Below are 109,835 nucleotides of genomic sequence, written 5' to 3' on the forward strand. Positions count from 1 at the left end.
GCCAATCTAATATAATAAATTCCAAATGTTTTTTTGTGAAATATTTATTTAGGTGGTTTATTGTAGGAAGAAAAGAATCAATATTTTCTGATAGTAATGTAAATATGTTACAGGATAGTGGGTACTCTCTAAAATGCCTCTCACTATTTTAACAAATACAGCCGGTTTACTTACTGATGGCCTAAACCTAAAAAAGACACATAGATATGTATCCAGCACAACATTAAATCACACTTAAATGCATCTCCTGCTGACATCCAAATAGAGAAAAAAAAACAAGGAAGCAAACCTGTCGAGAAATAGTATTTGCTACTAGGTACAAGCTCTTGCTATTCGAGTTAAAAATAAGATATAAAAATATAATTCCCCTAAGATTACAGCTCCTTCCGAATACATCCACCTAAAATAGCAAAACTGGAAATATTGCGAAGTTATAGAATTATTCAATTACTTTCTTTTGTGTTGAATTCATATTAAATTGTGGACACTTGGGGCGTGGCTTGAAGGTCCAAAAAGATGGCGGCGTAATCCATGTGCTCCACGCCGGTTCAGCGATTAACCTCATCAAACGCACGCTTTGGCCGCAGACATGGGAAAGAACAATTGGGCATCGCAAGCTCAAAGGACAGCTGACACGCCTAAGGGGACCCTGGCCTTGTCCTTATAACGCCGGCGGACCTAGACCTGCATGCCTTAAATGAGTCCACAGCCTCGGGCCTCTCGTACACGCCGTTGCCGAAAGGGGAGAAGGACCCAACGGACTCCTTGGTTGGTATACCCGGAATGCCCTAGCCGGAATGGGTTTCCTTACGAAGGAACCTGCCAACTAAGATGGATTTAAAAGCTGCTAGTGCTGATTTACGTACCTCTATCACCACAGAGCTTTATGCACTGCGCAAAGACATCCAAGGCCTCATCCAAAAGGTAGCACAACTTGAAGCGGACTACGACCACTTATCTGCCATGCAGACTGCCAACAGAGACACATACTACATGCGCCTACATACTACAGTGATGTGACAAATGGCACTGCACCTGGAGGACCTGGACAATAGGGGAAGGAGGCAGAACATCCGCACAAGGGGCATACCTAAGGAGCTGGACAAGGTGACACCGATCCAGACCATATTGCTGGAACTGTTTAATAAACTGCTGGCTAGGCCACCCCAGACACAGATAGGCTTTGTCCGCGCACACAGAGCACTGAGACCTCAGGGTACTCCGAAGGGACCCTCTTGAGACTTCATCTGCTGCCTGGAAAATTTTCAACTGAAGGAGGAAGTGCTCTGCAAGGCAAGGGGCACCGACAAGGTGCTCCTGGAAGGGACTGAAATCCAATTGTACCCAGGCTTATCCCCAGTCACGCTGGCATACCGGAGGGCTATGCGACCTCTCACCAAGCAGCTCCAATCCGCTAATATTAGATACCGCTGGTGCTTCCCGATGGGCTTGCAAGTCCTAACAGGTAAAGTCCCCTTCATGGTTATGGGTGAAGAGGATATGGCGATGTTTCAAAGGGACTTACATTTGTCACCGGAACGGTTAACATGGCCGAACCCCCTGGCATTCTACACCCCTAGGCTACGAGGAGCAGGACCAAAGCCCCAAAAGTTGCGGAACCCACGCATGCAGACCATCTGGCCCACAGGGGCACCTACTTAATCACCCAGAGACTCTTGCCTAAATGGGGTCCCGCTCACCGGGCCTTATTGGCCTGGTGAGCGGGACCCCAATCCCCTTCACTTCGGATTATTTGTACTCTTTACATTCGTCCCATAACCTCCTATCACTGTGTCCGTTAGACACCTCTGATAAAGGGACTTTACAATGATGAACGACCCTGACAAGGAGATCCTCCACCCGGGGATACACACGAACACCACACAGGCTGAGATGTAGTTTCCACTGCCATGGAAAGGATGACTCTCCACCTACACACACAGCAAGTACCCATGGGAAAGGACTCTCAGCTTTTGCTTAATTATAATCTAGATCCTGTTTTCCTCTTGTAAGGCTCAGGACTGTGCACATTTGGCAAGGGAGGGATGACCGAGGTGCACCCGGTAATCTGGCAACAGGGTTATCACTTTTCATTTAATGTTTATGACTTATGGTATACGGACATATACCCTATGTTACAAAGTACCCCCTGTCTGCCACCTTTTGCTACATTGATGCTGTTTATGTTGCTATAAATCCATGAAAAACCTTCCCCAGGTCATTCATATACACGAATGACCGACCACCCGCCATATGCGTGTGCCGCCACACAGAAACTGCGGTTTTACACTTGTTAACCTCGTTCACCTCTGAAGTACCAAACAAACTACAGAATAAAATACAGAACCACCGACCAGCCTACAGGAGGAGTGTGCCCCTTATTAGCCACCCAGGAGTTGCGGTTTGTGTTTAAGCGCAGCCTAATTGTCAATCAACAGTGTGGCGGCTGCCATCACGAACACGTGGCGGCTGCCATCTTTAACTGCCGAATGCCCAGCGGGACCAGGTCATCGACCTTCTGGTACTATTTTCAGAAGCTATTTCCCACGAACCCCTCTGGGATCACCAAAGCCCCATCCGTTCGTATATAAAGCACCGTGCCGTTCGGTATTGTGAGACTATGGAGGTTAGACCGACCCTATGCTGGACATTATGGAGCTCATTTCTGGGTTACTCTTTTGCTGAACAGCCCTAGAGACAATCTTTATCCCCCCTGGCATTCCCTTTCTATTCGTGAGATCTGAGCACTTTTTGGATATTTTATGCCCTCAGATCCAAGCTGTCTGGGGATATGTTGAATGTATAAGTTAAAGAATATGTTGGATGAGTTATATATTTTTATGTATTTGTTTATGTAACTGCCTGCACATACTCCTTAACATCCTTTCTGTGGGAATCTCACCAGAATGACTTCATGATAGCAGAAGTGGATTTATTAATACCTTGGTGACCAGCAGACACATTGTCATGAAACAATGACAATGGATATTAACCTTTTCCCCCAATGGAACGAACAATTTGTCCTGAGGTTTACCGTAGGGCGCCTGAGACTGAGCCTCCATGATGGAGCCAAGCAGCGGAGAGGACAATGAAAGGATAGTGGAAGCAATGATACATTCCGGGGGAATGATATGGGACTTTTCTTGATCTTGCATAGACTCAGTATTAAACTGTCTGGATAAGACGTCAGCCTTGACATTTTTAGAACCAGGTCTATAAGTAATAAGAAAATTAAAGCGAGAAAGGAACAGAGACCACCTAGCTTGTCTAGAAGACAATAGTTTAGCATCTCCTATGTAAACCAGATTTTTGTGATCAGTGTGGCAACAGCCCGGTGGAGTATACCCATCATGCGTATCGGTCATGGAGCGGTGATCTGTATCCGAGGTTCAACAAAATTGATCCTAAGTCTGGACACAGTCTGAGAGACCTCTGAGACTAGTTAAGAAACGTATGAATAGAAACATGTCAGCTCAATTCGTACGTGAAGGCAACTCTGGAAAGCAGACTCAGCGCATTGGGTACCAAATCTGTCAACCTGCTGTCCAGCTTGGACAGGGGCCACTTTGCGGTGTTCAGGGGCAGAACCAAATAGGCGGTTCCTTATAAGCAACTCCGGGCCCATTCACAATGGAGAGTTAGCCTCCACCGGAGTTCCACGTTGAAGCGCGTCATTCGCCCTGAGGAACATCTGTGTCAACGTGTCATCGACATCCAGTGATTAGTCCTGGATAGAGTGGGTCCTTTCCGGACTCAGTCATGAAAAATTACCATCTTGTTTAATTTGTCTGTCAGCTACGAGCACCAGAGGTGCCTGGTGCAGAGTCTAGGGTGTCCCTTGTAGGGCAACAAGGACTTCCGGCAGTGAGGCCAGTAAGGCAGCACGAGGACAGGCCCAGAGGCCTTCTGGTTACGGGAATCTGTTACGTCAGCCGTGATTGTATAACTGCCATAGATGTAAAACTGTCGGTGTGACACCTGGTGTGGCCAGCTGGGGGTCCCCCAGCATGCAAGAGGGGGTCACACAACAAGCACACCATGCAGCTGGGGAGGGGGGAGAAAGAGTGTGGGTGACAGAGCCCAGTAGGGAAAACCCAGGGTGGTGGTTAGGGTATAGAACGATCCAAAACCCCATAACAACAATAATAATACAGCAATGAGTAGTATCAAGTAACACAGCAATAAGCAGTAGAAAGTAATACAGCAATAAATAGCCTAAAGTAACAGCAATAAATGGCATAAAGTGACACAGCAAATAAATAGCCTAAAGTGACACAGCAAATAAATAGCAGAACGTGGCACTGAAATAACACAGCAAATAAACTGCCTAAAGAAACACAGCAAATAAACATCATGTAGGAGAAAAAAACAACAACCCAGGGCAGAGACAACTCTGAGTTAGTGAGTGCTAGCCTCACCTGGAGGCAGCAGCAAAGAAAGAGGAAGTGGGAGGGTCTGCCTAAGTGATTTTATACTGCTGTTGTTTTGTTCTGCTTGGTTGTTTGAAAAGTTTTGTAAACTAGTTCTTTGCTGCTGGAGGTTTCATTAAAGAAGGTAAAGCAAATATGAAGCCTCCTGTCCTGCCATAAAATAAGTATCATGTTAATAATATAGACCATTCATGGATAAATATTCATGAAGAAATATCATATTATTTAATAAATGTTAGTGGAATAGAATAATCTGACATACAGCTTCACAAAAGAACCAGACACCACTAACACATAACACTTAGTAATTAATTTTACTTTCTAAATCTTACAAAGTCTCATTGTAAGAAAAGGGGTGAAATTAAGGTTAGGAGGTGTCAATTATAAATTACGATTGGAATTGCCGATGCTCTGTCTGGGATAAGCCTTTGAAATTGGCAGCAAATTTGAGTTATTGTGGCCATATAGATAAGCCAAAATGACGTTGAAATCATAATCAAATTAAGTAAACCCATTCTGCATAATGTCAAATGGACCCCATGACAAGAAATTTTAGTGATGTAATTGCGCCATCTACTGACTAAAAACTAGATGGTATTATGTAAGGCAGACACACCTACAGTTCCTTATTGGCCCTATCAATTAATGACGTGCAAAGAGTCTGGCCCTTTAAAAAGAGAACACACACATTCAGACATTCAGCTCTCTGGGACACTCATACTCTTTGACCACATTCAAACTCTCTTGAAATAACTTAAGAAACAATTCCCTGGACACCTAATCTTTTTAAACCAATACCACTTTCTCTATTACCTGCACACCTCTATACATCAATCATACTTGCAATTAATTCCTGGGACTACTCATCTGATAAGAACATCTACAACATAACTGGTAATTATTCTGGTTTTATTACTAATAGCAGGAATATATCTGGATAAATCTACTCAGATTTCAATCATTAGAAATCTTAGTTAAAGGGACTCTCCAGTGCCAGGAAAACAATCCGTTTTCCTGGCACTGTATGTCCCCTCTCCCTCCCACCACCCATCCCCGGTTGCTGAAGGGATGAAAACCACTTCAGTGACTTACCTGAGACCCCCGCCGATGTCCCTCGGCGGTGGTTTTGGGTCACCGACACCCCTCCCCTTTCTCATGTCAGCCGGCGGGGGAGACCTAATGTGCATGCACGGCAATGCCGCGCATGCGCTTAGAGCTCTCCATAGGAAAGCATTGAAAATGCTTTTAAATGCTTTACTATGGGGAATTGAGTGACGCTGGAGGTCCTCACACAGCGTGAGGACGTCCAGCGATGCTCTAGCACAGTGCTATGAAGCAGGACGTGCCCTCTAGTGACTGTCTAGTAGACAGTCACTAGAGGAGGAGTTAACCCTGCAAGGTAATTATTGCAGTTTATGAAAACTGTAATAATTACACTTGCAGGGTTAAGGGTAGTGGGAGTTGGCACCCAGACCACCCCAATGGGTAGAAGTGGTCTGGGTGCCTGGAGTGTCCCTTTAACTAAAGAATATATGGTTATGAAGGTAATAATTATGAAGGTAATATTTACCAACAGGCTAGCATAACACATGTTATCCAGAAATATTGACTTGCTCTGAACTAAGATAGTGTATCTTATGTAAGAAAATTAAAAATTGGCTAATGTAATATCTGGTAGATTATGGTGTAGCACCCTATCATAAATCTGTTAAGTCTTGACAGTTGGCTGCTGTAGCTGCTGTATTGTGTTTAAACCATTGCCATTTTGTATACCTATGTTATACTAAATATTCACTGATTATTATTATTTTTTTTTTTTTTATCATTGACAATTTTTATTGAATTTTTGGGGTACAGAAGAGAAAGGGGGATATGGGGTATTGATTGACATTTTATGATTCACATACATCTCAACTAACAACACTTCACAAGGTAATTAAGTGCAACATATTAACAGTCGGTTAGTAATTACAGTATGTGTATCCGCTGATTTGGGTTTCTCAAGGTCTTGAGGAGCCCTTGTTCAACCTTATAGGGTGCACAGACGGTTGGACACTTTCTACATATAATGTTCAAAAATTTAATGTCTGGTGTACCACTAAGAATAATTAACTGGGGGTAACCTTGGGGTAGTTGGGGAAGTTTAAAAGAGGAGAGAGGGAACGGAAAGGGGAAGGGTGGGGGAGTTAGACCTCCCAGGTGGTTGGCTGCTGGTATTTCTTTTGCAGGAATTTTAATTCTTCTTATATATATGGTGCGAGTTATGTCGCGACCAGTTTTAAGTCAAAGCTCATAATCGTTCAGATGGGTATTTTAGTTTACAGGTTCATAATTGGAGGGGCACAGCTGTCGATCCGTAGTTTCTTATCACTGTCGCTCATTTGGGGGTGACTTTTATTGTCTATGTAATTGTGCCAGGCTTCCCAGGCCTGTGACCAAGTTTGTTGTTTTGTGTTTTCTGAACATCTTGTTGCGAGTTCGTAACGTTTAGTCATGTCTATTGCTTGGATACATTCAGATATTTGGGGTTGTGTGGTAGATTTCCAGTTTCTACTGATGACTGTTAGTGCAGCCAGAAGTATGTGATATATTAAGTATTTGTGCTTGCGTAGGATACCTTTTGGAAAGAGCTGGAGGAGGTACAATTCTGGTGTGCGAGGTAGCAGTATTTTTGTGCTATCTTGAATAATGGTAGCTATATCGTCCCAAAATGTTGTTAGTGAAGGACATTTCCACCAAATGTGGAGCATTGTGCCTTTGTGTTGTTGACACCTCCAGCAGAGATCTGAGGCTTGTGGGTATGATGTTTGTAGGCGTGTAGGCACTAGGTACCATCGGTATAGGATTTTTCGGGATAGTTCCATATATGATGTACATTTAGATAGCGAGGGATGTGCTAGAAGGATCTCCTCCCATTGTTTCGCACTAAGGGTATATTCAAATTCCCTCTCCCACGCTGCAATAAATGAGAGTTTTGTGTGGTCTCTTAGGGGATGCATTGTGTGATATAGTTCAGATATCAGTTTTTTGGGGGTTGAGAGACGTGAACATATTTTCTCTACCATCGTCAGCTGTGGCCCCTGTACATTATAATTTATTGTCAAGACTTGTTTGTTGAGCCAGGATTGTAGCTGCCTATAGGAGAAGGAAGCCATCCGTGGCAGCTGGTATGAGGATGTTAAATCCTCGAAGTGTCTAAGTGTGTTTCCCTGAAGCAGCTGGTGTAGGTGTGTCACACCATGTCGATGCCATAGGGCGTAGTTGAAGTTTGATATCACATGGGGAAGTGCTTTTATGGGTGTGGCGGGCGATGTTTTATGTGACCAGCCCAGTTTGCGGCAGTATTTGTCCCATGTTGATAGGGTAAGGGCTGTGGTTGGGAGTAGTTTGGCCATGTCTGGTCTTTTGTGTCGGGGAAGCCATGCTAATATGTTGAGGGGTATGTTATCAGCGGATTGCACCTCTAGAGTCATCCACTGGGTTGGTTGGTACCGGTGGCAGGCTGCCAGTATGGGGCTTAGGATTGCCGCCTTGTAGTAACTGTCTAGGTTGGGTACTCCCATTCCCCCTTGTTTGCGTGGCATGTACAATGTGCTTTTCGCTACTCTTGCTCTCCGTTTGTTCCATATAAAGTTTAAGAGTAGTTGCTGTGCCTCTTGTAGAAATCTAGATGGTAGTTTTATGGGTAGTGTTCTAAATAGGTATTGCAATTTGGGGACTATTATCATTTTAATCGCAGCTATTTTCCCTGTCCAGGAAATGAATTTGTTTTTCCAGCTTAGCAGCAGATTTTTTATTTCAGTCAATTGTTTCTGGTAGTTTAATTTGTAGAGGGATGCTAAATTTGGGGTAATGTTAATTCCTAGGAATTTTAGGTGGTCGTTGCGCCAGTCGTATTTAAAGGATGTACGCAGTCTCTCTAGATCCACTTCCGGTATGTTCATTCCCATCGCTTGTGTCTTATTTATATTGAGTTTATAGTAAGAGCATTTGCTATATTGGGTTAGTATATGGTGGAAATTGGGTAGGGATATGTGTGGTTGCTCTAGCGTTAGAAGAATGTCGTCTGCGAAAAGTGTGAGTTTATGTTCCTTCCCTGGACTAGTGATGCCGTGGATATTCGGGTCTTCTCTGATGAGTTGTGTAAGAGGTTCTAGTGAGAGTATGTAGAGGAGAGGTGACAATGGGCAGCCTTGTCGCGACCCGTTCGTGATATGGAATTGTTTTGAGCTAAAGCCTCCGTTTGTGACTTTCGCTGTCAGCTTAGAGTACAAAGCTCCCACCAGTCTCAGGAAGGTTTCCGGAAAACCATATTTGAGCAAAACAGCTTGGAGGAAGGGCCAGTGCAACCTATCGAAGGCTTTTTCAGCGTCTAGTGATAGCATAACACACTGGGCCCCCCCTCCGCGTCTCCTTTGTAATAGGTCCAGTATTTTCCGGGTTCCGTCTGCTCCCTGCCTGCCGTTAACGAATCCTACTTGGTCGTCATGTATTAGGGTTGGGATGATGCCTGACAGTCTGTTCGAGAAGATCTTAGCCAATAATTTAATATCTGTATTGAGCAGGGAGATTGGCCTTAGGTTTTGACTTTTATTGGGGGGTTTGCCCGGTTTGGGTAGCGTAACCACATGTGCCATGAGCATGTCTTGGGGCATTTGGCCTGTCGTGATGATATTGTTGAAGGTTTTTTCTAGGTATGGGGTTAGGACATTTGTCATCGTCTTATAATAGGCGTTTGTGAGACCGTCAGGTCCCGGTGACTTGCCTTGTGGGAGTGAGTGTATTGCTTTCTGTATTTCTTCCCGTGTGACTGGGCGTTGTATTATATGTATTTGTTGTTCCGTCAGAGTTGGCAGTGTGGACAATTTTAGGAAGCTCTGAATGTCCTGAGGTGTGGGTTGATGTAGGCTCGGGTCGTCCTTGAGGTTGTATAGAGTTGTCAGGATCGGGACAGGGATCCAACACGCAGAGTACAAAGAGTGGAAAGGTACGTATACCGGGCCTTAGAATGGCCGGACTAACGTACCGAGAGTAATAGAGAATAGTCAGAGACAAGCCGAGGTCGAGGGAACGAGAAGACAGATAAGCGAGAGACAAGCCGGGTCAAGGGATAACAGAGATAAGCAGAGTAGTACAACAAGCCGAGTCAAAACCAAAAGAGCAAACTAGAATACCAGAGCACTGAGTGACTAGACAAGCTAGAACCACGACAGGGCAATGAGCTGAAGTGAGAAGTAAGCTTAAATACCCTGGCTCCGGATGGTAGACACGCCTCTGACAAGTACCGATTGGATATCGGACACTTGAGTGACAGGTCGCTCGTGATAGCGTCATGACGTCACGTATTGAGCGTCCCGCTAGAAAAGGACGTGGATTCCTCGCGGTCGGTGTTTAAGTGACTGGATGAACCGCGAGGAACGAAGGAAACAGCTCGTTTGGATGGATAAACTACTAAGTCTCTACCTCTTTTAGAGGTAGAGACCTCAGGTACCCTGACAGTACCCCCCCTCTCAGATACGCCCACCGGGCGGAAGGAACCGGGACGAGATGGGAAGCGGAGGTGAAATGCTCTGCGAAGGCGAGAAGCATGAACGTCCTCCTGAGGTACCCAACTCCTCTCCTCAGGACCATATCCCCTCCAGTTGACCAGATATTGCAATTTTCCTCTTGAAATTCTGGAATCAATGATGGAGCTGACCTCGTACTCCTCCCGACCCTCCACCTGAACAGGACGAGGTGAGGAAACCTTAGAGGAGAATTTGTTGCAAATAAGAGGTTTCAACAAGGAGACATGAAAAGAGTTAGGAATGCGTAAGGCAGGTGGCAGAGCAAGGCGATACGCAACCGGGTTGATACGAGTGAGAACCCTGTAAGGACCTATGTAGCGAGGGGCAAATTTCATAGATGGAACTTTTAGGCGAATATTCTTAGTGCTCAGCCACACCCTATCCCCAGGAACAAAGACCGGAGCCGCTCTTCTATGCTTGTCAGCGTGTTTCTTGAACAACGAGGAATTATGTAACAGAATTTGCCGAGTCTGATCCCATAATTTCTTCAGGTTGGCGACATGATCATCAACCGACGGTAACCCCTGAGAAGAGGAAACCGAAGGAAAAATTGAAGGATGAAAGCCATAGTTCATGAAGAAAGGGCTAGAGCGAGTTGAATCACAAACAAGGTTATTGTGTGCGAACTCCGCCCAAGGAATCAAACCGACCCAATCGTCCTGGTGTTCGGAAACAAAGCAACGTAGATACTGCTCGATCTTTTGATTGGTGCGTTCAGCAGCTCCGTTAGACTGAGGATGATAGGCAGAGGATAAGTTCAATTTGATTCCCATTTGAGAACAAAAGGATCTCCAGAAACGTGAGACAAATTGAGAACCTCTATCAGAAACAATCTCCGAAGGAATCCCATGTAGGCGAAAAACTTCTCTCGCAAAAATCTCTGCCAATTCAGGAGAAGTCGGAAGTTTAGGTAATGGCACGAAATGGGCCATCTTAGTAAATCTATCCACCACCGTGAGAATAACAGTCTGTCTCTTGGAAGCAGGCAAATCTACGATAAAGTCTATGGACAAACAGGACCAAGGTTTCTCAGGAATGTCCAAGGGGTGTAACAGGCCACAAGGAGATGTATGAGGTTGTTTAGTCTTGGCACAAGTCTCACAAGCTGCGACGAACTCCTCAATATCTTTTCGTAGTGAAGGCCACCATAAATCCTTGGATATCAGAGAGTATGTCTTGCGAATACCAGGATGACCAGCTACTTTACTTTCGTGAAAACATTGTAAGAGCTCCAGTTGGAGTTCAGGGGGGACAAAGTTTCTTCCCTCAGGAGTGTTTCCGGGTGCCAGATGTTGTGACTTCAAGATCTGGTCAAGTAGCGGAGAATGGATTTTGAGACTGGTATTAGCAATAATATTGCATTTGGGTACAATGGAGGACAAAAGTGGTTCAACTGAAGCAGAAGGCTCATATTGGCGAGATAGCGCATCGGCTTTAGAATTTTTTGACCCAGGTCTGTAAGTCAGAACGTAATTGAAATGGGTAAGAAATAACGACCAACGAGCCTGCCTGGAGGACAAACGCTTGGCCTCTCCGATATAAGACAAATTTTTGTGGTCCGTTAGAATGGTAACAGGATGTAATGTACCTTCCAATAAATGTCTCCACTCTTTCAAAGCCTTGATAACCGCTAGTAACTCTCTGTCACCAATGTCATATCTGCTCTCTGTACCAGACAATTTTTTAGAGAAAAATCCACATGGATGTAATGGTTTATCAACACCCAACCTTTGAGATAGGACAGCACCTAAACCAGTCTCTGATGCGTCTACCTCAAGTAGAAAAGGCAGGGAAGTGTCGGGGTGAACTAAAATTGGAGCGGAAGCGAAAAGCTCCTTGAGAGTTTTGAACGCAAGAAGAGCTTCAGTAGTCCAATTCTTAGTATCAGCCCCCTGTTTGGTCATATTGGTGATAGGCGCGATAATTGAAGAATAACCCTTAATAAAGCGCCTATAATAATTAGAAAAACCAATAAATCTCTGTACGGCTTTAAGACCTTTGGGTAAAGGCCACTCTAGAATGGACTGGAGCTTATCCGGATCCATCTTAAATCCCTCCCCAGAGATCACATAGCCGAGAAAGGTTACCTGGGTTTGATCAAAGCTACATTTCTCCAACTTGCAGTACAAGCCATGCTGGAGAAGCTTGTGCAAAACCCTCCTGACTTGCTTGTGATGAGTTTCAATCTCACTAGAATGTATGAGTATATCATCTAGGTATACAATGACGCAATCTTGCTGAAATTCCCTAAGAACCTCATTTATCAGATCCTGGAATACAGCTGGTGCATTGCATAACCCAAAAGGCATAACTGTATATTCATAGTGGCCATATCGAGTATTGAATGCCGTCATCCACTCATGTCCCTGCTGGATTCTCACCAAGTTATATGCCCCTCTGAGATCTAACTTGGTGAAAATTGTAGAGCCCTTCAAACGATCGAAGAGTTCGGTGATCAAGGGAATCGGGTAGGCATTTTTAATGGTTATCTTATTTAGGCCTCGATAATCAATACAAGGTCTTAAAGAACCATCCTTCTTTTTAACAAAAAAAAATCCAGCCCCGGCAGGGGAGGAGGACCTCCTAATGAATCCCTTGTCTAAATTTTCGTGAATATACTCCTCTAGAACTGAGTTCTCTTTCGTAGATAACGGGTATACATGACCTCTGGGCGGCATGGTACCAGGGAGTAGGTTAATTTTGCAATCAAAGGACCTGTGTGGAGGTAAGGTATCGGCTTTCTTTTTGTCAAATACTGCCTTTAAATCTAGATACTGAGGCGGAATTTGTGTCTCTGTAGGATTGTCAGAGTTAGCCGAGGTGTTGGTTAAGCAGAGAGGTGAGACCTTCCGCAAGCATTTCTCTTGACAATTCTGTCCCCAGGACACTATCTCCCCTGACTCCCAATTAATAATAGGGTTATGTCTCCTCAACCAGGAGTACCCCAGGACTATGGGAATAGACGGAGAAGAAATGAGCAGTAAGGATATGTCCTCTCTATGTAGGATGCCAGCAGTTAAGTTAATCGGTATGGTCTCACGGAAAATAACAGGCTCAAGTAACGGTCTACCATCGATGGCCTCAACAGCCAGTGGTGTCTCTTTTAACTGGGATGGAATAGCATGCTTGGCAGCAAAACCCTGATCTATAAAGCTCTCAGCAGCTCCAGAATCGATTAGTGCCATAGTCTTGACTACTCCCTTCTCCCACTTTAAAGAAACGGGTAACAGAAGCCTGAACTCTTTGTAATTGTGAATAGAGGACAAAGTAGAAACACCCAAGGCCTGTCCTCTAGAGAAACTTAGGTGCGAGCGTTTCCCGAACGATTAGGACAATTTAGGCGTAAATGACCTCTGACTCCACAATACATACATAAACCCTCCCTTCTTCTGTACTGTCTCTCCCTCTCTGTGAGATGAGTACTGCCTATCTGCATAGGTTCAGAACTACGTAAGTCCTCGAACTCAGAATTTTGAAAGGTAGGCGCTAGTTTAAAGGAGGGTCTACGGGTCCTATCTCGAGTGTTCTGCCTCTCTCTTAGGCGTTCATCAATACGAGATATAAAAGAAATTAAATCCTCCAAATTCTCAGGAAGTTCTCTAGTAGCGACCTCGTCAAGAATTACATCTGATAACCCATTCAGAAACACATCTATATAAGCCTGTTCGTTCCACTTAACTTCTGCCGCCAAGGACCTGAACTCTAGTGCATAATCCACAAGTGTTCGATCGTCCTGTCTAAGGCGCAACAGTAATCTAGCTGCATTGACCTTTCTACCAGGAGGGTCAAAAGTTCTTCTAAACGCAGCTACAAAGGCATTATAATTATAGACTAGTGGATTATCATTCTCCCATAAAGGATTGGCCCATCTCAGAGCTTTCTCGATGAGTAAAGTAATAACAAATCCAACCTTCGCTCTATCTGTAGGATAAGAGCGGGGTTGTAATTCGAAATGGATGCTAATCTGGTTCAGAAAGCCACGACACTTCTCCGGTGACCCGCCATAACGTACTGGTGGGGTAATACGGGAAGAAGCACCTACAGTGGCTACCTCTAGACCTGAGACTGCAGGAGAAATAGAAGGAGTACGTGTCTCCTCAGGTGGGTTACTGGCACGAGACAAAAGTGCCTGTAGTGCTAGAGCCATCTGATCCATCCTATGCTCCATGGCGTCAAATCTGGGATCAGAAGAACCAAGCTGACTGTTTGTACCTGCAGGATCCATTGGCCCTGTCGTAATGTCAGGATCGGGACAGGGATCCAACACGCAGAGTACAAAGAGTGGAAAGGTACGTATACCGGGCCTTAGAATGGCCGGACTAACGTACCGAGAGTAATAGAGAATAGTCAGAGACAAGCCGAGGTCGAGGGAACGAGAAGACAGATAAGCGAGAGACAAGCCGGGTCAAGGGATAACAGAGATAAGCAGAGTAGTACAACAAGCCGAGTCAAAACCAAAAGAGCAAACTAGAATACCAGAGCACTGAGTGACTAGACAAGCTAGAACCACGACAGGGCAATGAGCTGAAGTGAGAAGTAAGCTTAAATACCCTGGCTCCGGATGGTAGACACGCCTCTGACAAGTACCGATTGGATATCGGACACTTGAGTGACAGGTCGCTCGTGATAGCGTCATGACGTCACGTATTGAGCGTCCCGCTAGAAAAGGACGTGGATTCCTCGCGGTCGGTGTTTAAGTGACTGGATGAACCGCGAGGAACGAAGGAAACAGCTCGTTTGGATGGATAAACTACTAAGTCTCTACCTCTTTTAGAGGTAGAGACCTCAGGTACCCTGACAAGAGTGTGATAATAGTCTGCCATAGTATCATTGATTTCTTGTGGGTTGTGGATCTTAGATCCGTGGGGTGTGAGTAGAAATGGAATTTTGGCATTGGATTGTTTTTGGCGTAACATGTTCGCTAGGTGCTTGCCTGCTTTATTTCCTTGCGAGTATGTGGTTTGTTTTAGTTTGTGCAGTATGTGCGCTGTTTTGGAGATTGCTATGTGATTGATGCTTGATGTGGTGGCTTGGATTAATTTTGCGTGTTGTGGTGAGGGTGTTGCTATATTTGCCGCCGTGGTATCCCTCAGGGTTCGCAGCAGGCGTAAGTGTTCCTGTTGTGTTTTTTATGTAGATAGGAGGCTCTGCTGATAAAGAGCCCTCTGATGACTGCCTTGTGGGCTTGCCACACAGTGGTCGGTTGGACGTCTGGTGTGTCATTTATGTGGAAGTACGTTGATAATGCTTCTGTCATTGTATTGGAGAATGTTTTGTCCTTTAAAAGTGAGTCATTTAGCCTCCACGGTGGCCGTCCTCTGTGTGGGTATTCCTCAGTCAGTCTTAGTGTGATTGGGCCATGGTCTGACCATGTGATATCTCTAATCTCACTATGTGCCATCCTGGGGATCAGTGTGCCTGAGATAAATATGAAGTCTATCCTCGAATATGATTTGTGTACTGCTGAATAGAAGGAGAACATTTTCTCGGAGGGGTGACATGTCCTCCATGAGTCATAAAGACCATAGTCCCCCAATAGTTTGTTGATCGCTTTGCTTTGTGTTTTAAGTGCTTTAGATCGTGGCGTCGTGGGTAACAGCGTGGTGTCCATATGTGGATCTAGGGGATGGTTGAGATCTCCACACATTATAGTTGGGGCATTTTGGTTAGGAGGAAGTGCAGAGAGCACCTTATGGATAAAGTTTCGTTGGTGTACATTGGGGGCATAAAAGCTTGCTATAACGTGGCAGTGTATTATCACATATCTACCTTGTTTGTCCCTAATTATTTGTAATGTTTCAACAGTTAATGAGGAGTGGAGGAGGATTGAGGCTCCTCTCGACTTGGAGGAGTGGGTTGCATGGTATTGGTGAAGGTAATTTCGTAGGTCAAAGTTAGGCACCCTTGAGGTGACAAAGTGGGTCTCCTGTAAGCATACAATGTCCGCTTTGAGTTTTTTTGCTTCTTCCAGCATCATGCGTCTTTTGTGTGGGGTGTTTAGTCCCCTACAGTTGTGTGAGTAGTATATGTTCATATAATGGGTGGATGATGGAAGGTGTACATTTGTATGTCTGCATTGCGTATAAGGTGATATTGGGTGAGCTGAGATTGCTCAGTATACTCCTGCGTAAGTATGTTATTGAGCCTGGGAGCGGGGGATTCATTCATGGTAGAGGGGAGGGAGGGTAAAAACCAAAGTATATACAAATGGACCCAAACGTGGGTCATGGCATTGTGGCTTTGTGCCACGGGGGAAGGACGCTTGATCGGCGTCTTTAGTAGTGTGGCCGTTAGGCTCTTTTTTATTAAAAATATGATAGTATTGTCTCCACAGATTTATATTTCCGTAGTGGGTTTAGTGTACTCATTTTGCTTTTGTGCTGGTGGGTGTGCTCAGGGGGAGCTTGGTTTTGCCTCATGCAGGGTGTTTTGTGGGGCGATTTTCCATGTACCTTCCTATTCTCCGTCATAAGACCCGCCATTAACCCAGTAAACTCTCTCTGCGCCATGTTACTCTGACGTATAGTTTGCGTAACGTAACTTTTGAGAGCGTGTTGACAATGGGAGGGTAGACTGGCAGAGATACCTGATGCGTGCATGCTGGACATCTTTACAATATACATATACATATTACATTTTTTGTCATTGTGCATGCATTGAACAGATCGTCTATATGTACATTCCTTGTCTTTAGCCCCTCAGGCTGCCCTCACGGTTCGTTTGAAGTAGTTACGTTACAGTTACCAGTGAGGTGAATGGATCCCCTTAATTAGTCTGTCCTTGTTCTGTCAGTATTATGTGTTATACAGATCCCCCCTGTTGCTCTGGGTCAGTCTGATTTTCACTTATGAGGGCCCTCCACCCACCAGCCCTGGGAAAGCATACATGTTGGAGCTTATTTGTGTGATGAATAATTTGCATAATCAAAGCAATTTAACACATGCTAACTTGACTAGTACTTAATAAACAAATATGACAGGATATAATAACATCTCACGTGTCCCTGGGCACGGCCTTAGCGGCCTAGTCCTCTGAGCAGTTCATGGCGATTTGGATCGTTCAGGGATTTGACGCCATTCCGGTACCAGGCGTCCTGTTGGGCCCGCTTGAGTCGTTGAGGGGTTTGAAGGGAGCCCCCATTCCTTTAGCAGTCGGGTGCCTTCGTCAGGTGTGTTGATCGCTTTAAGTTCGCCATTTTTGGTAATTAGTAGTTTAGTAGGGTATCCCCAGCGGTACTTGATCCCTGCACGACGCAGCTCCTCAGTCACCGGGTGAAATTCTCTTCTGCGTCTGAGTGTTGCCGCCGATAAGTCCGCCAGGATCTTGACTTTTGTGTAGGTCGCAGGTGGTTCCGTACGATTTCTGCTGGCTCGCATCACTGCCTCTTTTATGTGGAAATAGTGCGCCCTCATTAGAACATCTCGTGGGACGGAGTCAGGTAGGTTTCGTGGTTTGGGCACCCTATGAATCCTATCTAGTAGGAACATATCTGTGGGTATGTCCGGAGCGTATGCCTTCAGTAGGCCCTGTGCATAGACTTGCAGATCATTCGGCAGGACACTCTCTGGGGTTCCTCTTAGTCTGAGATTATTTCTCCTCGAGCGGTCTTCAGCATCTGCCATGCGTGCCTCCATCGTTTATTCACTGATTATTATAGTGAGTAATTCTCAGCTTTATATTATCAATTTTGGGGAACCGCGCCCAGATATCAATTTTGATATAATAAAAATTATTAAATACATTTTTGATCATTTTTATGAAAATATTATTTAAATATTTATCACCCCATAAATATCCTCACAGTGGAGAGCACTTGAAGGGATAAAGTGAACTTGAGGAGTATACTTTTCAATGCCTTTACAGTCAGAGACAGCTTTATATGGCTCTGTCAAGCGTGAGTGTATATCTGTATTAAAAGTGCATAACAGCAGCTAAACACTACCAGAATGCTGTTTGTCTCTTTGAAGTTGTGACTCAATATTCATGTGTATAATTCCTTAAATGCAGGAAAGCATTTCACAGTGTGTTTAGGTGGTATTTACTGCACTTCTCATTCCTTTTGTATGTTTTAAAGAATTAAATCAAGGCAAATGATTGGCCTAAAGAACTAAATACAATTATTATATTTAGACTGATAAACTCACCAAAAATACTACATGAAGTGTTACATGCCTGTTTCGGAGCAAAATGTTACCCCTTCCCAGTATAGTACATATGACAAGACAAATACAAGGTGCTCTGCAAACTTGTGTATTTGTGCATTATTATATTATTATTATATTATTATATATGTTACAGAATATTTCAGTTCAAACTTTAAACAGCTTCTAACTTCCAAAATATTTGCCAGTGCTAATTTCCAGAAATATTGCATTGATGTACCATTTATTTCCATTAAAAAAAAAAAAAAAAAAATAGTAAGGTGTGTATTTGTATTTTCACTTTTCCAGATTGGTCTCCAGAAATCTTCTAAATCAGCCCACTGCAAGAAAGAAGGTTAGGTGAGGAATCGTGTTACAGGAAAGAGCAGGTATATTCAAAAGGTAGAATATAGATTATCTAAAGATGGCAAAGCATCATGGGAAATTCAGTTCTTCTACCAGTCTAGAAACACTCTGGAACACAATAGTGCACTGATATATATCTTGCTCCTACAATATCAATATCATAAGCTATAATAGTACAATGTTAAGGCCACATGTTTCCAGAACTCCACAACTGCATTATGTTCACTTACTCTAAGCTTCAATCAGTATGTAAATTAAAAAATACAAATAATGTAGTGCCTGTGAGGAATAGATATATAAATAAATAAAATAAATTTATAAAATAATTTTGAAAAAAGTCCAGGTAACTTAACACCAGTCCAAGTGAGGTAGCTCAAAGTGGTAGGGGAGGGTCTTTTTGGAACAGCAGACTGGTTTTGATAGTAGTGGTATCACAGGATAAATCTTGGAATCCAATAGGACAAGTGGAGAATAAACAGAAAGGGAAACTCCAATGGTATGGTATATATATATATATATATATATATATATATATATATATATATATATTTAATTTATATACATTCTATAACACAGTGTGTATATATATATATATATATATATATATATATATAGAGAGAGGGAGAGAGAGAGAGAGAGAGAGAGAGAGAGAGAGAGATACACTGTGTTACAGAATGTATATAAATGAAATACTACTCACAATATCCATAGCTAAAATCCAGCACTGGATTAGAAAGCGTGAAGTGGAACAATCCCACTCAAGGATATACAGTATGTAGTTCTTCAGGCTTTCAGTCATGTGTAGCAGCAGAGTAATCCAACTCAGATTAGTCTCAGATTTGGTCTTTCAGCTAAATTTACTAATACTAAGGAAATATACACAGACAAAACAAGTAAAAAGTAGGCGCTCGTAAAATACTAGTCTCCAATGAATGTTATCTACCTTTAAATAAAGCTGCACCAAGAAATAAGTGTAAAAACTTCTCAAAACACTCTTGTGAATACAATAAAATGATAAGGTGCGCTGTGTCTTTAAGACCCAAGTGATACAAATATATTATAATAAAGTGCAAAGTGTTTAAGTGCACTCAAATGTGTAAAAAAATGTTATACATACATATGTCCTCTCGAATTATACATAAAGGAAAAAGAGAGACATAAAGAACACGATAGTGTAAAATCGTTTTTAAAAAATATATATAAATAATAAATGCCAGAAGGGTGCACTCACAAACATAGAGCAGAATGAGCCTGCTCTAGCTTTAACTGCTTTTTCAGATATAGGACTGCATGAACGGAGATACTTCAAAATATTTATTCGCCCAGCACAGCATAGAATAGTCACCTTCCTTCACATCCAAATTTCAAATAAATACAAAGTTCGGTAAAGTACAGCTTCAGAGTGTCGACTGTTCCCTTTGTTGTGTTCGCCGCTGTAGTAACCGTCTGTATCCGAAAAGACTTCCGGAAGGAGGGACTTCCTTGTATGCGTGACGTAAGGTGCGTAACTTTGCGTGATGGCGCGTTTCGCCGTATTCACGGCTTCATCAGATCTGCCCATACATGTCCTATTCGTTCTTTTATACCCATCTTAATGGGTAGAATCAGATGGTTGGCAATCAAAGTCCATTACCTTAACGTTAATATCAATTGAATACATATATATAGAAAAACCAAAATCGTACTTTATTATGAAAAACTTCTTAATTAAAAATATCTTTATATTCCTATACTTACATAGAAAAACTTTATAGGTATTATAAAACTTTATAAATATATTAGAAATGTATTAAAAACAGGAAAAGTTTATATATTGTTAAAAATCACATAATTTCCTAAAGAGATATATTTAAATAGACCTACTTAAAGAGACATTTTGAAGAGGCATTTTAAAGAGACATACTTTAAAACATGCAATTTATAAAAAAACGGCATATTGCCTAAACTACATATTTACAATTAATATATTATAAAAAAGAGAAAAATATATCTAAAGATAAAATAAATATATCTAAAAAATGCGGAAAAAAAAAAGAGGAAATATGTTATAAAAAACAATAAATATATACCATATGCCAAAATTAGCTTAAAAAATTAAACAAATCGAACTCTATATTGAGTCCCCTAGGTTCTAACATTTTTAGCCTATGGACCCATTGCATTTCTTTTTTGCCTATATCAATAATATGATTTCCCCCTCTCCATGATTTTTTCACTATCTCTATTCCCAGAAATGCTAGACCTCTAGGGTCTTTATTATGATACTTCTTAAAATGTGCCGAGACGCTGTGGTTATCATAGCCCTTAATAATGTTATTTACATGCTCATATATTCTTTTGTGTAGTGGGCGAATTGTCCGCCCCACATACTGTAATCCGCATGGGCATATTAATAAATAAATTAAGTTTTTGCTAAAACACGTAATAAAATCTTTGATGTAAAACTCAGTATCTTTCGTATTATTTTTTAATTTACTAACCCCCTTCAGAGTGGCATTTTTACTGCACCTGCATCCTGCACATTTATTACAAGAATAAACCTCTTTTTTGTTATCTAAAAACGTCTTGGGAATTTCCTTTCTAGGATGATTAAAAGTGAGAATTCGTTTAAAATTTGGAGCTCCTCTAAACGTGATAAAGGGTTTCTCCGGGATAATTTTACTGAGTTCATTATCTTTCTTTAAAATATGCCAATGTTTATTCACTATTGATTTCATTTTATTGCACTCTTGATTAAAATCAAAAACCAAGGGTAATATTATTTCTCTTTCTTTATTCGGATTTCCTATTTCTTTCTGATTACTCACTAATTGGTTAGATTGTAAACTTACTGTTTCATTATACGCTTTTTCCAGAATTTTTTGAGGATACTTCTTTTGCTTAAATCTATCTATAATTATCTTGGCTTGTTCCTCAAATGTATCCTTATCGGTACAATTTCTCCTAATTCTCTGCAGTTGGCCCTTGGGGATATTGTTAAGCCAAGGAGTATAATGGCCACTGTTGTATAAAACATAATTGTTCGCATCCACCTTCTTAAAAAAGTTTTTTGTTTTAATCTCATCATTTTCTATGTAAATTTCTAAATCTAAATAGTTAATATTAGTCTTACTAAAAACACTAGTTAAAGTGATACCCCAGTTATTTTTATAAAGTTTTTCTAAAAATTCTTTAAGAGCTTCTTCATGTCCATCCCATATAAAAATTAGATCATCTATATATCTATAATATCGGACCAGGTTTGCCCCCCATTCCGGGCATCTCTTTAGGAAATTATGTGATTTTTAACAATATATAAACTTTTCCTGTTTTTAATACATTTCTAATATATTTATAAAGTTTTATAATACCTATAAAGTTTTTCTATGTAAGTATAGGAATATAAAGATATTTTTAATTAAGAAGTTTTTCATAATAAAGTACGATTTTGGTTTTTCTATATATATGTATTCAATTGATATTAACGTTAAGGTAATGGACTTTGATTGCCAACCATCTAATTCTACCCATTAAGATGGGTATAAAAGAACGAATAGGACATGTATGGGCAGATCTGATGAAGCCGTCAGTAATACTAAGGAAAGATTACTTAGTATTAGTAAATTCTGTAAATAGTATCCCCCCCCCATGCCGCGCGAATGGGGGCTTTTAAACTGAATAGGGGACCTAGCGTCCCTGTTGCGGTCACTGGCCCGCCGAGCCTCACGGCCGTGCCCGACCGGCACGGCCGTGCCTGACCGGCACGGCCGCACCGACAACACAAGCTTACCTGCTCGTCGGCGAGCCGGGAACCGCTCCCTCCGTTCTTCCGGGCATCACTCCCGAATCCAACATGGCGCCGACCACGTGGTCGCGTTTAAGAATAGCTCCGCCCCCGAGAATTATACCAACGTGTGCGTGACGTCACAACGTCAACGCACACGCACGTTTTGGGGTCAGAGGTCGCCCTCTGACCAATCATAGCTTAGAGAGGGGTATTTAAACCCCTAGTTTACCCCAGTACTTTGCCCTGTCGTGGTTTCCGTTTCCTGGTTTCCTGAGAGTGCTATTTTCGTGTTTTTTGATCTCCTGGTATCCTGATCTTGGCTTTTCCCTGGTTATTCTGATCTCTGGTTTCCCTGACTTGGCTTGTTTATACGGTATTGAATATTTTCTGGCTTCCTTGACCTCGGCTTTCCCTTTGACCATTCTCTGTCTCTAGCGTATTAGTCCGGCCATTCTAAGGTCCGGTTTACGCTCTATCCTGTTATTTTCCTTTCCTTACTTATGTATATGTTTACATAGTTTCTGCGTGCTGGACCACACTACTAGCCGTGACAGTCCCTCACCCGGCCCACACCCCTGAGCGGTGGGTGAGGGCCCTAAATAACAATGGGGTGGGACCTATTGTCCTCCCCCCGGCCCCCACCCCTGAGCGGCGGGTGGAGGCCCTAAATAAGAACGTGGGCGGCGGGTGAGGGCCCTAAATAACAATGAGGAGTGGGGACCTATTGTCCTCCCCCCTGGCCCCCACCTCTGAGCGGCGGGTGGGGGCCCTAAATGAGAATGTGGGGGGAACCTATTGTCCTCCCCCGGCCCCCACCCCTGAGCGGCAGGTGGAGGCCCTAAATAAGAATGTGGGGGGGACCTATTGTCCTCCCCCAGCCCCCACCCCTGAGCGGCGGGAGAGGGCCCTAAATAACAATGAGGAGTGGGGACCTGTTGTCCTCCCCCCTGGCCCCCACCCCTGAGCGGCAGGTGGGGGCCCTAAATAAGAATGTGGGGGGGACCTATTGTTCTCTCTCTTGTGAAGGGATAACCCCATCACCATTTGGCTAAGTGTACTGTAACAAGAACTCCAGTTTTACCATTATAATGGCTGCATATGACTCTGAACAAAAACTATTTATTTGTTTTGCCATTTGAAAGGACTAATCGTGTATTTGACTATGCCGTTCGTATGCCGAATTTCTGTCGAACGACTGACCACCCAGAACAGTATTGTGGCACCAATTAACCTTCTTGACCTGTGGAAACCGCAAACACCTTAACATTCTAATGGTGTCACATGGTGGTTGGCATTTGTTTATGCGAACACGTGGCGGCGGCCATTTTGTTTAGTCGAACGCACTCAGCTGAGTTTTGTCGTTGACCGCGTGGAACTGATCCCGGCTACCTTTTTCCACGAACACCGCTGAACTTCTACCTTCTGTGCGTTCGACTAAAATCATACAAACGAGGCGCTAATTCGTACAGTTATCCATCCGAACCAGCTGCATCCAATAATGGTTGGCACGAACAGCCCCGTTCATGCATTTTATACTTATAACCAAGGGAAGATAGACCGACCGCAGAGACTGAAATTGTGGAACTATTTTGGGCAGAGAAAACATGCGAACAGTTGGTCACATCCACATTTTCACTAACTCCCGAACCCTAGGTCCAATTCATGCCATTTTTGGATGTTGTTCCCCTGAATGTACTGGTTGTGAAAATGTGACTTTTGCTAAAATATTGTGTGTAATTTCGAAGTTATGATAATGTGGAAAAAGTATATTTGTTTAGCTTGGAGATAATTGAGCTGATATACCACTTAACTCAATTATTTCCTAAGCAGAGGGGAGGAATGTATTGAAATTACTGGGTGTATTTTCACTGTACCATTGTGACTGATTGGCTGTTGTAATTGGATTGTTGGTGCCCCACCAGGTCCAATGGGTGGGACATTACTGTAAAATCCCACATAAAAGCATCTGCTGTTTGGTCATTAAAGCCAGTACTACTTAACCCTTCAAAATGTAGCCTCGTCTCGTTATTGAAAGGGAGCTTGCTCGGCTTAATCACTAGCTTTTTTTAAGAGCTATGCCTCTCTACTGCTCCAAGGATTCAGCGGATGGGATCTCGCCTCTCCACTACAGCCCAGCACCTTGCCTGGAGGAAGGACATCTCCAACGGCAGATACCCCTCTACAACTTGGGTAGCCGTTACATGTACTCCCTGCTATCAGCTTTCCCCAGTCATTCGTTCCTTTTTGTTGTTCCATTCGTTAAGTTGTTAGTTTCCAGAAACTGAAACCACCCCAGAGACTAATTAGAACTAACACCATGTATCTATACGAAAACCACAGACTAATTGAATTCTCCTAGGTGGCCGAATAAACATGGTGAGAACAATGGGTGGCGGCCATCTTATCTCCCAAACGCTGCCTGTGGGACTTGGTCATCGAGTACCTGGGACTTCAATCTTTACTTAGTATTAGTAAATTTGGCTGAAATACCAATTTAGGTCTTTCAGCCTTTTGGTAGATAGCTCCCTAGTAGTGTGGGAATTAGGGAGTTATCTACAAAGCTGCTGCAAGATGCAGACGTGGCACGAATAGGATCGGAGTTTCATTCAGTCAAATGAAATTCCAATACAAACAACAAACAAAGTCCTGAAATGTGCCCTAACATGAATTAACAAACTGTTCTCATTCTGTTAGGACACAATTCGGTAGTTTCGCCGGGGGGTTCTGTCTAAATGACAGGATGTTCGGTAAAAGTCAAAGGACGCATCGCCGGAACATGGAGGAAAGGTGAGAATTGTGGGGAAATTTCTCTGACCACCGGAAATGAAACACACTTTGCCCCTATCTGGTCAGAGATGGTCAGTCGTAGGAAACCTCCATAAGACAAACAGTCCCTACTTTGCCTTTTGTTTTAAAGAAAACTAGAGCAGACAGGAAGAAATGAAGAACAGATCCTGAGAGAGGGAGAGGAGAGGAATCGATTAAAGAAAGGTAAGTTCAGCATGACATTGTCGCTTTAAGTAAAGGAGGCGAATATGTTGCATTAAACTCTCTTTACTGAACTCCAGCAGCACAGATTTAACAATGAAAAACAAATCTATAGAGAGCGCAAAATGTAAATAATGCAGTGAATTTTCTAAGCAAATGCTTCAAATTACAATCATCCACAAGAAAAATTAGAAGAAAGCTGCTTAATACTTAAAAAACTTTCCCAAGTTTTAAAACATCTTAACGATACAAAATAAAAACAGAAAATAGTACCAGCGCTTAGTTAGGGGTATATTAACTAAGCGCTGATACTATTTTCTGTTTTTACAGATTTAACAATAAAGTTTATTAAAAACAAACAAAACAAAAAACATATTGCAACAGGGTACAAAAGGTCCCTCTCCTTTAGCTCTCCCTCTTTCTTCGATGCGATATAACAAGAAATACATCCTTAAAATACAATAAACAACAACAATAATGACAACAATGAAGATTCAGACTGTAAATTATCCGAATCTCGAATGGAGATTTTTTTGTTGAGTGCGAAAACGATCCCATGCATTGATCCATGAAGGTGAATCAAACTGAAATGAAACAAAAAGATGTGAAAGGGACTTGGAAATTAACTGTTTGTTATATGTACATTAATATATATATATATTCCAATTTTATCTAAAAGGTAATCATAACAAGTAATACATTGCAAATCTCAATATGTGTGATAGTAATTGAAATCACCTAATAACCAAATAAACACACCTACAATGTATTCAAATCTTTATTAAAGTGAAAAACAAAGAATCATATAAACCGGTAGGGGAGAAAGAAGTGTGGGAAAATATTTGCTTCCTGTCCTTAATACAATTATGATTATAGGTACACTGCGTTAGCATAATCTACAATTTTATAACATAGAAACATAGAATGTGACGGCAGATAAGAACCATTCGGCCCATCTAATTTGCCCAATTTTCTAAATACTTTAATTAGTCCCTGGCCTTAACTAAGTCTAGGATAGCCTTATGCCTGTCAGCGCTCTCTCACTTACCTTGTCGGTCCGCTGATCTGCTGACGAAGAGAGAGGCTCCATTCAGCCTCAGAGACGCCGGCCGCTATGTGTCCGCCTCTTTTGATGGCTCATGCGTGCCGGCATCATGAAGTCAGGATAGCTCTATATAGCAGAGCTCAACACACACGTACCTTTTGGGGGTAGGCTAGGCTAACCACACCCACAATCATATACAAGAGCAGCAAAGAAAGAGGGAGAGCTAAAGGGGAGGGGCCTTTTATACCCTGTTGCAATATGTTTTTTTCATTAAACTTTATTGTTAAATTTGTGCTGCTGGAGTTTACTAAAGAGAGTTTAATGCAAAATATGAAGCCTCCTGTCATGTTATAAAATTTGTTGCTATTTCATATCTGTTCCTTACCAAAATTATATTGTAGATGGAATCCACCTGCACTCTTTAAGCCATCACTGTGAAAATGTATTACAACTACATTTTGCGTCGATACCATAGCAGAAGGTGCAGCAAACCCACAGAATCTGCCCAGAAGTGCACCATTTAAGGAGGCTCCATCAGATATCTTCAAGTAGTCACAGACGCAGGAACAAGTAAATTTGCAATATTCAATTTTAAACACAGTGAATTTCAGAGACACCTAAAAGATAAAGGCAAACACTTGGTTACAAGAGTATATTTCTAGAGTTGCCTTTTAGTTGTGACAAACTCAACATGATCTCCTTACCTTCCAACCTACGTACAGCTGGACTGTGTGTGGGTCATTATAACTTCATGAAAGCACAGGTTAGATTCGGTAGCAATGTAAAATTATTATTTTTTCTTCCACTGATCTCACAAGTTTAATCTTTAGTTCAGTGTATGATGTGTATGTGCAGATTGTGAATATGTCACGTAACCCCTCAAGAAAACATGTACATATGTCGCAGGTCCATTATGCTTAAATCTAACATGAGGAAAGGGGACCTACACTAGATTACTGTTATTATAATGTATCAGATGTGGTAAGCATATTTAGTGATTTAACTGTATATGTCATTAACGCTATAGCCAGATCTATGATAACACATTCTGCTTGCATTTAGGAAATCTACACTCCCAAACCTAACAAGCATAGGCATCTGTAGCAAGATAAAGGAACACTATAGAGTCAGGAACACAAATGTGTATTACTGACCCTATGGTGTTAAAACCACCATTTAGGTGGCTTGCCCTCCCTTAGCCCCCTTAAAAGGTAATAAAACTTGCCTTATTTCCTACCGGTGCTGGGCCCGCCCCAGACAGCATTATTATCAGAATTAATGATCTCAGCCAATCCAATGCTTTTCCATAGAGAAAGGAGGCGGGAAGGATTCAGGGCCAACCACTGTCTTGGCCAATCAGACACTCCTCCTCATAGAGATGCATTAAATCAATGCATCTCTATAAGAAAAACTCAACTTCTCCATGCAGAGCATGGGGACACTGAACAGCAGTTCTGCACACTGTGCAGCACTGCTCAGGAAGCACCTCCAGTGACCATCTGGGGATGTCCCTAGGGGGCAATGTAAACACTGCCTTTTCTCTGAAAACACTGCCTTTTTGCTGAAAAGGCAGTGTTTACATGAAAATGCCTGCAGGGACTGATTATACTGACCAGAACAACTACATTAAGCTGTAGTTGTTCTGGTGACCATAGTGTCCCTATAACTAAGTATATAAACTCACACTGTACTTCACCATTTTTCAGTATTGCTCGGACATTTAAATACAAAGTAGTATCTTGTGCTAAAAATGAGGACAGCATTGCAGGGATAGATTTTAGCAGTTATTTAAAACCAGCTATGCCAGTAAATTCAACTTTGCGTTACAATAAGAGCAAGAAAATTCATGATCCAGGAGCAAACTCTGCTCCAAGTTTACAATAGAAACTGCCCAACATTTAGTAGAGAATATTCCTGCTGGGTAGATAGCCTGACGTGGTACATCTTCTACTACTCAGACAATAACAGCTCCCTCCTTCTCTATCACCCCCTCTGATTGCTTCCCTATCTTTAGGCATTCACCCCTAGCTTTTTTCATTTTTATTCATGAAATGACATCTGCTCATGGCTCTCAATGTGCTGCTTACTGCCTGCCAACCTGTATGTTTCCTAGAGAGGCTGGCAGATTATAGAGCGTTGTTTCTTTACTTTGGGGGTGACAGTTTGTGTTTGAGCATAGGCTTCCATTAATTGTGAAATAAAATACAAGTAGTAAGCTGTTGGCCAATAAATCATAGGGTGGGATGAAAACAAGCTATGATTCAGTTTGGTAATGTGGGCATGTTTATTTGGGTTATTCTTCATTTTTCTAGAAGTGTAATGTAGTTATCAAATGTATATTTTCCTAATATATATAGTAAATACCATCTTTAAATATTGGACACATTACATTAGCATCACTCACTAAGTCTCTGTATGGTGAACATGCTGGGGATGCAGGTTTACTTTATTATGTGTTGCATAAAATAATGTACTGAAATAATAGTAATAAAAATATTAAATAATATAGTCATTGCATGTGATATCTTAAGCAATGTTTGTTTTTATCTGATTTAGCAGAAACCAAACAAAAATAAAAAGAACATTATACCAGGAGTTCCCTGGCACTCCCCTATTAGAAGTGGTAAAACTGTATTAGAACTGGGATACTGCCTTCGCTACATTCCACAGAGCTGAAATCTCCTGCTTGGGGGCTTCCAGTATTTCTTCTGAGCAAAACTCTGCAGTGCTAGGCTAGTTCATTAGCAGAGAATGTCTGTTGATAGATTTCAACCATTCAAAAATAATGTAACTGATGAGAGATGCCTGTGCCTTTCTGTCACCATAACCACTGTAGCTCAGTGTAATAGAGTGTTCCTTGTAGTGATCCGTTAACCACTAGACTATAGGTGAACACTAAGTATTACCGCTTAATTTCAACACCAGCACTATGTTTAATAATGATAATGTGTCATCCAATATCAACTTGACTTGTGCATTAATTTTTAGCCGAATTTAGGTTAATCGTAGTTTTTACAGACCAAAGGGGTATTCCCACAAGAGCTGGTATATTCTGTCGGGAATGTACCTAGAACATAAATTAGAACTCCAATAGTATAATACTGATATGTATTAAAGTCCTTATATATATTTTATATGGATTAACTCTGTAAAATGACAAAGTGTGAAGACGTCTAACGTCTTCAAATTCCCCATAGGAAAGCAATGAACCAGTTCATAGCTCAGGAAAATGTGAGTTAATCCATATAAAATATATATAGGGACTTTAATACATGTCAGTATTATACTATTGGAGTTCTAATTTTTGTTCTAGGTACATTCCCGACAGAATATACCAGCTCTTGTGGGAATACCCCTTTGGTCTTTAAAAACTCATTTTTATATATAGCGCTAAACCTTTTTTGTGTTTTTGTTTATGTGATTGGTGTAAGAGGAAAGACTTCACTGGGTGTCACAGTAGCTATTATATATAATTGGTATATACCATTATTATCTATTATATTTATTGCATATCCAGCGCCAGTATGTTTTTTCTTAGGTCAATCAAAGGGTCATCCAAATTCTGTAACTCTGTGCCATATGGATGTATGACTAATTGACTTGCACAAAATATAAGCATGCTAGTTTGATTTGTGATTCAGAGCTTCATCTGAGATGACTGATGGGAAAAACAGTGGTTAGGGTATAGTCATAAATTTACTCATAGATCAAGTGAGAATTGACCAGAAGAGAGGAAAAGTGAGAATTAGCAAAAAATGATCTATATTTATATGTTATATATTTAATAAATATGTTTAATAAATGTGACGGAATAACCCAATCACTTGTTTAAAAACTTCAAACTTTTCGTCCGTTCTGGAGCTATTAATTCGGCAGGACCAGCCCAGTACCTCATCAGAACCCTGACAAATCCATTAACATAGCTGTGAAACCACAAGGGAAGTAATTAATAAGTGCTTTCCCCTGGGTGGCTGCCATTTCGTGTAACAGAACGCACATGGTCGACAAAAGCATGGCCATCTTGTCTCCTGAACGCAGGCAGCGGTACTTAGTCGTTGAGCGTCTGGAACTCTTTTCGGCTATATACTCGCACGAACCTCAGTAAAGATTGTACCGCTGCCCGTCGTACTTCCCGACCAGCTATTCTAATGACGTTTGGGAGACATGAACTACCGAATAGGGGAGCATTCGCTTCCTGAAAAAAGGGTATATGTTATATGATATTCGCACAGGAACCCCCGAACTGAGACTGGCCATTGCAAACATTTCCATGGAACTGTTTTGGGCTTGCACCTCATGGCCGGGCAGTCAAAGATTTACCCCAGTGGCGATTCTATTCTACCGAAACCGTTCTGAGCGCAATTTGGTCAACTTAGGCGCTCAGATCAGGGTTTTTTTCGGGGATATGACTCTTGTGGGGTTCCTGTTAATATCTGAGATACTTTTGGGGTGTTTTGTGTATAACTTATGTATGTATTCTTGTACCTGTGAGATATTGAATTACGAAGCTTTAGGCTCAATTTTATCACATGACAGGAGGCTTCATATTTGCATATCTTTCTTTAATCAAAACTCCAGCAGCATAGAAACAGTAACAACCAATCATAGAAAAGATATGCTGCCCATAAAAGGGCCTGTCTATGACATCACTTCCTCTTTCTTTGCTGCTCCAGCCAACATCAGGTCAGAGTATTTGCCTCTCTGGCAATTGCTTAGTGTAATTTGTTTGGTTTTACTGTGTATTGATTTACTTTTTCGAATTTTCCTACCTTGGCTCCCTTATCAACCTGTCCCCTCTCAGTGCGTTTCTGTTTCCCCCCTTGTTAACTTTTCCGACTTTCTGCCGGTACCCGCGAGTGCAACGACTATCAGTGTCGCGCGCGACTCGCGGGCCGGCCCCCCTTCTGATTTCGTGGGGGTTTGCAGGGGACGGGTGGAGGGAGGCTGGGGTTATCTTGGTTTTGTGAACAAATCCTCTTGTTTCGCGCTGCACGATTGCGGACCGCGGAACACCTTCACACGTGGGCAGCGGCCATCTTGGATCTCGCGGCTCGCGAGATACCGGGCGGCCGCCTTCCCCGCTCGCTTGGCGGATCGGAAACTCACCCGACCGCCGGGCTCCACATGTGCATATCCTGACCTAATATAGTATAAGGGAGAGGACAAGGACATCCTCAACGTTATTTCACTCCATGTAATTTTTTCACTGGATCACTGTATCCCAACGGTTGTGAATTGCCTCAGTGCCTGCCAACAATATACTGCCTCGAATTTATAAATACATGCATGCATTAAAGGAGACACAATATTTTTACAACACAGGACCTGCATGTCTCCAGGCCCACAGGGTCATACTGGCTCACTGTACCCTATATAGGGGCATATCAGCTTACTATACCCTACTCAGGGTTATATATTATACATTACAATACCCCTCACAGGGTCAGACAATATCTCCATACCCTGCAGGGTCCAGTCATATCTTTATAACCTACACAGGATTTTATTATATTACCATCCCTGCCCAGGGACAGGCTATCTATACACCCTACACTGGGTTCTACTGTATTACTGTACATTACCGTACTAACTGTATGTGGGTGTCCTCTGGGTAATTTTTCATGGCACACCACCTGGGGTGACCCCCCAGATATGCATGCTCGGTCACTCACTGACCTTTATCATTGATGTGGGTGTCCTCTGGTCCACCACGGCACACCACCCGGGGTGAACCCCGATTACAGGCACAAGGCCTAGACCTCAGCTCATAACCGATTGCCTGTTGATTGTGCGCCTAACTCTGATACAACTGTGGTGAATCTGGATACATCCAGACACTTTTTCCTATCTGCTACAGTTGCAGGCACACCCTACCTCTCTACACTACTTACTGACGGACGACCCCCAGTTGTACCAGAAGGCTGCCACTGTATGTACTAACCACCGTTACATCCCCCACTGACTCTTCCTTTCGCCCTGCAGGACGAGAGAAGATACTACGAGTCATGGAGGACACTCAGACCAGCCAAGATTTTCAGGCCGCTGTGGCGGCCTCAGTGGAAAAGGCCCTACTGAGAGCACTACCCCAAAGACAGGGTGGCACAAGCCCCCCAGAACCAATGGAGGCCTCGGGATCCGAGCTCTCCAAGACAAAGAGGCACAGGAAGGGTCCCCCCCATCCTCAAAGGCCAAAGGCAAATTACCCGCTAAACGGAGTAAGATCACTGAAAGGCGACCGCCTACACCCCGAGCACTACACTCCTCAGACGAAGAGGAGTCGTATGTACCACACGCTTTAGACGTGGTGGACGAATGGCATGGGGACGGCTCGCCATCAGAGGAGAAAGAGTGGCAGGATCTACCCCCCACCTCCTTGAGATACGTCAAGGAGACTTTTCTCGGCGAAGACGACCGAGAAGAAGAAATCACTTATGACAAGAAAGCCGGGAAAACCGGAGACGGAAAGTTCACGGACGACCAAGGGAACCCCCTGTTCGACCCACGTACCATTCGGCACCCACGCTCTTCCGAATGGACACTACCAGACTACTTGACGAACTTCATAAACTATTGGCTACGCAAGCCTCTAGAGAAGGACGTACGGGCACGCCTCAGGGCCGAATGCCCTAGACCATTGATACCGGACAAAGTAGCGCTTACACCTGAATTTGATAATATGGTAGTGGTCTTCATGTCTCGTTCAGGACGAGACCCACGTAAGGGTGTGGAGAAAGGCATGAAGGCGGCACAGGACAAAGTGCTGGACCTACTCGGCCCCATCGCTAAGATATTATTTTTTGCAGACCTGGCACTCAGCCAGGGCTCTCAGCTCGACCCGAACATCATACGGGAATGGGCCCAACGATCAGTGTGCCTTCTAGGCAACGCCAACGCTGCACTGTGCACAGAAAGACGTAGGTCGGCATTGATCCGAATTGATAGTAAACTCCTGGATCTAGGTGCCAAGGAATTCGGACCGAAAGCACAAGGGCTCTTGTTTGGCGATGCTTTTATCTCGGAGTTGAAAAAGCATGTGAATCTCTTCACCACCTTGAATAAGGCCCAGACCTCGCTCAAACAGGTTTTCAACAACCCACCGGGAAGAGGTGTTTTTGGAAGGGCTGGTCGGCAGAGGAACCGAGCCACCAGCCGTTTCTGGGCGTCAGGTTCCAGACCTTTTTCACAAGCCCCAAGTTTCTTCCCTTCCACGACGCAAAGACCATCCTTGTACCGAGGGGCAGGTAGATCGAGAGACTTCAGGGGCCGAGGACGCGGCCGTTTCTCTAATGGTGAGTCCACCTACATACCAAAATGTTTCCAATTTTATAGCAGGCAGCCTGTCCTTTTTCTTACAGAACTGGAAGCTTATTACCAAAGACGCCTGGGTACTCCAGACGGTGAGAGGCTTTGTCATAGAGTTTTCAGCACCACCCATTCAGGCCACCCCTCCCCCCATACACATGTCAGCGGAACAAAGACGCCTGGTAGACGAAGAGATCCAGTCACTCTTCAAGAAAGGCGCAATACAGAACGCGACAGGAGGGGAAGGCTTCACAAGCAACATCTTCCTGGTCAAGAAGAAAACTGGCGAGTACAGACCAGTTATCAATCTCCAACACTTAAATTCCTATGTGACATACAGACACTTCAAAATGGAAGGAATCCACCTCCTTCAAGACCTTCTCATCAAAAACGACTGGTTCACGCGCCTGGATCTCAAAGACGCGTACCTGTCAGTACCCATGGACATACACAGCCGCCGTTTCCTACGCTTCCAATGGCAAGGACAATTCTGCCAGTTCACGTGTCCGCCATTCGGCCTCAGCTCAGCGCCGTGGTGCTTCATGAACCTGCCGAGACCGGTGATGGCTCACATTCGGTCCTCGGGCATTCGATGTCTGGTATACCTGGACGATTTGCTAATCTTCTGTGAATCTGCTGCCAGGCTGAGATTGCAGACGAAATGTGTTGTTCGCTTGCTGGAATCCTAAGGTTTCATGGTGAACAGACAAAAATCGTCTCTCTCCCCCTCCCAATCAGTCCAATTCCTCGTGCTCGATATCGACTCGAAGGAATGCGTGCTTCGGTTACCCCAGATGAAGATATCCTCGATACGGAAGGAAATCAGACGGATACTAAAAATGGAGACCATAACACTCAGGATGCTCGCCCGGATCGTGGGACTTCTCTCCTCCTCCATTCAAGCAATATTCCCGGGCCCATTGCACTACAGAGCCATGCAACGGTTGAAAGCGGGATACCTACGCACCGGACATTCATACGACAGCTGGATCCCACTGTCGACGGAGGTGAGAACGGAACTCCGATGATGGTTACTGCACATTCAAGCATGGAATGGCAAGGCAATTTTTGGCCCTTCCCCAGACTTCATCGTGGAGTCGGACGCCAGCTTATGGGGATGGGGTGCACATTGCACAGATGCCTCCACGGGAGGCCCGTGGCGGGGGGACGAGACCGAACTCCCCATAAACTCCCTGGAACTGATCGCGGGGTCATTCGCCATCCGCAGCCTGGCCAAGGACAAATCGAACTGCTGCATCCTACTCCGCATGGACAACGTGTCGGCAGTGCAGTACATCAACCGCCTAGGCGTGGCCAGGTCTCGAGCTCTGACAGAAGCCACGAAAGACATTTACAAGTTCTGCCTTTCACGGAACATCACGCTACAGGCGGAATATCTACCGGGAATCTTCAACCTGACAGCGGACTGGTTCTCGAGCCACTGGCGAGACACCAGCGATTGGACACTCAACAAAGAGGTATTCCAAGAACTGCAACGGTGGAAGAACCCACTCACAATAGATTTGTTCGCCTCCAGGACCAACCACCAGCTACCGAGGTACTACAGCTGGCTCCCGGACCCGGAAAGCGAAGCTACGGACGCATTTCTACAGAACTGGCCCACTCAAGGAGCGTATGCATTCCCACCGTTCTCCATGATTCCACGGGTGCTACGATACGCACGCAACCACAAGATATCACTACTGCTCATTGCACCCCTCTGGCAGAGCCAACCATGGTTCCCAGATCTCCTGGAGATGTCGTGCGAGAACCCACTTCTGCTCCCCAACATCCCTCTAATTCTGATGGGACCTCGGGGGGAGTCACACCCCCTCGTCCTGGAAGGACTACTGGAATTAGTGGCCTGGACGATTTCAGGGGCTCCTGGTGAGTCCACGGCCTATCGCAATCATCTAAGGATCTCCTCTGGGACTCATGGGCTCCGGGCACCAGGAAATGGTCAGCCTGGAACGATTGGTGTGTGGAAAGGGATTCCGATCCCTTTACAGCACCTGTCCCACTGATCCTTAACTACCTATCACACCTGTTCGCGCTGGGACGATCGTATAGATCCCTCAATGTGATCAGATCCGCCATATCGGCAGCACACGTCCCGATACAGGGCAGGCCCACTAGTTTGCCGGCTACTGCGGGGTGCCAAATTAACGAGACCCCCAGCGCCCAAATATTCACGACTCTGGCAGGTGGAGGTGGTGTTGAAATTCCTTAGGGAATGGCCAGACAACCTCTATCTATCACTGAAGCAACTCTCAGCAATGCTAGCCCTCTTATTATGTCTCGTTTCTTTCAGACGAGTGGCAGACGTCAGAGCGTTCGATGTGGACGGTTTCTCCCTCACACCAGAAGGGGTTACCTTCAACATATCGAGACGCACAAAATCAGACTCAACATCAGTGTCATACCCATATTTTGGAACAGACCCCAAATTATGTGTGGTCAGAACTCTAATGAGGAATACTGAAATCACGAACCCTCTGCGAACTTGTCCAACGGGTCAACTCCTGATTTCCTATGTAAAACCTCACAGACCAGTGTCCACAACAACACTGGCCAGATGGATTCGCTGGATACTATCTTTAGCGGGCGTTGAATCTTGCTTTGGAGCGCACTCAGTCAGAGGGGCGGTGGCTTCCCAAGCCTTATCGTCCGGCGCCTCCCTGGCCAACATTATGCGCTGCGCGGATTGGTCGCGAGAGAGTACCTTTAGGACTTTATACTTTCTGCAAACTGCTCATGCTTCCTTTACATTAGACAACTCGAAGCTTTAAAAATGCAAATATGAAGCCTCCTGTCATGTGGTAAAATTGAAGATTATATTATATTAGCTGTACTAATAATCTTAATTTTAGTAATGACAGGAGGCGAATATTTCCCACCCTATAGGACCCCCCTCATGTTATCTTGTGTTATACAGGCTATATCTTAGAGCTCAGGAAAGCATGCAGGTTTGGTTTGTATATATTACTAATTAGATATATGGATTGGGAGTCATGTATAGAGTTTATAACTGATCAGGTTCCTTATTCTAGGTTGTGCCTTTATTTATTACTCGTCTTTGCCTTCAAAGCCATTGTGGTGGAATCTCGGTAAAAATAAATTTAGTAGGCCGAGATTACCACGTGGCATGTGTACGTGCATATGCTGACGTATCGATCAGTTGGTTGCACGAGGCAAGATACGATCAGTAGTGTACGGAGCATGTGCAAGAATACAGGATGTAGTATTCCCCCTCCTCCATTGTGCTGGACAAGCCATGCGGTCAAGCAGGAAGTTAATTCTTATTTGTGTTGATTGGTTAAGAGAATGTGCGGGTGGAGCTTAATATGGGAGGAGTTATGTGCCTATATAAGGAGCCTGCACTATTGTCCGGGGCTCAGAACTTGCTGTATTTTGGTGACATTAGTCCCTCTGAGTCCCGATCGGTGATCCAATAAAGAATCTCTTCCTTCCTGAAGAAACCTGTGTCCATCTCTCTGTGCTTGGCTTCCGTCAGTTTCTCCGGTATCATTTGGTGCATTGGCCGGGAAGCTCATCGTTCAACGGTAGCTGAGAGGCAGAGGCGTGAGACGGTCTATCTTTGCCCACGTTCTCTACGGCTGCACCCCTGAACTTCTGCGTGGACCTCCCTTCGTCTCGGCGCCACTGGTCTGTTGTCCAGGAGATCATCGGCCTCTACGTGAGAAGTGCTGGGGTGTCCCCGTCGATGAGTGTGAACTCAGGTTCAGGAACGAGGAGGTAAGACAACTGCTGTTTTAGACGGCAGGACCCACTAGGGGTATACCGATTGTGCGGTAGGCCCAAAGGGGTTTGAATCTGTGTATCTGCCCCCTCTGTCGGAGGGAAGGAGCGAAGGCGCACCGCTCGATCGAACGCTCTTTAGTCAGACCGTTTGATTTTGTTAGTCAGGCGGGGCTCTGGTGTAAATAGCCCTAGCCGGACACCGGTGTCTTGTCTAGACTAGCGTTCTAGGGTGTATATTTTGTTCGCTAGGTCGGAGGGACCGGGAGACTAAGCGGCGTCTGTGTAAATTCGGTTCGCTAGCTCTCATCCTATCTGGGCTAAGTGGGAAGGCGTGTAAATTTGGAACCCACTAGACTTTTGATAGTGCGACTAAGAGGCGTCTGTGTAAATTCGGTCCTCTAGCTCGCTATATATGTGGTGATTGGGCAGTGTGGCTAACCAAAACGTATGTAGATTGTTTTTAGGTAGTCCATTCAAGGTACTGGCCAATAGTTTAGTTGGGAATTGTAAATGTGATAAAGATTGTTTAGTAAAGTGTATATCTTGTCAGATAGCGCGAGCTCAGCCGTCTAGCGAGAGTGTTAATAGTGTGTTGCTGTATTATAGTGCACGGTACCATAACCCTGTATATTTACTGACACTGTATATAAGTACTAATCATTGTCGTCCATTGCATGTCTAACACCATAACCACTAATAATTGTATTGTGACCTTAACTTGTGCTTTGACCTATGCTAACCGTACTGTAACCGCTATTTGTAAAAGACGATGTTACTGGGGTGTGTTATAGACGGGTAATTCGTATATAGAGAATTATAGCGTGGGTGACTGTATAGTTACGCCAAAGGGCATAATATTGATTATATAGTGACTGGTGTAACAGCTGTGTGTGTACGGGAATTCCCTGAGTGTTTATTGTTATTGTGTACGTTTCACTTGGTAACCGTACCACGTGGTGCTGTTGCCAGAGGAAACGGGTGTGACTGTTGAATAGTACGCGTGTATAGTATTCGTTGTCGACGACGTTCCATTGTTAAGTATGGGTGCGTCGCAGTCAACGATTCCGGATCCCTTAGGTTGTATGGTGAAGAATTTTAAAAAGGGATTCAAGACATGTGATTTTGGGGTTAAAATGTCTCCTGTACGTTTGGTCACTTTGTGTACTAGGGAGTGGCCTACTTTGGTTGCGGCATGGCCGCCACGTGGCAGTTTGGATCCAACTCTGGTACAGCGCTTACACGTGGCTGTATCGGGTAGGCCTGAACTTTACGGCCAGTTTCCTTATATTGATTGTTGGAGACAGGCCGTAAATGACTCGCCAAAATGGCTCCAGACATGCCACGAGGAGCAGTGTCGCCTCATGGTAGCTAGGACTTGTTCGTCCACTAGGACTGGTGTTAGGCCCATTTTGGACACGCCCCCTGAGTCCGAGATCCCTTTGCCGCCCCCTTACTTTCCGTTAAGAGGAAGTGACGCAAATGCAGGAAGTCCTGCAACCCTCCCCTCATTACCCCCATCCACTTCCGCTTCCTCCTCCAGTACAGGATCCACCCCCCCTCGTACTAAATCTCCCCTTCCGGAATCAGAACCAACCCCCATTAAAAACGAATATCCTGATTTGGCGCCACTTCAGACTTCCGGTCAAGCTTCATCTAGCTCGGCTCGAAGTGTTTTATTTACAACCTTTTCCCAAAACCAAGCTCCCACATCCCCATACCCTATTTCTCCCCGACTGGAACCTATGACTGACGCCCCTCCACGTAGCCCCATACAGACCCGACAGTTGACCGGTGCCCAACAATTAAAACACTATCAGATGCCTCTTCGTTTGAATCCTGGGTCAGCCTATATCGATGCCGCAGGCCAAATGGCACATGCTGACCCAGTCTTTGTATATGTCCCATTCACGACAACCGGTCTCTTAAATTGGAAGACCCACAATTCCTCGTATACTGAGAAACCACAAGCTATGACTGATCTGTTCACCTCAATAGTACAGACACATAACCCGACATGGGCTGATTGCCAGCAGTTATTAATGACTTTATTCAACAATGAGGAAAGGACAAGGATTAACCAAGCGGCCATTAAAGCACTAGAGGATAAAGCCCGTACTTTAAACCAAGCCAATCCATCAGCATGGGCCGCAACACATTATCCCAACACCGATCCCGATTGGAATGTAAATGGTGCTGATATGGTTCAACTCAGAGCCTATAGAGACGCTATAATTGCTGGCATGAAAGCCGGAGGAAAGAAAGCTATTAACATGTCGAAGACAGTTGAGGTGATTCAGAAAAGTGATGAAGCGCCCAGTGTCTTTTATGACCGATTATTGGAGGCATACCGCTTGTATACCCCCTTTAATCCGGAAGACGCAGACAATTCCCGAATGGTGAACTCCGCCTTTGTCAGCCAAGCTTACGGAGATATTAAGCGCAAGCTACAAAAGTTAGAAGGGTTTGCAGGTATGTCAATCACCCAACTAATGGAGGTAGCGAATAAGGTTTATATGAATAGGGAAACAGAAAGTAAGAAAGAGGAAGAGCGCAAGATGCGTAAAAAGGCTGATATGCTAGCGGTAGCGATCGCAGGCGTAGATAGACGGGGCCCAGATAGAGGCGATAGTAGATAGAATGAGGAACCTCTAAGTAGAAATCAGTGCGCATACTGTAGGGAAGAAGGGCATTGGAGAAATGAGTGTCCTCGAAGAGAACAGTGTGAGAGAGACAGACCTAGGACAGGTTACGGAAACTTTAGAGGCAGAGCGAGAGGTAGAGGAGGCCCCGGAGGGAGTAATGGTAATAGAGGGAGTAATGGGAACAGAGGAAGTGTTAGGGAAGACAGGTATATTCCAGCAGCGCAAAGGTCCCGCGATAGAGAAGGTAGGGACTTTGTAGGATTGGCTGACACGGTCATGGAGGACTATTGATACCGACCGGGCTCCATCCCCCTTGGTCGAGCGGAGCCTATGGTCGATGTATCAATAGGGGGAAAAAGGAGTGCGTTCATGATCGACACTGGTGCTGAACATTCAGTGGTGACTAATCTAGTTGCTCCTCCATCTGGAAGGACTATTACTGTGATAGGAGCAACTGGAAGAAGTGCTGAAAAACCGGTTCTTAAAAGTCGACTCTGTACATTGGGAGGCCACGTAGTAAAACATCAATTCCTTTATATGCCTGAATGTCCAGTCCAATTGCTGGGACGTGATATGCTATCAAAATTACAAGCGCAGATTACGTTCCTACCAAATGGAACAACATCCTTAAAGTTTAATGGACCTTCAGGTATCATGACATTATCCGTACCAAAGGAAGAAGAGTGGCGACTTTATACAGCGTTGACTAGCCAAAACCCTAGGAGTGATGAGACATTATTTAACATACCAGGAGTTTGGGCAGAGAACAACCCACCAGGACTGGCCCGCAATATTCCACCTATAAAAATTGAACTAAAACTTGGGGTTTATCCAGTGAGCCTAAGACAATACCACATCCCGCAGAAGGCTAAGAAGAATATCCAATCCTATCTGGATAAGTTCATACGGTATGGTATCCTAAAATTCTGTACTTCCCCCTGGAACACCCCATTGCTGCCTGTTCAAAAGCCCGGTACAGATGAGTATCGACCTGTGCAGGACTTGAGAGCAGTCAATGATGCGGTTGTTAGTATACATCCAGTTGTACCCAATCCATATAACCTGCTTGCTTTAATTCCGGGCGGGGCTACCTACTTTACAGTCTTAGACCTCAAAGATGCCTTCTTTTGCCTCCGAATTGCCACAGAAAGTCAATGTATTTTCGCTTTCCAATGGGAGAACGCTGTAACAGGCTCAAAACGCCAAATGACTTGGACAAGACTGCCCCAAGGGTTTAAAAATTCACCTACCCTATTTGGTTCAGCCCTAAGTCAAGATCTACTGGATTTCGAGTCCATCCCAGGAGAGTGTGTATTGTTACAATATGTAGATGACTTGTTGATAGCAGCAGTTACAAAAGAAATCTGTCAGCAAGCAACGCACGATCTACTACACATTCTCTGGAAGGCAGGATACAAGGTGTCTAGAAAGAAGGCTCAGTTGTGTTTGCCAACTGTCAAATATCTGGGATTCCATATCTCTGAAGGTCAAAGAATTATGGGGCCAGAGAGAAAAGAAGCTGTCTGCCAAATACCAATACCCAAGAATAGAAGACAAGTGCGAGAATTCTTGGGGGCAGCAGGCTTCTGTAGGATATGGATTCCCAGCTATGCGATACTGGCAAAACCTCTGTACGCAGCTATCAAAGGTACAGAGCACGACCCCTTCTTATGGACCCAAGAACAGCAAATGGCATTTGAAGATGTGAAGAAGGCTTTGATGAGTGCCCCAGCATTAGGTCTACCTGATCACACACGACCATTCTACCTGTATGTACACGAGCAAAGAAGAATGGCTGTGGGAGTATTGACACAGTACTTGGGATCATGGCAAAGACCTGTTGCCTACATGTCTAAGCAATTGGATGCAGTGGCCAGTGGATTTCCACCTTGTCTAAGAGCCGTAGCTGCAGCCGCCCTGCTAGTAGCTGAAGCCGATAAACTCACTCTGGGTCAAGAACTTTATGTACGAGTCCCACATGCAGTACAGACGTTGTTGGATTACAAAGGAAATCATTGGTTTAGTAACAGCCGTATGACCAAGTATCAAGCAATGTTGTGTGAAAACCCAAGAGTGCATTTAGAGACTGTAAACACCTTAAATCCAGCTACCCTTTTGCCACAACCTACTGAAAGTCAACATGAATGTTTGGAAGTAAGGGATGAAGTATTCTCAAGTAGACCAGATCTTCGTGATTTTCCCATCCAGAACCCCGATGTTCAATATTATACCGACGGCAGTAGTTATGTGAAAGAAGGGATCCGCTATGCAGGATATGCAGTGACAACAATAGACAAGGTGATAGAAGCTCGGCCACTGGCGAAAGGAACATCAGCACAAAAGGAAGAATTGATAGCACTGACACGAGCGTTACAATTGGCTGAAGGTTTAAGAGTGAACATCTACACGGACTCCAAATATGCGTTTTTAACCACTCATGCCCACGGAGCTTTGTATAAAGAAAGAGGACTACTGAATTCAGAAGGAAAAGAAATCAAATACGCAGCTGAAATCCTACAACTATTGGAAGCAGTGTGGGAGCCGAAAGAAGTCGGTATCATACATTGTCGAGCGCATCTGAGAGGAGATGGTGATGTAACTAAGGGAAATCGGATGGCAGATAGTGCAGCTAAGCGTGCTGCTGAATCAGGAAGACAGGAGTATGTGGGGCATATAGCTGCTCTTATACCAACTCCACTGTCCCAATGGACTCCAGTTTATACAGCTCAAGAAGAGGAGTGGTTAAAGACTGAACCAGGAAAGTATTTGGAGAACAAGTGGTATCAGCTAGAAGATGGAAGAATAGTCATACCAGCATCACTAGCGGTAGAAATTGTCCAAAATTATCATAACGGGACACATTCTGGGAGAGACAGTACTGAAGAATCTCTCAGAAAACATTTCTACATACCAAGATTGTCCAACTTGACTCAGGCCATTGTACGAAGATGTGTAACGTGTGCTAAAAATAATGCAAGACAAGGACCAGTAAAGCCACCAGGAGTCCAGTTTATGGGGGGACTCCCCATGTCCGATTTACAAATTGACTTTACAGTGATGCCTAAATCGGGTGGACATCGTTACCTGCTGGTAATTGTGTGCACCTATTCAGGCTGGGTAGAAGCATGTCCTACTCGTACAGAGAAAGCAGGAGAAGTTGTGAGATTCCTGCTACGAGAAATAATACCCCGATATGGACTACCCTGTTCTATAGGATCGGACAATGGTCCAGCTTTTGTTCATCAGTGCCTACAACAACTGACTCATATGCTTGGTATAAAGTGGAGGCTTCATACTGCATATAGACCCCAGAGTTCTGGTAAGGTAGAGAGAATGAATAGAACTATTAAGAATCAGTTGGCTAAAATGTGTCAGGAAACCCAACTTAAGTGGAACGTTCTCTTACCCATAGCTCTATTGCGAATCCGCAGTACCCCTACCAGAAGGATGGGCCTCTCTCCTTTTGAAATCATGTATGGGCGACCACCTCCCGTACTTGGTAACTTAAGGGGGGATTTGAGTCAGTTGGGAGAAGGAATTACCCGGCAGCAGGTTGTAGAGTTGGGTAAGACTATGGAGGAGGTACAGAAATGGGTACAAGATAGATTACCTGTGAATATTTATCCCCCTGTTCATAGTTATCATCCAGGAGATCAAGTGTGGATTAAAGAGTGGAATAATGTACCGTTAGGGCCCAAGTGGAGAGGTCCTTATGTTGTTCTTTTGTCTACCCCTACAGCGATAAAAGTAGCCGAAGTGACTCCGTGGATACATCACTCCAGGGTTAAACCAGCAGCAGTCGATTCTTGGCAAGTTACAGCAGATCCAGAGAATCCCTGCAAGATCCGGTTAAAACGCACTACTCAGTCGGAGTAACGAGGAACTATTGTGGATTACAAATTTTATTATTTTTGGGATTTGGTGCGTGAGTGAGAAGGCCATAATAAAGCCTGTCCGCCCACCGACGTATAGTATATAAGCCAGGGAAAGTCTCGAAGGGACTCCTGTGAAGACGAGCAGAACTCCATTCCCTGCAGCCCTTACATCCTGGAAGCTGAGGTGCCTTCGCACGGACGAAGACTGAGGATGACGGCGAAAGATGTGTTGATGATAGTGTTTATTTATGTGTGTTTTTATATTCAGGAAGGTAGAGGTACCGACACTCCTAGCTGTGAGGTATGCATTAAGACTACGAGAACAGGTAACCATATTTCCCAAACCCTAATTTGGCATTCACAATACGAGTGTAAAGGAGATGTATCGAGATGTAGATACCTAAATATAGACTATAGTGTGTGCCATTTAGGAGTAGGAGAACCTAAGTGCTTCAGTCCGGAGTATCAACCTCGTACAATTTGGTTGACTCTCAGGAATGGAGATCCTCAGGGGACCCTAATTAATAAGACGGTGTTAGAATCCGTACATTCTTCGGGTGTTCTGCTATTTGATGCGTGTAAGGCGATATCAAGTGGTAGAAAGCCGTGGAATGTATGTGGGGATCTTAGATGGGAGAGGACGTATGGGTCTAATGATAAATATATTTGTCCCAGTAGTAAAAATAAATATGTGAGTCCTAGATGCCCAAATAAAGACTATAACTTTTGCCCATATTGGTCTTGTGTGGGGTGGGCGACTTGGGGACAGACAGTAGACAAAGACATGATAGTGACTAAGTTGCCGACTAGCCCATATTGTAAGTCTATGGAATGTAATCCCATCCATATACTTATAAATGACCCCGATAAGTTCTTAGACAAATATGGCAATTTATTTGGGTTTCAAATATACGGGACGGGTTTAGATCCTGGGACAGTATTGTTTATAGGGATAGAGACTGATACGGTATCCTCCCAAACTCATCAAGTATACCATTCCTTTTATGAAGAGATGAGTATAGATAATAAGATCCCCCATAATGCTAAAAACCTGTTTATTGATTTAGCCGAAAGTATTGCCGGTAGTCTTAATGTTACCAACTGCTATGTGTGTGGAGGTACTAACATGGGAGACCAATGGCCTTGGGAAGCAAAGGAGGTAATGTCCGGTTCTGAGGCAGTTGACCAACTAATATCTACACAAGCCGATTATCATATGAGTGTTAGAGGTACATCTGAGTGGAGATTAAAGACCTCCATCATAGGTTATGTTTGCATAGCAAGGAAATGAATAATGTATAACACTTCTGTAGGAGAATTAACTTGTCTAGGGCAAAAAGCTTATGATGATGATACAAAGAATACAACTTGGTGGTCGGCTTCAAATGTCTCAGAACCATCTAACCCGTTTGCTAGATACGCCAATTTAAAGGATGTGTGGTTTGATTTATCCATCACATCTACCTGGAGAGCCCCAGCAAATTTGTACTGGATCTGTGGTAAGAAAGCCTATTCGGAGTTGCCACAGGACTGGGAAGGGGCATGTGTGTTGGGTATGCTCAAACCATCCTTCTTCTTGTTACCGATTGAAACAGGTGAGACTTTAGGTGTTAAAGTGTATGATGTGAATCATAGGAAGAAAAGGGGACCCATAGAGATAGGCGCCTGGGAAGATAATGAATGGCCTCCCCAGCGTATCATAGATTATTATGGGCCAGCCACGTGGGCTGAGGATGGTACCTTTGGTTACAGAACCCCTATTTATATGCTCAACCGCATTATAAGATTACAGGCGGTGGTTGAGATTATTACTAACGAAACATCACAAGCGCTCAATCTTCTAGCGAAGCATAACACCAGGATGAGGACAGCAGTCTACCAAAATAGATTAGCCTTGGATTACCTTTTGGCAGTAGAGGGAGGTGTATGTGGGAAGTTTAACCTGAGCAATTGCTGTCTTCAAATAGATGACGAAGGGCAAGCAATAGCTGAGCTTACTAGCCATATGGTTAAACTAGCGCATGTGCCTACTCAGGTATGGAAAGGGTATAATCCAAGTAGTTGGTTTGGTAGCTGGTATGAGTGGTTTGGAGGGCTTAAGGCAGTGGTAGGTGGAGTCCTACTGATTTTAATGTTGTGTCTACTCCTGCCGTGTCTTATACCCTTAGTAGTTAGGTCTGTGCAAAGCCTGATAGAAAATATAGCAGAGAGGAAGGCTGCTGCACAGATAATGACGATTTACAAGTATAAGGCTTTAGATCAGGGAGAACCAATGCAGGAAGATGAGTGTTGAAGATTCACATCATAAGATAAGTCTGGTCTGGTTCATGGTAACTTGCGGTGTATGCAAACCAAGGTTAAGTGATGCCTCAAGTAATTGTGAAATATCAAGAGGCATCAAAGGGGGGAATGTGGTGGAATCTCGGTAAAAATACATTTAGTAGGCCGAGATTACCACGTGGCATGTGTACGTGCATATGCTGACGTATCGATCAGTTGGTTGCACGAGGCAAGATACGATCAGTAGTGTACGGAGCATGTGCAAGAATACAGGATGTAGTATTCCCCCTCCTCCATTGTGCTGGACAAGCCATGCGGTCAAGCAGGAAGTTAATTCTTATTTGTGTTGATTGGTTAAGAGAATGTGCGGGTGGAGCTTAATATGGGAGGAGTTATGTGCCTATATAAGGAGCCTGCACTATTGTCCGGGGCTCAGAACTTGCTGTATTTTGGTGACATTAGTCCCTCTGAGTCCCGATCGGTGATCCAATAAAGAATCTCTTCCTTCCTGAAGAAACCTGTGTCCATCTCTCTGTACTTGGCTTCCGTCAGTTTCTCCGGTATCACCATATGTTTATCTATAGGTTACAAATCCTAATATCCATTGGTATTTCAGGTTCTTGTTGTTTATGATATGCGGACATGTCTCCACGCCAGAGACCTTTCACCTTTTTTCTTTTTCTTTCAGCGTGAACGTCTTCCTTCGGGACGAATTCTCGGCTTCCTACTGTTACACCATGGAACTACCAGAGTTTCTTTTGCTCTACTGTGTTGTCGTACTGTTATTATGACTTGGTTATGTTTGACTGTTATTTATTTTTCGCCTCAAAGAAAGAGGAAGTGATGTCATAGACAGGCCCTTTTATGGGCAGCATATCTTTTCTATGATTGGTTGTTACTGTTTCTATGCTGCTGGATTTTGAGTAAAGAAAGATATGCAAATAGTCGCCTCCTGTCATTACTAAAATTAAGATTATTAGTACACTAAAGCTAATATAATCTTCAATTATCTCCCAGACACAAAGGCGCCGGGGAGGAGTTTACGTTTTGTATGGAGACCCAATGCTGGGGGTTTGTGTATAAATTCTGTCTGTTTGGCCTAATAAACCAGATCTAATCCCAACATTCAGTCTCGACTAATGTATTGGGGGGAGGGAAGGTATACCAGCTATAGTCACTTCAACAGTCGGATAGAGCTACTTCACAACTAGGGAAGGGGAATCTTTGGCGATGATACTCTGGTGGTCCACCACAATAAATATATCAGATTAAGATAGTTTATTGTGGTATTCAATGGAATGAGAAAGGTGAATGACAGAACTGAATAGCAATAGATATTAATGGAAAAAAGAATAAGACTATTGAGAATTAACAACCACAAAACAGTTAACACAATTATCATGGATAGTCCCGAACTATGCAGATGTTGCCCTAATATGCAGATTAGGCCAAATAAATATTGCTTTATATGGAATGACAAAGGTGAATGACACCACTGAATGTTTTTAGACATTTAAAGAAAACTTCAAGAATAGTGATGTCGCGAACACGAAATTTTCGGTTCGCGAACGGCGAACGGGAACTTCCGCAAACGTTCGCAAACCGGCGAACCGGGCGAACCGCCATTGACTTCAATGGGCAGGCGAATTTTAAAACCCACAGGGACTCTTTCTGGCCACAAAAGTGATGGAAAAGTGGTTTCAAGGGGACTAACACCTGGACTGTGGAATGCCGGAGGGGGATCCATGGCAAAACTCCCATGGAAAATTACACAGTTGATGCAAAGTCTGGTTTTAATCCATAAAGGGCAGAAATCACCTAACATTCCTAAATCACAATGGATATGGATTGACACCTGACATATGACATATTGACACCTTGACATATGGATTGACACCTGTCCTCAGAGCCCCTGATACACACTGACACAGAGCAGAATAGGGACTGTTCCTCCTACATAGGGTTACTTGGCAGATATGGATTGACACCTATCCTAAGGATCCCTGATACACACTGACACAGAGCAGAATAGGGACTGTTCCTCCTACATAGGGTTACTTGGCAGATATGGATTGACACCTATCCTAAGGATCCCTGATACACACTGACACAGAGCAGAATAGAGACTGTTCCTCCTACATAGGGTAACTTGGCAGATATGGATTGACACCTGTCCCCAGAGACCATGATACACACTGACACAGAGCAGAATAGAGACTGTTCCCCCTACATAGGGTCACTTGGTAGATATGGATTGACACCTGTCCTCAGAGACCATGATACACACTGACACAGAGCAGAATAGAGACTGTTCCCCTACATAGGGTCACTTGGCACATATTGATTGACACCTGTCCTCAGAGACCATGATACACACTGACACAGAGCAGAATAGAGACTGTTCCCCCTACATAGGGTCACTTGACAGATATGGATTGACACCTATCCTAAGGATCCCTGATACACACTGACACAGTGCAGAATAGGGACTGTTCCTCCTACATAGGGTTACTTGGCAGATATGGATTGACACCTATCCTAAGGATCCCTGATACACACTGACACAGAGCAGAATAGAGACTGTTCCTCCTACATAGGGTAACTTGGCAGATATGGATTGACACCTGTCCCCAGAGACCATGATACACACTGACACAGAGCAGAATAGAGACTGTTCCCCCTACATAGGGTCACTTGGCAGATATGGATTGACACCTGTCCTCAGAGACCATGATACACACTGACACAGAGCAGAATAGAGACTGTTCCCCTACATAGGGTCACTTGGCACATATTGATTGACACCTGTCCTCAGAGACCATGATACACACTGACACAGAGCAGAATAGAGACTGTTCCCCCTACATAGGGTCAATTGGCAGATATGGATTGACACCTGTCCTCAGAGACCATGATACACACTGACACAGAGCAGAATAGAGACTGTTCCCCCTACATAGGGTCACTTGGCAGATATGGATTGACACCTATCCTAATGATCCCTGATACACACTGACACAGAGCAGAATAGAGACTGTTCCCCATACATAGGGTCACTTGGCAGATATGGATTGACACCTGTCCTCATAGTCCATGATACACACTGACACAGAGCAGAATAGAGACTGTTCCCCTTACATAGGGTCGCTTGGCAGATATGGATTGACACCTGTCTTCAGAGACCCTGATACACACTGACACAGAGCAGAATAGAGACTGTTCCCCCTACATAGGGTCACTTGGCAGATATGGATTGACACCTGTCCTCAGAGCCCCTGATACACACTGACACAGAGCAGAATAGAGACTGTTCCCCCTACATAGGGTCACTTGGCAGATATGGATTGACATCTATCCTAAGGATCCCTGATACACACTGACACAGAGCAGAATATTGACTGTTCCCCCTACATAGGGTCACTTGGCAGATATGGATTGACACCTATCCTAATGATCCCTGATACACACTGACACAGAGCTGAATAGAGACTGTTCCCCCTACATAGGGTCACTTGGCAGATATGGGTTGACACCTATCCTAATGATCCCTGATACACACTGACACAGAGCAGAATAGGGACTGTTCCCCCTACATAGGGTCACTTGGCAGATATGGATTGACACCTGTCCTCAGAGACCTAAGTGTGTAATAATGGTAATACTATTACCTATTATATAATATTGGCAGGGGCAAGGAAATTCCCTCTAAATAGATGGGTATAGGCAGAGAGTATGGAGACCGGAGTGATCAAGTGTCAATAAGGTGATATAAAGTTAAATGTATCACAGACACACAGCCACCCTTTCTCTTAGCTAGTTTCCAGAAATGCTGGATAGGTAGAAGGGCTATAAAGACCCAGAGAGGTCTAAGAAGAATCCTCTAAACTAGCCCTAATCTCCTTAAACACCTTCAAGGGTGTTCTAAGCTAAAGCTCAATCTAAACGTTTAGATGCTAGGAATAACAGTGTGCAAGACAAAGAGTGGGTCTAAGTGCCCATAGTGCAGTAAAGTGTCCCTAGTGAAGTGAAAAAGAGAATAACGAGCTGGCGCCCCATCAGGGGACGTGTATATGGCATCGATTTTAGGAAGCGGGAGATGGAAAAAGATGCTTGGTCGGTCCTCCTACTTCAAATTTGGGGCACTGCGCGTGCAATCTAATGTGCCACCAGATAGGAGTGGTGTGTTAAGTAGTACTATTCCTATCAGTTTAATCCCTGTTATGTGCCTTTTTTTTTGGTTTGGTTTTTGAAGCCACAGTGCAGCACCAGAGGGCCGAAAAATTAGGCATGTACACATGCCTGAAAAATTAGGTATTGTTGCAGCCGCTGCTGTAGCAGCGGCCATAAGAATTTATGTTTGTTTCCCAGGCAGAAAGTGCCCTAAAACATTGCGGCTTGAACCCTATTTGGTGGTGGATAAGTCACGCAAGTCAACCGGCATTCAGAGCTAAAATACAGCAGCATGTGGACCATTTTTAGCCCAAGGCAGCTCATCTCATCAGGCCTTTTTTAGTCGAATGTATCGCCCACTGTCAGTCCCTTCGGGATCCATCCCTCATTCATCTTAATAAAGGTGAGGTAATCTAGACATTTTTGACCTAGGCGACTTCTCTTCTCATTGACAATACCTCCTGCTGCACTGAAGGTCCTTTCTGACCGGACACTTGAAGCGGGGCATGCCAGAAGTTCTATCGCAAATTGGGATAGCTCAGGCCACAGGTCAAGCCTGTACACCCAGTAGTCAAGGGGTTCATCGCTCCTCAGAGTGTCGATATCTGCAGTTAAGGCGAGGTAGTCTGCTAACTGTCGTTCTCTGAGGGTGGACCCCGAAGGGCTGTGGCGATGCATAGGACTTAAAAAGCTCAGCATGACCTCCATCAACAACACGTCTGTAAAGCGTCCTGTCCTTGCCGGTGTGGTCGTGGGAGGAGGAGGATTACTTTCACCTCTTCCACTGTTAGATTCTTGTTGTGCTGCGATATCACCCTTATACGCTGTGTAAAGCATGCCTTTTAATTTATTTTGGAACTGCTGCATCCTTTCCGACTTGTGGTAATTCGGTAACATTTCAGGCACTTTCTGCTTATACCAGGGGTCTAGTAGCGTGGACACCCAGTACAGGTCATTCTCCTTCAGCCTTTTTATACGAGGGTCCCTCAACAGGCACGACAGCATGAAAGACCCCATTTGCACAAGGTTGGATGCCGAGCTACTCATGTCCTGTTCCTCGTCCTCAGTGATCTCACTGAAGTTATGTTCTTCCCCCCAACCACATTCAACACCACAGGTACCAGATAGGTGACAACGAGCACCCTGGGATGCCTGTTGTGGTTGGTCTTCCTCCTCCCCCTCAAAGCCACATTCCTCCTATGACTCCTCTTCCTTACAATCCTCTTCCAGCGTTGCCGCAGGTCCAGCAAGCGATGCTGATAAGGCTGTTTCTGGTGGTGATGGTGACCACAACTCTTCCTCTTCACGCTCATCTACGGCCTGATCCAGCACTCTTCGCAGGGCACGCTCCAGGAAGAAAACAAATGGTATGATGTCACTGATGGTGCCTTCGGTGCAACTGACTAGGTTTGTCACCTCCTCAAAAGGACGCTTGAGCCTACAGGCATTGCGCATGAGCGTCCAGTAACGTTGCAAAATAATTCCCAGCTCCGCAGAGGCTGTCCTAGCACCCCGGTCATACAAATAGTCGTTAACGGCTTTTTCTTGTTGGAGCAGGGGGTTGAACATTAGGAGTGTTGAATTCCAACGTGTCGGGCTGTCGCAAATCAAGCGCCTCACTGGCATGTTGTTTCGCCGCTGGATATCTGAAAAGTGCGCCATGGCCGTGTAGGAACGCCTGAAATGGCCACACACCTTCCTGGCCTGCTTCAGGATGTCCTGTAAGCCTGGGTACTTATGCACAAAGCATTGTACGATCAGATTACACACATGTGCCATGCACGGCACATGTGTCAACTTGCCCAAATTCAATGCCGCCAACAAATTTCTTCTGTTGTCACAAACCACTTTGCCGATCTCCAGTTGGTGCGGAGTCAGCCACTGATCCATCTGTGCGTTCAGGGCGGACAGGAGTGCTGGTCCGGTGTGACTCTCTGCTTTCAGGCAAGTCAACCCTAAGACGGCGTGACACTGCCGTATCCGGGATGTGGAATAGTACCTGGGGAGCTGGGGGGGTGCCGTTGATGTGGAGCAAGATGCAGCAGCAGAAGAGGACTCAGCCGAGGAGGTTATGGAAGAGGATGGAGTAGGAGGAGTAGAGAAGGTGGCAGCAGGCCTGCCGTATCCGGGATGTGGAATAGTACCTGTGGAGCTGGGGCTGTGCCGTTGATGTGGAGCAAGATGCAGCAGCAGAAGAGGACTCAGCCAAGGAGGTTATGGAAGAGGATGGAGTAGGAGGAGTAGAGAAGGTGGCAGCAGGCCTGCCTGCAAGTCGTGGCGGTGTCACCAACTCCTCTGCAGAGCCACGCATTCCATGCTTGGCAGCCGTCAGCAGGTTTACCCAATGCACAGTGTAGGTGATATACCTGCCCTGACCATGCTTTGCAGACCAGGTATCAGTGGTCAGATGGACCCTTGCCCCAACACTGTGTGCCAGACATGCCATTACTTCCTTTTGCACAATCGAGTACAGGTTTGGGATTGCCTTTTGCGCAAAGAAATTTTGTCCGGGTACCTTCCACTGCGGTGTCCCAATAGCCGCCCCAAATTTTTGGAACACTTCAGACTCCGCCAGCTTGTAAAAGCTGGTGGGCTAAGAGTTCAGACAAGCCAGCTGTCAGATGCCGGGCAAGGGGGTGACTTTGTGACATTGGCTTCTTACGCTCAAACATGTCCTTGACAGACACCTGACTGGGGGCAGATGAGCAGGATCTGTTCAAGGCAAGAGATGGAGTGGCAGATGGTTGAGAGGGGGCAAGGAGGACAGCAGTGGTTGACGTGGCTGAAGATGCTGGACCAGAAGAAGGATGGCGGCTTTGAGTTTGTGTGCTGCTTGTACTCATGTGTTGATCCCATAGGTGTTTGTGATGTGCGATCATGTGCCTTCGCAAAGCAGTTGTACCTAGGTGGGTGTTGGACTTCCCACAACTCAGTTTCTTTTGGCACAGGTTGCAAATGGCATCGCTGTTGTCAGAGGCAGACACACCAAAAAAAATGCCACACTGCTGAGCTCTGCAATGACGGCATTCTGGTGGTGGCAACAGCATGCGTTGATTGGCGTGCCGTCTGGCTGACCCCAGGTGCCGATGCATGCTGTCTGACTGTGCCACTAGCTCCTTGCGATGACCTCCCCCTGCTTCCAACTCGTCTCCTCCTCCTCTCTGTCTCCCCATCTGAACTTTCACCCTGTTCTTCTTCGCTTCTAGCGGGCACCCACGTGAAATCCACGGACGCATCGTCATCATCATCCGCTTCACTTGTATCTGACAACTCAGCAAAGGAAGCAGCAGCGGGTACAACATCATCATCATCACACTGTACGTCCATGTGTGTAATGCTGCCTGACTGAGACATATCCCTGTTATCTACATCTTCTGGCAATAATGGTTGTGCATCACTCATTTCTTCCAACTGATTTGTAAATAACTTCTCTGACAGATCAAGTGAAGCGGCTGTGGTGCTAGTGTTGGTGGTGGCGGCAGGCGGGCGAGTGGTAACTTGAGAGGTGCCCGAAGCTAAGCTGGAGGAGGATGGTGCGTCAAGGTTCCGAGCGGAAGTTGTAGAAGATTGGGTGTCCTGTGTTAGCCAGTCAACTATGTCCTCAGAACTTTTCGAGTTCAGGGTACGTGGCCTCTGAACACTGGGCATTATTCTAGGGCCAAAGGGAATCACAGCACCACGACCACGACCCTGCGGGGTGGCCTGCATCTGCCTGTCATTTTTTTTTTCGATTAGTGATACTATTCGTGCAAGCTACTGTAACAACAGATACGAGTGGCACTGTGCACTGGCAGAAGTTAGCAAAGAAGACGCTGTAGGCCTGACACACACGCCAGCAGACAACTAACTGCTATTCAATCTATTACAGTCAAAAACTTTTTTTTATTTAAATGTACACTACTGTTACACCAGATATGAGTTGCACTGGTGTGACACTGTGCCCTGGCAGGCCCTGAAATGCACACGTGTGAAGGAAACTGACTGCTATTATTTCACAGTCAAAAAAGTTTTTTTTTTTTTTAAATGCAAGCTATTCTGACACCAGATATCAGTGGTGGCACTGGGCAAGTGGGCACAGTATATGCTGTGAGCCTGACACACACGCTGGCAGGCAGGCAACTGCAATTAGATTACACAGAAAAAAAAAAGCAGACTGATGTTCTAGCCCTAAAAAGGGCTTTTTGGGGTGCTGTCCTTACAGCAGAGATCAGATGAGTCCTTCAGGACTGTAGTGGACACTGAATACATTAGCCTACCTATCGATTTCCCTATTAAATCAGCAGCAGCTACACTGTCCCTCCTCTCACTTAGAATGCAACTTTCGGGGGGCGGGGCCTAGCTGTCATAGAGGAAAGAACCACTTCGTGTGAGCTTCCTCAATATCTCACTTCAAGCAGCTATCAACAAGCGAATTTCACCCCAGATGGGGATGACCCAGCAATGTTGCTCCTACCTGACCGACCCGACATGCTTAATAGTGGTCAGTAACTTGACAGAGTCTTACTTACCTCCGCATGGCAAGTGTGGCCTAGTGCTCACCGGGCGGGAGAGGCGGACGATTTTCCGATCCTGGGATGCCCAGGAGCAGCTACTTTCCGGCAGGAGCTCCGTTACCCCCCCCCTCGGACTGGTGGGGGTTATCTCGGTCCACCCCTGAGAGGCTGTCTGGAGCTAATGGACGCACAGAGCACAGCCGCCCAGGCTGACATACTCATCTGCGACTCTCCCAATTTGGTACCAGCAAAGCATGGCAGGATATTGAGTCTATGCTGGACAGACTCTTTAATCAATTTTGGAAGCAAATAACAAGCAGGAAGCCCCAACAAGCTCCACCGCAGCCCCAACAAGCTCCACCACAGCTAAGCGAAGCAGTCCCCATTAAAATCCACCAACGCAAAAGGCGTCGAAGACGGGACCGGAGGCACAAACAGAAATGCAGAGCCTGCCCCATGTCAAGCACTCGCCTCCACCTTAAGCCACCACAATCTCGCACCGGACTTGAAGCACCACCGGGACAGATCCGACCACCTGACAAAACAAGCTTCCACCACTTGAAGCCGCGAACCCGGCACTCAGCCAGAGACTTGCCTTTGTTGTTCCAGGTATCAGGGACACCCAGGGTCTGCACCTGGCGGCCAGAAGGGATCGGATGAGCACAAGCAGTAAACAGCAACCTGCCAATCATGTCCCACTAAAGCCGATCCTCCACACCCTGCCTTTGATCACATGAACTGCTCTCTGCACATTAAATAATCGTAAAGAAGCAAGCGTTTAAACATGTCATTATTTCACCTCCTAAAGAGTTTATTGTCGTAGTTCCTTACATGCCTTAACCTTAACCGTTCATGTATTATGTTATTCACTAGTCTCATCTCATGGGGCGACTCACACTTGATTTATAACTAGTGGTGGAGCTGCTGATATAAATACACAGTTGATAACGTGCAAGCTACACCCTAAACATGACAGCCATCTTTCACAACAATGTACTGCTATATACTCATACCCTCAGTACAACTAGCCATGATATACGCACGTTCAGCCTTGCATGCTCAAATATAACACACTTCTGTCTAAAAAAATAAAATACAAAAAAAAGAAAAAGAATATAGCTTCCGAATGAATCTAAAATGGATGCTGTCCAGGAGGTGGGAGGGTCTGGGAGGGAGGGTCTGCTGCTGATTGGCTGGAATGTGTCTGCTGGCTGACTGTGAGGTACAGGGTCAAAGTTTACTCAATGATGACGAATAGGGGCGGACCGAACATCGCATATGTTCGCCATCCGTGGCGAACGCGAACAAGCTATGTTCGCCAGGAGCTATTCGCCAGCGAACTATTCGGGACATCTCTATATTTAATTGTTTCTATCATATCCCCCCTGTCTCGTCTTTCCTCCAAGCTATACATGTTAAGATCCTTTAACCTTTCCTTGTAAGTTTTATCGTGCAATCCATGAACCAGTTTAGTAGCCCTTCTCTGAACTCTCTCTAAAGTATCAATATCCTTCTGGAGATACGGTCTCCAGTACTGCGTACAATACTCCAAGTAAGGTCTCACCAGTGTTCTGTACAATTGTATGAGCACTTCCCTCTTTCTACTGCTAATACCTCTCCCTATACAACCAAGCATTCTGCTAGCATTTCCTGCTGCTCTATTAAGTCATCAGAAATAATCACCCCTAAATCCCTTTCCTCACATATTACGGTTAGGACTCTATCAAATATTCTGTACTCTGCCCTTGGGTTTTTACATCCAAGATGCATTATCTTGCACTTATCCACATTAAATATCAGTTGCCACAACTCTGACCATTTTTGTAGTGTACATAAATCATTTGCCATTTGGCTTATCCCTCCTGGAACATCAACCCTGTTACATATCTTAGTATCATCAGCAAAAATACATACCTTACCATCAAGACCTTCTGCAATATCACTAATAAAAACATAAAAGAGAATGGGTCCATGTACAGATCCCTGAGGTACCCCACTGGTGACAAGCCCAAGCTTCGAATATACTCCATTGACTACAACCGTCTGTTGCCTGTCACTCAGTCACTGCTTTACCCAATTCAACAATATTGGAATCCAAACTTAAAGATTGCAGTTCATTGATAAGCCTTCTTCTATTCATCTTCCAGCCTTGTACATAATGATCTTTTGTGTGAAACACCCACCCTACCTGAGTAGAATGATCTCCTCAGCTGTTGCCACCTCCTATAACCTGTGAAATTTGTTAATATATACTCTGTGTGATTTGTGATTTGTATTGATAGGCACTATGACCGCTTTATCAAATTGAAGTGGTTGTAGTGTCTGGAGTACCCTGCTGCTGTCCTTCCATTCAGCATTAAACATAAATAGGAGTCTACCATAACATATCCACTCTGTTCTGCTTGGACTAATTAGGAAGCATTCAATGAGATGGTTATAGTGCCTACCATATCCCTTTAAAATGGATAGGTCCAGTTTAGAACCCTTAACATTACCTCACCTTTTTACCGGATGGTGCTATTATAGTATGAATAGCATCTTCATTTTCAGGATACAATGAGGGATATGATGGTGATGTCACAGACCCATTATCTTTGAATAAGGTGTTTCCACTAGAAACTGCAGATAAAAAATAGAATTGAATACATGTATTACAAATACAAATGATAATGTTATATTGTGTCAATCAATATGTGGATGGGTGCTTCACTGATCAAGGAACTCCTTATAAATATACAAATTGTCATCATCTAATTAGACCAACCTGGACGTGATTTACCCTCCATGAGATACTCTATGGGCTCATTTACAACTTTGGCCTCAATTTAATATTTTTGGATAAGCTTTTCAAATGATTTAATATTTTTGAATTAACATTTAAAATATTTTAATATTGTACAAAATGTTATATATTTTTTAATACTTAGTTTTTTTGTATATTGATATATATTTTGTTGATATTTTATCCAATACCCCTGCCCCCTCCAATGCAGAACAAGATAAAAAAAAAAAAAAAACTTCTGTCACTTACCTGATTCCAGGGCTGATATCAGCCAGCAGGGGGGGGGGGGGGGGGGGGGACTTAATGCTCATGCGGGGTGATGGCCAAGCTCATCTTAGGACTTCCCCCATAAAAAAAGCATTGTATAATGAGTGAGCGGCATCTGGCAGACCCGAAGTCAAACTATTCTAAAATAGGATTTACCTGCTTTATAGTGAACTTTAAATTTGCTTTGAGAAGCTTCCTGATTGCTCACAAACTCCATCAGCAGGTTATTTTGAGTAGAAACAAAAGGAGGGATTACTGAAGACCCACAGGCCTTGTCCTGAAGAACTTTCGATTCACGACTGTCACCATTGTAAATTTTCAAGTATGAGTCACTGCACCCAGATGATTGTGGGATATTGATTTCACTGATTTCCAGATAAACCTAAGTACAGAATATACAATGTGAATAGCTCAATTACATCAATGTATATTACATAGTTACATAGCTGAAAAGAGACTTGCGTCCATCAAGTTCAGCCTTCCTCACATATGTTTTTGCTGTTGATCCAAAAGAAGGCAAAAAACCCAGTCTGAAGTGCTTCCAAATTTGCAACAAACAAGGAAAAAAATCCTTCTTGACCTAAAAAAAATGTCAGTCTGATATCTCCTTGAATCAAGCAGTTATTACCCCACTAATTAAAAATGATCTCCCTTTTTGTTATGTTTTTTGAAGTATGTATCCAATTGCTGTTTAAACATCTGTATGGACTCTGACAAAAACAACCTTATACAGGCAGAGAATTCCACATCCTTATAGTTCTTTCTGTAAAAAAAACTTTTTCTTTGCCTTAGATTAAATCTCCTTTCTTCCAGCCTAAATGTGTGACCTCGTGTCCTATGTATAGCCCTGTTTATGAATAGATTTCCAGATAATGGTTTGTACTGGCCCCGAATATATTTGTATAATGTTATCATATCCCCTGTCAGGCGCCGTTTTTCCAAACTAAAGAGATTTAAATTGTTTAACCTTCATAACTAAAATGCTCCATTCCTTTTATCAATTTTGTAGCTCGTCTCTGCACTTTTTCTAGTGCCATGATATCTTTCTTTAGAACAGGTGCCCAAAATTGCACAGCATATTCAAGGTGTGGTCTTACCAGCGATTTATAAAGATGCTAAATATTATTTTCATCCCGAGAATTTAGGCCCCTATTTATACATGACAAAACCTTACTGGCCTTTGCAACTGCAGATTGACATTGCATATTGCTGCCTAATTTGTTATCTATAACAATTCCCAAATCCTTCTAGTGTGTAGTTATCCCTAATTCACTACCATTTAGGGTGTAAGTTGCTTGTGCATTCTTAACCCTGAAGTGCTTAACTTTGCATTTCTCTACATTAAATTTAATCTGCTATTTTAGTGCCCAGTCCCCCACTCTATCTAAATCCTTGAGCAGCAAAATAATATCCTGCTCACATTTTATCACTTTACAAAGTTTTGTGACAACTGCAAACACTAAAACATGGCTTTCAAGGCCTATTTCAAGATAATTTATAAACATGTTAAATAGAAGCGGTCCCAAAACAGAACCCTGAGGGACACCACTTACAACTTTTGTCCAGCTTGACAATTCACCATTAATGACAACTCTTTGTATATGATACAAATGAACATGAAAATACATTAATATGAAAGATGACAAAAGTAGACTCTCTGTTTAATGTAAAGAGATAATCCATACTCTGTTGTTCTCTGTTGCATATTTCTGGGCAATAGGTATTACATCTATTTAAAAGCTATCCATAGGAACTGATACATACTTTAATTTAAAAAGAATATATAAATAGAGTTGAGCGGACACCTGGATGTTTGGGTCCGGCGGGTTCGGCCGAATTTTGGAAAAAAGTCCGGGTTCAGGATCAAACATGACCCCGAACCCCATTGAAGTCAATGGGGACCCAAACTTATGGGAACAAAAATGGCTCTAAAAAAGTAATGGAAAGGGCTAGAGGGCTGCAAAAGGAAGTAAAATGGGGGTTAGAGTAGGACAAGTACCCATGCAAACAAATGTGTATAGGGAAATCACTTAAAATAACATAAAATGCATAAAATAAGCAGCCGCTTAGTAGATAACTCCCTAATTCCCATGGTATTAGGGAGCTATCTACCAAAAGGCTGAAAGACCTAAATTGGTCTTTCAGCCAAACTTACTAATACTAAGTAAAGATTACTTAGTATTAGTTAATTCAGCCCCTCCTCACTATACTGCAAGTAGGGGCGTGTCAAGTAAACTGGCCACTGGCTGCTTACTGTAAAAAAACAAAAAACGATTGCCCCCACCCCTGTGCGACGGGTGGGGGCCCTAAATAAGAATGTGGAGGGGGGACCTACTGTCCTCCCGCCGGCCTCCACCCCTGCACAGCTGGTGGGGGCCTGTTGCGGTCACCGGCCCGCCGAGCCTCACGGCCGTGCCCGACCGGCACGGCCGCGCCGACAACACGAGCTTACCTGCTCGTCGGCGAGCCGGGAACCGCTCCTTCCGTTCTTCCGGGCATCACGCCCGAATCAAACATGGCGCCGACCACGTGGTCGCGCCTAAGAGTAGCTCCGCCCCCGAAAATTATACCAACGTGTGCGTGACGTCACGACGTCAACGCACACGCACGTTTTGGTGTCAGAGGTCGCCCTCTGACCAATCATAGCCTAGAGAGGGGTATTTAAGCCCCTAGCTTTTCCCATTACTTTGCGATGTCGTGGTTTCAGTTTCCTGATTTCCTGAGAGTGCTATTTCCGTGATTCTGATTTCCTGGTATCCTGATCCTTGGCGTTTCCCTGGTTATTCTGATCTCTGGATTCCCTGACTTGGCTTGTTTTATCGGTATTGAGTATTTTCTGGCTTCCTTGACCTCGGCTTTCCCTTTGACCATTCTCTGTCTCTAGCGTATTAGTCCGGCCATTCTAAGGTCCGGTTTACGCTCTATCCTGTTATTTTCCTTTTCTTACCTATGTATATGTTTACATAGTTTCTGCGTGCTGGACCACATTACTAGTCGTGACAGGGCCCTAAATAACAATAAGGGGGAGGGACCTACTGTCCTCCCCCCCGGCCCCCACCCATGAGCAGCAGGTGGGGGCCCTAAATAAAAATGTAACCCCCTTGTGACTATGGGTCCCCAAACCCCTAGTCTCCTCCCCCCCCCAAAAAAAATAACCCCTACCTATCCCCCTCATCCTAAAAATAATGAGGGGGGACCCTTATCTAAATACCTGGAAACAAAAAAATAGACTTACCATTTGATGTCTTCTTTCTTTCTTTTAAACTCTTCTTTTATCAGCCCCAAAAAGGGCAAATAAAAATCCATAATAACCGATGAACTTTAAAAAAAAAAAAAAAACGAACACAAAAAAAAAAAAAACATTTTCACCCATGGAGGGCTTCGCACAGACTGAGCTCTGCAGGGCGGGGAAAGGCTTATAGCGCCTTGCCCCGCCCTGCAATTAGGCTCAGAACACTCTGATTGGTGGGTTTAAGAAATCCAATCAGAGTGCTCTGACAGGTAAATGAAGAGACTGACAGGTAAGTCTCTACATTTACCTGTCACAGCACCCTGATTTGTTGGCTTGAAATCCACCAATCAGAGTGCTCTGTGTCATTCTACACAGCTTGGGAAAGTTTTTTGGAATTTTCCCACGCTGTGTAATTTGACTCATAACAACACTCTGATTGGTGGATTGAAAGTAACCAATCAGAGTTATGAGTCAAATTACACAGCGTGGAAAATTCCAAAAAACTTTCCCACGCTGTGTAAAATGACACAGAGCACTCTGATTGGCTGGATTTCAAGCTAACCAATCAACGTGCTCTGTGTCATTTTACACAGCATGGGGAAATTCCAAAGAACTTTCCCACGCTGTGCAAAATGACACATAGCACTCTGATTGGCTGGATTTCAAGCTAACCAATCAGAATGCTCTGTGTCATTTTACACAGCGTGGGAAAGTTCTTGGGAATTTTCCCACGCAGTGTAATTTGATTCATAACACTCTGATTGGTGGATTAAAGGAACACTATAGTCACCTAAATTACTTTAGCTAAATAAAGCAGTTTTAGTGTATAGATCATTCCCCTGCAATTTCACTGCTCAATTCAATGTCATTTAGGAGTTAAATCACTTTGTTTCTGTTTATGCACCATAGCCACACCTCCCCTGGCTATGATTGACAGAGCCTGCATGAAAAAAACTGGTTTCACTTTCAAACAGATGTAATTTACAAATTTAAATAATTGTATCTCAATCTCTAAATTGAACTATAAGCATATACAAGGGGCTCTCACAGGGTCTAGCAAGCTATTAACATAGCAGGGGATAAGAAAATCTTAATTAAACAGAACTTGCAATAAAGAAAGCCTAAATAGGGCTCTCTGTACAGGAAGTGTTCATGGAAGGTTGTGCAAATCACATGCAGGGAGGTGTGACTAGGGTTCATAAACAAAGGGTTTTAACTCCTAAATGGCAGAGGATTGAGCAGTGAGGCTGCAGGTGCATGTTCTATACACCAAAACTGCTTCATTAAGCTAAAGTTGTTCAGGTGACCATAGTGTCCCTTTAAGTAACCAATCAGAGTGTTATGAGTCACATTACACAGCGTGGGAAAATTCCAAAGAACTTTCCCACGCTGTGTAAAATGACATAGAGCACTCTGATTGGTGGATTTCAAGCCAACCAATCAGAGTGCTGTGACAAGTAAATGTAGAGACTTACCTGTCAGTCTCTTCATTTACCTGTCAGAGCACTCTGATTGGATGACTTAAACCCACCAATCAGAGTGCTCTGAGCCTAATTGCAGGCCGGGGCAAGGCTTATAAGCTTTGCCTTATAAGCCTTGCCCCGCCCTGCAGAGCTCAGTCTACGCGGAACCCTCCATGGGTGAAAATTGATTTTTTGCGTCGGTTATTATGGATTTTTATTTGGCCTTTTTGGGGCTGAAAAAGGAAGAGTTTAAAAGAAAGAAGACATCAAATAGTAAGTCTATTTTTTTCCAGGTATTTAGATAAGGGTCCCCCCTCTTTATTTTTAGGATGAGGGGGGTAGGTAGGGGTTATTTTTTGGGGGGAAGGGTGGTTACTAGGGGTTTGGGGACCCCTAGTCACCTGGGGGGGTTAGTTTATTATTTAGGGCCCCTACCCGCTGCTCAGGGGTGGGGGCCAGGGGGGAGGACATTAGGTTACCCCCCCAATTTTTATTTATGGCCCCCACCCACTGCTCAGGGTGGGGGCCAGGGGGAGGACATTAGGTCCCCCCCATTTTTTATTTATGGCCCCCACCCACCGCTCAGGGGTGGGGGCCAGGGGGGAGGACAATAGGTCCCCTCCTTATAGGTATTTAGGGCCTCCACCCACCGCTCAGGGGTGGGGGCCAGGGGCAAGGACAATAGGTCGCCCCCCTTATTGGTAGTTAGGGACCTCACCCACCACTCGGTAGGTCCCCCCTTTAGTTTAAAAGCCCCCACTCGCTCGTCGCAGGTGGGGGCTCAGGAGGGGGGAATGTTTTTTTTTTTTTTTTACAGTGAGCAGCCACAAGCTGCTCACTGTTTAATAGACATGCCCCTACTCGCTGTATAGCAAGTAGGGGTGTAATTTAATAATACTAAGTAACCAGCTTATATAGAGGCTGGGTCACATGCTGCACTGGCCAATCACAGCCATGCCATTAGTATTTAAATCACCGAACACTGAACTCCAACCCAAACATACACTGATATGTCCGTGTTCGGGTCCGGGATCCAAAAAAACCTAATGTTCGTTAAGAACCCGAACTTTACAGTCCGGGTTCGCTCAAATCTATATATAAATGTTGGTCTGCCTTCATAACAATTCATAACAGGAAAAGTGATAAAAGCCAGTGCAACAACTATGAGAGCCAATGGAATATTCCTCTAGATAGCAACCAATTTAGTGCACATCTGACACTAATTTATTTTTCTTCATAATTATAGCAAATAGTAGTTGTTATGGTGCTGTGCATGCACTTAACAAACACGTTTTAATTTGGTATCGGCATCTTTTGGTTACTGACAGAGATGTAATTCTTCAAGTATTCAGACTATTTGAAAATACATATGAACCAATTAGAACACATATTTGAATTAAAGTGTTCTATTTAAAGGAACACTATAGTCACCTAAAATACTTTAGCTAGATAAAGCAGTTTTAGTGTATAGATCATTCCCCTGCAATTTCACTGCTCAATTCACTGTCATTTAGGAGTTAAATCACTTTGTTTCTGTTTATGTAGCCCTAGCCACACCTCCCCTGGCTATGATTGACAGAGCCTGCATAAAAAAAAAATAAAAACTGGTTTCACTTTCAAACAGATGTAATTTAACTTTAATTGTATCTCAATCTCTAAATTGAACTTTAATCACATGCAGGAGGCTCTTGCAGGGTCTAGCAAGCTATTAACATAGCAGGGGATAAGAAAATCTTAATTAAACAGAACTTGCAATAAAGAAATCCTAAATAGGGCTCTCTTTACACATGCAGGGAGGTGTGACTAGGGTTCATAAACAAAGGGATTTAACTCCTAAATGGCAGAGGATTGAGCAGGGAGGCTGCAGGGGCATGTTCTATACACCAAAACGTCGTCATTAAGCTAAAGTTGTTCAGGTGACTATAATGTCCCTTTAAGAGGCTTTCCTTGTATCAATCATTGTCCTGTATCAATTGCTTTTCTCAATGTCATGTCTTCTTTTCTTAAATTAAATGCAAAACAGAGATATCCTAGAATTTTAATATGCATTTCTAAATTTGCTTCAGAGAGGTATTTTCTGGTAAAGTGATTTTTAATAGTTCATTATCAGCCCTTTTATATACTAAACATCTTATAATGTTTAATGATTTTTAACATTTCAACTAGAAAGCAATTTGGCATTTAATCCATAAAATATCTTTCCCGAATTGCATTTGAATGCCTAATAATCTGAATGTCCACGATTAGGAGAACAAAACGCTAACTGTGACTGGCAACATTGAATTTATCAAATTTGTTTTATATTAACCTTACGGGGCGATGGAGTTTGAAAAAACCAGACACAGGTTTTATCTTTTCCAAAGGTGATATCGTCAGATGAGAACGAGCCGGAAGTAAATTGTGTAAACTTTGTCCGACAGAGAACTGAAAAACAGAAAATTTGGATTTTGTTTGAAAAACTGATAGAAATGTCACATTGTCAGAATCAGAATTTTACTAATAAACAATAGCTATTTTCAGTAACCTTTGCACATGACATTATCATTTTTTTTCAATATTATAATTTTGCTTGAAATTAGCTCTGTTGCCAGCAATAGAAACAGTATACCTTTAAAAAAAAAAAAAAAAACTTACTGCATTTATATTGTATATGTATTTTCTTTACATCCAGATGACTCATCCCATCTCTCTGTCCAATATCCACATTAGGGTCAGGTTTTGGCACTATAGTACTTTTACCATTTACGGTGGTGAAAGCAGTTCTGTAAAGAAAGAGGTGACATTATATTGTTGTAAAGATGCAGGATATGGAAAAGATCATTATAACAAAGCTCGTCACATCTCTAATTTAGAACTTAACCTACCGTGAATAATGCATGATCGAGGTATAATCATACGGAAGGCCCAGATTATTTGAATTTCTCTTCTGAAAGTTCCTCCGCATTGCTGCTCAAAAATATCGGTGTAAGTCATATAAACAGTTATAATACTCATTGCAAGAAACTTACAAGACTTTTTTTTCCGAACTGAAATTTACCGAATTTGGGCCAATCTAATCAAATTTCTGAATTCTAATTTGAAATAAACCCAGATCCACAAATTATCCAAATAGTGCAATAGCTGAGCCGTTTCCGTTTATTCAGAATTACATTTGCTGTGCCTGCTGCTAGTAGCCACTGCCAGCTAATATTAACTTTGGACCCCTAATTTACAGTTCTAGATTTTATTTTTTTATTTTTTTTTATTAAAGGGACACAATATGTACCATTTAACTTAATTTTCAGATATTCCAACATTTTGGGGGGCTTCACAAAATTTTGCAGTCAAAACTTTTTTTTTTAGGAAATTCTTTTTTTTTTTTTTCAATTCTTTATTTTATTTGTGCACAGAGTTAACAAGCAGTTTTGCACTACCACGACAGTTGGTGCAAACATTAAGGATACATGCGGTAATAGCAGTGTGGTAGCAGAGACATTGCACATTTTTTATATAAACAAGGTTGAGTCGCTAAATGTTAAACTATATGCTTGTTGTATAAGTGACATGTCATATGAATACAGCACAGTTAGTCTCTAGGGGGTTTAACTTATGTCACAGAGACTGCACTTTTCATGGTGGTATGCTTGCATGCCTAGAGGACAGATTATGCGTTTCAAGAGTTAGAGAAAGAGAAGACCTCAGGCAGGCTCATAGATTATCATTAAGCTTTAGGTTAGTTATGCTAAACAAATAGTGGTTACATAAAATTATTATTTTGCCCCGGAGACTCCCCCGGCTATGTGATGAGCAGAGCAGCCCCTTAGGCTAAAGAAGGGTTAATAAGGGAAGGCAAGCGTTATTAAAAGGCAGATATCAATAGGAGAGGGCCCAGGGTAAAGATTTAAGCTCCAAATGGTATTAGATGTTACAGCATGTTGGTAGCAGATATCACAGCCATCTCAGGAGCTTGCTTCAAGTGTCTCTCTCCAGCTATAAGCTGCATTGACTATGGATTCTGGCTGCAGTATTGAGAGTTCATGTGAGCTGTCTTCAGGTGCCGTAGCCCTGTTGTATAGGCGTAGCAGGTTGGGATCCCTCTTTGAATTGTTGCCCCGTGCTGGGCCGATCCGAAGGTAAATTTGATGGGAGCTGCGTGGGCTGCTTCGCTGGTCTGCCGTCATCTCCATCTTGTTCGCTGTCTGTGGGCCCTTACTCTTAGCGGTTCTGATCTGGCGGGTACTGGGTGGGCACAACACAGAGCCCCAACTGATTTGATCTCCCCATCCTCGTCGTTAGCCTCCACCATGGTACTATGGGGAGTTTAGCCAGCCAAGAGGGAGGGTTTGTATGCCGCTGGGTATGGGCTGTCAGATTCGAGGTTGCCGCCATTTTACATGTGGCTCCGGGTTTCATCCACAGTGCGGTGTTGTTTCGTTGTTGCGGGGTCACTGTTGCCGCAGGGGTCTCGGGGCAGGGACCGGGATAACCCCCACCGGCCCAAGGGGGGGAGACGGGGCCAGATCCACGAGCTTGAGGGAGTCTGGTGTGACACTGTCTGGCAGGATAGCGGGGTAGCGGCCGTCCACCCCGCTCACCGCCTGAGTAGGCCTCATCCTATGCGGACGACATGTGTCTCTCTGAGGGACTAAAACAGGGATTGCAAGCCTCACCTCAGACCCAGTGCCCCCTCATGTACCGGACTGTGGTTTCTGGTCTTCAGGAAGGTACCAGGTCAGCTTTCAATTGCTTAAAGTTCACCTGATTGCAGGAGCTGTCGTGTCGTGCGACTGTCCTGCATGGCGGTCAGGCCCCGCCCCCCAGGAAATTCTTTTGAGGCCAAATGTTTTTTGTTTTTTTTTTGCTTAATCATTTCAATTAAAGTCTAGAAAATAATTTACTAAGATCGGAATGTGAGGCCCTTGGATGAATACAGAGCAGAAAGTTCAATTGTACCATTGAAGAAACCAAACATACAAAGTGCAAATCATCTAATATCAACCAATCAATAATGTACTGCACTTTAAAAACCTACACTGTGTCATTCCATACAATGTGTGCACAAATTATTAATATAAAGTGTCACTGTAGTGGATGGCGTTGGGCTGTCCTCAAAATTATCTGTGTTCATATGCTTTCGGTTAATTTTTGCCGTATGTATGTATGTTGTATGCAGCATTCGTCTGATTGTTTGGTAAAATCACTCCAGTTATTATGCGAGTGAAACTACCGAACAATCAGACCACCCCAGGAATAAGTGTGCCTCCAATTACCGTTCGCAACAATGTTGCAAACGGGTAATTGGCAATCAGTGCAGTGTGTGCTTTGTCCTCTGGGTGGCCGCCATTCGGGAGACGAACACGTGGCGGCGTCCATCTTAAACTCCCGAACAGCGGTGTTTTGCCGTCGAGTGTCTGGAACCCAAATCGGACACTCGGCTAGGCAAACACAGCTGAGACCTCCACACTGCCCTCAATTCGTGTAGGGGGTTTATCCGAATCCTCCCCAGTCTCCATAACCCAAGCCGTTCGTGCATTTTATTCCCTTTTTCTGTGACTGACCGCAGGGCCAAAACGTATGGAACCCATTTTGCTGTTACTTCAGCGCGGTCGGTCTTTTTACTACCTCCAGGAATTTCCCAAACCCATGGTCCAATCTGGGTGATTTTTGAATATGTCACTCACCCAGATCAGGGCTACCAGGGGATGTAACATTTAAAGGGGTACCCCTATGTTTAGGGGTACATTCAGAAAACCAGGTGAACTGTGTCCTGCAAAATGGGATTATGAGTCATACTAAGGGGAGGGGATGTGTGGGTGGCAACTCATGTATGATTGGTGTACTGTATAATTAATGTGAATCCCTCCCTTGCATGGGAAAAAGCTTTAAAAGAAGGTTGAGTGATTAAAAGTTCAGTTCTGCTCCTGATGCTGTGTGTCGTCCAGTCACTGGGATCTGTATGGGGATATTCGTGGATTACCTTGCTTGCTGTGATTATTATTCTATGGTATTTTACTACTTGTTCCTGAGCCTCACTGGGATCTTTAGTGGAGTTAACCTGTGAAAGACCAGCTCTCCGCTACAGTCACAATGTGAAATGTTAAAACTTTTAAAGTGACAATGTGCAAAAAATCTTTAACGTGACAGTTCTCCAAGATAGACTTATACATCAAATATTCTTTCAATCCACAAACTGGTTCTCATTTAAAAAATAACATATGTACGTAGTACAAATAAAACAAATGTAAAATCCCTACTGGATAAACTCACATGTTCCAGAGCCCCTACCAGATGACTCTGGGTTCAAATAGCTTCAGAAAGAGAGGATATAACATCCCACTTATGTTCTCCATTCGCTCCACCACATACATTGCAGTGGTATAAGAAGTTCCTCCCCTCATTTCTTTCCCTTCGTAAACTGCTGCAGTGTATGTGGTGGAGCAAGTGGAGAACATAAGTGCAAATGTGGGTTTTTCTATTAGGGGATTTTAAAGATAATTTATATTTATTTTATTTGCACATATGTTCTTTTTGCAGCGAGAACCATTTGGTTGATTGCAATAATATTTTAAGCATAAATTACTATTTTGTGCATCACTGACACTTTAAAAGCATTTTGCACATTGTCGCTTTAAAAGTTTTAACATTTGCTCATTGTGACACTTTAAATTACTAAGATCTGTTTATTGTAAGGAATTGCTCTGTGTATGTTATAAGCACAGTGTTGCATTTTTGGGGGATAATATTCAAAGTCTAGAACCTACTGGTTACAGAAAAGGTGGTCTATCATTTACAGCACTGTTTCCCAAACCAGTCATCAAGACCCAGGTTTTGTCAGTATCTCCTTAGGAAAAAACAGGGAAATACATAAATCATGGATTGTTGGTGGGCCATGAGGACTGGTTTGGGAACTATTGATTTACAGAATATGAAGTTAAAAGCTAAATAGGGTTCCTGGCATCCTCTCACAGCCCATTTGAACTTCTCTTCTACTGGATTTCGATTTGTTAATTGCTCACCTACATTAATGTAAAACCATATGATTTTCACAAAATCATCCCTGTCACTTCTACTCTGCTCATGGTAAAATCCCAGCGCATGCATCGTTTCATGTTGGATTGTTCCGCTAGTCATGCAGCCATTTGTACTCAGGCTCAAACTCTGTTTTCCACCAACTTTCCCAAGAACTGACCAGCACCTAAAAAAAACAACAGCATACATATGTTTGTTGAATGTTAGCATATTAGATCAAAAACAATTAGTAGGTTATTAAACCCTTTAAGTATTCATGGCAATATTTTCTGTCATTACGTTCAGGTCCATAAAGAAATCGGCCGTCAGCACGGAATGTTCTGCTCTTTTAGCCGTGATTGCATGACACAACCCTTTTGTTAAATAAGTATTTTTCCATTTTGGAAATTAATTAAAAAGAAAAAAAAAAATTGAATGACTTTTGTTATTATGCTAACACGGTCATTGTTTCACGGGTTTGAAAATAAAGAGATTATTCTATGTCCAAAGCTATACAGAAGTAACAAAACGTTTTGCTTAATTGAAACATTATACAAGAATCCATTGAGAAAGCCGCCGAAGCGGAGAAACGCATCTGGAGAGGTCTGACTCCCAACATTGCCAGCCATCACTTGGACTACAAAAGGACTATTATTTGATATACTTTTTTCAGCACCACATATTTTTGCTGACTCGAGACGCCGAGCATTCAAATAAGGTCTGGACTTTATACATGGCTTTCATTTAGTTATTTAAATAGACATCTTATATGCAAAAGTTATTGTTTGCTTTTATATTTTGTCTGTATTTTATAATAAATTATTTTTTACTTATCTTGAGTGTACTAGTAAGGTCAGATCTATGATCTATTAGGAGAGAAGGGTTAATCTAGTTATGTATTTGCTCTATATTCTATAGGTTGTTAGGTTTCCTATCTGTTAACCCCACTCTCATTTATTTTTATTTAATCAGCGCTCCACTACACATATTCTTTTCAAAATGCAGGAAATCCAGAATAAGAGTATTCAACTCTGATCCTTGACTAAAAAAATAGCCCAACGGTTTGCCCGCTGGCAGTGCTAGTCAAAAACCCAAAGCAGCACAAGAATTAATTATGCAACAGCTGGTCAGTGTTTGTTAGCCAGTCGCCTCATTACAAAAGAAAAAAAAATCCTGGGGGGTTCAATAAGACCCATGTATCGCTATAATAGAGATATTTTACCTCTTTATGCCCCCAACATTCATCTGGAAGTTGGGGGTGTGCATGTCTACTAACATTAAAACTAATAACTGGGCAGCCATTGCTGCCAATTTGCTATAAAAGTTTCAATCTCACAGGGAAACGCCCCCATGCACCCTCCTGGGAATACTTAAAATTTTAAGGGAGGGACCTAGCGTCTCCTTCCCTGGTACCCACCCATGTCCTAATATGTATAAAAGGGGGACCTAGTGTCCTCTCCCCTAGCCCTACCCATGCCAGAGAGTGAGGGTCCTTGTATGTTTTAAAGGATGTGGGGACCTTTTGTCCTCTCCATTAGCACGTACTCATGCTGTTGAGTCGGGGGCCCTAATTAATCATAAAAAAATATGAGGGTGGACATGATCCACCTTCCTATTTTACAGTAAACTCCCCTTTAAGGCTAGGGGAAACCAATCCCCTATCACCCCCTTAAACAAATGACCTACCTACCTCTATAACATAATAATAGTGAGGAGGGTGTAATAAAATGTAAAACCGTTAATAAAAAAAAAATGATACTTACCATCAGAAGTCTTTTTTTCTCCCAATACTTTTCTTCAGTCCCAAAAAAGGGCAAATAAAAAATCATAATTCCCAATGCTACTAAGTAAAATAAAAAAAGCTGATTGAAAAAAAAAGAAAAAAAAGCCATAAAAATAAACATCACTGCACCAAAAAAAAAATGATCTGTCTTCACATATGGAGGGCTCACTGCAGAATGAGCATTCCTAGTGGGGAAAGCACTTTCATAGGCTTCCTACCCTATGACAGATAACACTAAGTGAAGCATGGGAACATTTCTCATGCTTTGCAATATGATCATGGGTGGTCTGATTAGTTGGCTAGTAACATACCACCATGACCACTTCAAAACACTGTAGGGAAGCATACTTCCATGATCCATCTGTTAGACTATGAATATTCATTATTTATTATTACAGGTGACTTTAACCCAACTCTAGTTAAACTATACAGTTTGTCTTTTTATCTTACCAAATATGACTTCACCACCTTTGATTTGATCTTACCCATTTGCATTCTCTATGCTGATATAATGATTTTCTGATGTTTTTTCAACAAACTTCACACAGGTGAGGAGTTCAAACTGACTGATTGCTGCTTTAATTGTTGATTTTTCATTCTCCGCTGGGAATAGAAGGAAAAAGTAAGTTAAAGATATTAACGTGAAAATAAAAAGAGAGAGCACCAAAACTCCCAAGTTGTTAACTAATGGGAATAGCTTACTGTATGTAGAGGCAATCATATAAGGTACAATAATTGTCCCATCTTGGGATGCTGGCCAAAAGCAGTTTGAACAGACCATGGCACCACGAAAAGGGGCAGGGCGAGGGGCGATGTCACCTTCTAGTAGTTGGTCAATGATACCTGAAATAATTTTTTTTTATTAGTTATATATCTCAGATCACCTACAGTCTACTGTAAAACTTGAACCCAACTAATCTTAAAAATGTAATACTGTATTAAAATGGCAAAATTCAGCTTTTACATTACATGAATCTGTCCAAATTTGAACAACCTAGCTGAAGCACCCAGTGCTCTCAGCATATCGCTGCAACTATTTCTTGCTCTATAACAACTTCTAAGGCAGTAGTACTTTGACTGCTTACAGTATTCATTTAATTGTAGCCCTTTAATTGTAGCAGCATTGCCCAGCTACAGTCTGTAATGAATGCTGCAGCGAGACTGATTTTCCTCTCCAGTCACTCCTCTCACACCTCTGTCTGAACTTACATTGGTTTCCTGTATCTTAAAGGAATCAATTCAAAGTACTAATCCATACCTATAAATCACTGAACAATTCTAGCTCCTCTTATATCTTATATCTAGCTTCACTGATCCACAAATATGCCCCTTCTCGGTCTCTCCTCTCTGTCCTTGACCTTCTCCTTGACGCACCCGTAGGGCCAACTCACACTTGCAGGACTTCTCGCGGGCTGCTGGACTTCTCGCGGATAGCTCGCTTCCTTTGGAATAGCCTGCCTACCACCATCAGATTCTTCAATCATTTAACCCCTTAGTGACCAGACCGTTTTTCAATTTTCTTACCGTTAAGGACCAGGACGGTTTTTACATTTCTGCGGTGTTTGTGTTTAGCTGTAATTTTCCTCTTACTCATTTACTGTGCCCACACATATTATATACCGTTTCCTTGCCATTAAATGGTCTTTCTAAAGATACCATCATTTTCATCATTACATATAATTAACTATAAAAAAGTATAAAATATGATGAAAAAATTAAAAAAAAAATACTTTTTCTAATTTTGAACCCCAAAATATGTTACGCATGTACAACCGCCAAAAAACATCCTTGCAGAATAGTTTCTAAATTTTGTCCTGAGTTTAGAAATACACAATGTTAACTTGTTTGCAAGTTATAGGGCTATACGTACAAGTAGGACATTGCTGTTTCAAAATTTATATTTTTAAAATGTATCAATAGTTACATTATAACACTGCTATCTGTCATAAATCTCTGAATCTGTAACGAGTATATACCCCTACACGCAGGATCCAGCCAAACAGAAGACAGCACAGAGGAAAGATACGTCTACCGGACCATAGAGTGGCCGGACTCGACGTAATAGGAGTAGTACAGAGTCAGGAACGATCCGAGGTCAAGGGCACAAAGAGACAGCGTAAACGAGAACTAGCCGGGGTCTGGTACACAGGAATCATCAAGCCGGCAAACAGTACAGACAAGGATAAAGAGAAAACGAAGTCAGAATACAAAGCCAAGGTCAAATATGGAGAAACACAACTGAACACAACAAGCACCAAAGGGAACTGTAGCAGAAACCATGATAGGGCAAGGAACTAAGGGAAAAGGGTGAGTATAAGTAGCCTTCAAACTAATGTGATTGGCTCCTGTCACTTCCACACCCCCAACAGGTAAGTGTATGGGGTGATCGGCATGACAGGAGCCAATGGGAGCCTTTTTGCAATTTAGGCTCCCACTGTCTCTTTAAGAGCGCGCCCGAGACTCGCGGCGCGTTCTTAGCTGCAGGCGGGACACGTGACCGCATCTCGCGGTCACTGCCCGTCTTCCCGCTAGGAGAGTCGGATGAGCCGCGCGCGGCTCCTGGAGCCGCAGGACCGCGCGCGGCTTGAAGAGAGGACCGCGGCCGGCCCCCGGATAAGGTAAGTAACGCTACAGTACCCCCCCCCCCCCGAGGACACGCCCTCCGGGCGGGCAGGACCAGGCCTGGCAGGAAAACGCGAATGGAAAGAACGTACAAGGCGGGGAGCATGAACAGCATCCGCAGAAATCCAACTGCGCTCCTCAGGCCCATAACCCTTCCAATGTACCAAGTACTGAAGCCGACCCCTAAGGAAACGAGAGTCAATAACAGCAGACACTTCGAACTCCTCATGACCCTCCACAGAGACAGGAGGGGGAGGGGGAGTATGCCGGGTATAGCGGTTGCGTACGTAAGGCTTCAACAACGAGGTGTGAAATACATTAGGTATACGCAGATTCTTAGGCAGACCCAAGGCATAAGAAACGGGATTAACCTTATGTATAATGCGATAAGGACCAATGAAGCGGGGAGCCAATTTCATAGAAGGCACCCGGAGGCGAATATTCCGTATGGAAAGCAAAACCCTGTCCCCCACAACATAGGAAGGAGCCGCTCTGCGATGCTTGTCAGCCTGAGCCTTCTGGCAGGCAGCAGAGTCCACCAAAGAATGCTGAACCTGCTCCCAAGTATTACGCAAACCAGCCAAATGCTCATCCAGAACTGGCATGCCCTGTGAGGAGAATGCAGCCGGAAGAACCACGGGATGCTGGCCATAGACAACGAGCCGGAAGAACCACGGGATGCTGGCCATAGACAACGTAAAAAGGGCTTTTGACGGAAGAATCATGAGTGGCGTTATTCCGAGCAAATTCAGCCCAAGGAAGCAGGTCAGACCAATTGTCCTGATGGTGAGACACAAAACAACGGAGGTACTGCTCCAGAGACTGGTTGGCACGTTCAGCATCTCCATTAGACTGGGGATGGTAAGCGGAAGAAAACGAGAGAGAAATACCCATCTCCGAACAAAAGGCTTTCCAGAACCTGGAAATAAATTGGCTACCCCTATCGGATACAATAGATAAGGGAATACCATGTAATCGAAACACTTCTCTAGCGAAGATAAGAGCCAGTTCCTTGGAAGTGGGCAACTTGCGAAGAGACACAAAGTGAGCCATTTTGGAAAACCGATCTACTATCATTAGGATGACTGTGTTACCATTTGAAGGGGGTAATTCAACAATAAAATCCATTGATAGATTAGACCAAGGTCTCTCGGGAACGGGTAACGGATGCAACAGCCCACAAGGAACTCTACGAGAGGATTTCATACATGCACAAGTAGTACAAGCACTTATATAGTCAGTAACATCCTTACGTAAGGTATCGCACCAGAAATACCGAGAAACGGCTGACACCGTTTTGGAAATACCAGGATGTCCAGCAGTCTTAGTATCATGATACAGTGACAGAATATCCCGTCTCTCGGGAACGTCAACGAACAATTTATCATTAGGCCTCTCGCTAGGTGCCATGCTTTGTTTCGCTTGTATGGCCTGCAAGAGGGACGAGGAAATAGACAATATAGTAGTTGCTATTATCCTGTCTGGGGGAATGACAGGAGTGACATCAATCTCCTGTTTGTCAATAGTCTCGAACTGTCTGGACAGAGCGTCCGCTTTAGTGTTCCGATCACCTGGCCTATAGGTGATTATATAATTAAAATGAGACAAGAACAGTGACCACCTAGCCTGCCTGGAAGACAATCTTTTAGCTTCGCTAAGGTAGGATAGGTTCTTATGATCCGTAAATATGAGGATAGGATCCTTAGTGCCCTCTAACAAATGTCTCCATTCTTTGAGTGCTAAAATGATAGAAAGGAGTTCGCGATAACCCACATCATAATTCCTTTCTGCTTTGGACATTTGTTTAGAAAAGAAGCCACAAGGATGCAATGGCTTGTCAGGAGACTCTCTTTGGGATAAGACAGCACCTACCCCTATATCGGAAGCATCAACCTCAAGTATATATGGCAATGAGGGGACAGGATGCTGTAAAATAGGTGCAGAGGCGAACGTAGTCTTAAAAAAGTCAAAAGCCTGAAGTGCCTCGGTAGACCAGGCACGTGTATTGCCATCCTTTTTAGTCATACGAGTAATAGGTGCTACGATAGACGAAAAACCTTTGATAAAACGTCTATAATAATTAGAGAAACCCAGAAAACGCTGGATGGCTTTCAGACCTTGCGGCAGAGGCCATTCTATGACCGCAGCGAGCTTCTGGGGATCCATCCGAAAACCCTTAGCGGAAATCAAATACCCTAAAAACTGGACCTCGGATTGGTCGAATAGACATTTTTCTAGTTTGCAATAAAGACCATTAGCAAGAAGGGTCTTCAGAACTGTCGTAACATGTCTGTGATGAGTGTGTAAGTCTGTAGAATATATTAAAATGTCATTCAAGTACACAATAACAAATGAGTGAATAAAGTCCCTTAAGACATCATTAATAAATTCTTGGAATACTGCTGGGGCACGTAACCATGGATACCCTAACACCAACTGTGAAGAGGGAGAGGTGATGACCTGGAACCGAATGGTTTCATAGTGTAGAACCCCTGTGTACATGTGTAGCGGTGCAGTCTCGTGAGTAACAACTGGAGATATCAATGGTCTACCATCTATGGCCTCAACGGCCAAGGGTATCTCCTTCTCCCTGATGGGAATATTGTTTTTCTTTACAAAACCAGAGTCTATAAAATTCTCAGCTGCCCCAGAGTCAACCAGGGCGTATATGTTTTCAACTATACAACTCTCTCCCATATGTAAAGAAACAGGGAAAAGCAGTCGGTTAGGAGGCAATGTAGGAGACTTAGAAATCACACCTAAGGCCAGTCCCCTATAAGGTCTTAGGTGCGAGAGTTTTCCGGGAGCAAAGGACACTCCTTTACCATATGGTCTCTCCTACCACAATATAGGCAGAGTCCCTCCCTTCTCCTATGTAATTTTTCATTATCAGAGAGTTTGGCAACCCCTAATTGCATGGGTTCCTCTTCAGATACTTTTACACTCTCCGGTGTATTAACTCTGGGGTGAATAGGTGTAACAAAACGTCTATTCCTGTTCTTGGTATAGAGCCTGTCATGAATCCTATTATCTATATCGATGAGGTAGTCAATAAGGTGCTCTAAGGCAACAGGAAGCTCCTTAGCTGCTACCTCATCCAATATAGAGTCTGATAAGCCTTCCATGAAGGCAGTAGTTAACCCATTGTTGGTCCAATCGACCTGTGAGGCAAGGGTACGAAACTGTATAGCGTAATCAGCCACAGACCTAGAACCCTGTTTAACCCTCATTAATGCTCTTGCTGCATTCTTAGACCTTTTCATAGTGTCAGAAGTTCTGCGAAAAGCTGTAAGGAAACTGTGAAAGTCATGCACCATAGGTCCATTAGCCTCCCAAATAGGGTTTGCCCATTCAAGTGCTTTGTCGGTAAGTTGGTGCATAAAGAACCCAACTTTAGACCTCTCTGTGGGAAATGAACGTGGATACATCTCAAAATGAAACTCTATTTGGTTAATGAACCCTCTGCATGTCTTAGAATCCCCTCCATACCTAGGAGGAGGCGTTAAATGGGCCGTAGCATTAGGCACAGTCGATACTTCAGGAAGCAGAGGTGTAGGAGGGTTAGGTGCGGTTGCTGGAATGGTTCTAGCTAAGAGCGTCTGGAGAGCCTGAGCTATCTGATCCATACGGTGATCCTGCTCTACAAATCTAGCCTCATGGGACGCCATCTGTTGAACTAAATCTGCGGGGTCCATGGCCCTATCATAATGTAACGAGTATATACCCCTACACGCAGGATCCAGCCAAACAGAAGACAGCACAGAGGAAAGATACGTCTACCGGACCTTAGAGTGGCCGGACTCGACGTAATAGGAGAAGTACAGAGTCAGGAACGATCCGAGGTCAAGGGCACAAAGAGACAGCGTAAACGAGAACTAGCCAGGGTCTGGTACACAGGAATCAGCAAGCCGGCAAACAGTACAGACAAGGATAAAGCGAAAACGAAGTCAGAATACAAAGCCAAGGTCAAATACGGAGAAACACAACTGAACACAACAAGCACTAAAGGGAACTGTAGCAGAAACCACGATAGGGCAAGGAACTAAGGGAAAAGGGTGAGTATAAGTAGCCTTCAAACTAATGTGATTGGCTCCTGTCACTTCCACACCCCCAACAGGTAAGTGTATGGGGTGATTGGCATGACAGGAGCCAATGGGAGCCTTTTTGCAATTTAGGCTCCCACTGTCTCTTTAAGAGCGCGCCCGAGACTCGCGGCGCGCTCTTAGCTGCAGGCGGGACACGTGACCGCATCTCGCGGTCACTGCCCGTCTTCCCGCTAGGAGAGTCGGATGAGCGGCGCGCGGCTCGTGCAGCCGCAGGACCGCGCGCGGCTTGAAGAGAGGACCGCGGCCGGCCCCCGGATAAGGTAAGTAACGCTACAGAATCACACCTCACATGTACATATTTTTTAAAGTAGACAACCCTGGGTATTCAATAAGGTATTCAAAAGTCCATTCTCCATTCTCTCCGTTCAGATCTTTAAATATAACGCGTCAAGTACCAGTTTATACGTATAGTAGACTATTTTATTTTGGTTTTAAAGCTGTCTTGTAATAAGTTTGTCTAATAAATTAAATGTTTTGCTGATTTCCTGCATCATGGAATATCTGGTAAAATATCATAAGGACAACACGGAGAAGGCAGTCTGGCACCTGAAGACCACCTGTACTGATTTCAATACTCTTAGTCTAAGCCAGCTTATATAAATGGCTCATGACCATGTGAGACTGATTTATGTATACATGGATGGTAATATGCATGTTTTTTAGTGTGCTCTCACCAACTTACTATAAAACCTGTACATAGGGGGTACTGTTATACTTTGGAGACTTCGCTGAACACCAATATTAGTGTTTCAAATCAGTAAAACATATCACAAAAATGATATCATCAGCGAAAGTGCCTTTTGTGTGTGAAAAATGCAAACAATCTCACTTTTACTGATAATATCATCGCTGTGATATGTTTTATGGTTTTGAAACACTAATATTTGTGCTCAGCGTAGTCTCCCGAGTCAAACCCCCCATGTACAGGTTTTAGGGTGTCATGGAAAGTTACAGTATTAAATACAGTGTTAGCAGATTCAAATTGCAATCAATAAAATTACTTAATTATGTAAAAATATTACATAAAAAACTAATGGGGGTTTAGTTACATTATATTTGGTCATACATTGCATAAGCCTGCCACAACGTCAATGTACCCCATTCTTGGCAGGTCCTACTCTAGAAGCCTAATGCTTGCTCTTATGAGATTAATCCACTTACTTGGGAAATACTTCCTTACTAGGACTCCCTGCAAGTCAAGGCTAAATAGTGTCCTGGAATGAGGCATCTGTGACAGGGAGGGGTGCAAAACCAAGGAGCTGGCCTGGACTCCCAAATATATAAATGAATGTCCATTGTGGCAGGCTTATGCAATATATGATCATATAATGTAACTAAACCTCCATTATTTTTTGCCTAGGTGAGGTGTTTCAAAACAATCTCTAAGATTTCAAATCATTGTTTAGTGAATAAGCGAATGCGCTGGATTGTTTTTTTATTTTTTATTATTATTATTATTATTTTTTTTAACCCCTTAACACCGCAGCCAAATGTACAAGTTGTGAACGAAACAAAACGTAAACAAAACCTGGCATTTGCGCTATATGTCTGTCCAACCGTAATTCACCTCTTTCATATTAAATGCACCCCCCCTTATTATATATCATTTTATTTAGGGGAAACAGGGCTTTCATTTAATATCAAATATTTAGCTATGAAACATAATTTAATATGAAAAAAATGGGAGAAAATAAGATATTTTTTTATTTTTTTCGTTCTTCATGACATTTTAACTGTCAATGTCATAATACTGTTTGCTTTTACTGCAATAAAATACACATATTTGTATTCAGCAAAGTCTCACGTGTAAAACAGTACCCCCTATGTACAGGTTTTATGGTGTTTTGGGAAGTTACAGGGTCAAATATAGCGTGTTACATTTGAAATTGAAATTTGTCAGATTGGTTACGTTGCCATTGAGACTGTATAGTAGCCCAGGAAATAAATTTACACCCATAATGGCATACCATTTGCAATAGTAGACGACCCAAGGTATTGCAAATAAGCGATGTCCAGTCTTTTTTAGTAGCCATTTGGTCACAAACACTGGCCAAAGTTAGCGTTTGTATTTGTTTGTGTGTGAAAAATGCAAAAAACGCCAATTTTGGCCAGTGTTTGTGACTAAGTGGCTACTAAAAAAGACTGGACATACCCCATTTGCAATACCTTTGGTTGTCTACTATTGCAAATGGTATGCCATCATAGGGGTAATTTTCATTCTTGGGCTACCATAGGGTCATAAAGGCAACGTAAGCAATCTGGCGAATTTTAATGTGAAAAAAATTAAACACAAGCCTTATATTTGACGCTGTAATTTTTTAAAACACCATAAAACCTGTACATGAGGGGTACTGTTGTACTCAGGAGACTTCGCTGAACACAAATATTTGTGTTTCAAAACAGTAAAAAGTATTGCAGCAATAATATCGTCCCTGTAAGGGCTGTTTGTGCGTGAAAAATGCAAAAAACGTCACTTTTACTGGCGATATCATGGTTGTAATACATTTTACTGTTTTGAAACACTAATATGTGTGTTCAGCGAAGTCTCCCGAGTAAAACAGTACCCCCCATGTACAGGTTTTATGGTGTCTTGGAAAGTTATAGGGTTAAATATAGTGCTAGCAAATTAAATTCCCTATACTTTCGGCATGGGTGGTCAGGCAGGTCCCGCTAATTGTAATTAATTAGGATACCTAATTATGTAAAATTATTACATAAATATATGTGTAGAATTAATATATGTATATATATACATATGTGTATATATACGTATATATATATATATTTTTTTATATTTTTATTTATATATAGGTATATATAGTGATATATACGTATATATTTATGTATATAGATATATATATTATTTCGTTATAAGTGTATTTTGATATAAATATATATATATTAATATCAGAATACAGTTAGAACGAAATAAAACACATCTATATATTTTTTAATATTTTATTTTTAGTTATTTTTTTTATTTAATTTTTTATGTATTTACATATTAATTTTTTATATATTATTTATAAATATATATATAACAATAATTATATATATATTTAATCAGTATCAGTCTACGTGTAATTTGATATTAATATATATATATAATTATATATATATTAATATTAAAATACACCTAGACGGTGTATGTGTGTGTATGTATATGTGTATATATATACTTAGATCATATATATATAATATATATATATGATCTAAGTATATAATTTATTTATTTTTACACTGTTTTAAAACATTTTTATTTGATTTTCAGCCAGCAGGGGGACCAACTGTCATTACAGTTGGTCCCCCTGCTGGCAATGCAGCAGGCAGCTACACCGGCCATGTGATTGTGAGGTCCTCGCAAGGACCTCACTCTCACATGGCCGGGAGGGCTCCTGGAGGGCGGACGTGCCGCGGGGGGCTCCCTGGGAGTCCCCCGAACCGCGATCGCCGGCGTGGGACCGCCAGCGACCGGGTAAGTTACTAAAAACCGGAGGGCGTACTATTACGTCCGGCGGCGTTTAGAGCCGCTTTTAAAAGGACGTAATAGTACGCCCTCCGGTCTTAAGGGGTTAATTAACATTTTTATTTGTATTTTACAGATGCAGGGAGACTGTCTGTCAGTTTAAGCAGTCTCCCTGCAGGCAGCACTATGGACGCGTATTGCAGCCATGTGACCACTCTTTTAGAGGGAACACATGGCCCGCGGGGGCCTAATTTGCTGAGGGGGGACTGCCAGACAGCCCAGACAGATTGGCAGGGTAACAGGTAAGTAATATATTTTCTGCAGACGTACTATGTAAGTCTGCGGTCCTTAAGGACAGTTTCTGTCCGACGTACCTAGTATGTCCGCAGTCCTTAAGCAGTTAACATGTGCCTTAAAACTCATCTCTTTAGGAAAGCGTATGGCCTCCCAGAGTAACCTCTACCTCATATACCTATCCCTTGTGCTCTCCTAAAGGGCAGCACTCTACTCTCTCCTCCAGCTCTGCCTTACTCCCACCTTGTTTTATTGCTACCTCCTGTCCTACTGTGTTTTATACCCCACCTCCTCTCAGGGCCGTCTTTAATATTGATTTGACCCCGGGCAAGCAATTGGTTTGGGCCCCCCTAAACCCCATAATTTTAGCATTTTAATAAAGTAGTGTGTTTGTATGCAATGTTTGTATTTGCATTCAGGGATTTGTTTGGATGTAGTGTTGTCTTTTAAATGCAGATGTACATTTCTGTGTAGTATTTTTATTTGAGTGAAGGTGTGTGTTTGTATATAATTTTGGAGTTTGAATTCAGGGGTGTCTTTGTATGTAATGTTTGTGTTTGCAGGGGTGTGTTTGCATGTTGTGTTTGCTGGGATGTATGCACATACATACTAACACAGATATACATACACATTAACACGCAGATACACACATAATAACATTGATGCATACACACACCTTGACACACAGATATAGACACCGACACAAACACACTGGCATATACACAGATACCTAGCACATGCACACACACTCAGTTACATGCACACAAACACTAGCACATCCACACACAGAGATACACACTGACACAGATATGTACACACACCTCAGATACACACAGCTATACATACAGGAGTGTATCTGTGTGTAGTGTTGGGATGCTGAGATGTATGCATTGCCACATACACACAGATGCCCACTTGCCCAAACACTGAGATACCCACAGGAACACAGGTACTCATGCAGTGGTGTATTTGTGTGCAGTGGTGTTGTTAAAATGCAGGGGTATATTGTGTGCAGTGGCGTTGTTGAAATGCAGGGGTATATTGTGTGCAGTCTTGGCATTATAATGCTGTGATGTATGTATTGCCACATGCACACACACACACAGACTGGCAGGTACACATACATACTGACTGTCAGGGTACCTGAGGTCTCTACCTCCGAAAGAGGTAGAGACTTAGTAGTTTATCCTTCCGGCAGGGCTGCTTCCTCCATCCCTCGCGGCTCTCCTAGTCACTCACACGCCGGCCGCGAGGGATCCGTCCCCTTTTATAACGTCACGCACAGTGCTCGACGTCATGACGTCAGTCCGGACCGACCTGCCACTCAATTGACTGGAAGCCAGTCAGGACTCGTCGGAGGCGGGTCTACTCACTGATCCAGGGTATTTAACTCTGTTTCTTCCATTCACTCATTGCCCTGTCGTGGTTCTAGTCAGCCTAGTCACACAGTGCTCTTGTATTCTCTTGTCTTTTGGTTCTGACCCGGCTTTGTTATTACTTACCTGTCTTTCTGTTATCCTTGACCCGGCTTGTCTCTCGCTCACCTGTCTTCTCGTTCCCTCGACCTCGGCTTGTCTCTGACCACTCTATACGTAGTATTACGTTAAGTCCAGCCATTCTAAGGTCCGGTATACGTATCTGCTACTCTTTGTACTCTGCGTGTTGGATCCCTGACCCGATCCTGACACTGACACACAAGTACACATACACAGTTGTACATTTATACAGATACACAGGCACACAGCCAGACACACACACTTACACACACAGCCAGATACACACACTGACGCACACAGCCAGACACACACACAGCCAAAAAGACATAATTTCATTTACACACACTGACACACACACAGCCAGATACACATAAAGTTATAAAATAAAAATAACAGCTGCGCCAAACAAACCAATAGAAATAAAAAACAAAATAAAATAGTCCAAATAAAAGTGAAAGTCACAGTAAAATATAAATAAGTCTTAGCTGAGTAAATCTTCTTTATAGAGAATAATCTGTATAGTGATGAATATGGGATAATATCCTCGTTGTCCTTCCTCAGGTTGGTCCAATGATATGAAAAGATAAAACAAATATCCAAAATAGTGTAATAAGTTCACTAAAATATAACGGATAATAAAAAGGAATAGTATAGCACTCACATTTGATAGAGCTCTAACTAGCTCTAACTAGCTCTAGTGTGGAAAGGCATATAGCGGTATAAATCCCTGCTTATGGGATACAATGCAGTTTTCTTTTCTTCAGGGGTAAGTGCCACTCAAAGAAAACAAAAACACAACCAATAGTGTTCTCTGTGTAAAAGTAGGAATAAAATAAATAAATGAAATGGTACTCACAAGGATGGAGCAGGCTGACTGCTCCTTGATGATAGCGTATATTTTATTGGGACTTTCACTTTTATTTGGACTATTTTATTTTGTTTTTTATTTCTATTGGTTTGTTTGGTGCAGCTTTTATTTTTATTTTATCTCATTGTGTTTTAAGGGTTCTGAGGGACTCCCTTTTAAAGTTGCTGCGGCCATCCGGTGGCATCTATAGATGAATATTTTACCGCGATTATTGTACCTACTTCAAACACTGCCCACTACAATACCTAACAAGTTTTTCAAATCGGTCAAAATCCTACTCACTAAATTTATTTGGGCAGGAAATCACCCGCGTATAGCCCTCACTGTACTAAGCAACACTAGAGATAAAGGGGGAATCAACCTCCCAGACCTAGAAACGTACCACAAGGCAACGCACCTGGCAAGAATATACGACTGGAAGCGAACTGACCTTACTCTACACTGGCGTCGGATCGAGAATGCCTCCTCCATAATTCCGCTGCGAGTATGCCCATGGCTACTCGCACAATCACCTCAACAACGACTCATTGTGGATACCCATCCTACAATAAGGCCCACCCTTCAGACTTTGTACAAATTAACCAGTGTAACAAGTATCACCCCCCATCCCTCCCCCTTATACCCCCTCACACATAACCCTGACTTCCAAAGAGGGCAATCCGGGAATACATACAACCCATATCATACTGGTCAGGTCCTTCAACTCAAGGACATGGTCGAAAACAATAAAGTAAAAAACTTAACCCAACTGATATCTAATGTGGCCCCCGCAGGTAACCAACGTCTACACTATGAACAACTGATCCATTTTATTAAATGTGCCAACCTCTTACAGACGGAGTTACGGCCCTTGACTGACTTCGAACAATTTTGTTCCGACCACACACTTAAAAAAAAAATAATTATCCACCATGTACAAATTAATAAGGAACTCAAGAGATCTAGCACTGCCAACGGGGAAATGGGTAGAGGAACTGTAGCGGAGGGCAGTATTAAAGTCCACGATCTCCGCTGGTTTCACAGGTAAATCCACAGTCAGCGCTGAAAAGTAATGCAAGTCCCCAAATCCTCCCAATAACCGGACGAAACACAGTTTGGGAGTCAACTAACTCGCTTTATTCACAGACTTCCATATTTATGCAGTTCCCCTTGCAAGGGGTCTCCTTACAGATGTTACAGGGGATTTCTCCCAGCAGGCAGTGTAATTATCCCAACAGGCATTGCTGCACGAGAGGGATACTCCCACTAAAATGGACGATTAAGTGGATTATCCCCTCGTGCAGCAAAACTGACAATTCACATAGAAATCCATATTTCGCATAATATTACTCACTTTCATATGAACAACCGTTCGGTAGATAGCTGGGGTCTGCGGGCACATTTAGTGAGAATACCGCTCAGATCCCAGCTAAACTAACCGAACGCCGCACAAAACACACTTAACCATCGAGTTTGGTTTGAAACTACCGAACATCGATGGGGAACAGAATGTGGTGAACGCGGAACTCCCGAACGCTCTGGAAGTTCGGCGGTGTTCGGATCAGTGAGTAGCCGTTTTTAGTACCAGGCGCTCGACGACCGAACACCGCTGGAGAGACAAAGGATCCAAGATGGCCGACCGCCGCATGGTCGGTAGTCGAACGACGGCCACCTAGGAGAGCCTTTAATTACCGATTGCAACATTGTTGCAATCGGTTAATGAGCGCCACACGACTATAAGTGTGTGGTCTACCTGGGGAGCCCGTATTCGGTTGGCGAACGGCCCGGAGGACCGCAATTCGTCAAACAAAGGGTTTGCATGCTGGTAGCTTAGGGCTGCCAGCATGCGAACGGTCCTAGAGAATACACATACAAATATAAGATACAGTCCCCCCTTTCAGCCTCCGGACAACCCTGATATAATACAGTCCAGAAGTGGCTAGGTTTGCCACAGGAACTACAAATAGATATCTCACAGAAAGAATGGGGAAAGATCTTCCTAACTGCTCACAAATCTACCACGTCTATTGTGGCTCAAGAATGCAACTATAAACGCATCACTCAATGGCATTATACCCCAGCCAAAATACAACAAATACATAATTTGACTCCACAGGCCTGTTGGAGATGCCAACACGAGACAGCTCACCATGCCCATATATGGTGGCAATGTCCACTGATAGTAACCTATTGGAAAATAATCCATACCTTGACACAAATGCTACTTCATGTAGCCATTCCGTTCATACCACAACACTATCTATTCTCATTGCCCCCTATAGATATGAGAAAAGACAAAGCCACCCTCTTCAGTTACTTGGTTATGGCAGCCATGCAGCTCATACCTAAGTACTGGAAACACATACAGATTCCCACTATCAGGGAATGGATAAATAGGATAAACAAAATCAGACAAATGGAAGAAATAACATATGCACAATCAAAACATTTCCAATCCTACACTCGAGTATGGCAGCCGTGGCTACACTTTCTGGCATCCGAACGTACTGCCTAATAGGATTTCCATTACTTCCTCTGCCTTTCCCCTCTTCCCCTCCCCTCCTTCCCTCCCCACACTGTGTATTGGCCACTCACCCTAAGAATTGACACATTTTTACATACTCACATGCCGTTATTTGCCTTGACTAAATAAACACGAAATTCGATTCACCACACCAGCTCTCATCCAATATTCTATTAACGCGGCGCTAGCTGATTATCCTCTAATCTGACATATCAATTACTTTTGCTTACTCCAGCCTGAGCAAGTATTTATTTACTGCATCTTTCAGTAACATTGCACTACATACGAATGGCCATTTAGCCATGATAACATATTTTTGTAAATTTGATTATATTGTTTCATATGATTGTTTATTCATTATGTTATACCATTTACATTATATAACACCATTTATATTATTGCTTACATACTCTGAAATGTGATCTGATTTCTCTGTTAACCATCGATACCTATCTGAGTAATGTATATGTGAATCGTGTCACACTGTTTCATTGTAACATCTAATTGGAAAAATCAATAAAAAATCTTAAATATATTAAAAAATAAAATAAAATATACAGATAATATCAATAGTACAGATAGTCCTAGTAAGAGATCCTCTTGTGTAGGTGACTATAAGTCATAGATGAGAGTCAATATAAAGTACTTAATAAAAAAATTAAACATCAAATCAGTTCAAATGATGAGTCAATTAATCCGAGCGCTCCATGTTAGAGTTAAGCGGACACCTGGATATTCGGGTCCGGCCGATTCGGCTGAACTTTGAAAAAAAGTCTGGGTTTGGGCTCGAACTTGACCCCGAACTTGACCCCGAACCCCATTGAAGTCAATGGGGACCCAAACTTTTGGCCAGAAAAATGGCTCTAAAAAAATCCTGGAAAGGGCTAGAGGGCTGCAAAAGGAAGTAAAATGGGGGTAAGAGTAGGACAAGTGCCCTGCAAACAAATATGGATAGGGAAATCACTTAAAAATAACATAAAATAAGCAGTCGCTTAGTAGATAACTCCCTAATTCACACAGTATTAGGGAGCTATCTACCAAAAGGCTGAAAGACCTTAATTGGTCACCTAAATTGGTCTTTCAGACACATTTACTAGGACTAAGTAAAGATTACTTAGTATTAGTAAATTCAGTCCCTACTCGCTATACCGCGAGTCGGGGCGTGTCTAGTAAACAGTGAGCAGCCAATGGCTGCTCACTGTAAAAAAAAAAAAAAATAACCTATCGCCCCCACCCCTGTGGGACAGGTGGGAGCCCTAAATAAGAATATGGAGGGGGAAACCTACTGTCCTCCCCCTGGACCCCACCCCTGAGTGGTGGGTGGGGGCCATAAATAAAAATTGAGGGGGGACCTAATGTCCTCCCCCCGGCTCCCCCCACTGCACGGCGGGTGGGGGCCCTAAATAACAATAAGGGGGGGAAACCTACTGTCCTCCCCCCACACCCCCACACCCCCATCCGTGAGTGGTGGGTGGAGGCCATAAATAAAAAATGGGGAGGGACCTAATGTCCTCCCCCCACCCCCACCCCTGAGCGGTGCGTGGGGGCCCTAAATAACAATAAGTGGGAGGACCTAAGGTCCTCCCCCCGGCCCCCATCCCTGCACGGCGGGTGGGGTACTAAATAACAATAAGGGGGGACCTAATGTCCTCCCTCCTGGCCCCCACCCCTGAGCAGTGGATGGGGGCCATAAATAAAAATCCCCCCAGGTGACTAGGGATTCCCAAACCCCTAGTCACCCCATCCCAAAAAATAAACTAACCCCTACCTACCCCCATCACCCTGAAAATAACGAGGGGGGGAGGGGAATTAACTAAGTACCTGTTAAAAAAAGATAAAATAAAACTTGCCATTGGATGTTTTCTTTCTTCTAAAATCTTCTTTTTACAGCCCCAAAAAAAGGCCAAATCAAAATCCATAATAACCGATGCACTTAAAAAAAACCTAAAAAAACCGAGCGCAAACAAAAAATAATCAATTTTCACCCATGGAGGGCTCCACACAGACTGAGCTCTGCAGGGCAGGGGAAGGCTTATAAAGCCTTGCCCCGCCCTGCAATTAGGCTAAGAGCACTCTGATTGGTGGGTCTAAGCCATCAAATCAGAGTGCTCTGACAGGTAAATTAAGAGACTGACAGGTAAGTCTCTTCATTTACCTGTCACAGCACCAATCAGCACCACAGCACCAATCAGAGTGCTCTGTGTCATTTTACACAGCGTGGGAAAGTTCTTTGGAATTTTCCCACGCTGTGTAAAATGAACCAGAGCACTCTGATTGGTGGATTAAGTAACCAATCGGACTGCTCTGTGTTATTTTACACAGTGTGGGAAAGTTCTTTGGAATTTTCCCACGCTGTGTAAAATGACACAGAGCACTCTGATTGGCTGGATTTCAAGCTAACCAATCAGAGTGCTCTGTGTCATATTACACAGTATGGGAAAATTCAAAAAACTTCCCCACGCTGTGTAAAATGACACAGAGCACTCTGATTGGTTAGCTTGAAATCCAGCCAATCAGAGTGATCTGTGTCATTTTACACAGCGTGAGAAAATTAAAAGAACTTTCCCACGGTGTGTAAATTCAGGATTTTTTGGAGGCTTTTTTTGGGGCTGAAAAAAAATAAGATTTTAGAAAAAAGAAGACATCAAATGGTAAGTTTATGTTTTTTTTTACAGATATTTAGACAAGGGTCCCCCCTCATTATTTTTAGGATGAGGGAGGTAGGTAGGGGTACTTTTTTGGGGGGAGGGAGGTGACTAGGGGTTTGGGGACCCCTAGTCACCTGGGGGGGAATTATTATTTATGGCCCCCACCTACCGCTCAGGGGAGGGGACCGGGGGGGGGGGACATTAGGTTTCCCCCCTTATTGTTATTTAGGGCCCCCACCTGCCGCACAGGGGTGGGGGCCAGGGGGAGGACATTAGGTCCCCTACATTTTTATTTATGGCCCCCACCAACCGCTCAGGGGTGGTGGCCGTGGTGGAGGACCTTAGCCCCCCCCCTTATTGTCATTTAGGGATCCCACCCGCCGCACAGGGGTGGGGGCCAGGGGGAGGACATTAGGTCCCCTACATTTTTATTTATGGCCCCCACCAACCGCTCAGGGGTGGGGGCCGGGGTGAGGACAATAGGTCCCCCCTTATTATTTTGTTATTTAGGGCCCCCCCTTTAGTTTAAAAGCCCCCACTTGCGCGTCGTGGGTGGGGGCTCAGGAGGGGGGGATGTTTTTTTTTTTTTTTAACAGTGAGCAGACACAGGCTGCTCACTGTTTAATAGACATGCCCCTACTCGCGGTTTAGCGAGTAGGGGCATAATTTACTAATACTAAGTGACCCGCTTCTATAGAGGCTGGGTCACTTGCTGCACTGGCCAATCACAGCCATGCCATTAGTAGGCATGGCTGTGATGGCTTCTAAGGGCACACGAGTCAAACGCTTGTTGATTGGCTGCCCTGCGGCCTTTCAAAACGCATCATTAAATCGCCGAACTCTGAACTCCAACCCGAACATACTGTGATATGTCCGTGATTGGGTCCGGGGTCCAAAAAACCTAATGTTCGGTACGAACCCGAACTTTTCAGTTCGGGTTCGCTCAACTCTACTCCGTATGCATATATAAAAGAAAAAAAACGGTGGACAGCGGATAGTGCAATAAATGTGATTAGAGATATGTTATAAGTAGAAATAATGGTCGAACGCTCATATTTTTTCCAGCTATAGCCAGCTCTAGCGTAACAGGCATACATGAGCTAGCTATAGCTTGCAAAAATGTGAGTGTACTACATTATTTCTACTTATAACATACCTCTAATCACATTTATTGCACTATCCACTGTCCTCCGTTTTTTTTACTTTTATATATGCATACGGAGCACTCTGAATAATTGACTCATCATTTCAACTAGGGATCTTTAATTTTTTTATCAAGTACTTTATATTGACTCTTATCTATGACTTATAGTCACCTATACAAGAGGATCTCTTACTAGGACTATCTCTACTATTGATATTATCTATATATTATGTATATATATCTTTGGCGCAACCTTTCCTTGTCTTGTCTTGTTTTATATAAACAGAATTAGAGGACTGGCGTCAGTAAGGTAAAATAAAATTATAAGTATTTGGCTGAGTACACAGACAGTAGTTATTTGTATTTGTTGAAGAGGAATAGCACTATTTACTATGCATAATGGAGTGAATAATGGAATGTTGTGGAAGGCCAAGTAAAAAGGTAATATTTCTAATATTTCAAGAGTACATAACTGCTTACAAGAGTGAGCACATCTAAAACTGTAGAGAATATAGAATCATGCCTTTAAAGGGGTCAGAAAATATCATAAACCATGAGACCATGAGACCATTTATTATGTGTTATTGTATAGCCTATGTCACTGGATACAGGTATGTCCTTTTAATATAATTTGAAATAAAGGGGTGCTCTGTAGGATAGCATTTTGGGCAGGGTAGTGTGTCTTCCTACAATTTCTTATTTTTACTGTATTTCCTATCCCATGATTCAGTGTTATGAATGTTTTGAATTTCCATATTTTTATAAATTGCCAAAAAATTGAAGTATCCTGTGCTCCATAGTGTTAAGTGCCACAAAATGTAATATGGTTTTTATTACATGAGGTAAAAAAAAAAGGGAACCTATTGTCTACCAAGCGCTTATACTTTAAAATGAAATTCTTATAGGGACATACAGCAATATTTTTTGTTAAAATACATTGTATGCACAATGACATAACATGCAGAACTTATAAGAGACACACATGCGTGCACTTTCTCCCTCTTTTTATTTTAAAATCACATCAGTTACAAGACAATTACAGATCATGTCTTCAATTCTCACCTTTGTTCCTAGTTAATATTCGTTCAAATGCTGTTTCATTATCTGAGGAAAACAAATGACAGAGACAGGATGAAATCACACTGAAAGTTACATTTTTATGATTTGTCTCCCATTTTATGGCTTGAAATCACTGAACAATATTAAAGGATTATTGTTTTTTAATCGGCAAAGAGATACAGGCCAGGATTTAATATTTTTTGGTTAGAATTTCACATGATTTAATACTGTTGGATAAACTTTTAAAATAATTGTTATAAAATATTAAAATGTAAAAAAATATATCATATCTATTAATAAGTAGTTAGTAACATAATGCTTACCATCAGTTGTAATATTAAGGACCTGTAGAAAACAAAGACAATATTTTGATATCTGTATGCAGACAATATAATATTCAGTGGTGTGTAGTCCCACCAAAGTCATTCTGCTTCTTCACACAGATAGGTATTTCTTATGGGCATAAAGAGTTCAGTTTCTTACAAGTATAAACGTACCTGTACAGGTAGCGCCAGGGAAATGGTCCAACCAGCTGCAAACAGCACTAGTACCTTGGTTAGCTCCATAGTAACTGCATAAAAAAACTCTCTCTCTCTCTGTTATTTCTAGTTTAAACATATCTATAAAGGACAGACATACATATACTCACGGAGGAGAGGCTTAGCACCAAAACTCCCTGATGGAGCGACTCCCACTCCCATACACACATTGTGATAACACATTGTTGTTACAATGCTATAGATGTTACATTCTACACAAAATAGAAATAGAGAAAAGGGTATTATAAAAGTAGGTCATTGTACGTCAGCCACTCTAATCTAATACATTCCAAATGTATTTAAAATACATAATATTTGTGAAAATTGCATTTTAGTGGTTTATTTTTAGTGGAAGAAAAGAATCAATACTTTCTGATAGTAATGTAGATATGCTGTTACAGGACATCTGGAACTCTCTAAAATGCCTCTAACTATTTTAACAAATACTGTCTGTTTACTGACTGATGGCCTAAACCTAAAAAGACACATAGATATGTATCCAGCACAGCATGAAATCACACTTTAATACATCTCCTGCTGACTTCCAAATAGAGAAAAAAAAAGACAAGGCAGCAAACTTGTTGGAAAAAGGTACTTGCTACTAGGTACAAGCTTTTGTTATGAAAGGTTAAACATAATATCTCAGTTTGAGATATAAGGATATGGTTCCCCTGAGATTACAGCAACCTTCTAAACATATCCATCCAAAATAGCCAAACTGGAAATATTGCTGAGCACCAATATGGTGGAAAGAGAAGCCCGCAGGCCATGCAGACGCTACCGACAACCAGCACCCCTACACAACCTGACTCGCAGAGAGAGGACACAACCCAAATCCTCTCAAAGTTGATCAAAGGTAAAAACCTATTTGGCAGAAGAGATCTCCAGGTCCACCAATGAAATCAAGGCAGAGATAGCTGAGCTGGGGCACTACAAAAGCACACAATGGGGTAACCACGCAGGTAAACCACCTAACCATGAGGCTAACATTGGCAGAATTTGCCCTGGAGGACTTGGCGAACCGCTCTCACCCGAAATAACATCAGGCTAAGAAGTCTTCCCGATTGTGACAGTGAGGGCTCTCTAACAGAAGCCTTCCCGATTGTGACGGTGAGGGCTCTCAGGCCACTTCTGACAGACATTCTTGACCATTACTGGCACCTTGACAGACCACATCCAGCATTACGAGCATGAAGTGCTGACGCTAAACAGCCTAGGGATATCAACATGTGCTTACAACATTACCAAACAAAAGAGGCTCTCAAAAAATGCAACAGAGAGGGTCCTATCACCTACAAAGGATACCAAAATATCCGTGTTCCAGGACCTATACCCAGTAACACTTCAGAGGCGCAGAGATTGGAGGTCAGCCACGGACCTCCTAAGAAGAAGCAACATTATTTAAATTGATGGCTTTCAAGAATGGTAGACCCAGGAACCAGACAGAGACGTCATTGCTTTCCTGCAAGCTCTGGATATACAGGCATCTGCAGGGATCAAGTGGCTAACAACCTCAGCAGCAGACATGCCACTACTCCCTAGGGCAGCGGTAGGCAACCTTTTAGCAGCACTGTACCAATATAGGATTGTGATGTCCCGCAGCGTGCCGGTCCTATTTTTTTAAAATTGAGGTGTGTATGCTGCCGTATTCTGCTTGTGTTATTTATACTGTAATTGCTTTGTATTGTATTTGTGTGTATATGAGCTATTATATTGTATATGTTCAGGAGTAGTTTGTGGTATCATGTATGATACATATGAATGTGGGCTGTGTATGGGGGCTACTTGTGGAATTGTGTGTGTGGATGGATATGTCACATTGTGTGCTTGGTGGTGTGTGTATGTGTGGGGGCTGTTTGGGGTATTGCATGTGAGAGACTGCATGTGGGGTTGTGTGCATGTATGTGGATTGTTAGCGGGTTACGTTTGTGCGGATTGTGTTTTGTGTTTGTGCAGATTGTGTTTTGTGTTTGTGTGTGGGCTGTTTGTGTTATTTGTATGAGGGGAGGGATATTCTGCATTTATGTGTATATCTAGCAGTGTGGGTGGCTTCCCTGGGTTCCAGTGAGGACCAGGCTGGCCAGGTACAGGACAGGACCTGCAACAGCAGCAGCAGGCTGCTCCACTACAGTGTGCATTCCCATTCACAAGTGCTGGGAGGAAGTGATCTGAAATCACTACTCTATGTGCTGCAATGCATAAATTGAGGATTGTCCATCACCACCTTTTCGTATTAGCAGATATCTGAAGTTTCACTGGGACTCCTGATAGGCCAGAGCCTGCTTGGCTCTAGCAGCCTTGAGTGCCATGCAAAGACACCTTGAGTGCCGTGCGTGGCACTAATGCCATAGGTTGCCTATCCCTGCCCTAGGGAATGATACTAAGTAGGGGAGTGAGGACACTCATACCGACCACCGAGCAGCGTATATCCAGGACTGACCCATGAAACCTCAGAAATATTCACTGATCTACTAAGATGTGCAGGTACCGGGACAGTGGGATGTGGGAAGAGAGGCTGGGACCGTATTTGCATAATTTTATTTTTATATTTTTATTTAATGCATTTTTATTGCTATGGTTACCAGCTGCTCCTATCTCACTAATGTCCTATTGGGGGTCCAAGGAAATACTCAGGGCTGGAACTGTGTATCCAAAAGCTATACATATGGGAGAGGAGACAGGGGATGATGGGGGAAACTAAATGGTCCCCCAGGTGAATAAGGGCTGGAGTACACCAATTAGCATAGTTAAAATGAACATTGTACCTATTAAAAAGCAGCCACAAAAACAACAAAATGTTAAAATCAAATGTCCTTGTGTATTGCTTTTGCATGCTACATAGCTATCAATGTAGTTAAACCTGGTAATGCTCTCCTGATGACCTAGGCGAACAGCTGGTAGACATGTGCACTCTCACCACACAGCACATCAACACAGAACAAACATATCACACAGACACGCCCCATGGTGCCTCCCAGACCTCGCATAGGAAACATATAAAACACTTAAACACACACCGATATGGGAAGTCCTAGGCCCATTGTACAATTGGTCCCATGTCGACAAAAAGGCGCAATGAAAAACAATAATTTGAGTTAAGATAAACACAAAAAAGAGAGAAAATACCAAGTTTAAAATGCAGCTTCGCCATATCTCTACCAACTGGCAAAGATGCACGTTTTCTATTTCAGTTAAAAAAGTATATAGTTACCTTAGAATACTTTTTTTTTCCACGGGCAACATAGACTCCCTCAACTTAAGGGAGTACTAACCTGCAAAATGGATGCCATGGGTATAATCCTGAATAATGCCAGGAGATGGCTGTATGGTGACACCAAGCAGCAGAGGGTCCATGTGTCCACATGCCCGGCACGACTTGATCAGGTGGGGCATGCTGATGCGTGCGCTCCAACTAAGTCTGGCAATCAGTAAGACCAGACAATACTATTGTTTCAATTTATTCAATTTGTTATTTTTCTCATTACCTTCAATTTCAATTCCTTTTCCTCTTTCCTCTTTCTTTCTGGATCTTGGGGACAGAGCAGGAGGGGAAACAGCAGATAAGGTTAGATACCATTTGTAGCTCTCATGGTTTGGCCATTCATCAAATATTATGGCAAATATCAAGGGCCTAAATGCTGCCAACAAGAGGCACCTACTTTTTCGAGAACTTAAAAGACTAAACCCTGATGTAGCTTATCTTCAGGAAACCCATTTGCTAGCTAACACTGGCGTAACACTCAAAGACCACATATACAATACTAGCCTCGAAGCCAGACCACACCTTAAACGCAATGGAGTAGCGATACTCATACACAAAAGATGCCCACTACCCGTAACGCACATAAATTATATATAATCTTCTTGGGGATGATATATTCACACGCCATACACCTCGTTAACATATATGCACCCAATGAGCCAGCACGGGAATTCTGGGACCAACTCAAAGACAAACTGGAAACATTACCACATGGTCTGATTTTCATTGGGTGCATATATGTTAACGAGGTGTATGGCGTGTGAATATATCATCCCCAAGAAGATTATATATACTCTGCCGTAGGGAGGGACTTCAACGCAGTGCCGTGTCCAGCCACAAGTAGTGGGCACTTATGTTCCAATGGCAGAGGAGGACAGGACAAATAAACCCATAAATGTATACGCTCAACAGGTATGATGGACGTATAGAGGGCACATCACTTGGGCGACGTAGACTACACTGTGGCGAAAGGGCCTGTTTGCTTGCCTCCTTCCCTGTGACTACAGGCCCTGCAATATACCTTGCCCAATACAATTTAAAGGCTCCATTCAGGTAATGTAAGTACTTTTGTACTCCATAAAGAGAGACCGACCGTTGGCCCTAATTCCCTGGAACTGTTTTGGGCAAAGCACGGTCGGTCAAACCTATAACTGAACCCCTGAACCGATGTGGGTGATATTTGGATATGTTGTTCACCGAGATGAGGGCTATCATGGGATGTGATTAATGTATGGGGATATGTTGTGTTTTGGGGTACTTATGGTACTTTATAAAAATGTGTGTTTTTTCTGCTTGGGGATAATTAAGTAAATGCATTAATTACCTTAATTATATCACAGGCAGAGGGGGGGGGATTGTTTACTGTGTGTGGGAGTGTCGTTCATTGTTACATTGTTTTTATTGGTCTGTACAGTTTGTAACAAGGTTCTTCATCAGGTCCAGGGGGTGTGCCTCTGGTCTGTGGAATTGTATATAAAGCCAACCCGTGCAATTAAACTTTCAGTTCTACTTCACCCTCAATCTAGAGTCTTGTCTCTTATTGCTATATCACTACAAGGGATTGCTATGATCATCATACTCCCTTGAATAATCACTAGCTTGAAGGAATATTAAACATTAATCTGTCAGTATTGTATAAATTGAATTATTTTGTAAATGTATTTGCAAGCTCTCTTTGCAGAACCGCTTACAAAACATAACTGAAAGGAAGTCACAAGCTATAACAGTTTTTATATAACAGGATACGCTTAACCACAATGTACATGTGATATTTTGTAAGAATAGATTATTGAATATTGACCGTAACAGCAGAAACTACTTCCTCTTTAATGTATCTCCTGTAAACTTTTTGTAACCTTTTGTAACCAATATTCGTGACAAGTATAGTATAAATATAGAACATCTTGAATAAATGATTAGAATATTTTGAAAAGCAAAGAGTGTGTGTCTGGTTATTACGATTCCATAATTCTTCCCTGAATATTCAGCTGACAATCGAGGGTTGGAGAATAGTGACCAGAGGGACCGAGCCACCAGAGTAGCAGATTTACCTTTCAGCTTGGTGTCAGTAAGTGGGATTGTAGCAAAGCCATTCCGGTGAGTAGTAATTCCTGAATCTATGATCCCCATGGTTTTGTAAGCTAACATCATTTAAGGAAAGGTTATTTAGTATATGTGTTTTATGTGACTCAGTTTAAATAAGGTCCCGTTAAATAGTCTAGTAAGGGAACTATTTATTTTATTTATAAAATATTTTACCAGGAAAGATACATTGAGATTTCTCTCGTTTTCAAGTATGTCCTGGGTCCACAAATCATTGCATTGTTACAGTTAGTGTACAATAAAATACAAAATATACAATATATACAACATTTAACATAGAACAGGTAGGAAATATATAATCAACCATGACAGGTACATTCTGTTTTGAGGTATGTAGAGAAGGATCTCTTAAAGGACTTTAAGCTTAGGGAAGATTTTAATTTGTGTGGGAGTTCGTTCCACAAATGCGGTGCTCTGTAGGAGAAGGAGGATTGGGCTGCTTTCTTTTTATATTGAGGTCTACTAAGTAAAGTGTTGGTACTGGATCGGAGGTTGTAGGAAGTGGGAACAGCCGGGGAAAGCATTGCGTTCAGGTAGGGTGGGAGTTTTCCAGAAAAGCTCTTAAACACAAGGCTGGAAAGATGAAGGGTGCGTCTGGATTCCAGCGACAGCCAGTTTAGTTCTTTTAGCATGTCACAATGGTGGGTCCTGTAATTACATTGTAGCACAAATCGGCAGAATGAGTTATACAATGTGTTGAGTTTATTAATGTGGGATTGCGATGCAGATGCATATACTACATCCCCATAATCAATGATTGGCATCAGCATTTGCTGTACAATCTTTTCCTTTACTGAAGGGCTTAGGCAGGATTTGTTTCTGTACAGGGCACCTAGTTTTGGATAAGGTTTAGATGCAAGGTTTTCTATGTGCAGGCCAAAAGATAGATTGGGGTCTAACATCATACCCAAGTATTTGAAAGAGTGGACTGCGGTCAGTGTGCCATTTGAAATTGTTTTGATGGATAGGTGAGAATTGTGTAATTTGTGTAAACTAGACAGGATATATATATTTAGATAAGTCTAGTAAGGGAACTAGACAGGATTAGATTAAAGTGTCTATGAGTGATATAGATACAGGATTTAGTATATTTAGATAAGTCTAGTAAGGGAACTAGACATGATTAGATTAAAGTGTCTATGAGTGATATAGTATATAAGTGAATATACTAGGATAAAGAAAAAGTGTACACAGATAAATAGGTTCACCTTGTCCACTGTCTAATTGTCATTAGTTAAGTCTGGTGGTGATTGTGTGTGTGACTAAGTGTTTGAAAGATATGTCCTAGGAATGGGAATAACCATGTAAGAATATGAAGTAGTTAACTTTTCTTGTTCATATGTATTTTATGCTTAGATAAGGTTTATAATCATTAGTGCTGACTGTAAGGATATGAAATAGTTAAACTCTTTTTGCTTTATTCTTTATGTCACATAGAAGTATAAGCTTATTACTATGTGTCACGAGCGTGGGCTATAGGCCCAGCCGAGACAGTGGGGAGAGTGTGGAAGTGACAGGGTTAATGACACCAGACCCCTGGTTACCTGTTGCTAGTCCCAGCAACTACTCAATTAACCCCTGCAATCCCTTCTACACTAACCCCCCTAGTACACACTTTACTGCCACCACCAAGACTTTTAAACCCGGGCGTCTTAGGTTACCCTACACACAGGAGAATTATAGAATCACAGTTCTACTTTTACTAATCAAACACTTATAATTAACCCTTTTTGGTAACGTGTTTACCTGAACTCTCTGGAGAATGAAGCTCGTAGAAAACAGAGACACAAGCTGATTAATTAAACATTTAATCTGACAAAAAAGATTCACAGTGCTGAGTACAAAATACAGAAATAAATGACATACAGATAACAAATTGCAAAACAGTACATAAAATAAAATAGGAGAAAACACAAGAAATTCCTTACATATATTTACCCAATATAGAATTCTTGTGGGAGTCTTAGATGGTATTGATCTCCTAGAAGTTACTGACAAAAGAAAAATGAAAACTCAACTCTGGATAATCCAGCACCCTCATTATATATCTAAACTAGTTATTTCTCAGTGGGCAGACCCCTGGGGGGGGGGGGGATCAGAGGGGGTTGGTCTGGCAGTCTATTGCCCACTCTATGAAATTCCTTGTGTCCAGCTCTGGTGATGGCTATCTAGATGTTTTATGGTCTAGGCCTGGTGCAAGATCAAAGACCACAATAAATGTCATCCCAAGGTTTACACAAAAAAAAAAAACAACTCTTAACATATATAAACACACATCAAACGAGAACTCATGCTTTTGGCATGACACTATGTATTATTGTAAGTTATTCCACATGGGATCTGTGTGCCTGGTATGATTGTTACTTTAATACCATAAGCCCACTACATTTTCTATGAGAGTGGGATAGTGTATTTGCATGATGAGCTCAGTATTTTATACTGAGACAAAAAGTCATTTCATTAGTATTTGAAAGTTAATTCCCCATATGGGATTAATTGTATAGAACACCAATCAGCACATCTTCCCTGCCCTGTGTGTTTGTTGCAAAGGATCCATACTGTAAATATGATTTTTGTTTGTAAATAAGAGAGCAACATTTACATTTTCAGTGGTCCAACACATGCTTCATTTTGTGCTGTAAGCTAACCTTTTTTTATTGCTACAGATGCCTACTGCATATGTTTTGTGTCTTCTATGTCTCACATTATATGTGTTCTTTTAAATTGTGATATATAGCCTGAATCAGAGATCATGGACAAAGGTTTCTACCTTTGTTACTAAGGCTCTTGGAGACTGACCGGTCTAAGGTTTTCCATGCCTTTTAAACATGGTTTAGTATACATTTTTAAGTCTCTGAGATTTCTGAAAGATTCGGGTGAAACCATGTCTGTATAATCTGGTCCAGATGTTTGCTCAATTTCTAGAAGATTTAAGTTGATGCAGTATCATCTCAGAATTAGTTAATGGAAGTTTCATACAAATATTTGAGTTATGAGCGCGCTATATAAATGGATCCTTTCTTTATATACAATACTATAGTAGATTAAAGTAATGAAGTTAATTTAAAAAAAAATTGGTATACCTTACAATAATATGTTCTGAGTACAGCTGTTAACTGTTTATTCTGTGTAAATGGTGACTGTGATAATGTGTGAAGTGTTCAGCTTAACTGGAAAGTGGTTTAATTTATATGTTGCTGTGTTGTTTTAAATTATATTTGAATCAGTTTGTCTCAGTCTAGTGATACTGATAAGAATGCCAGCCAAATAACCTAGCAAATAACTGTTTTTAGCTGTTGAATACTAGTGTTTGGCCAAGAGTAGTTGGAGTTGGAGTAGTTCTAGCAGCTCAGAGAGGCTCTGTGTTGTGGTCTGATATAGCTATATGGGAATGGAGATTTGAAGTTGTTAGTTTAAGACTGCTTTCATATTGTGTCTACCGGTGTTTCCTAGGAGGGACACAGAGTGTGTAGTTACGGGCAATGAATGTGTTTTCTGTATTGGCATATCTGCTGGGTATCCATTATGTGTTTCTACTACGTCTGTTTTGTGAGATATCTGCTTTGTGAGATGTCTGTTTTGTGAGATGCCATGCAATATTACATTGGATGCTGAGTATGAGTTATATGGTTTGACATTAATTGGTGTGTTATGTGTTCTATGTATTTTATTATCCATTGTGTAGGAGTTTAAATAGCAGAGTGATTTGCATATCATTAACGTAAGCATTTAGTGTTTTTACAAAAGGTGAAATGCTGTCCAGCCGGCTAGAATGAAACAATTGTATGCTATCGCTCCTGGAGCAAGAAAAGCGCTTGTTACATCCCACGTGAAAGGGGCCCCGCAAACTTCTGCTGGTCAAATCGTGGGTCCACGTTTCCATTTGCAACTTGATTAATCCTGAAAGTCATTCTTTTACTGATAAAAAGGATTGAATGGACAAGATGTCTCTCCCTCATAAAGGAGTTCTAATAGGGGAGTATTGTCCAGCTCAGAGTTAACTCTACTTTTAAAGTATATTGCATTGTTTGTGTCAAAGTAAGATTCATCTAGTATGCCTCATTGATTATGGGGTAATAATAACATGGTATTTTTAATAGAGATTAGACAATTTCTGAAATGTATAAGTGAGGTAATTTTAATCTCCTAAACTACTGTATTATATTTGTATGGGTAAATTAAAAGCATTTTGCATATTCAGAAGAGGATTAATAAATAATATAATAATCTCACTAGGTGCCAAATTATGCAAAGAGGCTATCCAAAGTATGCACTAACGGTTTAAAACTTGTTTTCTTGATAAGCGTATAACATTTAGTTTTGTGGTTTTTGTGATACTCAATTTGACATATGTCCCAACTACATCCTTGCACGGCACCAGGTACAGGAAGCAATATGCGTTTTAAATATTTGCAAGGTCTTAGTGTTTTCAATATATTATAACAATGGAAAAGTACCTAACTGCATGTCTGCATTACAGACTGTCAGTATTGCAAGCCCTATATGAAGGCTATGCTTTCATTGTCGATATATATACCCCTAGACAACCTTGCTTTATATACACAATTTAACTATCCATTCAACCTATAAAAGCTTATTAATATTATATCTGTGTGGTACACAAAGAGGGGGTGTGAGTTAGGTAATCCCATCCTGCATATGGAATAAAGGCAGAGGTAGAGGATTTGGCCAAAGGGTCTAACTTTTGTAGAGGTAACAACTTCAGCATTGGTGGAACACACTGTTCTAATTGTGGATAGCAGGGTCACTGGAAAAATGAGTGCCCAAACCCACCCCCACAGATTCCTCAATACCAACTATAGCTTCCAACCTATACCCACAACCAACAACCCAAGCCTAATACACAGATGGTTCATGTTTTTAATATTTTATATAGTTTTAGGTGTTAATCCAAGAGTATTGAATTATTCGGGATTATTAAAGCAATTGATTTTGAGTATCAAATCAAAGTTCCAGTTTAGGAACAGAGTTTTATTGGGAATTATCCTCTGTTACGGTACCTTCTGTAATAAATGTCCAAACCGCCGTTTAGTGGATATCCCCCGGTCACAATACTGTAGTCGGTAGCGTATGCAGCAGAACCATGCGAACCGCTAATTAGGGAATCCTCCAAACTCTCGAACGGTACTTGTACGGCTTTCTACCTTCCGAGCTCCAGTCATACGAATCGCCACTTACAGCCGAACGACAATAGGTCCTATAAGCAGTCTCTAGTCGCTGGTAATAAAATCCCCCCAATAACGAGACCAAGCTCCATTATGAGGGTAAAACATGAACTGGCTTTACTGTGGGCTACCTGCCCGTATTTATGCAGGTCTCCCACTTGGGGGACACTCCCCTAGGGGACCAAATGGAAGACTGAAATAACAGAAGGACATGGGGACATTTCAGACATACATCCCCCCAATATTCCCAGCATGCATCACAGTTTCCTTTCCTCTGCTCGGGAGATAATTGGGAAGTAATTCAATTATCTCCTCAAGCAGAGGCACATCGCCATTTTAACTTCAAGTTATAAAAGACATTAAAATCTATAACTTTACAACTGCCGAACATATTGTATTCGCATAACCCATCCCCAGATAGCCTGGATCTGAGTGCATATTATTAACGAATAGCGCTCAGATCCCATACGTATAGTTCAATCGCCATGGAGTCAAAGTCTGTTATAGTCCTTCGGTATGCGATTGACTCCATGGGACGGCTATCTGAGTTCAAGTCTATTCGTGCTGTTAAAGTTCCGAACGGCCGGCGTTCGTATATCCCGGTCGATGGAGAAGGGAAGGTTGATGGCCTCAGCGGTGTTCGGTTGACTAAGTGTCCGTTTTGAGTTCCATGGAATAACCGTTGAACACCGCTGGGCTTTTGCATAGTCAAAATGGCCACCGCCTCGTGGTCGACATACGAACGACGACCACCCTGTCTTCGGTCTTAATTGAGAAGTGGCTCCGGTTAACCTCAACGTTCTAATTGGGATCAATAGGTTAACGAGCAGCACACTTCTCTCCTGGGTGGCCGTCCGTTCGGTAGTTGCGGTCGGCAAACAAACGTATTCCCTTAATCCAGGCATATGAACGGGGAATACAGGCAAATGGCAAAACAGACGAACACAGTATGTTTAGTCCAGACGGATGGGTCTGTCACATGGCTCCCCCCTTGTGGAACACTCCGGCAGACCCGGCTTGACCCTTTGGCGGGTCAACTTGGGGATGACCGGACTTAGAAGAAATAGGGATGTCTGTTTGCCGGGATAACCCATCCGCATTCCCATTCTGCTTACCGGGTCGGTAGCTGATGGTGAAATTGTAAGGCTGCAATGCCAAACTCCACCTCAGCAGCCTGCCATTGTCTCCTGAGACCCGGTTAAGCCAGACAAGGGGATTGTGGTCTGTTATAAGAGAAAATTCTTGTCCATATAATTAAGGGCTCAGTTTCTTCAGTGCCCAGACCAGGGCTAAACACTCTTTTTCCACTGCCGCATAACTCACTTCTCGGGGTAGTAACTTTCTGCTGAGATATGCGACAGGGTGCTCTCCTCCATCCTCCCCGACCTGGCTCAGCACAGCCCCCAGTCCATACATGGAAGCATCTGTATGGACAAGAAAATGTTTGTTAGGGACTGGGGCAGCCAGGACAGGGGCATTCACAAGAGCTTGCTTCAGGGCCTGAAACGCGGCTTCACAAGCTGGAGACCACAGGACCTGCCTAGGTAGGTTCTTTTTAGTCAGGTCATTCAGGGGCTTGGCAATCTTGCTGTAGTCAGGGACAAAACGTCGGTAATACCCTGCCGTCCCTAGGAAGACTAGCACTTGGGTCTTGGTGATAGGTGTGGGCCAGTTAGCTACCGCCTCTACCTTAGCTGGCTCTGGTCGCTGGCTCCCACATCCTACCCTGTGACCCAAGTACTGCACTTCTGCCATGCCTAAATGGCACTTGTCCGGTTTCAAGGTCAGGCCGGCAGCCCGAATCTTGTCCAGCACTACCCCTACGTGTACTAGATGGTTTTCCCAAGACTCACTGTAGACCGCAATGTCGTCCAGGTATGCACATGCAAATCCCTGGAAGCCATCGAGGAGCCTATCCACCATACGCTGGAAAGTAGCCGGAGCATTCTTCATCCCGAATGGCATAACCTTAAACTGGTATAGGCTAAACGGGGTGACGAATGCCGACTTAGGGATAGCATCCTGGGCCAGGGGGATCTGCCAATAACCTTTGCATAGGTCAATGGTGGTCAGATAGCATCCCCTGGCAATGCGGTCTAATAACTCGTTTACCCGGGGCATCGGGTAGGCGTCAGTGGTGGTCCACTCGTTGAGCCGCCTGTAATCCACACAGAACCGGGTGGTCCCATCTTTCTTACGCACTAGGACTACAGGCGAAGCCCAAGGACTGTCCGAGTGCTCAATAACCCCAAGCCGGGTCATCTCCTATATCTCCTTCCGCATACCTTCTCGGACTGCTTCAGGGATACGGTATGGGGGTTGTCGTAGGGGGTTCTGTCCGGGTGTCTCGACCTTGTGCACAGCTAGGGTAGTGTACCCGGGTTCTTGGGAGAACGTCGCCTGCTTCTCCCACAGAAGCTGTCTTGCCTGTACCTTCTCTGCCGGGTTTAGTCGGTCTCCTAGCTGCACAAGGCTAGTAAGGTCAGTCTGGGGATCCTTCTCTAACAAGTCAGGTAACCAGAACCAGTCCTGGAGGAGACCCGCAGGGGGCAATCCCCGACCACCTCTCCCAGCAGCTCACTGTGTAGGGGAAGAGGAATGCTGGGGCATCTTACATGAGGCAGACCCCGTTCAGGCTGCCCACCACTGACAAAATGTAAAGGTCAACGGAAGGGAGGTCAGTGGTCTACGAGATACTGGTGCAACCCTGACTTTGCTCCAGAAGCACCTGGTGTCCGAAGCTCAGCATACCGGGGACACAGTTGCAGTATGAGTAGCCGGGGGTGCAGTATTTCGTCTACCCGTTGCCCGGGTACATTTGGATTGGGGAGTGGGCACTAGACACGTGAATGTGGGGTGTAGCGGAGAGCTGATATCCCACAGCTATTCTCCTTAGTGTGACACATAATCCCATTATTGTACAGTTTCAAACATAACTTTTACACAATATTCATAACTTCTATAATATTTGTGCTACAAACATAAAACATGCATTTTCAGAATCAGCAGCCTTTAATTAGTAATCCTCTCAAAAATCGTCCCAATCCCTCCAGCAGATCAAAAGTTAGTTGGAGGTCCCTTTATGACCGACCGCAAGCACATTTTCCTGCCCAAAATAGTTCCATAGATTTGAGATGTGCGGTCGGTCAATTTCTGGCATAAAAATGTCTAAGTCCTGTTCGAAGTGCGGCCGGTATTTCGACGTTAGTCGAAGTGTCGAAGTGGAGTCGATGGTACGGGTCGGCGATGTTCGGAGTTAAAATGGCCGCTGCCACGTGGTCCTTTGTTCGATGCCGTGCTCTTCGACGACTTCAACAGCTTCGACGGTTGCTTCGGCACTTCGACGGTATCCGAAGTAGCAACACTGCCCTGAGGTAATCCAAGGGCCAGGCACAGTATTTGTCTTTAGGGCCAGGGTAGGGTAGATGAGGGTAATCCACAATACAGGGAGGACAGCCACAATAGGGTTCCGCTACACTGCTCCCCCTTGCCCACAAGCCGGCATACACAGTCTGATCCAACACGGCTTGGGGATGTCCGGGGCTCACGGATCATTTTTCTAGGTCAGTTTGTCTGGACAACCCGTCAGCATTTCCATTCTGCTTACCCGGTCGGTACTGGATATTAAAGTCAAAGGGCTGCAGCGCCAAACTCCAGCGCAGCAGCCTGGCATTGTCCCCAGCCACCCGGTTCAGCCATACTAACGGGTTGTGAACCGTGAGCAAGGAAAAGGGCTGTCCGTACAGATAGGGCTGCAGTTTCTTTAGGGCCCACACCACAGCCAGGCATTCTTTTTCGATGGCGGCGTAGCTTACTTCTCTAGGTAACAGCTTGCGACTGATGTAAGCCACGGGATGTTCTCCGCCATCGGCCCTGACTTGGCTCAGTACTGCTCCCAATCCAAACATAGAAGCGTCTGTGTGAACAAGAAATCGTTTAGTTGGATTGGGGGCTGCCAAGACAGGGGCATTTATCATTGCATTTTTCAGGTGTTGGAATGCCTGCTCACACTCCGGGGTCCAGTTTACTTGGCGGGGAAGGTTCTTACGGGTCAGGTCTGTGAGGGGTTTGGCCAGGGCACTATAATTGGGGACAAACTTCCTGTAATACCCCGCTGTCCCTAGAAACGCTAACACCTGGGTCTTAGTCCTAGGGGTGGGCCACTGGGCTACGGCCTCTACTTTGACAGGTTCGGGCTTCTGTTTACCGCACCCTACTCTATGTCCCAGGTACTGCACCTCAGCCATTCCGATACTACACTTAGACGGCTTCAGGGTCAAACCAGCTTCCCTTATCCTGTCTATTACAGCTCCTATATGAGCCAAGTGTTCTTGCCACGTATTGCTAAAAATAGCAATATCGTCCAGGTAGGCACAGGTATAGTCCTGGAATCCATCCAGAAGTCGATCTAACATCCTCTGGAAGGTAGCTGGGGCATTTTTCATCCCAAATGGCATGACCTTAAACTGATACAAGCCAAATGGGGTGACAAAGGCCGACTTCGGGATGGCGTCTGGGGCCAGGGGGATTTGCCAATATCCTTTACACAAGTCAATCGTGGTGAGGTATTAGCCCCTGGCCATTCTGTCTAGTAACTCGTCTATCCGGGGCATAGGATAGGCGTCTGACACGGTTTTCTCATTTAATCTCCTATAGTCCACGCAGAAGCGAGTCGTACCGTCTCGCTTCGGCACGAGGACTACCGGAGAGGCCCAAGGGCTATCTGAGGGCTCTATCACCCCCAGTTGGAGTCATCGATCTCCTTGCGCATGTTTTCTCTCACCGCTTCTGGGATGCGGTAGGGGGTCTGGCGCATGGGTAGTTGCCCTGGGGTATCGACCCGGTGAGTTGCCAGAGGAGTGTACCCAGGTACATTAGAGAAAGTTTCTTGCTTCTCTCGCAACAGCTGCTGTACCTCGATACACTCCTGTGGACTCAGCCGGTCTCCCAGTGCAACTTCTCCTAAATCTCCAGACAGCTTCCCATCTTCCAGCAGATCTGGAAGGGGAAGGCTGTCACACTCGTCGGAGGTGGGTGCACAAATCGCTGTCACCTCCTCTGAACGTTCCCGGTAGGGCTTTAGCATGTTCACATGGAGCATGCGTCGCCCTCCAGTTCCTGTGCAGGGGCCAATTATGTAAGTGGTGTCACATCTCTGTTCCACGACTTTATAAGGGCCTTGCCATGCGGCCTGCAGCTTATCATATCGGACAGGTTTTAAAATTAAAACTTTCTGTCCCACCTGGAAGATACGGTCCCTGGCGCCCCGATCATACCATGTACGCTGACGCGTCTGGGCCGCCTGGAGGTTCTCTCCTACTGTCTTAGTTAGGGCCTCCAGTCGGTCCCGAAGTGCCAACACATAGGGTATGATGGGGGTACCGTCTGCACTCCGGTCTCCCTCCCAATGTTCTCGGATGAGATCTAGGGGTCCTCTTACCCTCCTCCCAAATAATAACTCAAATGGGGAAAACCCCGTTGATTCCTGAGGCACTTCCCTGTAAGCAAAGAGGAGGTGTGGCAGGAATCGCTCCCAGTCCTTATGGGTCTCAGCAAAGGTTCGGAGCATTTGCTTTAAGGTGCCATTGAACCTTTCACAGAGCCCGTTGGTCTGGGGGTGGTATGGGGCACTAATAATGGACTTAACATTGCACAGCCTCCAGAGTTGTTGGGTAATCTCGGCAGTGAACTGAGTACCCTGATCCGAGATGATCTCCCTAGGTAACCCTACCCGGGAGAAGATCTGCATCAGGGCCTCGGCCACTGTCTCAGCGTGGATGTTTGTCAGGGCCACTGCCTCGGGGTATCGGGTAGTGTAGTCTACCACCGTGAGGATGTACCTCTTGCCGGAAGGGCTAGGTTTCCGGAAGGAACCTATGATATCCATCGCTATTCGGTGGAAGGGTTCCTCAATTATCGGTAGCGGATGCAGTTTTGCTTTCCGCCGGTCTCCCCTCTTCCCCACCCTCTGGCACGTGTCACAGGTATTACAATACTTCCGTACTTCCTGGCTAACTCCCGGCCAAAAGAAATTTTGCGTCAGTCGGTATCTGGTCTGACTAACCCCTAAATGCCCGGATAGCGGAATGTCGTGTGCTATCCGCAGCAATTCGGCTCGGTACCACCATGGTACCACTAATTGTCTTAACACAATCGGGTCTGACCCATCTACTTTCTTGTCGGACTCCCGGTATAACAGCTGTCCCTCCCATACAAATCTTTCCCCCTCTGCCCCAGGGTGATCAGAGGTGACTTTATCTCTATATACTTGCAAGGTAGGGTCAGTTATCACCTCTGCTGCAAATTTGTTAGGGGGGGACCAGGGGACACAGTCTAGGGAAGGGGAAGGTTCTCTTACCTGGACCTCCGGCAGTGTGTTGTAGTCCTGGGTGCGGGCCTGTTGTCGGGTGACCACTGGGTGTGCTTCCTCAGTGGTGGTGGGTTGTGGCTCAAAAGCAGATGTGAGCTTTCCCAAATCATTTCCCAGTACCACCTCTGCGGGTAACTGGGGCATCAACCCCACCTCCACCCTCCCTGCCCCCGCTCCCCAATGCAAATGGACGTTGGCAGTGTCCAGCCGGTAGACGGCTCCCCCAGCAACTCTGACAGCTATAGTCTGGTTAGTCTTAGCCTTGTCAGCGACCAAGTGGCTTTTGACCAGGGTTATAGTGGCACCAGAGTCTCGGAGCCCCTGTACTGCTTTTCCCTCCAGGTATACCGTCTGTCTGTGGTGCTGGCGATTATCGGCATGTGCTTGTAGTGGGTTAGCTTTGTGTAGTATCTCCCACTGTTCTATGGTGGTGACAGGAACCGCGGAGCCATAAGCAACTGGTGGCTCCTCCTGGTAGTGATGGGCAGCGGCTCTCGGGGGTGGTGGGGGCCCTGGTCGGATCCATGAGGATCGGTCTCGGAGTTGTGGGCACTCTCTTTTGTAATGCCCCCACTTCTGGCAGTGATGACAGGGCCCAGAGCTAGGTTGGCGGAAACGTGGTTGCACAGCCGGTGGTGGTGGTGGTAGCTGTCGGGGTGGTACAGGGGGGTAGTTTGTTCCCCCAAAGGTTTTCATCGTGACTTTTGGGGCTACCGGTTTCTGTGACCTGCGTGCATCTAGGTACTCATCCGCCTTCCTAGCCGCCTCTGTGAGGGATACAGGGTTGCGGTCTCTTACCCACTCCTGTACATCCGTTGTTACCCCATC

The 109,835-nt window shown here is 43.5% G+C and overlaps 1 protein-coding gene across 1 annotated transcript; it reads right to left on the reverse strand.

The window, feature by feature from the left end:
* Positions 1-25,779: 25,779 nt before the first annotated feature.
* Positions 25,780-92,124, reverse strand: LOC134585411 (hatching enzyme 1.2-like). Its single transcript, XM_063440824.1, has 13 exons — positions 92,045-92,124; positions 91,871-91,892; positions 91,551-91,592; positions 72,044-72,184; positions 71,827-71,944; positions 69,567-69,745; positions 65,436-65,517; positions 65,206-65,333; positions 64,880-64,995; positions 58,033-58,258; positions 57,328-57,446; positions 26,689-26,920; positions 25,780-25,842 (listed from the first exon to the last, which is right to left on the reverse strand). Exons 1-13 carry the CDS (start codon positions 92,111-92,113, stop codon positions 25,838-25,840), a joined length of 1,479 nt encoding a protein of 492 aa, XP_063296894.1. The 5' UTR covers positions 92,114-92,124; the 3' UTR covers positions 25,780-25,837.
* Between the last annotated feature and the right edge of the window lie 17,711 nt (positions 92,125-109,835).

This window comes from Pelobates fuscus, chromosome 2 (genome assembly GCF_036172605.1).
Source record: "Pelobates fuscus isolate aPelFus1 chromosome 2, aPelFus1.pri, whole genome shotgun sequence".
NCBI lineage: Eukaryota > Metazoa > Chordata > Amphibia > Anura > Pelobatidae > Pelobates > Pelobates fuscus.

Bases quoted from the DNA above. Each gene is read 5' to 3' on its own strand.
- LOC134585411 (XM_063440824.1), bottom strand. From the start codon at position 92,113: ATGGAGCTAACCAAGGTACTAGTGCTGTTTGCAGCTGGTTGGACCATT. The intron at 91,593-91,870 runs GTAAGCATTATG...TGTTTTCCTCAG, and splicing joins CCTTAATATTACAACTGATG to ATAATGAAACAGCATTTGAA. The intron at 64,996-65,205 runs GTAAGTTTTTTT...TCTGTTTTTCAG, and splicing joins ACATATACAATATAAATGCA to TTCTCTGTCGGACAAAGTTT.